This window comes from Dermacentor silvarum, chromosome 2, assembly GCF_013339745.2.
Source record: "Dermacentor silvarum isolate Dsil-2018 chromosome 2, BIME_Dsil_1.4, whole genome shotgun sequence".
Taxonomy (NCBI): domain Eukaryota; kingdom Metazoa; phylum Arthropoda; class Arachnida; order Ixodida; family Ixodidae; genus Dermacentor; species Dermacentor silvarum.
This window is the reverse complement of record NC_051155.1, coordinates 211,343,935-211,488,113: the sequence shown is the minus strand read 5'-3', so window position 1 is coordinate 211,488,113 and position 144,179 is coordinate 211,343,935. Positions and strand designations below refer to the sequence as shown.

Sequence of the window (144,179 nt, the reverse complement as noted above, 5' to 3'; positions counted from 1 at the left end):
GGCTTCTGAAGCATACTTTAGAAGTAAATGCGGTACTGGCATTCTAATACCCCAGTCACACGGGCACTTTCAAAGACCTTTGAACCAAAGATCCTTTACTTCAAGGGAGATTGCGCGCTGTCACACGAGCGCACCAAAGGAGGCCTTCTCGAAGGGAGCTTTGAGTCAAAGGAGGCCACATTCGTCCTTTGAAATCTCAAGGGAATACTCTCGAGCCTGGAGGGTGTCCGATAGCAGAAATAACAATGTTTATAAATACGGAAGTTTAATTTTGACCTGTTTTGAACAAGCTTCTAAGTACTAAATACTAGTAATAAAATCCTAAACATTTTTGGGACACCCGCAATCTCGATCGGTACAGCAGCGTCGGCACGGCCTGTCATCAGCGGCAACACATTACAATAAATACCTCGGTATTTGGTAAAGTAACAACCTTACTACGCGTATATTTTGTTTTGATGTTTCAATGTAATAGAAAAAGTAAATATTGCAGAAAAAATACTGCATAAATGTATTGTAAGACGAATTCGGGCCCATATTCTTTATTACTTTTGAGGCGACGGCAGCGCTAAGGATACGTTGCGGTTTCTGTTTAAAGCTTAAACGGAGACCGTGTAGCACTGACACCTATCCCTTGAACTAATGTTCCTTTGAAAGCTCTATGCTTCTTAACTTCAAAGGACCTTTGGCACGCCCGTGTGACTGGGGTATAAGTAGGTTTCTTCAGCGGGGGGCACATGAACCTGCATCGGATCTATGGGAAGTACAAGTGCTGGCTTAGTTTAACTGATGGCTTTAGCACGCGCTGTGACCACAGGTGACTATGTATCTTTTTTGGAAGGATCACATGCACATAATTACACTTTCTTTATGGAACTCATCACCGGAGATGTTGCACATGGCACAAACTGCCGCAAAGTTGCAAGTTTTTACTCATAAACTCTGTAATTCTCACTGCCTATGGCAAGGCCCCCCATACCTGGGGCGGTATTCTGTAATAGTCTACCGAGTGGACTGTCCATTTTGGTGACCGTTGATTCGCTGCTGCTTGACGTGCAGGAAGGTGCCAGCCAGTCTCCTTCTTGCATGTCAAGCAGCAGCGAATCAACGGTCGCTGAAATGGACAGTCCACTAGGTAGACTCTTACAGAATACCGCCCCTATACGAGACTGTTGCATGAAAGAGTATATGGCGTAAAGAAACATGTAAACTTCTATGCATATTTGTGGCAATAGCGTAAAAATACCAAGATACAGTAAAACAGAAATTGAAGTGGGCAGAAAAAGAAAGAAAGAAAAAAAAAAACAGGATTGGAGAAATGAACTCTTACCTAGTATGTGAGTCAACATATGCCACACCAAAGCTTGTAACTTCCACTGCTCATGCTGATTGAATAATTGCAGTGTCAGATTTCCCTCATAATCCACAGTGCAACACTGCTTTAGTGAGGCAGGGTATAGGTAAGTTGAGTTCATAGGTGTCCAGCTTTTCCTGTGATCATTGTGCAGCTGCAGTTACAGGCATGAAACTTGAATTTCTTAATTTTTTTTTTTTTCAAATGGATTGGAGTTAGCACAGGAGCCTGTCATTTGCTCTGTCACTTTTTGTGACCTTATTATTGCTGACAGAAGTAAATGAATATGTTGGTCGTAATATTTATAGAACCTCCGATGTGCCACGAGAGAGACTTGTGACAGCTGCGCGCAGGCATAATTAGTGGTTCAGCCACTCTACATGTTGTTACAATGTTTATGTGTATAAAAGTGTATATAAACTCACTGATGAAGCAATGTGGCTGGTCTGTTCCATGCAGGGAAGTCTAACTACAAGGGAATTTCACTTAGGCTAGATTGGTTAAAATAAGTAGTGTATACTATTGAAGCATCTCGGCAAAACTACAGGGCTGCTGATTGTCTATTTTTCTTACTAATGGCCTTTAAATAGTACCTAAGCAGACTATGGATGCACCTTGTGGTTAGTGGATGATGCGAAGCCCAGTTCATGAACTCCGAGACTTTTAGCATGCCATAGCTGCCGCCTAATTTTGGAGGTCATGTTGAGGAGTTAGGCTGGTTTTTAACATGCCGGGTTCTGCATTATTCTCAATGAGGGGTAATGGTGGTGTAATTTAAAATGTTGAAAAAGAAATTCCAGTGTTGGTATAAAAAATGTCTACTTTTGCTAGCTTTTTGTGATGCATCCACTCATATTTTAAACGTAAAATTGTTCACGGAGGCTGCCCTATACCTATGCAATCTGAAGCTAGGCTTTTTACATTATCCAAAACATTGTTGCAGTTGGCCTTCAACTGTTCACTTTGCTCAAGCAGGAAATGGGCAATATTTGGCATGATGCCCAGATACATGTTGAGACCCCAAGACAGTAACTACAACAAAACCAATGTCACCGTATTATCATGTTGCTGGGCTGGCATGCAGAGATAAAACAGATCCTCCATTATCACTTAATCGGTAGCTCAGAGTGACCCCAAAGCCTTTTTAATTTCTTTTTAGCTTGAAGTAGTCGGTGTGTAGCAGCTCTGCCTAATAATCTGGCCATTATTCACTGACACCTCTAGCGTAACAATATTTGTATACCTTGCTGTATTTAGTGCCACCTGTTGTAAGCAGAGTGAATACAAAATTAAATTGACTTGGGCTGTTTTGATATTGTGCTTAACTCTGGGAAAATGTGCATGGGACATAAGCATTGAAGATCAATATTAGTGAATTGTTGTGTCCATTTCATGCAGTGTAGATGAATCATGTAATACAAAGGGCGCTTTTTCTGTTCATGCCATGGAACATTCAAACTTGAGCCGATGGCCTCGTGGTTTTGTGAAGGGCTTTTGTTAGTCATCAATATGTTGTGCATTTTGACTGAACATTGTCTACGGAAAAGTGCCGAGTTGCTTGCTCTTTCTGGAATGTTCCGGGGTCACTGTGCCTCTGTTGTGCAGGTGATAACAGTTCCTCGTCCGTCACAAGGGGGCCAGCAGCAGCGCTTTGGCTTCGGGGTGTCGACGCTAGAGAAGGATGCACCACAAGGCAGCTTTGAGTGCGTCCAGCAAATGGGCCAGAGGGCCCTCGAGTCCCTTGGCTGTCTGTTGCACAAGATGCAGATCCACGCCAGTGAGGACAGCTATGAAAAGACGCGCGTCAAAATGGCTGTCGTGGAGCAGGAAAGCAAAAAGAATTGGTGCGAATCTGCCTTGGGCTCTCTTTATTTCTTGACTGGGGATTGAATGAGGGCCGGGGAAATTTGGCTAGATGTGCTGAATGCCTTAGAATCACTAAGTAAGGTTCATTTGATTCCCTTGTACTTCCTGAGTCAATTGGAAGGTGCTGCATTTTATTAGTTTATCTCACCAGTTTAGAGTGACGGTACCTACGTGTTGCCATTCAGTGCAGGCATGCAGGCAGAAAACGTTGCAGTAGTCTCAGGTGGGGTAGTGCAAGCCTTTCACGAAGGGGTTTTGGCTCATTTCGTTTAAGATCAGCCACTGAACTGCTGTGAATGAGTTAATGTAGTGCAAGTCGAGTGAAATGAATTTTTTTTTTTTTTTTGCTTGGGTTGCCACATGCGGCATAATGTCATAATGGAGTTAAATGTAAGCATGCAGGCCCGTTTCATAAAAATACTGCAACAGTGACTCATAAAATGCATTGTTCATAATCCATCTTTCATAGTCTTCTACTTGATATGAGTGAGTTTAACAGAATGGGCAATAAGATGCTGTTCGAAACTCGTCAAGAAGTTGGCAGGATGTGTGCTGACATGAAACGGGCATGAAATTAGTGTGACTGTGCCTCTAACATGTTATGTTTTGTGCCGTTTTCGCAGCAGAATTATTTTTGTGGCACTATTGCATATACTTAGTCTCAGCATGAGCCGTAGTCAAAGTGGTTGTATTGACAACCCAGCACAGAGGGACAGTAGCCAGAGAGCACTAGGTGTGTCCTTTGAATTGTGTGGCTATCTAGAGTAATCATAATGTGCCTCTTAACTGAATTAAAAAACTGCAGATACAATTTGCACAGTAGTAGGAACATCTTGATTTCTTGTTTCCAGTTCTGCTGATTGCATGAAGGAGCATTATATGCCCCTCACAGAGCCTTGGAGTATGTTTAAGTGGTTGTTATATATATTGAAAAATGAAGTAGGCTACTTCTGCTTATATCAATGCTGTCTTATTGCAACTATCATGCCTTTCCTAATAAATTTTAAGGTGTGCTTGCTTTTACGTGTGTAAAGCACTTTTGGTTGTTTAAACATTAAAGAAATCTCTACAGGTGGTAAAAAGAATCTCTTGTCCCTGATGCTTGGAGCATGTGCATTATATGTTGACAACGAAAATAGTGTTTCATTTTGTCTTATTTTCCCTAAAAACATTAAAATGGAGGTGTTGTAGGTTGACTCATGGTACACACACCCTGTTGTTCATGTTGACAGAAATGCAACACTCAGTACCATATACACAGGGATACAATATTGCATTGTGGAAGTATCTAGGCATTGCTGCTTCACTCATGCATACAGCTAACTACTTAACATTATTTTGCTTGTAGTGAAAAACCAAAGTGATTAACCATTTTTACTTTGGCACAATAGTATTCAAATTTGTGTCTCTAATCGTTCTATTTTCTCCTCCAGCACCAAGGTGATTAAAGTGACGTCTCCGTATGTAGGCAAGTTTTCTTTTTTCTTTCTTTCTCTTTTTTTTCTAAGCATGTGAACACATCGTCACATTCTGTGTCAAATGCTTTAAAATGCCTTAGAGGGTATGTCTTCTTGCTTTTTTCCTACCCTATATTTGCCATCTATTGCAGAGATGACAAAGGTCATCTTTCCTTCAGTGGTACTTTTGTTGAGCCTCGACTTGATTGTTTGACATGTCCTCGTCCGTGACAGTTGATTGGCAGTGACTGACACATGTTTCAATTGAAGGCAGCAATAATGAAACAATGAAAATCCTGAATGAATTATAAGTGCAATCTCCATATGCAGGGACCTCTTGGCATACAGGGAATCTGTGCTTGCTGTTTTTGTCTGTACTATAAGGGAGTGCACATTGAAAGTGTGCTATCGACCTCTTTAGTTCTATGCTAAACCTACTTCAGCATTATTGATAGAACTGCTGATACAACTGTTAGGCTTTCTTGCATACTTTGTTCAGAAAACTGTGCTTCTGTTGTCACAGTAGCCTATCGTGTCTTGTAGCAGATCAGTGACAGGTGTTCTGGTGCTGAGTTGCTGCGGTTGGGACAGCTACATGTATCTTTATAAGGACTGGCTTTAAAAACACTTTTGTGTACCACAATTTTAATGCACTATAAAGTACTGCCTGCCAGCACTGTAATGCCAGTTCTCACCACTTTTCCATTGAACCTGGGCCAGCCACACTGTGGGTTTTACTAGTCTGCTGTTCTGGAAGTGCTGTAGAATGTTTCTGAAAGCTGATTTCTTTAATAAGTGTAACTGTTAATGCTGATTCCATAAAACAATTATTAACAGACTATAGATAGGTGTGCTGCAGGATGTGGTTTATTGAGAAATGATGTTGTGGCATTTTCTCAGCCATGTCCCAGATGTGTAATTTTATTCTCTTCTGGTACTTTTATACTCCTCCATGGTAAGGACTAAACCACTTTGTCATGGGAAAAGACATTCAAAATACGAAACTGTGCTTTCACTCATGTTCCCATTTATTCCTTTAAGAAGTGCCCCTATGGGCATCCTTTATGTCAGCAGTGGCATAGTGAAACTCGGGATGCGGTTGGTTTATTCATTTGGAGCGCTTCACTATGGCACCTGTTCCTAGCCCAGGGGTAGTGTTCTCAGACAGTCACTTTCGGCGATACTATCACATTTGCGCGACGTAGTACACAACGTGTTGTATGATTCGGGCGGTTTTGCTCAAGCATTCAATCAGCGTGCACTGAAAGTGATATCTCCGAAAGTTGTTGTCCAAGAACACATCTCCAGATGTTGCTTCAAACTATATCCATGTTGATCATCTTGACCTTGTCTTCTGGTAATGGTCGTTAAGCCAAACTACTGGGCTGGACTTTATTTCAACAAGCACCACATGTGTTAAAGTTGTTTGACCTCTGTTTTCTGCAGGACGCAAAGTAAAAGTGAAGCGGCCACAGCTCTCAGTGCCACCTCGTCAGCCGTCGTCCTCACCCCCACGAATAACATTTGGGAAACCTACTGGCCAAAACCACAATTCCGTGTCCACAAATGAGAGCCGTTCAGGAATTGTTCGGCGGTCGTACAGGTTCGTCTCATGCATAATCTTAAGCCTGGTTAGACATCCTACATTATGCTTCATAGTAAGCTCTAATGTTGCTGTCATTCTAAGGCAAAAAAAGAGTGCTAGCTGAAATTTTGATTGACGTTCGAGATCTTGCCTTCATGCCACAATTCTCAATTGAGACTGCTCACTTCTGTAGGGAGAGGGTCATCCATCTGCTCGCCCTGCGGCCATACAAGAAACCGGAGCTTTTAGCACGTCTTATGAAAGGTAGGTGTAGTAGTTTTAAAGATTAAATTGCCCTGCTCGTCCTGTCATGGCTGGCAAGCACCATTGTTCTTTACTTTGTTTTGAATTAGTCTGGGATGCTGTTTCTTCCCACCTGTGCAGAGGGCATTAAGGAGCAGGACCGCAAGGGGCTCTCAGCAGTGTTAAGCCAAGTTGCAGTGCTCAAGGACAACTCGTACTGCTTAGCAAGGCATGCCTGGAATCAAGTGTGTGATGACTGGCCCTACTACACTCCCGAGGAGCAGGAGTTGGTCAAGAGGTAAATTCACTGCTTCCTATGCTTACCTTGCATGGTTGAGAAGCCTGCTGCGGTTGCTCAACAGTGAAGGTTGTAGGCAACACTTCTTAAAGAAACACTAAAGCAAAACAATAAATCAATTTAGACTGATAAAGTATTCTTCGAAAACTCTGCTGGCATTAATTACACTGCAATAGGTCAATTATTACAAAAGAAAATGAAGCTCAGTTATATTTTTTTAATTTCACGCAGAAACCCCAACGTCAGCAATTCAGTGTGACGTCATGATTTCTCAAGTAATTTTTCATATTTGGGCCACGTTGGCTCAGTAAAAGTTCACAAAACGTGCCACATTCAGTCTTGGGCTCCTTTAGAACACAATGTAGTCAGTCTTTACCGCTAAAGAATTAACTGAGACCTAGAAGACGCTGTCAAAATCCATGACATCGCGGTGAGCTGGTGCGGGAATTTAAAGGTGGCATCGCCACTCGCCTTCTATGTCTTTTGTTTCTTTCTGGCTTACCAAGTGGCTTCTCGCGGTTAGAGGGGTGCTTTCGGCATTGTGGAAGGGTAAGCTACTGATACAGAAGAAATAATTTTTTCCTTTAGTGTCCCTTTAAATACTGTCTGCTGCTGCCAAATAAGTGAGACACATGGTATGACGTAGCACCCTATCCCATGCATGATGCATCTGAAATATGGTGTTGGAACCTGATGAAGCCTGCTGGAATATTGTTAAATGCCATACATCAGATTGCGTGTGGAACTGTGCCATGCATCTCCTGCCAAACTACCAAGGCTATGCATTTCTCCTTTTTGTTGTCTTCTGGGTGCGGCAAGTAAAGTACCTGTATGGTGGCTAACAAGTTGATAGGTGACACCAACGAGGGGCGAGCGCTGCTCCTCTGATTCATGTCTTGCATAGGTGGCACTGCTCTCCGTGGTGTGATGCAATGAATTTATGGGTTTGCCGCGCGTGAAAGAAGCTGCATTTACTTGAGTTCACGGCAGATATTTTCGTGCCGATAAGTTCAAAGCGCAAGTGAGGACGCGCGCACCAATCGCATGTGCGCAATGTCGAACCAAGAAGACGACAATCGCATGTGTTCATGCACAGATAGCGAGGGAAAGAGGCGGAGGGGCTAGGGGAGGCATCACAATGCTGACTGCAATGCCACAGTGGTGGCATGAATCGAAGGAGCGCGCTTTTTTCCGCAAACATACAGGCGTTGGCGCCACCTCTAGTTCTAGCCACTATAGTACCTAGTACGTGCCACCAACTGGCAGACAATGAGCAGGGGTTGTGCAATAGGACATCTGGGATTGTGCTCGCAATCTTCGAGGCTAAACCACACTTGAGCGCTTGTCTACCATATAGTGGCAAGCTCAGTGAAGTTTGACAGCTAGGTGCCACTCTCAGAGGCCATTATGCGCTGATCTTCGGCGACCTCTCCTTGTCTGGCATCGGTGTCGGGCAGTAAAAAGGTGCCACGCATAGAGTTTCTCACTATAACACCTAGAAGGTAATCTGGCACCACCATCTATGGGAGTTTCCTAAAGGGCACTGTGCTGTCATCGGAATGACGGGATATGTGTCTGCGACACTTGTGTTGGCTGGTGTTGTACAATGCTTCGCCTAAAACGTGGATATGGCTACACAAGCAATACATTCTTAAAATAAAATCTACATAAAAGGCTTTCATTCACCTACAATGCAGAATCAAGCAAAGAAAAGCAAGAACAAACAAGTTGTTCCTAAGCGAGTGAGAATCTTGTCCTCTGTCCTCCAACTTTAGTGGCCAGCTGATACTTCTTACGTTTCATATAATTGTACATCCAATAATAAGTTCTCAAAATTAAACAAACATGTTTTTGTGTAATAATAAAGCTAAAACAGCTTTTTACGTGCTGTTTGAGCAGGAAATGAATCATTGTGACAGGCGGAACGGTGTTAGCCACATCGAGTTTCTCACTATATTACCTAGAGGGAAATAAGGTGCTGCTTCGCTGGGGTATGCATGCATGGGAATGCCGGTATATTGTGACTTCGGATTGGCATCATTCTCGGAGAGCCAAGGAGGCCTTGGAAGACGCGCCTGACTAGCACCATTCCGTCCCTCACAATGATTCATTTCCTGCTGAAACAGCATGTAAAAAGCTGTTCTAGCTTTATTATTACACAAAAACATGTTTTGTTTAATTCTGAGGACATATTATTGGATGAAACATAAAAAGTATCAGTTGGCCGCTAAAGTTGGAGGACAGACAAGATTCTTGCTTGCTTAGGAATAACTTGTCGTCTGTTCTTGCTTTTCTTTGCTTGATTCTGCATTGTAGGTGAGTAAACTTTATGGAGAGATGTAATATGGGTGAATGAAAGCTGTTTATGCAGATTTTAAGAACGCATTATTTGTGTTGCCTTATCCACGTTTTAGACGAAGCCTCGTTTTAGACGAAGCCTAGCCTTTAATTCCTATGACGGCACAAGAAGCTCCCATAGACGGTGGTGCCAGATAAACCTCTAGATGTTATAGTGAGAAACTCTATGGCTAGCCAGGTGCTTCTTCGTCCTGGCTGTCCGAGAACGATTCCAATCCGAAGTCACGATATACCAGCATTCCCAGGCATACCACAGCATAGCAGCGCCAGATTTTCCTCTAGGTAATATAGTGAGAAACTCTATGGTGTGATGTTTTTCGCAGCATGCCTAAATTCTTTTTCATACATAGCAGACAACGCTGTGGAAGTGGCACAACTAGCGTTTCCTCGTGCTGTTGTTTTGATCTGCGGTGCTTTCTACAGAATGACTACTTGACAAGTACAACTTGTGGACGCAAGCTTATGTCGAATGAAATATTATTTGTGTACCTTAGTGCTTGCAGTATGTGGCGCACTAAGTTTTGGTTGCGAGAGCAAGTGATGCGATGTGCGTGCTGGTTGCAGAAACACATCACTCCACTCGTTTGGTGGTAAATAGGTTCACACCTCCAATGATTTTCATGTAATAAATACTATTAATATTTTGCAATATAAAAGTATGAGACACAAGTTTACATTGAATTGCGTGATGCACACCTATATCTTTCTTTTATAGGTGGCACACATTTTTTTGGGTTGCAGAATCTAGCAGTCAGAGAAGTCTCTAGTTTTCATAGCATTGTCTGCTCTCTACAAAATGGGGAGTAGGTGTAGTTAGAAAGCTGGCCGTAATTTACTACTGACCTCTGGAATTGATTGTAGGTTCATATTCTGGTTACTGTGGCTGCATTCCTATGAGGGCAAAAAAAGAAAAGAACAGCTATTCCATAAGCTGTTCCAAGCAGTCTTGTATCTGCACAAGGAATAACTCTTTCAAAGCTCAAACAGTTGTGGCATCCAGTGCTTGTTGCACACTGCATAACCATTGATCGTAAAAATCAACAAGAAGAACTTGCAGTGTATTTCACTGATTGCTCTGATTGAGCTACCTGGATGATCGAGTGAGTGCTCATACCATGCTTGCGTATTGCAAATCCAAATTGCCACACAAGGACAAAATTCTCTGTTTGATCATAGTAAAGTTGTCATGTGCTGCTGTTGTCAGTCTACATTTTTAAAACTTTCAGAGAGTAATCAGGGTTGCTGAGCATGTCATATGCTGCTCTCTGCGAAACAAGGTTGCTTAATAGCAGCTTTAGTTGAAGGAAGATCGCTTACATTTGTATGCTCATTGACTTATTTGTCTACAGCAGCATTGAGCCAGTTTCAGTAAAGCTTTTGATTGAATGAGCATACATGTATTTGGGCACTACATTATAAAAATTGCAATTTTTACAGTATCAAGTTTTTCAATTCACAACTGCTATCATATGTCGTTCATTGGACAATTTCTGCCTAGAAATAGCGCCTCTAGGGCCATTTAACTAAAGTGCCATTATTACATAAGTAAAATATATTTTGTATCTTTACAACATATAAGCTCTGTGATGATGAGTTTTGTTTTTGAGCAGCATGCATTGCCGGGAAGTGTGTAGCGGATGCTTTACTGAGAACTGAATCGCATTTCAGGATGCGGCCACACAACTTGACCCCTCCGAGTGAAAATGGTCATCACTCGCCTCCAGCTCACAACCCTACATCACGCACGTCACCCAGTGTACAGGTAAGCTTGTGTGACTCCTAACATTTTGACAACTTACTAATGTACATTGACACCGTCATTGCTGGTGTGCTTTGAAAATTCACACCGCATACATCGAGTCTGGGATGAGTAGTGCCATCCCCTGGGAAGCAAACTTTTGCATTTATTTTTTTGTGGATATGTCTCGTGCTTCGGACGCTCTCGCATTACATATTCTTGTGGCTTGTGGATGGCACATTGTACACATTGCCTCTGTTTTGGGTTTTTCCCACAGAAGAGCCATTTTCCGCATTTAGCTGCTTGGACAACTTTATGAGCGGTGAAGCTCTTTGCAGCTGCTTGCTATGATGAGGCTTGTCAATTCCAAATCTGGGAGTGGTACTCTTGGCAATGAGCAATGAATGCAAGCCATGCTTGGAACTGCAGTGCATATAATCGGTGGCTGATGGGGTTTCCTGGCAAATAGTGCACACTTATGCGGCACTAGACTGCTTATTTTGCACTAATTGTGATTCAGTTGATCTATCATCTCATGATGTTTTATAAGAACTTGGTCCTGCCGAATTTTCTGAGCAGACTTATGACCAGAAAATCTAGTGCTATGCATCTATACACTTTGTGTCCCATGTACTTAGATGAAAATGGGCCCTGTCTGCAATGCACCAAGCTGCAGACTACTTGGCTGCAGACTATTTACTCTTCAACCCACTTCCACATCTGCTTGTGAATGTTGACATTGGCTAGCTGAACTGATTGTTTTCTGCTAGAAGCTTTCAGGAATTGTCAGTGAATTTGCAAGTAGTTGCTATAATGATATGCAGTTATCTCTATTGTTTCTTGGTTCAGAAGCGGGAGCCGTGTCCAGAGCCCCCATCGTCTGTTCCTGGCAGCAAACGCCAAAGGATCAGCCTCTGTACCAATGGTGCTACAACTCGGCCACCACACTCAAGGGTTCTTGCAGAGTCCACGTCAGGCAATCAGCCGTGTCGCACACAGCCGCCCAATCCTGAGCCCGTCACGAACGTGCCCTTCACCTGCCATTCCAGCCCTGGGTCGTCACCAGACTCAAGGGACTCGGGAGACTTGCATGGTATGTGTACTACTGGCATAGAATGAGGCCAGGAATTTTCATCTTCGTAGTTCTTCCTGCATGTTGTGGCCCAAGCTGTGGCATTGCCTGCTGAATTCTGTATGTGTGTGTTCACTCACATAAACATTGTTTTCAGAGGTCATTTTAATGAAATTTTTTGAGCTGGGCACTTGTTTTCATTCACCTTGATTGGAGTGCCTGAATTAAATTAATGTCCATGCACTGATATGCCGTCTTGAGCCTACACTTGACTTGTGTCATGTTGTTTGTTACATTGGATTCATTGCTAAAGTAATTTCAGCACCGCTAAGATAATGTCAGACCTCTTGATCATCTCAATACTTCTAAAACCATTATCAACTTTTCATTTTCCTTTTTGGCAGCCACTGGTGTTTCATCAGCTACCCCATCTCCACGAAATTCCACAAACCAAGTTCCAGAATATGTCACGTAAGTCCAGATTTCATGCTTTGTATGCTTAAGCCTGCAGTGTCAATCTGCAAAGCAGCCAGACATTTGTAAAATATGTTATACAGTTAAACCTGCTTATAACGAACCTCCATATAACGAATTCCTGGATATAACGAAGTTTTTCTATTCCCCGCCATTACTCCATAGAAGCACATGTATTTGAGACCTCTAAGTAACGAAGTGGCAGCAGGAGACCCCCTCAAAATAATGAATTTTCATCACCGACAAACTAGAGATTTCGCCCCAAATTTTGTCATTTTTGTGCGAGCAGCAACCGGAAGCACTTTCTCCGCTGCGACGGAATGCGAAGCGGCGGCGGCGCGCTTGGGGCGAGGCGAGAGCGAGCGCACGTGTGCGTGCGTGCCTCGCGTGTGCGAGGCAGGCCTGCATTCCTCGACTCGGCGATCTTGCCGCCGCGGACATGACCTTTTCCCCTCCCTTCAATCAAACCTGATCCCGGCGCTTGCTGCAGCTGGCCTAGCCCGCCAAGCCGGCACTCTCCTTTTCCATTTGATGTTGCCGTAGGGAAAAAATTTTTTTTTTTTTTTTTTTTTTCAGCGCGCTGGCAACGCGCCACTCATTGGTTACTGCGCAAGTCTCTGCGCTTCACTTCAGCTGACACTAGGCGACACTATACGACGCTATGACACCATCGTGTCGCTTGCTCTTCGTTTCTGACACCTTGCGCTTGTGCGAAACGAAACATGTCCACACATCCAGTACCTGGTGTGACATTCCAAGGATGAGTGCTTCGTCGAAGAAACACGAATGTTTACAAGTTTATACAGCCGATAAAACTACCATCCTTACTTCGTATAGCTGTATAGCTGTCTGCGCGTTACATTCGAGGGCGCGTTAGAATCGAGTAAATATGGTAAGCGTTTCTTTTTCGAATTTCGTGCCGAACCTGCATATAACGAAATCCTCTTTATAACGAAGTTTTTCAGGAATTTGTCAATTTCGTTATATCCAGGTTTAGCTGTATGTGATAGTTTTGCTAATTTTATTTCTTGTATAAAAATGTTCAGTGTGGATATGTGGTGCTTGTCATTGCGCATGCATCGGTAAATTTATCTGCCAATTTGTTTGCTGCATGTCAGCTGTTGAGTGAGGCCAGGCATGTCAACTGTTGAGTTGACTGCCTGGCCTGCTTCGTTTTTGTAGATCTTCATTAGCTTTCTGTTGTGAGCCTGACCTCACCTTCATTGTTGCAGGCTTAAGCTCAATTTGTAAATAGCAACAACAGAATGATTCGTGTATGAGAGACATTAATACAATATGTAAACCTAGGAGTGATGTGGTACATGTGCAAAGTATCCTGTTTCCCACAGGAATTGGTAACAGCCACCTAGTGTATTATCTAGTCTCATTATCCTCACTTGAACATCTTATAGCCATTTTTAGAGTGGGCAGCTTGCACCACCAAAGACTAAGATTAATTGGAAATACTTGAAAGTTGCAGTGCATTTTCAGATGCTTTAGCATGCACTCAGTGTCTGCTGTGGGTGATACACGAACCTCTTGCTTTCTTTCACCGCATGCAGGAAGTACACTGAGATCACAAGTGAGGAGCAGAGAGGTCGATACAAGGCCGACTTCAATGCAGAATACGAGGAGTACAAGGCCCTCCATTCCACAATAGAATCTGTATCCAAAAGATTCAGCGACCTGGAAGACTGCCTACGCAATGCCCGAGAAGGAACAGAACAGTGGAATGTGAGTTGATTTTGAGCACAGCACATTTACAGCTCAGATTCAGGCTGAAGTGTCGATCATTGCACCATATTTTCACGAATGTGGGGTGTGCACAGGTCCTTGAAACCCCTCGAAATTGAAAAGTATGTTTTAAAGGCTCTTGAAAGTCCTGGAATTCTTTTATTCCCCTTAAAAATCCGTGATTTTTTTTTCTTTCTTTATTTTTGTGTGTAATACAGTCTAAGATCAAGTTTGTGACCCGCTTTCCATGGCTGATCGGTGTGGACCGAGCAAACTTGCCATTTTAGAAACAATGGTACCGTAAAATAAAATAGAAAAAAAAATGTAAGCCATCTGGGGGGCGGGGGTTCACTCCCCTTTGATCCACTGGCCCTCGCGGCATGCCCTCGTTGCAGTCACACTCTCTCATGCCTCTCTCCCTGTCTCTCTTCCACCCCTTCCCCCTGTTCTCTTCCACCGTGTTTTGGGGGAGTGGAAGGGAGACAGGAGAAAGGCATGTGAGGCTGGCGTGTGAGGCCGGTGATGTGGTGAAAGCCTGCCGCATTGGATGTGCTGCACAAAAGTGGGTGCGGTGGCTCACTCTTTTTTTTTCTTCTTCACACGGCTCTTATGTCTTGTCTTGGAGGTAATCTGTGATGTGTGGAAGGTTTGGCGAGCTACAGTGGCGCACCGACGGGGGGGTTCAGGGGTTGTAACCCCCCCCTGAGGCCGACTTAACCCCCCTCTTTTGTTTAACCCTTTTACTTTCCTTGCGCATTTGAGTACTGCAACTAAGATGTAAAACGCGCAATCGTCTGCACACTCACAAAAAGCGCATTTTTTGACAATTTCCCGTAGAGAAATTGAAATTAGTGCTATTTAGATGGTATTGGCAAGCTGTCAACCCCCCCCCCCTGGCGGAGATCCTGGGTACGCTACTGGCGAGCTAAGATGGCTGATAGTCATCTCGCAGCTGGGAACGCTATCAGCTGCGCTGGCAAACTGGAGGCGAAAGCTTTGCATGCTTTGTTTTGTACCGTCAATGTGAAGATATCACCAACACGACATGAAACCTTATCTTTGGTCACAGACTCTTAAATTCAGCAAAATTATTCTCTTCGTCAGTAAAATTCATCTTTTTTTTTTCCAGATTGCATGATAATGCAAAAAGTTATACGGCCTCTTCCATGCAAGAAAAATATGTCAGCGACTGTAATTATTTGCATAAAAGCTCTAATTTCAATATAACAAAATTTCAATATGACGAAGTAAAGTGCCGATTTTACCGACTTGATTATTTCTAAGTTTAACTATAGTGTTTTAGAAACGTTATAGTAAAAAAAATCCTACATGGGATGCCGCTCTGCACCCTTGAAAAGCTTTGACAGGGCCTTAATGGTCCTTGAAATTCCTTGAATTTTTGTCTCTTAAACCTGTACGAACCCTGTGAATGTAAGCTGAGCTCTTCTTTAATATGGGGCCTGGAAATGCATCTTGCATTATATTCAAAATTTTGCTTTGAACATAATGCAAGATTTATAGGTATGGCTACTGCAGGGCCTCATGTTATATGTATTTCATATATGGGCCTTCCCACGCAACTTAGATGTGGTGCAGCGTGGTATGGTGGCAGTGATTGGGCAAGGTTGGCAACATCATTAGGTACTCCTTGGCTTATGGGCAATAGAGAGGATGAAGATGGGAGGGGATAGATGCAGGGAAACAGTCCACAGGCCCCCATTTGTATTTGTCCAGATCTCTTTGTTTTTTGAAGGCCTTGGCTGTGGTTGGTGTATGCAGTGTTGCATCACATTATAATCACAGCAATCTATTTTCATATTATTCAGACCTCCGAAAATACGCCTATGTACTTTGTTATATTTGTAGATATGCTATGTTCCTAAATGTCTGCTTCTTTGGACACTGGTTTGGAAGGAGTGCTCCGAGGCACAAACGTCACACAAACGTATCTGTGGCACTTCTTGAAGGCATGCCTAGGTTTGAAATCAAAAACATTTACTGAGGATACAGCAATAGGCCGGAGAATGCTTGAAGCTTACTGATGTGTATTCTGAGTTGCCTATTGGCAGATCTGCATATTATATTGAATGCTGAGGGTCGGTAGGTCCTGCATTTACCTGAAAGTTGATGTAGCACTCTTGTAAGCAATGAGAATGAATTGCCAAGGACTGGCTGGAGCATTCACTAATTGTGTCATTATCGCTGAATAAGTACCATTTGAAAATGTTTGTAAGAGAGACACTTAGGCATTGTGTGCACTTGCAGTACTGGCTCTCTCCCCTTACTTTGACTTTTTTTCTTGTCCATAGCGTGTGAAGCAGCAAATCATGAGGGAATACGAGGAGAGCAAGCGTGACCAACGGTATCAGCAGGCTCGGCGAAAGTTTCAGTACCTGCACGACAAGCTCGCACACATCAAACGCCTGGTGATGGACTATGACTCGCGCTCCCAGAACCTCGCCAAGTCCTAACACAACTGCTCGCCACGTCCTTAGATGCCTCCATGTTGTTCAGTTTGGAGTTGGAAGAAGTCCTCCCATTCCTGCTCCCCAATCTCCCAGCTGTTGTTCCCCTCATTCCCCTGTGAAGACAAATCCATTCTCACAGACACCAAGCCATTCCCACAGCCGGCTTGCATTTCATCAGTTGCCGAGTGGCGCAGCCCTTTGCCCCGCATTTTTATTTCCCTTTTTTTATTTATTGAAAAAAAAAAAAACCTTGGCCAGTGCAATCTGCCAATGGGCCTCCACTTTGGCAAACTGGTGTTTATGCTTGCATTCTGGGGCTGTTTGCTTTTACAGATGAGTTAGGTACGCAGTAAACTGACGACTTCTGTTTGCGTCCTCATGGTGCTTAGTACACTCTGTCCAAAGCCGTGATCAGCTGGATGCGAAGGCATCAGTGAAAGTATTTAGATGCCAGCAAGTCTGGCACACGAGTAGTGACTCAGATGTGGCTCCCGTTACGGCCTAAAGTCATTTGTTGAGAGTGCAAGCCATGAGTCGAAGTCGTCGGCTTATTGCTTGGCTTGCCAAGTATAAGCAAACGGCCCCTGGTCTCTGGGCTGGAGGCCCCCATTTCCTTCCTTTCTCCAGGGAGTGGGGACACCATGCTCGGGGGCAAGATAGAATGTCAACTGCACTTAGCGGAAGCAGCAGTGCTGGGCTATTTCCCTTCCATACAGCCTACACAGCTGGCTGCTGCTGGTCTGCTGTGGGGATGGAAACATCGTTAGTGTCACCATTTTTTTTTTTTTTTTCTTGCCGCCATTTGTGCTTTCTCCGGGTGTGCGCGAGGGGTGCTTGGCCTCACATTCCAGCTTGGACGGTCACTCCTCTCCCCATCCCACCATATCTTCCCCATGTGGTCTCATCACCCTCCCCCGCCCCCTCTTTTATTTTGTTCACCCTTTCTTTCCCTCTTCCTGCATGCCTCTTTTTATTCTGAACTTGCGTGGGCACCCTAGGTGACCTGCCCTACTCCACCCCCTCTCTTTGTTTTTGTCAACGTTGGAGATTTGCTCTCTGTCTCTCTCCCCTCTTTTTTTTTCTGCCTCCTCCTCCCGTCGAGACCTCATTGGCTGACCTCTGAGAGAGCAAGAGGAAAGCGTGACGGCAGACACCACGATAGGCTATTTATGTTGACGACCGGATTACGGATCACTCCACTTCGCAACGAAGACAAATATGCACCTGCATTTTTGTTAGCTGCCCTCCCGTATTTTTTTTATTACCTCTTTGCCAACTGCTCCTTTTTTCCATTATTTCCTCTCTCTGGTGTGTTCCTGCTATTAAGTGTGTGTATGTATGTACTTGCGTGACTCAAATTGCGGTGGATGGATTTAATCAGATGGCAGCGCCGTTCTGTTGTTCTCAGTTGTTTTCCCCTTCCTTTGGGAGCTCGCCCTCTGGCATTTGTGTTGCGCCCACCCGAGAAAACGGGCCACAAGAGCGCACTTTTCGTCAGAAATGTTGCATTAAAGGAAAAAAAAAAAGAAGAAAAAAAAAGGACAGGCCCACACAAAGGAGGATATTCCCCAGGGCTCACGTCAGGCCAGATGCAGCGCTTTGGCTCACATACCAGCCTCTCTGTTGTGTCGTCCGCTATTTTTTTATGTACTATATTTAAAAAAAAGTGTACTCAGATAAACAAGAAAAAAAAAAGGTTTACAAATGCAAAACTACAAAAAAAAATATTTTTGGGGAGGGGTTCAATTTGCATCCTCTAAGCAGCCTGTTTGCCGTGCATTGTAGTTTTTGTGTACAGCCAAGCATCCTAAAAACACAAAAAGAGAGTATTAAAAAAAAATTGAAGTTGCATACAAGATCCGTGATGTGCAGCATTGCAGAGCGGATGAAGGCTTGCAGGGAGTTGCGTTTTTTGCTCATGCGAGTATTAAGCGTCTTAACAATCGTCTTGCGGAAAAGTGAGACATTCACGGTGCGACTGCGCATCACGTATAATCAGTATATGCATCATCGCGAGACAGAAACTGGTTACCATGCAGCACTTTGCGCTGACAAACGTTCCTCTTTATGTAAACGTCGGCGCGTACTTAAGATGCCCAGCCCACGTATGCCCGGGAACTGGTCTGTTGATCCCTGTGGGTGCCCCCCGGCGTCTGCAAGCTTGCAGCACATTTTGCAGCTGTGTGCGTGGAGGGTTGGGGCAAATGCATTTCGGACTGTGATGGATGCATGCGTTTTATGAGTTGCTGCCAAACGTTTTACACAGTTGAAGTGCCATTGAACGAGTCTTTTGAGCAAGAGTGCTTACACATACGTACACGAAACATGTTACATGCAAGTCGTGATGTTTAAATAACAGGCCCTTCTGCATGCAAACTGGTTGGTGGGTTGCTGCAGCCCTGCTTTTTGAATGTGCGTGGCATTCAGAGAAATATATCAAACTTCAGCATTGACATTTGCCCGTCTCTTGTCTCCTTGCTGACCTGTTTCTCTGGCTATGATACTGGCCCATAATTGTGACATGTCAGCCTTTCTTTGAGGCAGCTGCTACATTCATGCCACTGTTTGGTTTCGCCTGTTGGCAAATGGACTGGTGCCATGGTTCCTGACAACTTGGCTTTTGCAGATTGCTTACTGCTATCGCAAACTGTTGGATGCATCTGACTAAGGGTAGAGGCGAGACCCGAGGAACTTAGTGGCTATATCAAGATGAAAAACCCCATTGAATTAGTGCCGCAGCCACATTAAGCACGGAGGTAGTTTAGTCATCAGCAGTATGAGAGAAGCACTGCTGTGGCATGCAAAATGGCAGGTGCCTTGGGTCTCTTTAAATTTTGCTTTCCTTTAAATCTGGAAAAGAGCCATGCAAAAGGTAGCTGTTATAAACAACTGGAGGTGATGTTTTCAGATGTGCTCCAAGAACCTAATGTGGCCAAGTGCATAATTATACAGTTAATGCTAATCATTTCATTAAGGAAAATAAATGCTGGAGGCTTCTTCGGGTGGAAGCTAACAGACAGATGGTAGTATCCGCATAGGCTTCATTTTAAATGCTCAACATTTTAGTTTGTGCCTGTATGGGTTTTAATTTACCTGTACATTGCACTAGCTTTGCATTGCATATGAAACTATGCATACAATTTCTCAGCTGAGCTTCATGGGGCGCATATTGCACCAAGCCAAGGTTACTATTGCCTTTCGCTTCAAGGACAGAATTTTGTACTTTGTGAATGCCTCATACTAGCAGTACAGAAAACAGTACACTGCTTTACGCAGTATACCAAGTGTACAGAAGCCACTCTGGTTTCTCTGCCGAGAGTTGAAAATTTGACGTAACCACTACTATTCACGTTCTAACGTGGCCGTAATACCTGTCGCTTAAGAGTGTCTTATTAATGCGATTGGCAGTCTTGCATTACTTCACACGCTTTCCAGGGGCGGACTGTCTACGTCCTAAACCGTTTTACTGCCAACCTGGGTCACTGGGTAGCTCATTGGGCAGCTGTATCGAGGGAACAGGATTCAAAACCATCTGTTAAACCAACTTGTGTCACTGTGTGCAGTGCTCAGCAATTGAAACATGATAGTTTGAGTGTGTAGCTGCCGGCGCTTTTTGTGCCACTGCTGAGTACTGGGGACACCAAGCTAATTAATTGCGCTATACGACGAGGCCGAGAGCCCTCGTGATGCATTGTGGTCCCCCAGTGATCATCCAGTGCTCTCTGGTGGAGCGAAAAGCACCGGCCGTCATGCAGTCAGAGTGTCTCGTTTCAATCGCTGAGCACTGTACCTATGTGCCGCTTTTCAACGAAACGTTTAGACGCAGGCATGTGTCAGTGGGTATGTACTGCTCATCAATGATCCTCTTTGCCATCGACTTGAAGCACTGGGTATGTGCCAGTATGCGTTTGCGGTTCTTTAATGAAAATGTTTGACGCCAACTTGGGAAAGTAGGTATGTGCCACTCTACACTGAAGAAAAAAAAAAAGATGCTTTAATTTTCTCTGATGCTCAGTAGAGTCGAATCTGTCATGCGAAAACTTTGCAGCGGCGGCGCTAAATGGCGCAGCGGGTGCAGTAAGAAGTACGAGAGAGCATCCTGGCTGCGTACACGTTTTGGCGTTAGGCAATGCAGTGCGTCGCTTCGTTGTTTCAATGCTAATCACATTAGTGTTGACATTCACTGTGAGATGGGTTCTGTCAGATTTTTTTTCTTTTCTTTTTTAAGGTAGATACAAGTTGATAGTCTTCCACAAGTATTCCGGCTTGTTGCTCGCATGTCTAGCCAGCTGTCATGGGTGCCTAATTAAATGGATGTAGGTCATCATGGCCTTAACATGTGCCTGACATTTGCAACTGAAAACTTTGTACAGAGTAGTCCACTATTAAGGGGAACATGTCATTATAGTATGTTCTACTAGCACCCTAAATCTAGACTAAGTGTTTGCTTAATCCATCACCCAGCTAATTTTTTACAACAAAGAACAAGAAAAGCTGAAGCTGTGCCTGCATGGGTACTCATTTCTGTACCATCTCCAGTTAAAAAATTGGGCAGCCGAAACTCCAGTTGAGTGCTATGTAATGCAAAACGTTGTTTGGTAGTAGAAGGGCACTCGCTAACTGTGGTAATATTCTCAAGCGAAACATGCATCACAGGTTGTGAAGATGAAAAATGCATGTATGACATTGCACTGTTAGAGATGACGATTATGGACAATTTTACATTGTTGGAGTATGTACATACAATCGACTGATTCTTTAACAGTACCGCGCGTACATCAACTGGCCAGCCAGTGAATGCCTTCTAACGGCATGAAGTGACGAAATCAGCAAGGGCAAGAGAGGTCGGCAAGAGACAAACAAGTTCCTGCTGATATTCAGCGTTTTGCGCCATTAGAAGACGCCGATCAGCCTGCTAGTCGATGCTTGCACAGTAAAGAATTGGTCGACTGTACCATTATACATATGTACATCACTTGACATAAATACTTAATGTTCATCAATTGTAGTTTGGACTGTGTTTTCACTGGTGGATTCACAGGTTAGAGCGGAGCAAGCCCTATGTGCGTCATTGCTGACGTCGATGCTCACTTGTGGAAGAACCAATGTGTGCTACGCCTAGAACCTGAGAGCGGGCGTGTCAAGCGATACGTCATTTCACAATGTTTCATCGGCGCTCTAACAGGTCTAAAGGTCATACTGAGCGCTATCTGGGCATTTGATAACAGCTGTGTGCCTCAAATGCAATTTTAAGTCACTGTTTGAAACACTGTTAGAGTGCACTGCTTTCAGGAAAATCCCACAAAAGGGCTTTTCAAAAGGGCCTTTGGGACGAAAACTGTTGTATACCCAGCAGGAAAAACCTGTCAACATCTGACAAGAATGTGTTGCATTAGAAAGGTGTTTTTTAACGAGACCCATAATATTATTGTGTTGCCAAACTTTGTGATGTCCATTTGCTTTCAAAACAGTTCCAACTGGGCCACTGCTTATATCGAAGTTGGTCAATTGGTTATATTCAGGCATTTCAAAAGGCACCACGTGGAATCTATAAGTAGTAACTGGTATTAACTGGCACCAACAGCCTTAACCGCTGGACAAATAAAGTTTATTCCTATCCTATCCTGGTATTAACGGGATCCTAAGTGCCAGTTGGTTCCAACGAAACCCAATACGCCAATTAGTTTCATTTGGAGGCCAGATGCATGAGAAAAATTCAAAACAAAATAGTTAATAAAATTCAAGGTTTCCAATAAGAGGTCTTTGTAGTCCGGCATGATCAAAAAAAAGGAGCACTTAGGTTTTGTTTGAGTTACAAAATCCTGCCTAAAGCTTTGCCAATGTTTTGAAACCCTGGCATTACTAAGCAACTCACATTTTTCTGGCATGTGAGTGTGATTACGTTTAATGAAATGGTGTGGGCTTCTCGGGTGTTCATTTGCATTCTGCCGCGTTTTTGCACAAGTAAGACGCTAAATTTGAGTGCCAAGCTTTTGTGTTGTGTTGCCCACTAAATATAAGTCATCAAGATTTTTTTTTTTTTTTTGTACAATTAGGCGGTCTAACTGTTTGAAAAATCAACTGGTCCAATAGGAAATTGCAATCGTATTACTGATATCGGCAGTTCCCACTAAAAGTGAACACCTATAGCAGAATACGTAGGTCAATTTCTCCGAGATGACAATGCAAGGAAACTCATTTAATTCTTTTGATGTTACTTGCTAAAACCGCATGTAACAAAAATATGTTATAGCATAATCGCTTACATCTTTGCAACCGTAATACTAATACCCACACGCCTTACTCTTATATCGTTGTGTAGAGGAACGAAACCATTACTTGATCATTCATGTGTCGCACTGATGGCGCCATGCATGATGTAATTGGCACTATATTTAGCCTATCGCTCGGTGTTCAGACAGGCATAGCTTGGCAGTACGTTTGTCGATCCGAGCTGAAGTGGTCATCTTTGAGGGAGCTGACTATGTGATAGTTGGTATAATCCATCTAGTTCTCATCAGGATTGCAAGCGTGAATATTTTTGCAAAAATTTCACACTTGCTTGGTTATGGCTTCCTGCGTTTGACATGTATGTTCCAGAAATGGCGCGAAGAGACTTGGGCGCAGCATACAAAGGGATATCCAACTCCTTTGACCTCAGCAGAATGTGTTTGTCTCCATAGGGTGCACAAGCGCACGAGATTGAGGCAAGAACAGGGGCCCCAACCATCTTTGAGTGCGGCGGGCTCGAGCGGCGCCACCAAAAGGGGGTCATTTCTTTACCTTACTGCCTAAAGACCCTCTACAAAACAAACAGGCTCACTGTGAATAGGAATTGAGCACGACTGCAAATTTAGACCGTAGGATGCCCACTAGCTGTAACAAAAGTTAGGCATGCAAGCTTTCTAAAATGTCAATGAATGTAACTTATGCATTTGGTTGCGACATTTCTGTACTCTAGGGCTCATACACCGTCTGCAGCACAGACAAGGTGTTTCACGTATCCCACTGCGGTTGCATCCCTGATACAGCCTACCCGATTTTAATGCTATTGACATTCTTACGGTACTTCACCCACTTTTCCGGGGCTGGCTCTCTTTCTCTCTACTTATCTGTCTCTTACTGTTCTCCCACCAAACTGGGTCACTGGAAACATTGTGGTTTAATGGGTAGAGCATCAGGCAGTTATGCTGAGGGAACCAGGTTTGAAACCAATCGCTGGACTATTCTGGGTCAATGGTTATGTGCCGCTCATCAGTTACACACCAACTTGTGATACTGGGTATGTGCCACTGCTTACTTGCCGCTCCTCAGTAAATCTCCTTGACACCACATTTTTTTACTGGGTGTGTGCCACTGGGTATGCGCCACTCTTGAATGAACCTCTTTGTCGCCAAGTTAGGTCACTGGGTATGTGCCAGTATTCAATGACCCTCTTTATCACCAAGTTATACCAATATAGGTATGTCATCATCATCAGCCTTTACGTCCCTGCAGGATGAAGGCCTCTCCCTGCGATCTCCACTTACCCCTGTCTTGCGCTGATTCCACCTTGCAAACTTCCCAACTTCATCACTCCACCTATTTTTCTGCCGTCCTCGACTGCGCTTCCCTTCTCTTGGTATCCATTCTGTAACTCTAATGGTCCACTGGTTACCATCCTATGCATTACATGGCCTGCCCAGCCCCACTTTTTCTGCTTAATGTCAACTAGAATATCGGCTATCCCTGTTTGTTCTATGATCCACACCGCTCTCTTCCTGTCTCTTAACGTTAGGCCTAACATTTTTCGTTCCATCGCTCTGTGCGGTCCTTAAATTGTTCTCGAGCTTCTTTGTTAACTTCCAAGTTTCTGCCCCCTATGTTAGCACCGGTAGAATGCAATGATTGCACACTTTTTTTTTTTTCAACGACAGTAGTAATCTCCCAGTCAGGATTGTGTAATGACTGCCGTATGCACTCCAGCCCAATTTTATTCTTCTATAAATCTCTTTCTCATGATAGGGGTCCCCTGTGAGCAATTGACCTAGATAAATGTACTCCTTTACAGACTCTTGAGGCTGACTGGCGATCCTGAATTCATGTTCCCTTGCCAGGCTATTGACTGTTATCTTTGTCTTCTGCATATTAATCTTCAACCCCACTCTTCCACTTTCTCGGTTAAGGTCCTCAATCATTTGCTGGAAATCATCCCCATTGTTACTGAGTAGGACAATGTCATCTGCAAATCGAAGGTTGCCGAGATATTCGCCGTTGATTCTCACTCCTAATGGGTATGTGCAGCACTTCAAAGAACCTCTTTAACACCCACTTGGGCGTGCCTCGTAGTATGTGCTGCTGTTCAATAGCAAAACATAATGTAAGATTTCTTTGGTGCTTGGGCGGAATCGAACCTGCGTCATGGATATTCAGACAAACTTGTCTGTATCCATATTCACACAAGCTCCACGCGGAAACTTTTCAGCGCCACCGCCGAATGACCCAGCGTGTCCAGTAAGAAGCGCAAGAGAGAAGCCCGGCTGCAAACATGATGCGTCTCTGTGGTGGAAGTTGCAATATGTCTTTCGTTGCGACATTACCATCAACATTCATCATGAGATGCATTCTGCCGCAATATTTGGATATAAAATAGAAGCCCTCAGCAACACCATCAATTATGAAGCCCTGTAAGACCATGCTACGGCCTATCCTTGTTTTCTTGCAAGTGATGCAACGAGGCACCGTTAGGAGGCATCTATGCTAAGTTAGGCAAGTTTAAGCTTCCACAGATTGCATAACAATAGCAACATCAGCTACGATAGTGGCTTAACTCTAATTTCTAGAAGCTGTTCTTGTACCCCAGCAAAATAGAAGTTCATGAAATTAGGAGCCAGCACAAACACGCAGTGAATCACTCATTTCAATTACAAGATGAATGCTTTTGCTGACCATTAAGGTGACACACTTGGGTTTAATAAGGCGCACTTTGTGAAACGAGGCAATGGCTAATACTCTGCATCCCTCTGTGCGGCAAGTCAGCAACAGGACCACACATGACGAGATATGTAAACGAAGTCTGAGCATTCGTCGTACATGTTAGCCCTTTCAAAAATACTAATGTTTTATTGTACACATTACAGGCTGGGACTAGACAGCGTGCACAAAACAAAGATGAGTATGTGGTCCCAAGTTTCCCTTCAATCTGTTTCTTCTTGTACATACGTATTACCTGGTTTGCAAACTGCATGTTTGCAAACTGCTCGAGAACCACGTAACGATACTGCGATAAAACATGACAGCTGCAACGCCCGCAGTCATTTGTACCTCACTCAGTCTATCATTCACTTCGCTCTAGGGCAGTGTTTGTCCAAAGCAACTTGAACAGCAGCGATACTCTTGAGCAAGGACTCGAGTTCCAGCTTGCCCATCTGGAACTGCACTTCTCCCAAAGCCACTTGTGCCGTGGGGCCTTCGAGGTCCACCCTCCACGAACACGAGTCTAGGCCCGGATTCCAGCGACTCTGAGCCACAACACTGGCCCGCACGCGCGCACGGTGGTTTCTCCAGAATCGAGACGTGCACTCCGCTTGCTCCTGAGTCAGGCCGCCTTCCTGCCGCTTGGTCTGCGATGTCAGGAACGCCTCCAGCTGTGTCCAGTCCATGTTTGACGCAGCAAGCGTCTGAAACGGTCGTTAAATCATGCTTTGAAAACCTTACGGTTGAAGACCATTTCACGACAAAGATAGAATTCGGACTGTTTTTGATTCGCCAGCCGTAAAGTGTTCCGCCAGTGACGCTGTCGAGGCATAACAAAAGTATACATGTCGAATTATATCATTACATAACACTCTCGCATTTACAATTGATATCACAGCACAATTCTACGCAATAACCATTCAGAGAACGACCTAAAACATTACCCTCAGCACTGTTGTAGCCTTGGAGACCAATTTGGAAAAATGTTCATCCGAAAGTGAAGGATACAGTTCATTTTTCAATAATTCGTCCGTTACATCAGGATTACTGTAATACAACCGCTGGGCTAAGCCACTTAGCAGGCCGAAAAATGCTTCTTTACTCATAATTAGATAGCTGAAATTCCGCCCTCGACCATAAACAACGCTGCTCGCCCAACAAACGTCGATGGCCCAATGTTAGGATTGACTGCTGACTACGGCTACTATGATGCTACTATCAGCTGACGACAAATTTCGGTTTCGCTATTTACCGTCATCACATAACGCCTGTATCTGCGTAAACCACAAATCTCCACTAGAGGTACAGTGGCTACTAGAGGGAGCAATTTTAGTGGAGGTCAGTGGCCTAAACTAGTACACTCTAGCCTAAACTAAAGGTAAATAGATGGTAAATAAGAGCACTGAAATGTATCTGCCTTTAAAGCTGGCTTTTCCGCAGCAATGTGTCTTGCAGGGAGGAGCCCACTTCTGCAAATAGTAAAAGAATAAAGATTTTTAATCCTGTAAATTACAAATGTAGTACAAGAGTTTAATTGGCAGTTTTTAAAGGAAACAAATTGATTGAGCCCGCGGTTACGCCAGGTTACGCGTAAAAGCTGTCGGCATATTTTTCGCAAGTACGGCACTACGGCTAACCCTTTTCGGTATTCGTCGTATCAGAAATGCGTCATTTCCGCTTTGTGAAAGTGGCGCCGAATGAAATGTGATGAGCGTGATAAACTACGCGAACCGGCAAATGTGAAATCTTGTGCGAACCAATCATGTGAAATGTTTTACAGCGTGTTTGCCAGTGGCTGCCAAAGCATGTGCAGAAGTTTTGCTTGGTACGGTTCAGTATAGAGTGAAAATTTCTCAGCTAACCTATCCTTGTGAGACTTTCTGGCAGAAGGTCGGCTGCACAAATGGAATTTAAGCATCCAGACTCCCTGACAGCGCTTTCAGCAATAAGAGAGATACAAGAAGGCTCCAGCCAAGTGACTGAACCCCAAGATGAACAAACGTCTCGCTACAGAGAGATCTTGGACAATATTCTTACTTCTTTGTTGAACGACACCGAGAAAGGTGATGTGAAACTTGTTGCCGATGCATTGCGTTACGTAATACTGCGGCTTTAGACTCGCTTATTCAAGACGTTGTTTCACTTCTGGGCGTACTGCCAGATGGACTAACCGAGACCTACAACCGATTTACTTTTTCGTTGATTGCCTAATTGTTTCTTGACGTTCAGCGGCTACTCGGTGGTTTCTTGAGCACATGGTCGTGAGCTCGTTTCCCGGCCGCAGCGTCCGCATTCCGAAGTGGTCGGAATACAAAAACATCGGTGCGCCGAGCTTTAGATGCACTTTAAAGAACCGCGGTGTTCAAAATTAGTTCGACATCCTCCTCTGGAGTCTCCCAGATAGCCCCAGTGTCATTTTGGCACGTTACAGCCATTCCATTAATAAACCAATCAAAATGTGCCGCAACTGTGTATTTCTTGCAGCGTTCGCAGATGCTGAGCAGACGCGTCCAGTGTTGGAGCGCTTGCTCGAATGCGTCCAACACTGCGCCCAAGCGTTACCAGTATTGTTCCTGCCACAGGAAAGCAGTGAGGCAGGTTCCACTGAACAGAGCGCCTTGCGTAAGTGGTTATTGTCTTAGTGAGCTTGGTCGAGTTTCAAGATATGCTTAAGCTTGTTATACATTTGTGGCCGCACATTGAATTTAATTATGCCATTTGCCTGCATCTCATAAAAAGAGTGCATACACTCGTGCGAGCATGTGAGTGCCCACCAGCACTCATACCAGCAGCACTAATGCTTAATATCCGTGCAAAGCCAACCATGCTTTCCAGTTCTAAATTGCATTTATGTCCACCTACACTTGCTAGTACTCTTATACAGTCACGCCCATGCACACTTGCACTTACTAACCACTCACTCACACTTGCGCATCCACCAGCACTCACTACATATTATGCTGCATTGTAGATGTCGTTAGGGGCTCCGGAACCGGGGGGGGGGCAAGGTTCTGAACCAGTTGGGGCATGCCCCACACTCAAAGCTGTTCCGGCTGCCCCCAACATGAAAATATATGCTACCTTTCACAGTACTATGCTGAGCGCATAAAGCAAAGCATTCCATTACCTGCATGCTCATCTACTTTATCCTGTTACTTAGGCTTCAGCGAAAGTCTTATTGGAAGGCTGCTCATGCTGCTAAGCATACCTGGTCTTGGTGTGCTCTCTGGACATTGCTGCAGAGTCATTGAATCACTCTTGACTTTGTACAAGCGTCACAACATGAGGCTGTTGCTCCAGTTCCTGGACAATCTGCTTGAAGTATTTGTTGGTGAGCCCCCTTGAATTTACTACTTCACACCACGTTTGCTGAACAGAACAACTTTCTTTTATGCTGCGGTGGCTCACTGGTTACAGTGTCCTGCTGTGGAGCATGAAGATATGTGTTAACTCTTTCCCTACCATGGGGAAAATAGGTGTTTTTTGTATGTTATGGCAGATGTTTTTTTTTTCTGAAGGAACTACTGCCCTCAATATTTAATGTAATACATAAACAGAAAGCAAAATGAATGCACTTTTCACGCATAAAAGTTTTATTAACGACATGTATGTCATTAAAAAAATATATAAATTGTTAAAATCACGATGGTGTGATAAAATTGAACAAAGTTTATAACGACACGCTTGTGTCTACTAAGAAAGAAATGTTACAAAAATTATGAGATATAAAAAATGTATTGCCGTCTATTAGGCACTATCTCTGAAAAAATCAAAATTTTTCATTGAACAGGTATTTTGCTACAAAAATTTAACTGCAAGCACTACAGTTGGGCGTGCCGGGCTGCGGCCGCCGATGTTCTGGGCTGGGTTGTGTCGTCGTCGCTTTCAGACTCAAAGTCCAATGAAAAGTCAGCATCGTCTGACTCGCTGCTATTTGATGTATCGATAAGATCAGCAGCAGAGGCAGCGGAATCACGATATCTGCGATCTCCCTAAGCGCGTGCGCGTGTGCCATTTCTGGAGTCGGCCATTTTTTCATTCTCTTTTGAGGATCGCAAAACTTCAGAGCGCGTTTAAAAGTCACCGCTTGGCGGGAAAAAAAGCGAACTGCTTAGAAAACGAAAATATAGTTCTTCTCCTTCACATCCGATAGCGCAAAATGTCCGTGAGCGGCACAGAAAGTCCCGAAAGCGGCGTTTCAAACCATCGATAGAGGGCTAACCATGCGCAATGGGCGCGATACGAAAAGAGTTAAATCCCTGGCTGTGATGGTCCCATTGCAATGATGGCAAGAGACAAAAAATTTTTACGGTACTTTATCCTGGGTGGTTTTCTTTTTTTAACTATACAGAAATTTTGAAAATCGCCAGGGGCAGCTAGCATAATTCTAGTCACTGAGCTGGATTAATCCGACATGAACATTACTTGCATGCGAAATCGAAATGCATAATCGATTACTTGGAACACATTTTCAGGATGATGCCAGTTTTGAGATATTCATTGCCAAAGTGTGCGACGAAGCACTTGGGCGTTCCGATTACTTTTGTGCGTCAATGCATAAGATGGCGGTTTGTTAAAAAAAGTAAGTGGAACAACAGTGCACATTTACTGCAAGTTTGATGCCATGTATCTAGAAACCCATGCCATCTTTAGAATTCCTTCCAAGTGGATATGCCTTGCAATCTCGCTGGCTTCAATTCGTAACTTTCAATATGTACCTCAAAGCGACAAATTAAAAAGTTAATTAGTGAATTTCAATGCAATTAGTATTTTAAGAGTACTACACATACTTTCTCGAAGGCTGACTATCTTTCAATATATGTCTCTAACCATTTTCCTGCCAACATGGGTAGTTCATCGGGCTGATGTGCTGTGGAAACAGGGTTTGAAACCAATCGTTGCAGCATCTTGGGTCATTGGTTATATGGCATTGGGAATGATGATGCTCTGGCAACAATGTGCGACTGGGTATGTGCCGAACTTGAATGAACCTATGTGACATCAGTGTGGGTCACTGGGTATGTGCAATATATATATATATATATATATATATATATATATATTCACACACGCGCCACACACAGACTTTGTGGCAGTGCCGCCAGTTGGCACAGCATTTCAAGAGAAGAGCGGGCAATGAACCAGGCGGTATACACACATGATACAAGATGCGTTTCAGGATGGTACTATGGTGTGTCGTTACATTGCTTCAATGCTAATTGAATTAATGCCGACATGCATCATGAAATGGTATTGATTAGTCGATTATGCATTTCAGTTTCTCATGCAAATAGTGTCCGCCGCTTCAAGTAATCCAGCTCAAGGACTACAATCACGCTATCCGCCACAGGCAATTTCTTAAAATTCTGTATAGTCAAAAAAAAAAAAAAAGTGCCTGTATTAGGTATATGCTAAAGAATATAAAGTAGTCAAAATAAATTTGGAGCCCTCCGTTATTGCATACACCATAATGCACTGTGCAGCTTTGGAATGAATGGAAAATTCCATCGCTTATTAATGAGACAACCTGCACTTAATGGAGTATATGTGTGTGAAACACAGAAAGCCTTTTAAACGTGTTGCTTGATGAACTTTCCTGCTTTGAGTTTTGTTAAATCCAATTTTACAGGGTAATGTGTGTAGTATTGCTTACTTGATTGAGTTAGCAAAACTGCTCTTGATTCTTGCTTTATCGACAGTTGTACAATAACCCACCGTAGTGGCTAAGGAGTTGCACTACTAAGGCGCGGGATTGAATCCCGGCTGTGGCGGCCACATTTTGATGGGGCTGAAATCCAATAATGCCCATGTACCGTGCATTGGGTGCACGTTAAAGAACCCCAGGTGGTCAAAATTAATCCAGAGTCCCTCACTACGGTGTGCCTCGTAATTAAATTGTGGTTTTGGCACCTAAAAGCCCAGACTTTAATTTTTTAAATTGTGCAATAAAGACATTTTATATCCACAAAATTTGCTTGCAATCCTTAATGATGACCTCTCTTGTGTTGCCACTTATACATGGCCAACAGAACAATGGAAGTTGAGTGTACCTGCTTGCGGTAATTATTGCTTGATTTTAATGTTTATCTACACTTTCATATCTGCCTCTTCCTTCCTTCATTTTTTCTTTCCTTGCTCCTTTATTCTTTCTTCCTTAATACAGATGTCTACCAATTCTGTGTGCTGAATAGTGGCACTGAAATGGCCACATGTCACTTTGGTGTCACCCTTTCATTCGCTGGCCATCAGAATGTGAAGAGGTCAAGAGCTGAATCAGGGCAGCATCCATATCTCCCTGCCTGATGGTGGCTGTGCTTTGTTGCTTTCACTGATGTGAGTGCTGCTGCATGATAATGCTTGGTGTTTCTCATCCAGATGCATTAACACATTGATAAGATCATCATTCGAAAAAAAAAAAAGAAAGACAGCTTCACTCTAAGGGCAAAGCTTTGACATGCAAAAGCGAAGTTACATAAAGTAAGGCTCGAAACTTTACGGACAGTATAAATTAGAATAAATATTTCCTTATTAGCTAAACATGCATTGTGTCACATGTCCAATGACACATGAACAAAGTTCACTCGATGACCACGAGCACTCACAATCACAATGCTGGCATGATGAGGATTGCTGGATGCAGGAGGTGCTCCTCATCATGCCTTATCCCAAAGTGGATGTTCTGGGCTGACAGTCCCTTTACGATTTCACTGTGCCATGCCTCAAAAACTCGGCAGACCACGTGACCGTTAACACTGGACGTGTGGGAAAACAGGACGCGTCAAGGCATGAGCCTTTTTGACTTCCCTCGCTGTAGTCTTTGCACTCGCAGCAGGTCATGTTAGCTTCAACACTTGATGCAAGAGTCACACATGCACTGTCGCATCTGGGACAGCATAGAGATGGCGGCAATGGAAACGGTAATGATGCGAGCACGCCTCGAGTGCCCGTGTAATTGCCATCGAAATAATAAAAGAGTCAGAGGCAGGCTGGTGACTGGCTTCTGGAAAAGGCACAACGCTCGCCTGCCTCTAAGAGGAGGGGATGAGAATGGCATAGAGTAGGACTACGGGGGAAATGCAAAGAATAACAAGAGATGCACAACAAAATGTGGACATATTGAGTAAAGTGCCCACAAGATCACTTGTGTTTCGTTATGTGGTCTGGATGTAACATGTGGCATATCCAAGTTGAGAGCATGTTATGCAATGATGTTTTGTTCACCAACTTACCTAGTTACACATCCACATAGACATGTTAGTAACTTGTATTTTTTCATGTCCATTTGTCATCACTCTTTGTGTAACGTATACTTACTGTAGCCATACACCTTTTGTTTATGCATTTTCTTGTATTCTTTATATATGCTTATGCGCCCGTTCCTTTCTGACTATTATGTGTGCCCAACTTGCAGTGTCTTGCAATCGAGATGACTGTATTGTAAATAACGTCCCCCTTGAGTCATGCTGCTTGTGTTTTATTGCAGCCTGACAGAATGTTATGCACTTCAGTAATACAGGAAGTACCATGTGTTTTTTTAAAGAAAGTATTTATTGCTTTGAACACGTCAGTAATGCTTGGAGAGCATTTGATCCAAGTATGGCTGGAGCTCACAGAACATGCCCTCGTGACATCTTTACAGGAAGCTTCTGGTGTTCTTAGCTGATGACATGGTTGCATTTGGAAGTGGTCGCAGACTCGGACGGGACAGACTTGTTCGCTCCCTTTGTGGGCTGCTGAGTGCAGACAACACTGAGCTTGTGGAGGTGCGTGTCTGTTTTGTCACCTGTATGGAGTGCAGACAAAACAGCCTTTTTGTGTGCATATTATTAATGCAGAGCATTAGTTAGTGCATATTAACATTGTGTCAGCACAATATAGTATGGTGTTGATGATTAAGTAATAAAGTGTATTACCTCCTTTCGTGCAACACTATTACCCTGAATTGTAACCAAAATTGGCCAAATTATTTTTAAGGACCCCAGTTGCCAACTTGTTTTGCTTCTTTAAAAAGAATAAATCTGCTTCTGCTTGCGCTGTCACATGGATTGTGTGCTGTCATCTACGAAAAGCATGACTAAGCGCTGAGACGAAACTAGGCTTGTCCGCAGTGATTCCACTCCTGCGCCAACGTACGCTAAATGGGATTTACTGCGCCATCCTGATACAATCGACGAAAATTTCGGCTAACTGCGCCCAACAGTCTCGAATTTGACGGTGTCTATCGCTGACAATTGCATTACCGGAGAATTAAAACGTGCAACGTGATGATAGGACGAGCCTTAGTTGCAACCTTAGTTGCAAACAGGAGACAAAACAGCACTAGCGCGTGCGTCCCGATTAAGCCACAGCGCCACACATGGCGCCGACGCGGCGTCTGCCTTGTAAGGCGGCTCGACGGCAAAGTACGGCTTCTGCTGAGGCTCGGGGCTTCAAGGTCAATTGGCGATTCATCGGCGGACATTATCTATTCCGGAAACGCAGCTATGTAGTAGCTTGTTTGAAGCGCAGCATGAAATGCAATTATAATACTAACTGCATGCCGCCAATGTGTCCATCATTTCTGTTTCTGGATATACCGAATGACATTTCGGAAAACTAGCAATATATGAAACAATATCAATTTGTGTGAGTATGTCGCATGCACAGAAGAGCATTTTTTTCTCCACGCGATCTGCAATGGATGAAAATGTTTACCAAGCTTCTCGTAAGAACGTACAAATTATTCAGGTCTTTGAATGCAAATTGCAACTCGCTTTTTTGAAACACTTCAGGATGTGAAAAAACTCGCAGTTTCACCCGAAAGGCGAAGCATCAATTGCGATAGCAAATTAGTAGAGAGCAATACGGAGTAAGGATAGTAGTTTTATCGGCTGTATAAACTTGGACACATTCGCTTACTAACTGAATTAACAAGCATGGTGTCAGCGCGCAGATGCAAACATGAATAGATCCTACACGACGACCGCCGACAACCACTGTGAAAACGCTGGCGTGAGCAAGCGCAGCAGCAGAAGCAAGCGAATGTTCGTGTGGTCTATCGCTTCAACGGAAACTTAGCGGCGAACACACAGCGCATACAAAGCTATGAGCCGTCTGCAGATCGCTTTCAAGATACGGTGCGGGTGACCGCCGCAGCCAGGCAAAGTACAAGTATGCAGTTGCGGGCTGAGTAGAAGCCGCCCCCCCTCCCTTCCGTGCTGCCTTCCCGCTTTCCTCCTTTCGCGTGTGAGACTGAGTCGCCAGTTCCCCTTGTGCCGTTGCAGCACAACGTTGCCCCCCCCCCCTCCCTCCCATCCCCCCACGGCCTTTCGCGCGACGGTCGCGTTTGCTCTCTGCCGTGTGTTCACTCTCCGTGGGACGCGCACTTTCACTGGCACATACAGCATACGGCGCGCAGCAACGATTTTATCGCTCTTGGACTTTATACGGAACCTGACGACGACGACGGTGACACCGATGGCAGAAATCCGCTTGAAGTGTCCATATAATTGCTATTGCAATAAAATCAGCTGCTCCCAAATGCCAAATTGCCTGCTCCAAAGTGCTCCAAAATGAAATTTCTGATGCTCCAAAAATTGCTCCGAATCAGAAGTCCACAGTAGTATCACTGGTCCAATGCATTGCTAGAAAATTCAAAGTACTGTTGACGGAGCTGAGCTCGTCCTTGGCCATTTTACCGCAAACGTGTGGACGAACCCAGCTCGTCTAAAGCATGGAATAGTTTAATAAGCACCTTTATGGCTAAAATCTGGCACTTACATGAGTGCTTACTAACTGTGTTTGTTCGTGCAAAATGACTGAATTAAATACAAATACAGGGATGAAAATGACACTTGTTGATGGACTCAGCTATGGACTTTTTACCGGGAGGGATTGTTTTTTTCACAGGCACGCACCCTCTTATAGCTTGATGTGGAGGTAAACAGGGTGCTTCTATTGGGTTAAAATTTACTTGTGTTGTAACTTATACACTTTGGGAAAACCCCTGCGCATCATTTGCATTCCTTTTTTTTTTTTGTCTGTGCAGGCGAGTCTTGAAGCACTGAATGCTTTTCTGAAGCAGTATTACCCTGTGACAGAGAACACTGAAACAGAAGTCCTCCTGAACGTTACATGGCTTATTCATTGTGTGTCAACAGATAGCATAGCCTTAACGTAAGTATAGTGGAGTGAGTGCATATTTTTTGTTTTTTTTTACTTTACTCACTTTTATTTGAATGGAATTTAATGTGCTGTTTATGTTATAGCTGCTGTGGCTAATATTAAAGGCCAACTGCAACGAAATTTTGAACCACATAAAAGGCCTAGTGTAAGATAGTGTAGAAATAGAGGAGCCGCCGTGCAAAATCTGATGTTTGAAATACAAGCGGCAGTGTCGTTTTTGATAAGTGATGCATGACTTAGAATGCGCCGCTCTTCGGCATGACCTCCAAGATGAGGCGGCAGATGGCTGCCTGCAGCACACTGAGAAATCTCAGAGGTGACGAGCTGGGACTTGCATCATAGCGACAACCCTCAGGTGCACACGTCATCTGCTTAGGGGCCGTTTGAAGGTGCTAACAAAAAACTATACAATTACCAGCCCTGTGGCTTTGCCAAGATTGCTTCAGTGGTAATTTTATACTACTCATAAAATTTATAACAAATATAGCCTAAACAACATTTCGTTGCAGTTGGCCTTCAAAGTTTTTTTCACAGCTGTTGAAGCTAAAGGGATTACTTTGACACCGGTTAATGCACCCTGCATTGACTCTTTTTACTGTGACAGCACGTAAAAGCTCAAAACAGGGGTTAAAAGCTCAGAACAGGGTTTGTTCGATCTGCCCTCTTGTTCCTTTATGCTGCAACCTGTGGCATTTTTCTTTGATCGATGTATCATGTAATTAATATAGGATGGTCAGATGCCACATACAACATTTTACTTCAACAGCATTTAAAAACTCAAAACGGGGTTTGCTCTGTTTTTTTTTTTTTTTTTTTTTTTAACGCCAAAGCAGTGTGTCATTGTGCCATCATTGCCATGTCACCTTTGCCTGTTGTTCATCATTGTGCCGTCGCCATTGTCATTATCATCGCCGTGCCATTGTCATTGTCATGCTGCCGTCACTTTGTTGTTGCGTACAGTTTGGAGAGGATTGCAGTTTTGCATAGAGTTGGGGGTAGTCGAAGTAGTAACTGCTGTCGAAGCTGCTGTTGCAGTAAATGAGTTCAGAATTGTGGGAATAGCTGAAGGCCAGTCAATATTTTTAACACTGCATTGACACTAGAATTCAAAGCTCTCGCTCTTTAGAGCTGCCCTCTAGTTTTGGACTTCTGTTGCTTTTGGCTAGCAAGAACATTTCTGATGAAGTATGGAATCAAGCATACAGGTGCCTGGGTTGTTAATAAATTTTTATTTCCCTTGCTTGCACCACTGTTATTATAACAACATAAAAATTGTAGTGTTAGCGCCACTGTGTCTATGTTACTGCTATAATGCTCCTTCTGCTCTTTGAACACCTCCTTCGAGTGATTTGTCCTGAGGACCATTTTATCTCTTTCCCTTCGCCTTACTTACTTGTTTTTATGTAATAGATCTCCTGGAATGAATCACTTGGTAGACTTCTTGAAGACCGTGGCAAACATCCAATTGTCTCCAGGTGCTACAGAAGAGATTCTCCTGGGATTGTCTAAGGTCTGCAACAATGTTTGATACTTGCTGTGTGCTTGAAATGCTGACTGTGTCTGCATGCATATGTGCGTTGAGTTCGAAAAAAAGAAAGAAATGACAATCAAGACTGGCTTCTCTGCAGTAAGAGGTATTGCGGTACGAAGACCGCTTGAGTAATTCATTTCAATTTGTAGCGTATGGCGCCAGTGCTGGAAGCGTTCATGTCTATGTACATAGACGTTTAGGTGTGATGGTGCAGAGTACAGTAAGTGCTGTAATAAGTAAAACAAACAAGCAAACAAACAAACAAATAAATAAGAAAAATGAACCATGACAGATGCACCTTCAAGGCACTGGACACCTGTGTACAGCAAGACGATCAAATGCCTCCTGACAGAGCATGCTACAAACACACTGTTTCTCGAATAGCAATGCTGATTTCGTTATCCAGTAAATGTTACTGTATTTACTTGTGTGAGGTCGGCCCTCAAGTGTGGTTCACACATCCTATTCTCGAGCTCCGAAATGTCAGTTTAATTCAATAGAGTGTTTCTTTACAAAATTTACAAATTTGTGCAATTTTGGAAGCCTCTTTGGAAAGAATGCTGTCATAATACAGCTTGTCGTGGCCGGGGGGGGGGGCTAATACCAAGCAGCAGATAGAGTTATCGTATATGCTCCCCTTGGGGAGCAGAGTTGCGCACCTGATTGGACGCGCCGCTCGTGCCCCTATTCGCCAAATCTGCTCACATGCGCAAAAAGCATCTTTTTGAGGGAAAGCCAACTTTTTTCTATGGCCTGCTCTGCCGCCTGCAGCGCCACTGTCGTCGCGAGCCACTGTGCGCTGCTGTCTGCTGCGCCACGAGGCCTTTGCGGAATGAAGGAGCAAGCACACTCAGCAGCTGCATTCAAGAGGAGTGGCTTTTCTGCTTAACACGGATGCCTTCGGCGGGCAAGATGGCGGACCTATGTGCAACTCTGCTCCCGTAGGGAGCATATACAGTAACTCTAGCAGCAGAGGCAGTGCAGAATTCAAATGCACAAAAAGATTAAGCATTCGATGTTCCTTTGACACTATTTACATTGTAAGTGCAAGCATATATATCTGCACAGCTGTGTTATTGCCTATACAAGCACACCTACACACACACATTTGGCGTGTGTGCTGCTAAGCCCGAGGGCGCGGGTCAAATCCCGGCTGTGGCAGCTGCATTTCGATGAGGCCCCAAGTACCGTGCATGTACCGTGCATTGTGTGCATGTTAAAGGACCCCAGGTGGTCAAAATTAATCCGGAGTCTCTCACTGCGGCATGCCACAGAATCATTTTGTGGTTTCGGCAATTAAAACTCTAGAATTTATTATTTTTTTACACACACACATCTAGCAGATGAACTCACATTTACAAATATATTGCATACAAATACACATACTTACGAACTAGATATGTATATAATTTAGACGTTGATCTCACAATAGTACATAAATATAAAGTAAGTTACAGAAGCTTTCAATGCAAAAGTAGTTTCTAAATGGCATGTGAGTGACATTTACATGCGTAGTAAAACAGGCAACTATATTGTTTTTTCATGTAACCTTGCTGTTAACAGGAATAATTCTTTCTGTAAAAGCAATTTAATCTGGTTCTAATTAGTGCTCTTATAGAGCTTATTTTAACAATATGGACACATTGTATGCTAGTGACTGTTTAAAATAAATTGTCCAATATTGCATTATCATCTGCATTTGGATACTTGTGTCAGATGGGTTCTAGAGCCTGTCTGACTCAAGGACGTCGGAAAGAGAACTTTACACCTTAGGAGCATCTGCATCAAATGCACTAAAGCAGCCTGAGTTAGTGAAAGTGATGAAAAATACTTAATCAGTCTTCCTAGTATGTTGCCAGTGTTTCTGTATTCTGTGTTTAGGTCATGGTGCTGTACCAGGTGTCAGCTGGTACCATAGTCCAAAATATGAAGTGAAGTGGAGTTTATTTTTTCTTTTGAGGCACTTATCGAAGAAAAATTATATAATGTGTCTTACACAACTAAATATGGCAGTCTCGTAAGAGCGGAAACCTATTTACCTGTAACAGGGCATACCATGCTGAAATGTTCCACTACTGTTCCAATTCTGTTAGCGCTGTCACCCAGAAACAAGTTGCTGCCTACTCTAGTGAAATTTTACTTGTTAGCTCAACATTTTTCATGTTTTAGACCAGTTTCATATTCATTTGTGGGCACAAACACTTTGAAATGGATGGAGCTGAGTGCACCTGATACATGGAGCAGGTTGTTTGTGGAAGATGTGTATGTGCTAAAATATTATTCTTGTAGACATTCTGCAATATACAGTATTTTTTTTTTTTTTCACCAGGTCATGCTGAACTTGCAGAAACATCCGAATCTACTGGGTGCCTCAACGCAATTGTTTAGCAAATTTTCAGCAGACTCTGGCTGTCTGCCCCTGGACTACGTGTTGCAAAAGTTGCGAGAAAATCTGACTCCTTTGCTGGAGGCTGCAGACACCAACATCGTATGTGCTTGTTGCAAGTTCTTCCTCAATATTGCGCTGTTGTGCACTGCTGATGAACAGGCCTTATTCGAGGGGTGGTGGGGGGGACCTTACAGGTCCAAAACAATGTGGGAGTCCAAATGACTCAAAGCTTGTTTGAGTTAGCGAGGTAGCAGCTGTAGCGGATGTTGCAAGTCCAGCCTTGTCACCTGTAGGTGCTAGCTGCCTGCATCTCGAGGACGAAGGCGATCTAAATGCATATCTAAATACATTTTACATATGTGTCTAAAGACACATATTTAAGTACATTTAAGGTTTCATACCCCTTGTGTTACAATTGCCAAGCATGGGCACATACCGTAAAAACCCGCATATTATACGGACTCGCATATAATACGAGATGAGATTTGGAGATAGCGAAAAGAGGGAAAAAGTTTCATCCACGTAATAGTAAGACGAGTGAGGCAAACTCAGTGAAAACATTTGTTTACATTGAACTTCGCACTTCAATCATCATCGTCCTTGGTTGCGCTTTCTTCGGACAGTTCCTTGTCTGAAAACTCTTCCCAGATATCGTCATCTTTGTGCCACCAAGCCATTTGAAATTCCGCACTTAAATGCACGCACACAAGGTCCTTCGGGATGGTTGCCCATGCGTGGCGGGGCTGGCGATGCCGGCTTCAGCAGTTGTGGATGATGGTAGCAATCCTGCAATGATGTAACCAAACTTTGAGTCTGATTTTTGGCAGAAATTTTGGTTTGGATCAGCATGAGGCAGAAATTTGGGATGCTGATAATTGGAAAAAAATTGTTTTGTTACATGGCAGGTTTTTACGGTACTCAGTGGCACATACCCAGTTGTACATATTCTGTGCCCAAGTTGTTTACTAGGCCAGACAGTGGCCAGAAGCAAGTTGTCTATTCGGGCATGTAAGCAGTGGTTTAAGTTGTTGACTGGGCAAGACAGCAGCTAACACATACCACATGGCCCAAGTTGTCTATATATATCTACAAATATATCCGGCGAGGAAACGACGGCGAATGCCAAACCATGGGGAAGAGGTAAAGAAAGGTTTGCTTTAAGGAAAGGATTGTCCTTATACATCATCGAGTGCGCATTTTACCTCTTCAAAAGAGAAAGCTAGGCTATGAAAAGTACTCGTGTTATGGTACAGCAGTTAGGACATCTTACATGTAAGCATGATGTTAGACTTTGGTTCCCAGCTGTGGTGGCTTTGTTATAACAGGAGCAGAATGCAAGAACTTTCCTGTATCAAGCTTTGTGTACACGTTAAGGAACCCTGGCGGTCAAAATCAGTTTGGAGCCTCTTATTACAACATCTCTCTTAGCCCACGTTTTGCTTTGGGACATTAAACACCATCAGTCAATCAACCAGTTAATGAAAATTTTGAGAATGGCAGAAGCTTTTAATGTTTGATGATTCACATGGCTTTTAACTGTACCAATAAGGCATGGAAAAAGAAATTCTACTGTCCTTGCGCATGAAGTAGGAACAGGGCTTCATCTATTTAAATGTTAAGCAGTTAAATTGATCACATTATGGTCATATTCTTTGCAAATTCTTGCACCTGTTGCTATCTTACTGCAATGCTGTAGCTTTCTGTGTTATATTCTTGGTTCTGAAATCATGTTACGGGTGCATTGTTGGCAGGTTTCTTTCTTGTCTTGCTCAGCTGTCATATGGCAGATTCCACTGGTCGTTCTGGAGGAGCTATACCTGAACCTTTGAGATCGGGCTCGGATCATGCTTGCATTTTGCAAATCGAAATCTGCCAGTGAGGGCACAATTCTCCGTTCCAGCGGCAGCAGAACAAGTTGCAGCATAGCAAGTTGATCTGAATTCACCAGTGGAAAATGCAAGTGTAGTCTCAATCAGTTAAATGGAAAACAAGTTCTTCGCAGCAAAAAAACTTGCTCCAAATTGACCAGAGAAATTCACCTATAGTTTACATTATTGTATAATTTACCTCTGAAATGCACTATTTGATGTAGGTTTCAAGTAAAACCTATGTTGGTGTCCTGGCTATGGAAGTCAGCAAAGCTCTTGCCAAATCGGAAGGTGGCGAAGAAAATGTACGGTATGTGCTTGTTTCCTACATGGTCTTAGTCATCACCGCCAGTCCAAAAATGTAACATTTAGTGTGTAAACCATGTTTTCTTATACTTTTTCTCAGGCATTCTCTCATTGCCAAGACACTACGGGACAGCTTTGTTGGAATCAAGTTGGACAGGCTCCTGTATATACGGGTATGTCCAACATTTTTCAAGGTTCTCAAGGATTTTCGATAAGATTTTACATAAATTAGCCACTTTGGGCTGAACCTGTTTCTTCTTTCGTCTAAATTGAAGTACGTACTGTCATGCACTGAGTCAATATTCATGTAACATTCTCTCCTTATTCTTTCTTTTTCTCCAGGATACTGGCCTCGAGAGCCTGAAGAGGGTGGCCGTCTGCTTAGAAGCTCTGCAAACAACTGTGCTTCAGTTGTTGCAACCTTCTGCTCTGTGAGACATTTTTGTGCTTGTTTTTACATCTAGGACTATATTCGTACAAGTCAACTATGAGCAGCAAGAATTTAAGCTCTTAGTCCTACTATTCACCAACTGAAATGATGTGGGTTTGCTGAGGAGGGTGTTTCAATTTTTTGTACAAAGTAAGTAATGTTGACCAGCTAGCTTGAGCCACCCATGATGTGATGCGCAGTAAACAAACCTGCACAAGAGACCCAATTTAATCATTCTGTCATCGTTTCCATCTGCTTTTGAGATAAATGCTGGCTTACACATGTTCCTTTCGAGTGTGTCTGCATTTGACCAAAATTGTTTCAAGCAGTGGTAATGTGTTCATTGAGTGGTAAGTGGAAATGTCCAGCACCTGTTGTACCTGTCTGCTGAATGTCACTGTCTCAGGAGCATGTGAGATCCTCCAGTGAATAATGATTTGCTCACATTGCAGCACCTGAAGAAGCTGCACAACTGTAGTATGTTTATAGAGTGTAACGTGCCTTGGTGTATGTTATGACACATGCATGGTGTCCTGCAATTTACCGTTGCTGGTGTCAGGACTGCAGTGGCAGCGTGAGGTGAGGGCGTCTGTGGCTATTTGGGAGACAAGTTCCATCACTTTGTGACACAACAGTTTGGTAGCTCTACACATCTACGAAAGTGCTCGCTGATGTGATGTGGCACGAAGTTCAGTTGGTTGGCCGTGTAGTCCATGGTGTTGAGCCATGCCAACGCCCACTAGCATGCTATCAGCTGCACAAGCTACAGGGGTGTCCTTCTTGGTTCTCAAAGAGCCGTAGACATCCTCAGCTCATGCTCTCAATGTGAAGTGAAATGAACTCATTCTATTTCATGTTTTTGGCAACTTTACAAATACATGGGACTAAATGTTTTGAGTTCTTTAGCTTACCCTACTGCATGCCTTCACTTTAAAGTTTCATGAAACTTGCACAAGGTCAGACTAGACTGGCTGATTGCTCTTCTGTGCGCCGCAATGGCGTAGTGGCTAGGGTGTTCTGCTGCGTAGCACGAGGTTATGGGTTTGAGTCCCAATTGTGGTGCCACATTTCAATGGGGGCAAAATGCAATAAAGCTACGATTTAGGTGTGCTTTAAGGAACCCCAGGTGGTCAAAATTAATCTAGAGCCCTCTAGTGTGGCATCCCTAATACGTTTTAACCCATCGGTCACTTTCAGGATGTTAAACCTCACAATTTCATTTTTAAACTTTCTTTTATGAAAGTCTGTCGGTTCGTTAAGAAAGGATTCGATAGCAAGCAAAATAAAGAATGAAGGCTATGGCCGCTGCCACTACAGGTTCTTGATCAATCACTCTCAGAGATGCTATCGCCTTGTTTGACAATGTTCCCACTGTGACACCTCATTGCAGCGATGGACATCTTGCGAATGGCTTTGCTAATCAATGCGCACAGGAAGTGATCTCTTCGAAGTTATCAATCGAGAATATGATCCCTGTTTGTCAAGAAAGGTTTTGCAATGTTCTGGTAGTATAAAATTAATAGAGTAGTATAAAGGCTGAGGGATCGGGTGGAGGAAGCTGGTCTTGCTTCTTCACCCACCGGCGAGTAGACTTAGTCCAGAAGTCCAGCAGCAGTAACTGCCTGTCACCCCTGCTCCCTCAGCCATTGCTGGTCTTGCAAGCTTATTCTGGACAGCGCTGCTTCCTACTGGTCTAGGGTAGGATAAGGAAGGGGTTGTTGGGTAGGAGTATTTTGGCATGTCCAGACTGAATGATATAGGGAGGCATATTCATTGCAGTGCGGCCATTTGTATGGGTATAGAGTAGGGTGCATTGCATTCACTGATGTAGAAAAGTCTACTGAGACTGACAACGCACTACTATTGATGCGATAGCGTTAAGGGCCCCGTGTCGCAGGAAATCCGGTGTTGGCAGGGGCGTGGCCGCCGGCTTCGTTGGCGGAAATAATCATCCCGAACCACCCCGACCGCGCAAGTCCTCCGCGTGGCGCAAGGCGTTTGTGAACAAAATTGAATTTCTCAAAGTAAAATCCATCAGAAAAATCGTAAAGTACGACTTAACCATAACCTACAGACCTACAACCAACCACAACCTTTAGCGTCGGATTGTAATTTGAATATACGAGAAAACATAATTCTCTTACACTGAGACTTAAACACAAACCCCTTTTCCAGCATTTCTACAATTCATACAGCGGCGCGCTGCTGTTTCTTCCTTGCAAAAACACCATCCAGATGGTGCTCGCCTCCTCGGCAGCCGCGCGCGGAGGCGAAGTTGGACAAAAAAAGCTGCAGTTGCCAGGAAGCCTCATAAACAGCCAGTGACCTTTGAAGGCTATCGCGTTCCACTTTTAAAGGCGAAGCTTAGGCGTCCTCAAAATTTTTATTTATTTTGCTGGCACCAGCCTTGTCAAATATTTGTTCTTTGTGTGCACCGTCATGGAATGGTACACCAGCCAAATCTCATTGGTTTTGAGTAATGTGCTACTGTATATATATATTTGATATATTTGATTGCTGTTCAAATATATTTTTGTAATTGGTGCCTTGTTGTTCCATTGTGTTCTGGATCCTTCTCGCTTTGTATCTTGTAACATGAATGCTGTACTATACTGACTACACTTGTTGCTCTATTTCGTGTGTCCTTGGGAAACCTGCCTAATTTGCTCTCAGTAAGAATATTTAACACTTCTCCACTACTAGTGATATTCTTTCATTAAATATGTTTTCAGCCATAAGGAAATTTTATCCTGATTCAAAATGCTGCTACCACTTTGTAAAGCCTCTGAGGTTATGTTTCGATTGGCTTATTGATCACTTTCAGCCTTGCAGGTCTTTGCAGTAATACAGATAGGGCTCAGGCTTTGCTTCTTTCATGGCATTCAATTGCAATCACGTTGAGTTATCACATGAGTGTGCATGGATTAGTAGATCCGAAGATTAAAACATTCCGTTAAACAGTTTGAATGCAAGGGGAGTTTAGATGATGTTGTGTACAAGTCACGTTCCTTAAATTTAACTTTTCAGTCTTATCAAGGAAAATAGGACGTTGCTGTTCTGCCTGTTTGCAGCAGAACTTGGTTCACCTCTATGTACGACATTTTCTAAACTACAGTAGAATCTTGGTAGACGGAAATGGCTTTAATTGAATTGCTGGTTAAATGAAACTACAGGCTCTCAATTGATTGATTTTGTATTCTAAATATTAAAAAAAACTTTCTTTAATCGGAACCAAAATGTTTGCAACTTCCTCTAAACACAACTACAGAATCAAGCCATAAAGTTTTTTTTGTCCCGGAGAACCACATTTTGATTATTTTTGTGACATCTGTTTTCTGTGCAGAAAGTCATACTTGCTGGAGGCTTGGCACATGCTGCGCATTCAGTGTTTTTCTTTGTGTGTTAAATAGTGACACTTCCACCCTTAATGTTCGCTCCAACGAGGGCAGCAATGAAGTGAGGGAAGACCAAAAAATGACTGTTGCAAATGAACCCACTTTTATTTGGCTATCGGAGCATGGCCGACCTCTGCTCAAGTTGACAGAGGATGCAGATTTGGTGTATGCTTTAGCCATACTGTGGTCTATCTGTGTTGACATCACGACAGTGGTCGAAGTACAGATTGACCAGGTCGCATGCAAGCATATGTACGTGCATCAACGTGTTTGGCAACTGTTTTTGTTTCTTGTTCTATTCCTTTTATTGCCATTTGGAGGTGACATAACTTTTGGCGAATCCACTATTTCGGACTTTCGTTCATATGTACTTGTAGGCAGTCCCTGCTGAGTCTGAATTATCAGTCGGTGACTATACTGTTTCCTGAATAAGTGCTAAGCACCTTGTCAGTTTCCTTTTTTTTTTTTTTTTAAGCTAGCTGCTACATTGACTTAATACTCAACATTTCTGAGTACAGTGTTAAGAAAGTGTATAACATATAGGGCTGCACCACTGCACATCTTTCTCGGTAAACGAAACTTCTGTTTATCGGAACATATCTTTCGGGTCCGTGAGGTTCCGTTTGACAAGATTCTACTGTATATAGTCCTCAGCCAAAGAATAATTTGGAGGGACAAATTTGGGCTTAAAATAAGTTCGTCTTTAGATAGTCCGCATTCACTGCATGGTCTGCAGAAACTAAGCACCCACTTTAGCTGCTTGCATATCTGGAGTTGCCAGTCATCTGGAAAAATTGCTTGTGTGCAGTGAAGCTCATTGAGGAGCTAATTTCGCTGTGTGATTTTGTCTGGTATGGTGTTGCACGTGCAATCAAACCTAATAATTTTCAAGTGTGGCTACAATCTAAAAAAAAATCTATTCATGCATAGTCTGCATACATCGAAAGTCCACACCACACAAAATTTCAACCTTCATATATGTATGGTCTGTGGACTAGTCCAGAAAATGGGGTATTTCTTTCTCTTCCCCGCAGCTCCAACTCGCAAAATGAAGCTACAGCTACAGCAGCTGAGAAAGCAACCATGCGTGTGCAGCTTAACGTCAGCAGCGAGCGGATGGTGTTGGCTCTGCTCAAGGACTGCCTCGAGTGTCGCTTGGATGATGAGCTGCTGTGCGATGTGTTCCACATTCTTGTGCTCCTCCTGAGGTGTCAAGGTAATGAGAACATATTGCTTAGCATTTTGTCAATGTGTCTCCACGTTCGGCTTTGGCAGTGTCCTTATCACAGGAACAGAACTAGGTTTCTCTTTAATTTAGCATAAACATGCTCATGTTGGTCTTGTAGTAAGGGTAGTAAAGTGTGCTGAAAAAAAAACAAAAAAAACTGCATGGTATGCCATAGCAGCACAAACAACTTAGCCTAAGGGTAATGGTAAAAGCCTATGGGTCATGCCTCCATTTCCTAATAAATTTTTTCTCCTCATTACGTTTATTAAGGTACAGTGACAAATTGTCAACGGGCACTTTTGTTATACTATATGTTTATGTATCATACGTACTGCCATTGTGGTCATCTTTACAGCTGATGTTCTTTTGTGCATGTTATCCTAACTGCCATGCCGTCGCTTTATTTGATTAATATTTTTGTTTATTTGTAAGGTGCGAGTTCTTATGCATGACAATCTGTAGATCTATTGCCATTTCATCTTAGATGCTAGTCATTTTGAAACATTATATTGGATTTGTGTTGAATAGCAGTAGCCGTGGCAGTGAATTGCTGGGAATCAGTGCAGTAAATCAGGATCACAATTGACATAGCTGTTCTGCCTATCATAATTGGTAACTATGTTTGTGCATGGTCATTTGTTTTAGTTCCAGCTTAGAGTGTCCTTGGAGTAAGGCTCCTTTAAAGCTTATATTAGTTAGACATTTCACTTGATTAAATGTCTGCAAAGTCGCCAGCATTAGATTGTTGTTTTTTCTCAACTATTTTTGGAGAAATTTAATGTATCTTAAACTAAATATATGTCACTGTGCTGCATAGTGTCATGCACTGCATGCGATGTTTCGTGTTCGCCCGTCTCTGTAAAATTGTCACCATCACAAAAAAATTGCTTGCACTCTGTCCTTGCTATAGCCAATTCAAATCTTCAAGATTAGTTCATCTGTTAGCCCTATGTTGTTGATGCTGATAGTTACATTGTTATCATAAAACGTGTTCAGTACACAACTGCAAGGAGACCTTATGGGGTGTGCTCCTGTAGCACTTTCTAATGTTGCAAGCATTATTGTAATCATGTTTATTTACCCATAAAAGTAATAGTAGTTTTGTTTGATGATACCTTTAATAACCCCTTCAGTCATGGTTGCACACATTTGTGAACGCGACTTATTTTTGCCATTTCTGTGCAGTTGTGGCAAGGAATAGACCACAAAAATTAAGCTTAGGGTAAATTGAACGTTCTGCTTACCTCAAGTACCTTCATTTTACTTCTGAGAAAAATCTATCGCTATAGAAGATCGCTTTGGAGAAGGCACTACAGTGTTTGATGGGAGGTGTGACGTGACACGTTTCTGTAGCATTTGCAAAATGCTTACAACCAATAATTAACCTGTGCAAGTAATTCAGCACTATTGATTCAATTCTTTTTTATGGAGAAACATATCATTACTGAGTGCACAATAATTGGATACCTAATCACCGTAATTATGGTGATTCATCATAAAATGCAGAAAGAGCCATTCTACCACTTTGACTTGCTCGTAATGGAATCTGCAGCACCTTGGCATAAAATTATGTAAATTTCATACAGTTATCGACAGTCGATCATAATTCGTGACTGAAGGGGTTAATGAGGGGAGATGTAGTAGCCTAGTTTCTTAGCTGCTTTATAGTATAAGAGGATTCACTCTGCTGTAAATTTTCATCGACGCTTCACCAAATGGTTTTTCTCTTTCCTCACACATCATCTTTCAGAAGTACCAAGTGCAAGTGACCTCCTCAGCTTCTTCCCCGCCATCGCGGTAGCATGGAACACCCGATTTGTAAGTTTGCTTCCTCTGTTGGTTTAGTGCTTGGCCATTTTGCCTGGTGTGCCTTTAAAGATGAATTCCCAGAGTGGGTATTTGTAGAGTGCTGTACTAGGCATACCTGCAGTGGTGACTCAGTGGCTGTGGCATTCTGCTGCTGAGTAGGCGGTCGCAGGTGTGATTGCCAGCTACGGTGGCCACATTCTGATGGGGGCAGAATGAATAGGCGCTCAGTGTGCTTGGATTTAGGTGCATAGAAAGGAACCCCAAGTGGTAGAAATTAATCTGGAGCCCTTGTTTCCCCACTAGAGCCTTTCTCATAGTCCTCACATTGCTTTGGGATGTTACACCCAATAATTTCATTTAATTTAATTTTGTCTGTGTGAAGCAAGCCCTCATTTCAGAGGATGGCGACGAATGGGGCATTCTGTGCTGGGGGCCAAGATACTGATATTATTAATCAAGCATTGTACGTGTTTGTATGAGCAATTCGTAACCCTTGCTGCGCAAATGACAATGGACATAGTTTATGTTTGGTCGTCACTCTTGTAATAAGGGCTGACAGTAATAAAAGAAATCAATTTTAGCGAATGCTGCAACTAGCAGCATTAGGAGGTGATAAAATAGTCCGTGGTAAAAAAAGCAGGGGACATTAACATTTGTATATACTTTTAAAATATTCGGTTTCTTTACTATCCTACAGAGAGATGTACTTTGACACCCAGTTGTTACTGGGGTAACAAGCACCTTGAGTGATGTTAAAGCAACGCGAAATGGCTATGATAATAAACACGGTCTCTTACAAAGCAGTGACATTTGAGAATTGCATTTAGTGACGGCAGTGTTTGATTACGCTGCTATTCCAAACACAGACATACACATGCATACTTACATGCACCTGAAAGTATAATTCGTAGCACTGTTCCCAAGAAACATCGCTCACCCACATGATTTATGCTGACAATTCTTTGTTGCACCGGGTACAAAAAAGTACTTGTTGAAACGTTGCTCTGATCTGAAGCTCCATCATTGTTTAGGTTTTGTTGCTTTGAGCGCCGTCAGATGTTTGCACCTATCTGCGTTACAGGGAAAGGTGCCTGGCCTTGAGTCTTCAGATAAAAAGCTTCAGTTTGAAGGAGAAGGGTCTGACAATCTACTTTGTGCAAGTCTAACTGTAGCCAGCTTTCTGCCACGTGGAACGTTCAATGTGGAGCCCTTGCTGAGCCATGCACTTGTACGTACACGTCAGCTGTCTCTTACCTGGTGGTGTGAATGCTCTAATCACAAACAATTTAAGAATAGCACTTGTGTGGAACTGTTATTTATTTGATCATGTATAAGATGTCAGCAGAGGTTTGTGCGCAGTGTAAATAACTTAGTCACAAATGGTTTGTGTTATGTGTAATTGTGGTTGCTTTCTATTCTTACATTCATTTGAACTTATTTGACAGAGCATGATGAAGCCATATAAAGAGAGCATTTCCATGTTTTTGTTTGATATATTTTAATAAACTATAAGTTGCAACAAATGATGGGTATCTAATGAAGGTTAGGAATAGACAATGAGCATGCATACTCGAAGTCGCCATGTGTGTTGTAGAGATGCCAATGGTGGTCCATGCAAAAGATGACTTAAGTTAATTTAAGGCATCTATAGTAGTTGTTCATTTGAAAATATGCTGTGCTGTGAAGTTTTCAGTAAATTAGACTGTACTCACAGTCAGGATGCTGTAACCTGTTTATTTTGTAGTGTGTGTGTCTACACCACATTAAAATGTTGTGTGTGGCATCTTGAAGCTCTGTGTCTGAACCCTTTCTTTGCTGATGGTACACTTATGTTTACCAGACTGAAGGATCAACCGAAGTTCAGAGGGCTGCCGCACGGCTGTTGTGCCACTGCATCTTGCGACGGAATGCGTCCACTGCTGTGGTTCATACCATCAGGTGATACATGTTGCCCCGGGGTTACCAGATTTGACTACTTCATTCCAAATCTGCTACTTTAGGGGCTTGGCTAGGCACTGTCAAGGTTTCTGTCAACAGGTTCTTGGCCTAACTGTACCAGCTGTGGTTGCTTAGTGGTTTTGGCATTGTGCTGCTAAGCATGAGGTCGCGGGATCAAATCCTGGCCGCGACGGCCGCATTTCGATGGGGGTGAAATGCAAAAATGCCCGTGTACTGTGCATTGGGTTCATGTTAAAGAACCTCAGGTGGTCAAAATTAATCTGTAGTCCATCACTACGGTCTGCCTCATAATCAGATAGTGGTTTTGGCACATAAAACCCCAGAATTTAATTTTGGCCTAACTGTAGTGCAGTGGATGTTATTGGAAAGTGATAGGAAATGTAATGAATGTTAGCATAAATAAAGGAGACATATAAATGGCTCGTTTGGTTAGACCACTGGCCCTGCCTCTTAATCAGATTGTGGTTTTGGCAAGTAAAACTCCAGAATTTAATTTTGACCTAACTGTAGTGCAGTGGATGTTATTGGAAAGTGATAGGAAATGTAATGAATGTTGCATAAATAAAGGAGATATGTAAATGGCTCATCTGGTTAGACCACTGGCTTGTCTGCGTTCAAATTTCACGCAGGGGTAGCGATTCGCAGCGTATTTCGCGTAGTGTCACGTTTGCATGCAGTACTTGTGTTTTTTGTGCAGAATGTCATACTTAGCAAGCAATCCTATGGAAGCTACACAAGTAGTGCGACCATAGAAGTCTCTCTCCATGCATTTCCCAGTGCTGTTGTATTGGTCTGCGATGCTTTCCACAGAATAACTGCGTTACATATTACAACCAAAACTTGTAGATGTGAAGTCATGTCAAATCACTTACTATTTGTGCACTTTTGTGCTGCTTGTATTCAGAGCACTATGTTTTGGTCATGAGCACTAGCGATGTGCTGTGGCCGTTGGTCGCATAAACGTGTCACTCCGCTCGTTCACTGCAGGTATGTTTAGACCTGTGACTTTTTTTGATGCAAGCATTGCATCATATTGTGGATAAAGAAGTATGAGACTTTTAATGTTACAATGAATTACATGACACATGCGTATCTTTTTTTCATATGTGACGCACAGTTTTTTCGTTGCAAATGCAAGCAGTGAGAGAAGCCTTTCTAGCGTTGCCTGTTATATATGAAACGGAGTGTAGGCATATGGGAATGGAGTTGTCATTGTCTCGGTAAGATCAGTGGTGCCATCTGTCACTGTTAGGTCAAAACATTGCATGTGCCATGTGCCGTAACAGTGACAGACAGTGCAACTGTTTGATTGCTGAGAACATCTGCTTTCTTTTTTTGTTTGGCATTGCTGAAGACGAGGTACTTGGGATTCATACTGAATGTAACAGGGAATTAGTGTTCGAGACATGGTATTTTAACAAACTGCGCTGCAAATTGTGAGAAAGCAAAATGTGAGTGCGAGTGAGCCGGTGCTTTGACTGGAAAGACCATTTGTGCCTGTCTTTCATATTTATGCAATATTGAATGTAATATTGCATAGATATGCAATATTGAATATGCAATTCAATGTAATTAAATGCAATATTGAATTCAAACAGCCTTTTCATAGTCTCTCATAGACTGAATACATTTGTTCAAGTGACATTTCAGAGAAATATCAAGTTAATACAGATTGGTAGATTGCACTTCTCAACCTTAGAAAGATCAGTCTTGCCCTGTGCAGAGGTTTGGTACAGCAGAAAGGACTTGCTTAAGAAAGTGGTGTTTTCAGTATAAGTGACGCTTTGGACATCTTAGACCGCTAATATATCACTTTAGTTTGATTTTATATTTGCCTATTGTGTCCCCTTATATGATGGTTCAATTTCTATCGTTTCCATTGAATCATTGTTCAACATTGTTCACTTTTAGCTCGGTCATCGAGAGAGCACCTGAACCAAATTTGTTGTCATGGGTCGATTGCGTTCGGGACCTCTGCTGTGTCTTGTCTGGAAAGGCCAAAAGGCAGGTATCCTCCTAGCAGTTCTATTGTGTGCATGCTCATTATGCACCTGCTCTTGCAAACAGTTCCATTTTCATATTGTACTCATTAGCAAATACATTAAAGAAATTTCTTGTTCTTTTTTTTTTTTTTTTTAGCTTTCAAGTTGGAGAAGACTGGCGGCAACCAAATGCTGTATGCTGCTTTGCATGTGAAACAGGTAAAATTTTAAGAAAGCAGTTCTTTTTAAGCACAAATTCACTTTACAAGCTTTGAATATCTGCATTTACTTGGGCCGACCTGAGTTGTGTGCAAATATATTCTACGTAGGATTATCTTAGAGAAACCATGACAGCAAATTTTTAACCTTGGATTATGCATTGCATATTAAACCGTACGTGTCCTGATGCAAGCTGGCAAAATTTAAGTGCATTCTGTGCAATAGAAAATTTGTATTTGAATTTCTTTATACCATTGCAGTTAAATCGTAAAGCACTCTGGCGACACTAACAGGTGATGGAATGAATTGCATTCTACATAGTCAATAGGTGATGTCCAAACCGCATTCCATCTGATCCTTCAGAGTAATGGAAGCTAATCTCAGGGGCCATACTTTTGTATGCTGCAAGTGGGCACCACCTATGTGCACGGTATATGATGGTTTTGTTTCTACACGTGCATCTTGGTGGTCAGTCTGAGATAATTTCTGTAGGGGTTTTTATTGCGCGAGTGAAAGAATTGTGAGCACAATGCACTGTTCAAAAAAATCCAGAAGTAGTTGCTCACTATCAGGGGAAGACATCGCACACAGTGCTTTCTGTTGGAGAAATTGCACAGCATTGGACATGCGCTTGGCATGGTGTTCACATGATTTCAGAATAATTCAGAGTAGATGACTCAGCGATGGCTTCGCACCTCTTGATGTCGCACAAGCTATGCCATGTCAATTGGCATTGGTAGGAAGGTCTTAGAGGCAGTGACTTCAAATTTAAATTTCTGGTTGAAATGTGCGCTGAGTGCCCAATATTTTTTCTGTTTAATTAGCCACGTTACTCAGTTAGAATGATAAACTGAGAATAGTTGACCGACCATGTCGTGGCCCCTTTATAGCATATGTCATTAATAACCTTTGCTCCCTCTAGTTTTGCTTGGGGGACAGTTGTTTGCTCTTAGTACATGTATTCCCTCTGTGTTGTGTTTTCTTTTTTGCTCAGAAAACCGGTCACTAATTGCTACTGTGAGTGACAGCAAATACATGTGTGATTGCATCATCAAGCTGTGCACCTCCAGTCACAGTTCCGTTAGAGAAGGTGAGAATCGTACATAGCCTTTATAGACAGCTCGTGCCATTGATTTTTGTATATACGAGACAGAATGAGCTGAGGGCACGCATTTTGCCTTGACTTGTGCAGCCATGGTTTCCCGCCTGCCAAGTGTCCTTTGCCACCTTCACGTGGATGATGCTCTGATTGCAAGTCTGCTTGATCTTCTGGAAGATGCTGACTATGCTGTCAGGATGAAGTTTGGGTATGTACTATGCTGGGTCACTCTCTACTGTGGTAATTGATGATAGAGACCACTTTGAAATTGCTATGTGTTGGTTCAGTTCGTTGAACTGCATCTGTGTCAAGGATGATTAAACTGGTGAACAAGTTATGAATCACAGACGTAAAATAAAGTGTAATGGTCGTTCTGCTGCATTTTGCAATGATACTCTTATATGCTATTCAGCTTCATTTACACACCATACATTTCCTTGCTTAGATCAATTATGCAGTGAAGCACAAATGAACAAAGGTGAATTCTGTACACTAGAATGAAGCTTTGACTTTTTGTCAATGTTCCGGTGTGTCGTTGACTTTCTGGTACTGCTTTATTTCATTTTAAGGCAGTCTTCTTTCTCTTAGCTTTTTCTTGCGCTAAATATTTGAAAATACTCTGGATCACAGATTTGGGCTGACTCACAGATAGCACTATCGCAAACACAGAAATGTGTATAGTAAGGCATCTGGTCATGTCAAGCTTGCTAAAACTACTGAATAAATTTTGGTTATAGCTGCACTCATGGGACGGTAACACCCCCAACTTTTAACTAGAGTTCTTCAACCAAACCAGTTGCAAAGCCTCCAATAGGCCCCACATGTCAAAATTCATACATGCCGATCCATGAAAAGTATATTAGGATTTGCCATGTTCTTAAAGCGTTGCCATTTCATTGCACAGCAGGGAAAAAAAATGTTCAAGAAATGCACAGTAAGCACAGCAAAAATAAGCAACCTTCCAAATCGGCATCATCTGCTGCTGAATGTGTTATATCGAGCCCCTTCTAAATGTATATTGTCAGCCCACTTATAGCTTGCAGCCATTAAAACAGTACAACACTTTTTGTCACACACACTAGTACATGAAGCACATTTGAAGTCCAGGCTACATGGCCAGGCTCACGAAATATTCAACTTTTTCTCGGATCCCACATCCCATAAACATTGGACCCTGCCTGTGCTGTACATCTTAAGTGTGCAGAACCTCAACTAGCACATTGCTGAACTTCCTGTGGGTGAGCTTGTAACATTGTTAGTTTATTTTTAGCTAGGGGTGTGCAAATAATCAAAACTTTCAAATAACGAATCAAATATAGGCACTGTTCGAAAATATTAATATTTTTTGAATAGTTTTCAAATACTTAACATTGCCAGCTGTGGGCAATCAAGCATGAAGTTAAATAAAAATGAATCAAATTGTACTCCTGCCTGCCACAGTGGACATAAAAAGCTGGAAAATGCGCGCTGAACTGCACTCAAATTTTGCTCGATAGGGCAGTTGGCAATCGCTGTTGCGTGGTACTGTTTCAATCTGAATATGCTCGATTGTAACATTATTTGATACAAGAGTGGCACCAATTGCATCGACAATGTAACTATAAAATATCTCCTTTTTTCACTATGCCATGGCTGAAATCAATGCCATTTCTTTTCTGGTATTTAAGTTATGCAGAGATGCTGATAGGATCATATAAGGCTGCCGTTTAAAACCTCATTCTGATAGTGCACAACCATGCAAGCAGCGAAGTAACTTGATTATTTGTTTGTAATGCTCTAATTGGACTTTTGATAAAGCGTACTTCGTAATTTGTGGTGTAATGATGGAAACTTGATAATATAGCAATTACTGGAATGTCAACATTCTTTTATATTAAAGGTAAAAAGGATGTTTTGTGATGATGATGTTGTGGGCCCAGGCCTCAAACACAATGAACACAGAGAGGCTTTAATGACACGGGAATGGGACTAGGACAACGTACACGATAACACACACACAATTCACTTGTTAGTTGTCTGTCGCTTACATACAGTGTCACTGTCCGATGAAGTCTAATGGAGTGTCGGTATCACACACTCACGGCACGAGGAGTCGCAGTGATGAATCCAGCAGTGGGTGGTGCAGGGGATGGAGGCCGGGGCGGAGGCCCGGCACACGACGAGCCACTAGCGTCACAGCTGGGTTGGGACGTCTGCCCACCACAGGGTAGACCGTTCAGAAGACTCGGCTGCACCGGAACACGCAGGCGTCAGATGCTCGCACAGCAGTGGAGCAGGCCGGATCAGGCACAGGGACAGCCTGACCTGTTCTCCCAGCTTACCCAGGAGCACCGGCCTAGGGTAGATGAACTGCTCGGCTCGTTAGACACGAAGGCTCAGACCAGGCATGAAGGCTCAGACCTGGCACAGGGACAGTCCGGCCCATTCTCTCAGCTCACCTAGGAACACCGGCCTTGGGTAGATGGACTTCAGCGCCAGTCACTGGCTCTTCCTCTTCCTTGTCCATTGCACACCACAACAGTCACGCACATTCGGCCGCACAATTCAAACATAGTGTAACTCCTATCACAGTTGATTATTATAAAAATGTTCGAGAAGTATTCAATATAAGAGTTCAATTCAGTTCATTTTGGCATTACTCGATTCGTATTCGATTTGGTCTCAAAATTTACTATTCGCACAACCTAGCTTTAGCAATTGGAAGTTATTCAGCAAGCCATCTTCATTTTTTTGGGAGCGGAGGAAGATTACAGTTCCGTCAGCTGAGACTTGCTCATGCCTTTGATCTCAAGTAGTGAAATACTTAAGGAAAGAGTGCAAAGGCAAGCTGCAATGTCTTGCAGGAATCGGCCCCTTAAAGTGCTGATGTCGAGAGGCGACTCCTGTGTCCGTGATGCCATTGTGTCACGGTTGAAGCAGACTCTGAACAATGCTTGGCAGTCGGAGAATGCTCGCCTGCAGGACACATTGCTCACAGCAGTTGGATGTGTAGGACAAGAAGCCAAGGATGAAGACTCGCAGGCGTTTGCTTTGCTATGCCTGCTGCAGCACCTGCTGTGCCGCACAGCAGGCATTGCTGACATCGCACGTGAGCAGGTGAGAGCTTCACTCAGTTTGCTCACCCGCCACAGTAGCCGACTGGCTATGGCACTGCGCTTCTGAGCTCGAGGTCGTGGGGTCGATCTCGGTCACGACAGCCGCATTCCGATAGAGCGTAATGCAAAAACGCTCGTGTTCCATGCGATGAGTGCATGTTAAAGAATCCCAGGTGGTCAAAATTAATCTGGAGCCCCCAACTACGGTATGCCTCATAATCAGGCCATAGTTTTGGCACGTAAAACCCCAGAATTTATTTTAATCTAATCGTATTGCTCATTTAGTCTGTAATTAATCACGCGTGCCTTTCTGTAGATACCCATGAACAGTTGAGCCCCTTTTAATGGTGTTAAATGAAGTTAGAATCAATATGTTCAGCAAACGGAGTATAAGCAAGCACACATACAAACATATGAAATGTTCTGGACGCACTCAAACTGAGTAATAGGACCAAGAGCTTTCTTGGCCTTCATGTTTTTGTACTTGCACTGTGCTGTGAATTTTTGCCTTTGGAAACAACCGGGCTGTATGCATTATCTGCCGATTTCTTCTGAAATCTAATTTTGTGTGCACGTCATGTCCCACAAAGGTCGGGAATGAGCCTTTTGTTGGATGCTACTGAATTTGTGGCTATTTTCATAACTCTTTATCTTTCTTCATGAGCAGTAGCTGCATCCATCATCAGGCATGCCAGTTTTGGGAAGTCAGTTACCAAGCATTAACTTAGACCCTGGTAGCTCCATGATCAGGAGTACCTTTTGTTGTGCGAGCCTTCTGTCAGTAAAGTGTGCAAGTGATAGAGACTGTATAGCATACCAAATATGCATGATGATTGAGGGCTTGCTAGGCTCTATTACAAAGTTGCATTTTAGCATGGTGAATGCTAAAAAGTGTCCTGGGGAGCTTTGGTGTTTGGCCAGCAGCCACTTCTGTCCGAATCTGATTGTCATGAATCTATAATTCATTAGTCTTTCATTGCAGCTTGTGGAGCTAGCGGAGCATATGGGTTCCACCACAAGCATCTTATTGAAGAAATTTCGACCACTTGTGGGAAAGGTGAGCAAGATGTTTTTCTTTTTGTTCTCTTCACTGTTGCATGATGAAGCAAAAGCTCATTAACTTTTGCTTGGTGGTAACAACAAAAATGAAAGGTGCATCTTGTCAGTTGTGTTCTACTCTTCTTTCTCTTTGCAGTTTCTGTTTGAGAGCATGATCAAGGCGTGCCACGAGCGTGGTTTCTCTGTGAATGCATTCCTCAGTAACTTGATCGGCATATTTGGCTCTACTGACGTTCGGAACTTTCTCATTGTAAGCTCTGCGTTGGTATTGTCATTTCTGTCTCCCATTTAACTTGCCATATTTATGTGTACAGTCTGCTTTTGCAGATGAGTAGCTGTTTGGTGCTATGAGCTGAAAACCAGTGTGTAAAGATGAATGCAACGACTATTGAACCACTTTTCTGGGCACCTTTCTGGACGGACAAGGAAGTTGTGTTATCTATGTTTATAAAATGGAATGCACCTGATTACATGTTGTAAACCCTACACTTATCAGTGTCTGATCACAGCTTTTCTTTCTTGCATTGTTGCTCGTTTCGTCATATTTTCCTCATGGAAAAGCAACAAAGCCAAGCAAGGCATAAGCAATTGGCTGCTCAGCGCTGATAACCACTAGTTGATGGGGCACCACGAGAGTTGCTGGTTACCTGCATGTAAAAGTGAAATGTTTTGCTTTAATCTTTCTGTTTCTTATTGCACGGAGTCTGTGGGAAGACACAAGAAGGCCACCAAACTGCTCAGCCTATCAGAGAATTCAGCTTGTGATAGCTCAGCATAAAGAGAATCCTTTGCAGGGCTGGAGTAATTGGAAAACAGCATAGAGCATTTCTGGCACTCCCTGCAGGGCATGCTTCGGTTCCTGCTGCCCCCACTGGTTCTCCAAGCTGAGCCCGTGTGCTCTCGCCTGTTGAAGGGATTTGCCAAAGAGATTAAGTCGGTCCGTCGAGACCTGCTAATGACCAACTTCAAGCACATCTTCCCTTACCTCGTCTGCCATGCTTCGGGCAATCAGCTGGCCACTGCCCTGTCATTTGTCGAGGTATGGATCCAAACATCATTGCATAAAGTGCATTGCTAGACCCCTTTACATTTTGTGATGTGACGTATGGAACAGCTGCTGTAAAAGGCGAGAACCAGTGAAAGCAACAGCACAGATTCTGGAGTTGCAGCAGATGGCTTATTCTATGGTTCTGCAAGCTTATATGTCAAGCTTGCACCATATCACTTCTCGGAGGTTTCCCTTGATTCTCATCCTCAGTGAAACTGGTCACATAAGCTGTATCCAGACATTTTATTTATTGACTTTCTAAACAGTCAGTTGGTACTTGCTAATTTTATGCTCCATGCCAGTTTACAATGAGTGTATGTTGTCATGTACTGTATGGCTTCATTTATGAAAGCACTGTTCATAAAATTTCTTGACCACTTAAGGTAACTAAAAGCCTGGATAGTAATAGGATTAGGTTATGTTGGTATTATTTATGGGCAAAAGCAACGAATTTGCTTTATATAGCAGTAATAGGTACAGAAAAGTTGCATTCAGCTACACTCCTAAACACACCTCATTTTTGTGCATTAGAAGCGTGATCTGCGCTGTCAACATTCATGAGAATATTCTTTAAAATGCACCCATTTTCTTTTGCTTACGACCACACAGGCCCTAATAATACTACAAATTCGTGTTTAATAATTGAGTGTCATTAAGAGTTGCACACATTATATACACAAATGCTGGTAATGGTCTGTGTGGTTGGTGTTTGCAAACACAGTTGTATGCAGACAACACCGAAGTACTGCAAGCGTACAAAGCAGGCACAACATTTGCCAAATGCCATACCTCTCACATTCTGATACATTTTCCTGGTACCATTGCACTTTCTAGGCAGAGACGGGCCTCCGCATCGGCAACGTGCTTCGGTTTGACTTCCAGCGTATCTTGAATGAGCTTCTCTTCCACCTTGGCAGCCATTATGAGCAGGTGCACGATGGCTTGTTGGTACTGGCCAGGGAAGATGGTTTTCGTCCCATCCGTTCCACCGAAGATTTGGTAAGGTTACCGAAAAATGCAAATACGGGGAGCAAACTACAACGCTGAAAAAGAAATAGAGACTGATTACTTGATTTGCACTGACCATGGCAGTCGCATTGCCACTGGCACCAGCAATCAAAACAAACAGCTGATAGTGGCAGCCAGATTTATTCTTGCCTTTCTTCCTATACGCTGCCTTGTACACTTACATTGTCACTCGAGTCTTCTTGGAAGTTTTTGTTACAATTGCAAGAAACTTAGTATACCTTCAGCATCTTTGAAGCTTCCCTTTGTTGGCATGTATCTTTTAATTGCACTTTTCTATGCACAGTGTCAACAGCTAGAAAGGTTTTTACAGACAATATTACATGCTGACACAATGATCTGAGCGCAGCTAATCTGATCAGAAGATGAGGAGAGTGGGTGAGGAGAGGGTGATGAAGGGGGTAGCAGAAAGCAAATTAACTATATTTGGATTGTAAGTCGTCTGCTGTCCACAGAGAGCTATAATATTATTTGGCTAAGAACTTTATTATTGCATGATTTGACTACTGAGCAGTCATACTGACATCGTAAAAAATTTATTAAAGGCTGCTGCCTCAGATTCTTGTTGTATGATTCTACTGTGTTGTGCTTGTCACTAATATGCATTGTTGGCATTCCAGGCGGAGTTCCTCCAGCCAAGACTACTTGGTTTCCTTACGTTTTTCGACCTTCAGCTCGTGAACAAAAATATTATTGATGACAAGAAAAAAGAGGTTTGCTGTCATGCTTTCCTCCATCTTACCAACATTTTGCTGCATTGTGTGATATATGTCTGCAGAAGTGTGGAGCAAGTGGAGGCGTTTTTGAAGTCAAACTCTATATTTGATCAGCTGAACAGTTCAGAGACCTTTGTTTAGTTTCTCCTAGGTTCAGTGCACTTCTGTTAAGCTGAATTTTCTACAAGAAAAACATTTTACCGCGGTCACATCACATTCATCTTAATGGAAGTCTACCATGCATATTTTGTTCCCATTGTAAGAAGATATATGCAGATTGATCACGAGGTATGCACAAATGTCAATATTATTCTTGTAATTTTCTTGATTGTACATTTACAGCGTGCGCTACCCCTGCTTGTAATATGTAAAATAACCTGCATTGGTTTCGTAATGGGCAGCTGTTCTGTGTATTATGCAGAAAAATTGAAAGGAATCTGTATATGAGCAACCTAGTTTATATAATATTTGAGTTCCTAATCGAAAAATCACTGGATAAATTGTTTTCTCTCATTCCATGCCTCTTCATCTTGGGAAGTTGTCATTTTTCTGCTACTCTTTGCTATTAAAATGTTAAGCACAAGGTGTAGATGCTTGCAAATAGGTTATGAGCCTTTTAACTGTGGAAAGTACTACATAGAAAAGTGAGTGCATTGTTATTATTTCTTTTGTTTTTTAGGCAGTATCAGTTATCAACATAACTTTATAACTGTTTTAATTACACTTTTGCAGGCACTCAGGAGCCTGGAGTGCATTCTTCGGCTTATGGGCCAGCAGCACATAACAGCACTTCGAATGAAGCTAATGGCAACCCTGAAGTTGGCATTACGGCTCAGTCACGGAGAATTCCCATCAATCAACAGTTGTGTTTGGAACACATTCATTCAAAAGTACGTGTTGATCCCTGAAAGATCTCTTTTGCCAGTTGCAGTCGCCAATCTAGCCGCAGCAATTTTTCTCAGTCCTTTTCATTATTGCCACTTAGCCGCAAGTTTGGCTCATTGTTCATAACACTTGTTTTCTAGCTACTGATGGTGGCGAAAGTCTTTTGGGGTCATTAAAAAGTTCACGCAGGAACTCTTCTGGGAGTTGTCCAAGTATGCATCAGCATTGTATCACTTGCTCATCTCCACGCAGCCCAGTGTCATTATCAGTGTTATGAAACTTGATCCGACCAGTATATAAACGACAGCGCTGTGGCGACATGAACTGCTGCGGACGGCTGGCACAAGGTCAATTATGAAGCAAGTAAACTGCAGGAGGTGGCGCCAGGTGCGCTGATGATGTTCCGATTATTATAAACTGTTATTGCTCTTTAGCGCCTTATTCATCTGTGTCGAACCATTATGAATCATGATCAACGATACTCCGGCGGCGTATGGCGCGGCTGAAATCGCCTTACTTGATGGATGGACAGGTTTCCTCGTCGGGTAGGCATATATAAATGCTTATGCATTTAAAACCTGAGCTCATGTCCCGCTGTAACGTCACTAAAGAAAATGGTAGTTGCTGCAATAATCAAACTTAAGCAGGAAAGCTATATTTGTAATGGCTACATTTTTGTATGTGCTGTCACCAGTGCTCTGATGTCTCTCTCAATAGCGAATGCATAGCTTTCATGCTTCTGAAAGTGTGTCAGAGTGACTAAATAGATAGTTGGAGGCAAAAGTAGGTGTGATGCTGTTCAACGTCTAATCGCTGTAGAGTGTGTGCTTTAGTCTGGCAAGCTTTTTTTAATTTTTTGTTTGCCAAGCAAGATTGCCAAGTTTTTGCTTTTCTTGTGCTTTCGTGCTTTTTGATGTTGTAGTCATTTTGTGTTAATATACGCCTCAATGGCACAAATTATTTTGTCCTCTGCTTGTACACGTGCAATCTATCACTTCGTATACTATATAGTTTCTTCCGTCATTGTTACTTTTTTTGTTGTACCCTCACCCAATAAAATGAAATGATAAAGCTTGGTAATGCTCCATGAAACTATTCACACCACACTTCTTTTATGTAATAAAACAGAGAGGTCTCAAAACGTAGTTAACCGTCACTGGACTTAGAGAATGTTCTTCTTGGTAACGTAAACTACTGAGCAAGTTTGTGTATGTTCATATGAAGGAAAAACAAGCATGAAATAAGCAAGGACAGGGAGGCATTCTGAACGAGGACTCAAATGTGCATTCTTGTCATTGTTTGATTATGTGCTCATCTTTTTCTTCGTATGAAAAAGCTTTTGTGAGCATTGTATATTTTTTGTTTCACATGCAGAGCTGAAGCTGAGTGAGTCAGTAAAAATTCATGGTTCGAAAAGGCAGGTTTAAAAAAATGGCCGTGTGCCATTTGTGCTGCCCTTTTCACTTCTTTTTTTATGTGTTTTCTGTGCCTGCCTTTTAGTACCATACATTTTGCTTGAGGAGATGACTAGCTCCTCGAATATCTGCCAAGAGACACCGAGACAGTTTCCACTCAATCTTTTTCCAATAGCCTCGAGCCGGCATCCACGGGTCCACTGCTAAGTCAGATTACTGCCACACTGTTGCCACTGCTCAAGTTGGACCCAGAAGGTGCAACAAACATCTTCAACTTTCTCTTTGTTGACAACAGGTGAGGCTTTCTTTTACAGTTGCATATTTGGCCACTCACCCACCCTTAAGCTATTTGCCTCTTCACATTGCGAAGAACGTTACTTAGTTATATGTCTTTACATCGGATCATGTTTGAGTTCAGTCACAGTGAGGTTTGGCGCATGGTCTTGGCATAGAAAGATAAGTATTTTTTTTTTTTATGGCTGCAAAACATAAAAGCAATTCTTGTACATGTTTTCTGCGTAGTAAATATGAATAATATATATTGTGGTAAAAAAGTGCTAACTCTGACCCTGTGTTTTGGTATTGTGGAAAATTAAAAACTAAGATTCCTTTCTTTCTGCTTACATGCGTAGTTTACAATTTAGTAGCATACTGCAAATTTGTCTCTGTTGTTAAAAAAAAATTAATTTTTATGGCTCATCACTTTGCAAAACCACAAATTGCAAGGCCCAGCAGTGCATGTTAATAACAAAACAAATGCTTAAAAAATTGCTTTTGCGCTTGTTTCGTTGTTCTTCGAGCAAGCAGTGTGAGTTTGTTGTAATGCAAGTGTACACATTCACTTTCTTCTTTGTCATTTTCAGGGAGCAGCACATGAGCTTCTTCCATGACCTTCACTTCATATCTGAAGTTCCAGAACTGGAGCATGTTCAGCACACTGTGGCAACACCAGACAGCCAAGGGTAATCGTTATTACTAGAAGTGGTTTGAAAGAAACCGATCCCATCACATTTACTACTCTGGGATTTACTACATTGTCAGTGATTGGTAAATTACACTTCTGCAATATCATTATACTGCATACCAATGTTGTATCATCAGTGAAGCTTTAGCAAGCCATAAAAGTGTAAAATGAAAGACTGACGATGACACAACATTGAAGTTCTTGCACTAGCTCCCCATTGAGACGTGGGTTTTCACTGCATTCATTCAGTATTCATTTTAAGTGTTTATTGTCAAAAAAAGGATTTTAAAAATGTGGTTCCTTCAGTACTTGAACATGGTGTTTCTGCAAATAGCAAGCCTTCATGCTGCGATTGCGCGTTTTTTTTTTTTTTTTTTTTGTGTGTGCTGTGATTAAGTAAGTCTTTGTGAGCCTTATAACACAAACAAGCAGAGATTCCTAATGAATGTAGTGCTTGTTGTAATTAAGAATCTGTTTGTAAAAAGTAGTCATTCATGTTCTATGAGTTAATGTCAAAGGTTTATCCCAAACAATCAGAAAGAATGAAAATGATCCTGGTACATTGATGACAGAGCTGCCAATGTTGACGCTGCTGTGATGTTTTAAATGGTGGGTATTTCATTGAATAGGAAGCCATGACTTACCAGGATGTCAGGAAGTCAGGACTTACCAGGGATGCAATGCATGCACCTCTGGCTGTGCAATACTGAATTGGCACCCTTTGCAAGCAGAGGGCATACATAAGATTTTTATTTCTTCATATCACAGTAAGCAAGACAGGGGTCAACTGTGTTATAAGTCTTATGACTTTTATTGTTGAATGTAGCTTCATTAGAATGAAGTAAAACACTATTCCCACTTGTCCTGTTTACTCTTTTGTGTTTATTTTAGGCTATTCACTGGTGACAAAAAAACTCATGTGGCTTTGTGCTTTGTGCAGAGAGAACAACCTGAGTAGCGTCTTGGGCCACTGCTTGCATGGTATCGCACACGAAAACCTTGATGTTCGGGTGCTAGCTTTGGGAAAGCTAAAGAAGGTGCTTTCAGCTAATCAGGTACTTCACTGCTGTACCTCTATTCTTGTCACGGTTACTTCTCTGCTGTGCATGTGGGTCTAGCACACTTTTGCCTCCCAACAGAGCAAGTTGGCCGAGCATTTGCTTACTCGGGAGTCAGTGGATCCACTGGTTTCCAAGCTGATAGTTCAGGTGAGTGTGAAACTTGATAAAAGGGTGAAATATTTCAGAAATATTTATGCAAAGAAAAAGATCTACTTCAGTCTTCTGGAACGCTCTTGTAAGTAGGAAATTTTGATCTCTTTTCTTGCTACTTGTCAAATGCAGCTTCTGAGTGGGTGCCGCGAAGCCGATTCTAAAGTACATGTCCTTCTGGCTGAATGCTTTGGAGAACTGGGAGCAATTGACCCTGGCAGGTGAGCTGCATGGAAGCCCTTTCCAACCAATAGTGAATCTTATCCAGGGTAGTATTAGCTATTACAGATGTTATCTTGACAGAGTGAGCAAACTGAAAATAAACAGGAAGAAATTTAATCATGAAATTTTAAAGCACTAAATCTTGTACTATGTTCATAGCATAGTTCCAAACATAACTTGATGCACTTTCTCAAGCTAATAATTACGCACAAGAATTCGCATTACATTGGGGCAGGTATGGTTTCCCTTAAAATGATGGCTGAAATGTTTTTCAGGTTGGAACTGAAGCTTTTGAGAACTGAGAAAGCAGTTGCCGTCCACAGTGGAGTAGATGACAAGAGCTTTGCGATTGACCTGCTGCAACGCCTGTGCCGCTCATATCTTGCAGCTGAAGACAGCAGAGTCCAGGTGAATAAAGCATAGATTTACATTCAGTAAGAAGTGCCAAAATGCAAGAAAAAAATGTCTGGATGAAACAAGCAGGAATGGCCATGTACCACCTCACAGTCTACACTGATCATACGTAGGCCTTCAGCCACTGTGACTGAGGCTGAGTTCCTACAGTGCTCTGTTGTTGTTCAGTTGATTGCATGTTGAATTCTCAGCTGTGGTTGATGCATTCCATGGAGAAAAATGCAAAAGCAGTTGTGTACATAGATCTACCTGCAAGTTTAGAGAACCTAGATAGCAAAAATACGTAGTCTGGAGGCCTCCATTGTACTCATATCTTCTGGCTCAAATAAGGCTTTAGAACGTGTTTATTAGGCAGCATTGTATGCTTGGATGCATGGAGTTTCTCACTATAACACCTAGAGGGTAAACTGGCGCCACCGTCTATGCGAGTTTCTTAAAGGGCTGCTGTGCCCTCATGGGAATGACGGGATGTGTGTCTGCGAGGCTTGTGTTGGCTGGTGTTGTACGAGGCTTCGTCTAAAACGTGAATATGGCTACACAAATAACGCGTTCCTAAATTAAAATCTACACAAAAGGCTTTCATTCACCCATATTACATCTCTCAATAAAGTTTACTCACCTACAATGCAGCATCAAGCGAAGAAAAGCAAGAACAGACGACAAGTTGTTCCAAAGCAATCGAGAATCTTGTCGTCTGCCCTCCAACGTTAGCGGCCAGCTGATACTTTTTTAGAATTGTGCATCCAATAGTATGTCCTCAAAATTAAACAAAACATGTTTTTGTGTAATAATAAAGCTAAATCAGTTTTTTACGTCCTGTTTTAGCAGGAAATGAATCATTGTGACAGAGGGAACGGTGCTAGCCAGGCGCATCTTCAAGGCGTTCTGGCTCTCCAAGAACGATGCCAATCCGAATCCACAATATAACGGCATTCCCATGCATACCACAGTGCAGCAGCGCCACATTTCCCTCTAGGTTTTATAGTGTGAAACTCCATGCTTGGATGCATGCATGCACAGGCAACCTTCAGGCACAGTTGAAGTACAACATACCATGCTAAGCAAAGTTGTGGCTGCGAGCAAAGCCACAATCTTTTTTTTATCAGAGGTCTGTCTGAGGCTGTTTGTTGGGTATTTAAGTTCTAAAGCAGTGCTCTGATAAACGTACCAAGAAAACTTGCAATTCTACAACACGAGGGCATACAAGAAGAGCTTATAATGAAAATACTATATTTGGATATGTTGTGATTTTGTAACTTACTAGAAAGAAAAAGTCAAAGCCGTGCATGCGTCTATGTGGCCATATCCTCTTTTCCAGGACTGTTCTTCATACGCCATCCAAGAGACTCTAAAAATCTACAAGTGTAGCGAAGCAAAATCTACACTCGGACGAAATTTGTGGAAAAGTTTTTCTCCCGAAGTACAGGAGATCTTCACCCCAATGCTCAGCTCTAGGTTTGGTCTTCATATTTTTTCTCTCTCTCTCTTTTTTTTCTTTTTTCTTTTCTTTTTTTAATGAGCAGTGTCATCATATCTAACCTTATTGCTACATGACAAGCTCTGTGTCATGGCGCCGCAATAATGTTGATGGCAACAAGTCCACCAACTTTTGTATCAAACTAAAATATCTTGTGTTTACCAACCTTCATGTTGCAAAGTGTCATTCTTTTGCGTGCTAGAAGTGTGTAGTTATGTTTCCACAGAAAGTAAGTACTCCTTTAATTTAGTGTATCCATTTCAGGTACATTATGTCTAACAGTGGCTCAGTGGAGTACCCGCACCCATTGTTCGGCACCAGTTACGCACAAAACTTCCGTGACTGGCTGGCAAACTGGACGCTCGACCTTCTGGACAAGGTTTGACAGTGTTTTTTTTTTTTTTCTTTTCTTTTTCCCCACAAGCTCTTGCTTATTGTACTTTAACCCCTTAAGCCCGAGCTGTACTCGTCCTACCAGTTGGTGTTGATAATGCCAAGGACGGATCCTACTTGTTCACAGCACACATATTTTGTTTTGCTATGTGAACAAGCCACATGCATGAGCTCTTTACATCGGTAACCGCTTACTTGGGGCGCTTCTGTACTGTTATCATTTTGCAGTTTATGTTTGTTTTGCTGTCATGGAGTGTTGAGAATATTATTGTAGACTTTCATGTTCTAAAAAAAAAAATCTGCTTATATCGTACTGAATGTTTCTATTGAACACAAATCTGTACAATTAATACCTTTTCTTTTTAAATGAGAGCATTATGTGCAAATAATTGGCTAAGTAAAGTAAAATTTCGGAAATTTCTTGCACTATTTTAGAAAAACATTTGGAAGTTAAAAGGTTAAAAAGAGCACTTAATGCTCTAATAGTAGTGTAATAAAGTTTACTGGACACTTCTTTTAGTGCATTTATTCCCTACATAGGGTCTTATTATGTGTGTTAAATGGCAAGTTTTCAACAACTTGAGTGAAGCATTTGCCCTCGTTAGTCTGTAAATAGGGTTGAAATATGCTTCTGATGTTGAAAAACATGGTGCAGAAGTTGGACCACTGAGCTCTATCTAGCAGTATCAGTATTATATATGGTAGGTGCCAACTTGCCCAAAGCAAGGTATTAGTGCTTTTATTGTTCTATTTTTCTTATCATCTATTATGTATTCAACAAATTAATACTTCCTTGAAGATGCAATTTTTTTAAATTTTTAGATACCGCCAGCATCAGGTCTGACTATGTTAATGTTTGTTTCAGTCCGTCAACAAAGCATAATAAAAAGCTTTGGGAATAAAATGCATTGAACATTACAGTATTTTCTGCCGTAAAAGCACAATAATTTGAATGATGAGGCTTGTTATGCACACTAGTGTAGCTAGGTAGTTAATATTTATTTTTGTATTCTCGGTACTATGAAAGTTAAAAAGCAAGAAAGCAAGTTGAGGGGTTGGTTCACGAAGTACTGGCAGCAAACGAAAATCAGTTTATGATGCAGACTTCACAGAATTGAGATGAAAAATAAGGTGGCCTATTCCAAAGAACCGCAAGGGACTTCGCTGTGTTGATTCCACTGGTGTATCAAAAGAGAGATCAAGTGCCGTGCATCACGATTATCAATTCCACTTGTATAACAAGTATCCTGAAATTGTGTTAGCCTCTGACTTGCTGCAGAGCCTTTTGGTTTACATCTCGCAAATTACATAAGTGCTATCATATTATGTCGAATGCGGTTGAGATCCTAGCCACTACTTCCATCTGTTTTAGACAATATAGTATAATCTCATTGATACATTCCCATTTTTAACATTTTCCCTGCTCTTATGCTGTGAAGCTCCAATTCCGTTTAGTTTCCATGGGGTCGTGTGTTGTGGAGATTGAGGTGCCTACCTGCGTCTCATCCCCCAGCTCGCGCTTGGTGCATAGCTTGATCTCCAGGAACCGCCGCCCCAGTGGCAACATGGCAGACACAGTTAGCACACCGGAGCATCTTTCATGCGCAAACCATGCATCTCCCTCCCGGCGTCGAGCCACTGCGCAAGCACACATCACCAGCATGCGCCCTGATTGGCTTCCCAAGTGGCAGCCCCCGGGCACCCTCTCTTCTCTACCTATGCTCTATTTCGCTCAGCGCTTCATCGTCATGGCAGATGCTCACAAGCTCGCAACGAGTTCGGTACCGGAGACCTCTGCTCCTGTGACTGCTCGTTCTTGCGCTTGGTGGACCGCTACCAAGTTAGCCTAGCCCAGCAGGCGTGCGTACTTGATCGGTCTTGCAGTGAGCCTCTGCCCGCAAGCCCCTTGACTGTCGCACTGTGGTGTTTCTTGGGTTAATACATGTTTTTGTTGGCAATCTGATTTTGGAGCCTTCTCTACACCGTGCCGGAGAGTAGACGAACCCTGGCGTAGTGCCTTTGTACGTTGCAGAGTGGAAGAGTGTCGTGGCCTTTTTTGACTGTCGCTTGTAGGGTAAGCCTCATGCAAGCCCATCTCCGCAGCGTACTAGCTTCTCGTTTGTTATATTTTTCTTTCCATTTGTTATCTTCAAAAACACAATCTGTCTGTCGCCATGGAAAACGGTCACTTCACAGAAACTTTCGTGCAGCACAGAAGAATCGCCATGGCTGTTCTGATTTTCACCGGTTGCCAATCTCAACACGGCTCACGAAGTCAAAAGCGAAGATAGGTCCCGAAGGCAGAAGGGGTTGCCTGACACTCGTGTTCAAGGATGCTGTCTCATTGCCTTGAATACCTTGTGTGGTTACTTCCATGTCAAGGCTGCGTTATAACTGAAAGAGTGTCTGTGAGTGCTCGAAAAGAGGCTGTTATTGTCAAAGATTTGACCCAAGCGACAGGTGGAAATTACAAGCTTCGTTTAGTTAAATTCACTGCTACGGCTCAAAGAAAGATTACAATCTAGCCGTGAGGCAGTGATATGTACAGTCGCGAGCAAAGGTTTGTGGACCAAAGGTACCATAGTTTAATTTTTCTTTGCAGCCTGGGCATTCCGACTGAAATCAAGAGTACAAGCCTACATGGGCCTGTTTGACCAATACAATGTGTTAAACCAATTCGAGGCTGCGGAGCTGCGCATGAATATATTTGAATTTTTTGCTGATGCCGTGGTCTCCAAACTTTTGCTCACGACTGTACGTATGAGAGTACCTTTTTATATCATCAGTAGTGCTGGCACAGGCATTACCGTATGTAACGTTTTCCCAGATGTTACATTCTATTTCCGTGGTCCCTCAAAGAACATATCAGTGGATTTCATCTGCACTCATGCACAACTTTGTGCAACAATGAAGAGAAATGTAACCTAATAGGATGTATCCTCAGGCAAGTTGGTAATCCATTAATAGCAAGAACTACTTAGTGCACAGAAAGAAGAGACTGGGACACGTCTAAAAAGACAACACAAGTGCTATGTTGCGCCTGTGTTGTCTTTTTGAGCGTCTCCCTTTGTTTTTATTTTCAGCGCTAAACTTTCTTGCAGTTCATTGAATATAGACAAAGCTGCAGGTGCGAAGTGCACACGTCCCAGCTTTCCTGAATATAGTCAATAAATAGTTTCCTGAAAGTGAGCAGGCTCATTCAAATCTTTTGAAGCTGGATGACATGAAAATCTTATTTGATGCTGTAGTTATCTAAAAATATGATGTTAAATATGGCACTCAGAGTTTAGTTGAAGTTTATTTTCTCATTTTGCTCTTCCACATTTTGGCTACTATGAAACTGTTGGAAGTAGCAAGCTATGCTGATTCAGTATCTGCTCCATGGAACCGAGGCAGAAAGCACTGTCAAACTCTGTCGGACTACTTGACGCTGTAACAAATTTGCATAAACTCTGCCGCCATAGCTTTCCACTCAATGCCACAGAAAGTTGTCTGCAATTACAGAGAAGTGAGTGCCACAGGTTGCATGTAAATCTGTGAATGTGATCGTTTTGGTGCACAGGTGAAGGAGGACAAAGCTCTCAAGGTGTTCAGGGCCTGCTCCCTGGTCTTCAAGAATGATTCCAACTTGGCCTTGTTCCTCTTGCCACGAGTTCTTGTGTGTGTCCTCGCTGACACAGATGCAGCTGGCAGGGAACAGGTGCAACTTCCTTCTGCATACTTAAACATAAATAAATGAGGTTGTCTGAGTTTTGTGTACAATCAGGTTCACCGACTAAACATCAAAAGCTAACTAAGAACTCTTCACTATGATGACTAAAGGCATATTTACTGGTTTTTAGTGGTATGGACAATGAGAAAACAAGACATGCAACCTAGAACTGTGGTTTACTTCAGGTAAAGTTCTGAACATATACACCTTGAATGAAGCCTGACATTATTCATGCCATTCCTTAAAGAGGAAAAATAAAAGCATCCCCTTATATTACTGCAGAATGAACAGGGAACAGGCACTCCACTTATTTTTCTTTACAGTCTGTTTGTGCTTTCTCACGCCTTTTGTTAGGACCCCCATCTAGTTGACCAATGTATACGTATTTGCACATCAAGAAAATTTTATATAACATACCCTCGGAGCAGGGCATAAGAAAAACAACAGCTGAGCCCACTTTTGGCCTGTGAGTTCTCTATTCAATAAACTTGTCGGTAAGCTAGTTGGTTCATTATACTTATGAAAAAATACTGTGCAGTAAACAGACAAGCACAAAAGGGCTGAGAGCAAAAGAATCCTATTCGCATCACCCCATCCTAATAGTCTACTGCCCTCGACTGCAGTTTTCTTCTCTTAGCACATGTTCTGTTATAGACAACAAGTTATCTGTTCTACAAATTACACATACTGCATGGCATGGGTTATAAGAGATTCTGTCTTTCCCAGACAAAGTCTAAGAAAGAAGCAGCAGAGACTAAGGTTGCACTATGCCTCATGAGGCCTTGGCACCTAGTATAGATATTCAGTTTAGATTACGGTCGCACAGCATGTGTACAGCATCGCGCTCTGGTAGAGGACTGCGGTAGATTTCAAGTATCTGAGTACAATGTGTGTATATATATATATATATATATATATATATATATATATATATATATATATATATATTTTTTTTTTTTTTGCCGGGTACAGGTAATGACTGAAGTGTTGGCAGTCCTACAGCATTGTGAGCAGACAGACGACAATTCTGGTCTGTTGCACCTTTGCTCCCAGACCATCTTCTCCATACTTGACTACTTAGCTGTGCGTGCCAAGATGTTTCGAAGCTCTTCAGCTCCTGGGTCATCATCAGCATCACGTAGGTATTAAAGATGCCTCGAGTGTAAGTGTGTAGTCAAACCCACTCGTAATAGTAATTATACTAATTGTATATGGCATGGATATAAGTACTGCCACCTGTAGATGTTTACTTGTTGTTAATTTCATAATGTCGTTGTTTATTAGTGCTTCTAATTTTGAATTGTTATCTTGGTGTGTACAGTTGTATACACAGCATCTTTTGGAGCCTTGAAGCCATGATGGCCTCATGAATTGCATTCAGTGTCAACTGAAGAAACAGTGCTGTAACTTCACGTGTGGTGTTGCAGCGGCAGTGCTTAGCGACGAGGAGGCATCCTTCGTGGCTCGCATCCCACAAGACCTTCTGGCACGGGTGTCGTTCAACTGCCAGGCCTACACACGGGCACTGTTCCACCTTGAGTCATATCTCCATGACCGTCCTGAGCGTGTGCAAGAGAATCTGCAGCTGCTGCAGGTGAGCCTGCTGTTTTGTCAGGTGTCTATGTTTTTTAGATAGTAGTGCCTTAACTGTGGCAGCATTTACAGCCATCGTTTGCAGCAATTGCTAGTTTTAAGATTTAATATGGTAGTTGTTATAGGTTCTCTTAGCCTTCAATCCGTAGGTAGCATCACAAATCTAGATACCTCGTCTAGGGGTATCCGTATGCAAGTTGTCTAAATGTTTCTTCAACACTTATAACAATCGTAAGGCGCTAACAGTGGTGATAAAGAATTCTGGTGCAAGTATATCTTTTTTAACCTCATATAATCAACACTGCAAGGTTGTGTTCTATGTTCATTGTGAGGAGTAATGTCAGGCTAAAAGCGAAGTAATAATCTAGCCTAATCTAACCTAACATGATTTAATGACTACAAACATGACCCACAAAATTGGTTATTATGTTTGTATCTTAAGTAGGGGTGTGCGAATACCGAATGGTAGATTTCGAATCGAATGCTGGATCGAATCAAGAAAAAAAGTAGGCGAATATCTAATCAAATATTGAATGTCAGAAAAATTTATCACAAGGTTGAATGCTTACAAATTTTGGGCAAGAAGCATGTTAATGCACATGCTCGGGAATGTCCTGCATTGTATAACAAGAATGTAGAAAGCTATCAGTAATTCAGGTACATAAATATCAAGGTATACAGTATGACCTGAAGGAAACTCCAAATGAGTATACCAGCACTGATTACAGCTCATTTCTAGTATAAATGTCTCAAAAATATTTTTTTTATCAATAGAATGTCAGTTGAATAGAATTAAGTGATTTTTTTTTACCTCTGAAGCTAAAGAATGAATAATTGTTTTGAATATCAGGCTCCTAGGTTACTAGTGGACCTGTGTATTATCACTACCTCTTATTGCATAGAAATTTTTCTATCCAGTTTTCCTTCAATATACAGAAGGACTTTCCAATCTTTATGGCCGGTGGGTTACCGTAAGGCCAATCTGTGCGACAGATGAAAGCGTGGACTGTGCATTATGTGACTCGATCACCGCTCCGCGGGTAGCTATCGCTGGTGATGTGTGGGTCCACTGTGGTCGGCACCGACGGTACAGCAGGTGCCTTTTCCTTGTCAGGTTCAGCGTGATTTGCACCTGTCAAAGATTTTGAAATCAAGGGAAGTTCGCGCAATGCCAGCAGTTTCTGCTCTGACAAAGACAACTCCCCTTGTCAAAATGGTGACTTCAGTGACATTACTTGTTCAACTACTGCTCATCACATTCATAGCAAGGAGGTTCATCGCACATGCTAAGCTTTATGAGATGCTGCACACCCCTTTTCTGCTTCCCACATACAATCTCTTCCTCTGTCTGTCACCTGGCCAATGTGTGTTGCTACACACGTTGCCATGCCATGATGGGAATGTGTGCAAGTGTAAATTCACTTCCCTCATACCACGTGGCCTGTAGCTTTGGCTCTGTGGCACAAGCATTGTGAGGTGAAGTTTAGCCAAAAGCATGGGTGTTACGTTTGTCAGAAATATGATTTTTGTGTAGAACATAGATGTAAGAGTGTACAGGCTAGTGTTCACAACTATGTCACCTAAACCGTCCTGCGAGTCCTGTATCTGATATCGCCCGTGACTCGCGCGTCTGACAATCGCCTCGCCATCTCCGTGAGCACGTACGGAGCGTAGTTTCGGCAGCGGACTCCACAAGTGATAAGCGCCTCTTGGCATCTCAGCTCGTCAGGATCGCCAGTACTTGCGGAATGTAGCTGACTTGTGTTGTGATATGCGCCTCTGGACATATCCTGAGGAGCGTAGTTTCGGAAGCTGGTTTGTGTTGTGATACGCTACTCTAGACATACGGCTCGACGCATTCATCAGTAGCGCTTGCGGGGCGTAGTTTCGGAAGTTGACCATGGGTCGGCGACCGCTGAAGTACAAGACGGCTCATGTTTACGGCACTCGTAAGCGAAAATCGCCGACAGTGAAAAAGACTGCTTCAAGGTCGCCTGGCAGTACTGTGCAGCATAGCAAAGAAGTCACAGACGCTTAGCCGAGGACTCCACACGCGGCCAGGATGCGTACGCGTGCCGATGATGCCATGCAGGAGCCGCCGCCGAGCACTTCACATGCGGCCGGAATGCCTACTTGTGTCGACAATGTTGAGGAGTCGCTCTCTGGCACTTCATTCGCGGGCGAAACATCTCCTGCGAGCAGCACGAGATGTTTGTCACGAGAGTTGAGCTTGTCGTGCCGCGTTCCACATCGTCGGATGCATCCACCGATCGCGCCTCGGATGTTTCTGGTTCTCGTCTCGGCACTTCGCACGATGTTGCTACGCCGTCCACAAGTACGGGCGGCACCGTTCAGGCACGCCTGGAGCCGCATTTTGTATCGGTCGAAGCATCCCGAGAGGTCGCCGTGAAAGTGCAAGCAAAACTAACTTCGTTGTCTGCGACCGCGCGGAAAATGGAACTTACAGGTGAAGGTGCTTGCCAGTACGGAAGAAGCGGGGGAGTTTCTTATCGTTCAAATGACAGCCCTGAACGCGCTTCTCGGCAAAGATGAGTGCCAGCAGTGCTCCCAGCCGGGACTTTCAGTTCAGCTGGGAACAAGACCTGGATTAGCAGCGCAAATGATACTGACGTGCGTTTTGCGGCGGTGTCGCGAAGGGGTGGTTGTCACCGCGAAAGGAAGGTCGCAAAATTTTCGATGTAAATATGAGAGCTGTACAGGCTGTTTTCATAATTGACCATTCATAATTGACCAGAAATCGGCGAGACCGATTTCTGGTCAATAATGAATGTCTCACATAGATGGTTGCATCATAAAACATTTCAAAAACATCTGAAGGCTGAGTTGAGTTTGAAAGCCTTTTTCTCAAAACGACTTTTCTTGCTTCCTGCTTTGCTTGTTCCACTGATTTCCTTGTGACCACTAGGTCTATTTCAGTTCCGTTTTTTTTCCCTGTATTCCTGGATGTACTGTCCAGGGCATGACACTCTTGCTTTTCCAGTTTTACTTTACTACAATTAACGATTCGACTACTTGCTCACAGCCTAAAGGCCTGTGGTATAGTCACCTCCTAAAAAATGAGAACTAAAAAAAATGTATTGAAAATAAAAAAATCTAAGAGTGTCACGACCTCAACCATTCATCTTAGAATGCACAGTGCTTTGAACAAGTGTTCTATCGTATTTTATAAGTGACTCAGGCTTGGAACAAGGCCACAAGGAGAAAAAGTGTACAAGTATGCTGAAAACTTAAGTAACAGTAAACGGCAAGAGGGGAGACTGTAGCTTGGCAAAACCTGCTGCGTAAAATGAGCTGAACAGAAACACGCTGCTTGGGTTGCCAATGCTAGCTCATTTCAGAATTCACTTCAGCAAACTTTGTTATGTATTATAAAATTTTCCTCCAGCAGACCTGTTTCCTTTTAGGGAGGTCACCAGCATGTATAGTTTGTTTGTGAATTGGGTTCTGTGACACTTACAGAAAAAATATAATCACATGCATTGTTGAAAAAAGTCTTACGAGCAACATAATTGTGAATATGCTGAAGTTAAATTTAAGACAATTCAGCCTGTTGACTAGTTATGTATGTACTTTATATTGCCTAGCAATTTAGATGAGGTAGTCATTTTTCTTTTCGGTTATGCTTACTTAAACATTTTCTTTTGCATCGCCGTAGTATGCCTGCTTTCTTTACAGTGTGATTGCTTTTGTGAATTTCAGAAAGTGTATGTGGCGCTCGACGAACCAGATGGAGTCGCCGGAGTGGCTGCAGTTCGTAACAGTCAGCCATCTTTAGAAGACCAAATCATTGAGCACCAGGCAATGGGTGAGCTTGCTGTTGCTGACCTAGCACCATTTTTCTTGCTGGATTTTTATGGTGCAAATGACACGCTTTCTCTCGTAGCTGATGAAAGCTGCAATATGCTGTCAATTTTCTCTTTTCCTTTTTACCTGTCAAAGCAATGAACTTGACTTAATTTTTCTGTTATAGATATTGAACCTTAACAGAACTTAATTCACCATAAAACAGTATACAAGTAAATTTTTTTTAAATTTCACAAGTAAAGCTTTTTGCTTATGCTTTATTCTACACATAGTGTAGCTATCGTTCAACAACACAATATTGGTTTGAACATGTTGATTTCATTCAAATTTAATGTGTTTATGCCTGCTGCAAACTGTTGTTATTTAATACATCTAGCAAGCAATTTCAGCAATGTCAACTTGTGGTGACAGCTACACAGTGCTCTTGACCTACTGATGTTACAGTGGTACTAGTTTGTTGCAGTCCTGATAGTTTGGCGCCGCTGTGTGACATTGTTTTGCATTTCCATGCAGGGAAGCTGCAGGATGCTCTTGCGTGCTATGAGCGAGCACTGCGACTGCCCACGTCTCAGGCATCTCATCATCAGGGGCTGTTGAGTTGCCTGCTCTGCCTCGACCAACCGAGTACTGCCCTCACACATGCCTCGGGTCTTCTGGCAGAGAGGTACTCACGCACCAGGCTCTGCCTAGTCTCAGCGTTATGCCTCAGGGCAAGAGAGATTTCACAACCTCTCCCTACAAATGGCTGTTGGGGCTAAAAATGCTTCCGGGATCAATTTCCTGTTTATAAAAGCTGAAATTTGGGCAAGTTTGTGAGTCTGCATACGTGGCTTGAAGCGCAATATAACACGGGGACAGAAGAAAGGAAGACCAGACAGGACGAGCACTATCCACAGCACTTTGTTGAGTGCTGTGTAGCGCTCGTCCTGTCTGGTCTTCTTTTCTACTGTCCCCGTGTTTTTTTGCGCTTGAAGTCAAGTATGCTATCTCCTGTTATTTTTTTATTCGGTGTGGCTGTGTTTGCTTTCATGGCCTACTGAAGCGAACAAGTGTAATTGCCTAATCAAAAGCATTGTATGTTCTGTGTTAGTGCCCGTCTACATGAGGTGCAAGATATATATACCCTGCTTCTCTGAAATTCTTCAACATTAACGTATCAGAGTGCACGCACTTGCTGAGAGGAGTGAGTGTCGCAGAAACGAGACGAGACAGCTGCGTTCGATGCGAACGAAATCAAGATTCTTCTTTTTCTTTTTTTTATTCCTTTTCATACCGCGCGCGCCTTTGGAGCCCGCCGTCTTCTTCTTTCTCGTCTTGTCCACTCTCATGAGTTTCAATAGTGAGGTTAAAAAAAAAAGGGGGGAACACATGAAAGAAGTCTTAATCTATCTGAACAAACTTGTCCAGAAACCTTTATTTGCATGAAGGAATACCGAAAGATAATTACGTGCTCACAAAGCAGTGAGCCGTTGCACTTATAACAGAGGCACGACAAAAGTGCACAAAACTGACTTGCATTCTGACTGGCAATATGCAGTTGAGAACATTATGTCAGTTTAACCTTAAACTGCATGCTTTTGATATGGGGGCTTTGCTCACATGATGGGAATAATTCTTTAGTGGCTGCTTTGCATTTTCATAGCCTCTGAAGCACGTCACTCAGAAAGCTGGTCGCAGAATGTATCGACACTCTGGGACCCTGATATCTGATGTCTAGCTGTTTGTCCCTTCACACTCAATAGCTAAGCGCTCAAGTTTGTGGTTATGTGTGTCTATTTAAAGTGCACAGTGTATGTTTCAGTACAATTCAACACCAGCCTTAATCTGCATATGCAATCGCTGTTTACAAATTACACCACAGCATCGGCCATTGTACAGTAATAATTTTATAAAAAAGCATTTAGTTTAGTGATAAAGCATCGAATTACTGGATTTTGCTCACTAAAACTAAAATTAGTCTACAAAAAAAATTTAAAAATAGAAGATCTGCTGCACATTTACAAAAACTGCATTGTACTTTGTGATTGACATGTGCACTTCCTTGATTCCAACCAGAAATAAACAAAAACAAGTTTTTTTTTGCATTTCATTTATGCTCATCAGATTTGAATGGTGCTGGATTAGGGTTTTGGTTAAATATTAGCTAAGCATTGTGTCATGCTTCTTTCGCTTTCTTGGTTTGGGTGGCTTAGGATTGGTAATACCAGATGTGAATGATAAAGACAAAAACTGCCTAAATGGTTGGCTGCAAATAAGCAGAATGCTGCGTAGCATAGGCTTTGCTCCATAGCAAAGGCATTGCTTTGTATTTATTGTTGCTGCTTTATTGAAATAAAAATCTCTTGTCTTACATTGTAAGGAGTGACTGGCTGCCAGACATAATCGAGTACCAAGTGGAAGCTGCCTGGAGGCTTTGCAGCTGGGACTTGCTTCAAAAGTTCTTGCAGACTCAGGTCAGCTCATCACTTCGTCCATGTTGCTGGTCAAGTAGGTGCACTATAATCAAGTATGGAAAGTTTTGTATGCACACAAGAAAAACAGGGCAGATAGTGTGCCGTCATCTGCGTAGTTGTAGTCAAAGATTTAAACATTCTTGCTTCTTTGGCTAAGATCAAACATTCAAAAGTGCAGTATCCTGTCTGTATGAAGCATGAAATACTGATAGCTCCATCGCGTTGGTCCTCGCAAAATCTGGGCTGTTGAGGGTCCGTGAAAAATATGTTACTGTTGATCACACAGTGACTTCATTTCCAGGGGTTTTTATTTTGCCTCATGGAGGTGAGCTGTATTATGCCATTAAAATTCACCAAAAGTCAAGTGTGTCTGCTATTTATACATATTGTTACAAGCACGGGGAAAAAGGTTTTATTTAGGCGTGCGAGAGCAGGAACAGAAGGCTACGCACAGCAGGAATGGCCGCTGCACAGTTGTCGTTTTTCTCTTCCTTCCTCCTTTTGATCCACACATCCCTTTTATGCACTTGGACGCAACATACCTCTCCTCGCAGACAAAGCCCACTGGGCGAGTCAACTGGCTTGTCGTGGTGTGCATGATTTCAACCTGGCGACATGCGTGACTTGTGTCCTAGCAGAGCGTCAACCGGTGTTCGTCAGGCGCGCGAGAGTGTAGTTCACTTCGCTGATCTTCTTGGTGACATTATACAGTCCATCGTAGTTTGCCAGCAGCTTTTGGCACAAGCCGCACTTCCTTGTGGGAGTCCAAAGCCAAACGAGGTCACCAGGGTGATATGTAACAGGCCGATGTCGTGCGTCGTAGCGTGCTTTGGAGTTTTCTTCCGATGCCAAAGTCCGCAGACGCACAAGTCGCCGAGCCTCTTCAGCGAGGCACAGCATATCGGCGACCGCAAGATTGTCATGGTGGTAAAAAGGGAGGACAGTGTCGAGCGTGTACCGGGGCGGGCGAGCATATAGAAGGAAGAAGGGGCTTTAACCGGTTGTCTCGTGTTTGGCGGTGTTGTATGCGTAAGTAATAAACGGTATAACTTCATCCCAATTCTTATGATCGGACGCAATATACATGGAAAGCATATTCATGATTGTTCGATTAGTGCGCTCAGTGAGGCCGTTCGTTTGCAGATGATACAGCGTCGAGTGCCTGAGGTGTGAGTCACATAAACGTAGAAGCTCTTCCACGATATTCGCTGTGAATTGACGTCCCCGGTCGCTTATAATAACACAAGGCGGTCCATGTCGCAGAACAATAACGTGAAGTAAGAAGAGTGACACTTCGGTGGCAGTGGCTGATGGTATAGCCGCCGTCTCGCAGTAGCACGTGAAATAGTCGGTGCAGACAATTATCCAGCGAAACCCTTGGATGACTGAGGAAAAGGTCCTAACAGATCAGTTCCAAATTGCTGAAAGGGCAAGCTGGGAGGCGGCACAGGTTGAAGGAGACCAGATGGGGCAGTGGTTGGACGTTTCCGACGTTGGCACGGTATGCAGCTGGCAACATACGTCTCAACCGAATGTCGCATCTGGGGCCAGTAAAAGCATTCTTGAATACGATAAAGGGTGCGCACAGTGCCTAAGTGACCGGAGGTAGGGTCATCGTGCATAGCCTGAAGGATTGCTGGCCGGAGACGCTCCGGAACCACTAGAAGGAAGCGCACCCATGCTTGAGTAGTTCCTTTTGTATGGGAGCCCGTCACATACACAGTAGCTGCTTGTTGCAGTAGAACGAGCTGAAGTGAAGAGTGACTCCAGTTTGGTGTCTGTCCGTTGTTCTGCTTTGAACGCATTGATATCAGGAAAAGCAGGTGTCACAGAGGCAACGAGATGATCAAAATCGTCTGCGTCGCAGTCCGTCGTGGTAAGCAGCATACGGGAAAGACAGTCTGCGTAAGCATGTTTTCGGCCACTCTTGTAGGACACAGTAAAGTTATATTCTTGCAACCGCAAAGCCCAGCGCGCAAGGCAACCACAAGGGCCCCGAAAGTTCACGAGCCAGCACAGGGAATGGTGGTCTGTGACGACTAGGAATGGGCGTCCGTACAAGTAAGAGTGAAATCGTTGAACCGCAAAGATTGCAGCGAGGCATTCTTGCTCTGTCACTGTGTAATTGCGTTCAGGTTTGCTTAATGAGCGGCTTGCATAAGCAGTCACGTGCTGACGGTCGTCATAGCGTTGGACCAAGACGGCACCCAGACTAACAGACCAACGCCACTAGCATCTGTGTAGATTTATGTCGCCGCTGTAGCATTGAAGTGGTGAAGGATAGGTCGGGAGGTCAGCAGGAACTTCAACTAACGAAATGCAGAATCGCACTCGGGTGTCCACTCAAACCGTGCGTCTTTATGTAGCAGATTTGTCAGAGGATAGGCGACGTCAGCAAAACCAGGAATAAATCGGCGAAAGTAAGAGCAAAGACCCAAAAAACTGTGAAGTTGCTTCACTTTAGTTCCACTTTAGTTGCTTCACTTAGTTCCAATTTGGAAACATCTGCTGTATGCCTCAAGATGCAGTGCATGTGTTTCCTTCTTCTGCCACAACTGTGTCTTTTCCATGCAACGTCTTTGTAGCTGGTTGCACAGCATGCATGTTCTTATAAAAATTAGTAGGGTTATTAAATGCGAAGTATTTCTTGGCGAACATTTGCCGCTTTGACACTATCTATCTATCTATCTCGCTGCCTACGTCTTGGTGCTCTCATGGTCGTTTCGTTAACTTGGTAGGAACCAAAATTGGCATAGTATGACAAGTGTGTATGACGAACATAAATGAAATGTCATGACATGAATATCATGACGTGTGTCATGTAGGTCATGAAACAGCCGCCTACGTCTTAGTGCTCTCATGGTCGTTTCGTTATTTTGGTGTGTACCAAAATTGGCATAGTATAAGAAGAGTGTACGACAAACATAAATGATAAGCCATGACATGAATATCATGACCTGTGTCATGTAGATCATGAAACAGCCACCTTCGTCTTGGTGCTCTCATGGTCGTTTCGTTAACTTGGTATGTAACTGGAATTGGTTCAGACATGGGTACTAAGTGAAGGAAACACTAAAGCATGATGGTACAAGTCATAGTCATGAGCATGACTCAGCAAAAATGACGACTCAGCGAAAAATATTAATACTCAAAAACCAATGAAATGGGTTCGGACCTGGGCACTAAGTGAGGGAAACACTAAAGGATTTTGCTAGAAGCCAGTCATCAGCATGACTCAGCAAAAATAACAATGAATCAGCGAAAAATGATTAACGCTCAAAAACCACTGGAATGGGTTCGGCCATGAGTAGCAAGTGAAGGAAACACTAAAGGATGATGGTAGAAGTCATAGTCGTGAGCATGACTCAGAAAAAATGACAGCGACTCGGCGAAAAAGATTAATACTCAAAACCACTGAAATGGGTTCGGACGTGGGCACTAAGTGAAGGAAACACTAAAGGATTGTGGTAGAAGTCATAGTCATGAGCATGACTTGGCAAAAATGACAATGACTCAGCAAAAAATGGTTAACACTATAAAAAAAAAAAGGTGCAGTTTCACCCAAAAGGCGAAGCATGAATTGCGATAGCAAAATTAGTAGAGAGCTGTACAGAGTAAGGATAGTAGTTTTATCAGCTGTATAAACTTGGATATGCAGCAGCACCAGCAACACGCAGAACTGTTGTCGACGCCGTCGGCGTTCTGCCCGCGTTCGCACCGAACGCGCGCGGCGTTGGTGCGAACTGTTGCCGGTGCCTCTGGGGGCGGCTTGGAGGTTTTCGACGAGATCAGAATGGGACACTCGACGAGCAGCGTCGGAATTCTTTACCACCTTCTCGCCTCGCAATGTTTTTATATAATTATGCATTTGGTACTGGAGCTAAACGTCGCCTTTTCTCCCTACCTCCCGTCCTCCCACGGCCTTTGGCGCGACGGAAGAAGTTGCGTTTGCTTTATATATATGGTGATTGTAAAGGAGGAAAGAGACGCTTAATTCTGCAGCCCTTCAAGGAGCACGGCGCAGAACGCGTGTTTGAACGCCCCATGAAGGACGCCCCGTGAAGGCGTGCGGCCCTCGCGCTCTTTCACTCGCACATACAACATAGGACGCGCGGCGATGATTTCATCGCCGTTGACGTCATACGGAACCTCACGGCAATGGCAACGCCGACGGCAGAAATCCGCTTTGAGTGTCCATATCATTGCTATCGCAATAAAACACTCAAATGGGTTTGGACGTGGGCACTAAGCAAAGGAAACACTAAAGGATGATGGTTGAAGTCATAGTCATGAGCATGACTCAGCAAAAATGATAGTGACTCAGCGAAACGAAATTAACTCTCAAAAGCTGCTGAAATTGGTTCGTACATAAATGATAGGTCATGACATGAGTGTCATGACATGCGTGTCATGTAGGTCATGAAACAGTCGGCTAATACCCTTGTCACACGGCACATGCAATGTCATTCGCAGCGAATGAGACTAAGTGTTAATACCATTTTTGTTGCTTCTACACGGGCATAGTGAATGACATTCACAGCTAATGGCATTCGCCCATTGAATGAGTTTCCCGAACTCATTCACGCTCGATTTGTGCAATCTCGACGAAAGGGGCTTGGCAAAAAATTACGAAATCGATAAGTTAAAACAAAGTGTAATACATTTTCAAATAACCATTCAATGTTTACCATTGTGTTGTTAACAATATAGTCAAAATATACCCGTGTAGACTGGTAACACAAGACCAGTAATGAGATTCGGTATTAATGTCATTTACTGCAAATGACATTAGATGAGCCGTGTGACAGGGGTATAAGTCTTGGTGCTCTCATGGTCGTTTCGTTAGCTTGGTCATCTACCCGCTCTGCTTCGCATAACATTGATTCCCACAGAGCGTGGGATCTGCCGGCTTTTTTAAATATAATGAGCGCATAAAAACTGATTTTAGTAACAACATACACTATGAATAATTGCTGGTAGTAAAATGAACTGTTGGTGATAATTATGCATAATGCGTGCCTTAGAGACAGCCCATGATCCATAAAGCTCCGTCCACACTGGAGAAAAGGCGCACGCGGAGCCGGCGGCAAAACTCGCACCATGGAAGCTGCCGCTCGGCAGCTTTTTCGTGCAGCAGGAGGGACGAGTCCTGGAGCAATTTTCCACAGCTTGCCACTTGCTGCGGACAGAGGAGACCAATGAGAGCAGCCCCTTCAGTGATGTGCACTGTTGGACTTCCGAGGTTGAAAGTTTCCTCCAGGACGCCCGGTAGCTCCCTCTGCCAAGAGAGAGAGAATAAACGTTAATAAGAAGAGCACGCGAGCGTAGGTAGCTCCTCAGCTCTGCAGTGGGTGGTCCCCTCAGTCCAGGAGTCCAGCGGCCTTAGCTGCCCTTCTCGCTCGATTGACCAGGTTGAGCTGATCCGTCGAGTCGGAGCTGGACAGCGCTGCCTCCCATTGCCGTGTGGTGGGGTGTGTTATGGGTGTTAGCTGTAGTGTGTTTGCGCAAGCCCGTACCATGTGGTAAAGTGTTGCAGATTGATCACAGTGTGGACATTTATGGGAATACAGCGCAGTCGTTGTCCGGAAACCTCCAACGCTGTCCGGCTAGAGATGTTGTGGCGCGCTGAAGAGTGCTGACGCTTGGTGAAGGAACAATTAGCTTGGTTTATTTCGCATTTTTGCCACCATTAGTCCAAGAAGGAAAGTAAATATGAAAATAAACATAAGATGACAGCAAAACGAGCGCTGGCTTGGAAAGTCTCGGGAATTGCCTCCCACACCTTCATTCTGTGACTTTTTTATGGCCTTTTCTCCCGCCGGAGGGAAAGGGGGCTTTTCTTATTTGGGGTCTCCACCCCCACGACGTCCACTCCCCCCCCCCACACACATGGCGTCAGCCCAGCAGTCAGTGGCCTCCAGCTTTCTGGGTGGTTCTTGGAAGGCGAACAGCAGAGTGGGGTCAACGTTTGCTCCACTTATCCAAGTGCACGTGCATTTAGGGGGACGTGAACCCGACAAGCCATGTGCACAGGTTGCTGACGAACAATGGTGCGCAGTACAATGTCGAGTCATTCCTGGCACCAAGCTGCAGCAGCAGGCACCTGGCTGTCGCTCAGCTGGCAGTGTCGAATAGCTGGGAATGTGGTTGCAACGGCGGGTGATTCCTGGCAAGGAGCAGTGGCAACAGGCGCTCGGCTGGCCGGGTCTAACAGCTCACAGGAAACTGGTGACATGTGGAGCCACCCAACCTCTCGTTTCACACTCATTTTACACTATTGTCTGTATGTATGCTCAGGTCAGGTCTCGTTTGTGCTTGTTTTGGTTGTGATTGATTGCAATTGTTTTTTCAATGATGAGTCTAAACCGTGACGTCCTGATCGAAAGTTTTTTTGGAGACAGTGCACCAATATCTGATTCTGTACAAGACGGACCCTGAATACAAGGACGCGGAGGCAACACCCAGTACCTCATTCTCCTTGTCTTTCGCTTGTGGCGATGCCTCAACAGAAGGGAGTACACAACATGATTATCATCACAGTGGCAACGACGTCGTCATCATACGTACACACAGCGCCGCCCTCTCAGCAGACGAAGGAAAAAGCACACGGCATCTTGCATCTACACGCAAAGTAGGAGGGAGGAGGCGAAATCTTCATGCTGTCACATGATTGCTGCAGTTGGTTCCGTATGATGTCAACGGTGACCGTGCCGCCAGTCAGCGTGGACGCACTGCCATAGCAGCGTTTTACCATCAAGAGCACTCCGTGTGTGTTTTAGAGCGCAGCTCTTAATGGCTTGTCGGGCTCACGTCCCCCTAAATGCACGTGCACTTGGATAAGTGGAGCAAACTTGGTTACACCGCCGCCGAGGTTTGCAGCAGGAACGGGCCGTTCCTGCTGCAAACGTCGGCGACGGTGTAACCAAGTGAACGAGCACAACAGCCAAAGATGAAAGATGCGAGCTGCGAATCGCGGAGGCCAATAAGAGTGGCCCCTTCAGTGACGTGCGCGTGGGAAACTGGTTTCATGTGGACCCGCCCGACAGCTAGATGCATACTCATATCTGGTCTCACCTGGACCGCTACTTTTGTACTATCATCTGCTCGCGTCAGCTCTCGCTCACGCTTGTTTGGTTTGCTTGGTTTGGTCTCGTTCACGCTTGTTTCCATTGTCATGGTTTGCGATTGTTTTGTAATATGATTGTTTGCGCGACGCGAATTGTGTAGTACTTTCTGGAAGCCAAGCGGCACCAGCGATTACATTGGAACCTTCGATGAGTCATGTATAAAAGCCGACGTGCTTGACCCGCAGATCAAATATACGACGATTGCCAACACTGCGACATGTCTCTCTCAATTTCTTTGCCTCAATATATCGTTAAATGAAAACACGTATAGAGCTGCGGTCAAACTTCGCATTAGGGAATATCGTAATCGTCGCTGAATTTTTCCTCCAGTGTGGCCGTGCCTTAAGGCTTGCATATGTATCTGGCAACTTGCCTAATGCTCATGGTTCTGTACTTGAAGTCGAGATGGGCTTTCTTCTTTTACATCTTCTCCACCCCCTCCCCCCTTCCTTTTTTCGAAAATGTGATTTAATTTAGTTTCATGCACGGTATGCATTGCCAGATAGACACATGGATGAGGACGAAGTGTAGAAAGTGAATCTTTTGTGCATGTGTGTGGATGCACACAGTTTGCTGTTACTGTGTAGTTTTTACAAACTATTCTGCTTCTGTATACTCATATATCCATGTACTTGTACACATTGTATGATTGATTGAGTGAGTGATTGATTGATGCAATGGCAGTAGCGCACCCAGGATGTCTGCCAGGGGAGGGTTTAATTTTGTGTGTGTGTGTGTGGGGGGGGGGGGGGAGGGGAAGCAAGCACTTTGCATAATATGGAATTTCCTTGCTTTAGCCAGAGGAATCCAACAGCAAATAAAATGCCTAATAATTATAAAAATATAATGACACCAAGGATGATGATGTATATTTTTTCAGCGTTTTACTCAAAGTAATTTAAGAGTGAATGAGAGACAGTGATAGAGTGGTTTTGCTAATCAGGAAAATTCGACCTCAAGCTACCTCCTGAATTGTAATGACAATGTGACAGAGCACTGAAGGTACACGTTGGACTGGTGGGGCTGGACGTGTGGGTGAGGGGGGGTAACTCGGCCTCAGGGGGGGGTTGCAAACCCAAACTCCCCCCCCCATCGGTGCGCCGCTGTGCAATGGAATGATGTAACAGCAGTATGGAGCAGAAGTTGCTGAGTACGTGCCTGAAAGCAGTTGGTAAGAATTGAATGCTGAACTATTACCGTGGGAGTTAATATGCACTGCACAAAGCTGCACTTATTACTTAAGCACATTTATGATGCCCTAAACCTTCCGCATATAGTTCATCTGTCTCTGCTTTGTGAACGTTGCTTTAGAGTACTCTTTTTTGACGCTTTTCAAAGTGGGCACTTTGTGCTTTTCTGTAGGATTCAATCCCGCAAGACTCAGGAAACAGCTGGAGCTCTTGGGGTGTGGCCACAGGTCGACTTCTTCTTTCTGCTTACAATCTGGTAAGTATTTCTCTCTATTATAATTTTTTTTTTTTTTACATTGCCTAATGGATGAGGCACTTGACACCGTAAAACCTAACTTTGCTACAAATATGAAGTCAAGTTTCACTTTCAGTGGTAATTAGGCAAAATTTGTGTTAGGAACTGCTGATCACTTCACCATTCAAAAAATGAAGTGTACTGTGCGAAGAAATGCTGATATTATAGCACTTAGACAATCTTGTTGGCAGTGGTAACCTAATGTGCTTACATGTCATTCCGTGATGCAGATGCAACTTTTTTGGCCACACGTTTTACGCATCTGTGCTCTGGAAAATATTTAGAATTATGTAGTGCCTTGCTGTTGTCTGTATTATCTTTCTGTAGTGCTTTCCTATAAATGGTCTTAGGGTTGTCTGTCTGTATGTTGCACCTGCTGTTTTTTTTAATGACTGGTGTCCCACGATCCACCGCCGTGCTGCTGAGCACAGTCAGGTTCGAGTCCCGGCCACGGCAGCTGCATTTCAAGGGAAGGGGGGGGGGGGGTTTACAAAAATGCTTGTGTACTTACATTAGGTGCACATTAAAGAACAATAAGTAGTGGAAATTAATCCGGAGCTTTCCACTTTGGTGCTTCTTATACCCACTGTGCAGTTTTTGAAGATTAAACTGCATAGTTTAATTATTATTTTAAGCCAGGAACGATGTAAAAGTGAAAAATAGGTGGCCACACTGCCCTGAAGTTCCTGCATCAGCTCACTGTGACGTCATGAATTTTAAGAGCATCTGGTTGGAGCTAGTTCATTTTATTATAGGTAATGTATAATTTAATGAAGCCAGAAATTTAACTTGCAGAGTTTCAGAATTCTTACTGTGTTCCATCGGCTCAGATCGGAGAAAATAAATTGAAATCTACGGTGTCACACTGATGTACCGGCTCTGTATTTTTGAGTTTTGGCACAAATTTTAAGACATGGAAGTCTGGCCTTCATTTTCCCTTCTAGTAATCAACCTCTTATCATGAAATTAACAAAACCAGAGTTTTAAAAGAATGCTTGGTCTGTCTAGTCTAATTTAGTGTTTCTCTTTAGTGTCCGTTTTAAACCCCACAATTTGATTTGATCTTGGATTCCTTCTCCCTGTGCAATGCCAGGATGAAAAGTCATTCTTGGACAGCCTTGCTCAAGCACGTAGTCACCAGGCCAGCCCTCTTGCGGCAGCAGCCATGGAGCAGGAGGCTTACCAGAGGGGCTACCGTTACGTTTCCAGGTGTGTGATGTGCTATGCACTTGTAGTAGCGGGAAAGCTTTGGACCAGTGCTCAAACTTGGGCATCCCATATCTTTGCGCTGGGCTCAATGTAGTTCGCTTCAGTTCCAATTTAATCATTCACATTATCAACTGAATGCAAATAACACCAGATCATAGAAGAATTGGTGCTATAAAGTAGAAATGGGGCACCCCATAACTTTGATAAAACAGTACATAAGCAGGACATTCAATGAAATGCGTAACTTGCACATTTCAGTGTTAGAGAAGTTGTGACTTGCCTACACAGTTCCATTAACTAGTAACAAATGTTATCTGGAAAAACCCTTTTTGTGCAAATCATCTAATAAACAATAGCTTACTAGTTATTCTGCACAAGTAATAAAGACAACTCTGAATCCCAAATCGGTGTAATCCCAAATCGGTGTAATGCCAATCCCAGCAACTCGTGCATAGGCATTGGTATTAAGTGTCAGCTGCTGTCGATTTGACCTTCACATGACTGCAGCAATTGTTTGAATTATATGGTTAATTAAATTAACCTTTTAATTTGTAGCCCTAGCTGCACTTATCTCAGCATGTTTTATCCTGGATGCAGTTTCTGTTGTTTTGTTTGCCAGAAAGGAACCATGTTGGCTCACATATTTCAAGTCATGCAATAAAGTGCTAACTTGGGTCAGTTGGCACATGTCTCAGACACTCAGATACATAGTACAAACACTCAGATGCATGCCAACTCATGCATCTCAGCATTTGTCTACTTGTTCATTTTGTCATTGTATCTTCCTTCCATTAACATGTGAACATACTATGTTTCGACAATTACGCTTAAAGCCCTCATACATATTTATGAAGGTCATATTTAAAGAGGGGCACTTTTCATGTGTAAAGTAGAGAGAGAGAGAGAAATTTATTTACAGAAAGGCAGAGAGGTCGGCCTGAGCTGTAACTGTGTAAAGTACTTCAAAATAATATTAAATACATGCAACATATATTTCTACTGAGAATACATTATGATATGTGAAAGTTTGGCAACATAAAAAAATGTTTGATATTTTAGGCATGTTCTTTATTCTTTATTTATTTTTTTCTTTCTTTTAATAATGCAGGAGTTTAGGGGTTAGAAGAAATGGCGAAAAACTGCACAATTGGTGATGCATTCTTACTTGGAGGCTGTGAATGGCTAGAATAGGTGCACGCCCTTGAGCGCAGGAAGTTGTATACACCCATCAAGAGCTTTAATGGTAGTGTCCTGTGAAATTCGCAGACTGCCAGACATAAAGGGACAGTCTTAAGTGTTGCACGACTCCCATGATTCTCTGCTCTTTCACAGGCTGCACATTCTGACTGAAGTGGAGCAGGGGTTCCGTGTATTACTTGACATGGAACCTGGCAGCAGCCGTGAAGAAAAGCAGGCACAACTTACATCACTGCTTGAAGTCTGGAAAGCTCGAGAGGACCTTGTTCAGGTGGGTGCGATGCACTCAGCCTATCCACAATATTTAAACGCAAACAATGACATAAACTGAGACTGAGAAATGACAAGCATTTATTAAAACTTGTTTAAAACTTGTTTAAACTTGTTACATCTCGATCTCGGTGTATGTTTCTTTTCGCGCTTCAATACCATGAATATGTACCAACTAGCCCAGCTGTCCACCCATCTGCACTCGGCCTATGTTAAAATGTGACAAGTGTACATTGCAATGAGAGCAAAGATGGCTACAAAGGTCTTCATAATTCCAATGAATGAGAAGAAGGGGAACAGAGGGCCCGGTTTTCTTAAGTCACCACCACATAATGCCAACAGACAATGACAACAAGGAAAGCATGGGGTGAGTTACTTGTTTATTTCATTGGAATGTCGAAATATCAAATAAATGAAAATAAAAGTGACGAAAACATAGCTGGCCGCAGGTGGGATACGAACCCACGTCTTCGCATTGCGCATGCAATACTCTTACAAATTGAGCTACCGCAGCACCGTTGTTGAGTTGTAGTCGAGATTAATCTGGAGCCCTCCGTGCCAGTGTCTCACAGCCATGGTGTTGCTTTGGCACATTAGACACCGTGAATGACTCAATCATAGACATACCATCTGTTCTATGCAGCGTTCACCACTGCTACTGGAACCTCTGTGGAATGTGCGGCGTGCACTGCTCAGCATCGCCAAAAAGAAACACCATGACCTGGAGGACGTCCTGCAAACAGAACTCGCCAAGTGCTGGCTCAAAAGTGCCAAGCTGGCAAGAAAGTAAGTGCACCCTGAAAGTCCCCTCCTATACTCCGAAATGCTCCTCCATTAAATGTGTTGCCCCCTACTTCGGGGGGTGGAATATGGCACAACTTCTTGTCTAGAGTTATTCTCCTCTGTGATTCCTAGGCTATAATTTTAATACTATGCACCCCCGGACGCTACTTTAAATCATTTAAGTGGAAGCATGTTTCTCAAGCAGCTCTTTGTTGCTGAAATTGCCAAGGTACATTAATGAAATAGAGCGGCCACTTCACTCCCAGAAGTAGATCAGAGGTAGCATTGGATTGGTGTTCAGTTGGAGAAATTCTTCAAAATAAAAAGCATAGGCCTCATGCGCTGGAGTTTGGAAAAAAGTGGGGCGCCACCTGCTGGTGTGAGGTGTGGAATCTAGTAGTATGGAGTCCGGCTCCCTGCCTCAGTTGGCTGCATAGCTATTGAATGCAAAGTAACTATGTAGTTCACTTGTTCCTGGTGCATATTGCGCGTTTTTTGCATCTGTAACACTTAGAAAAAAAACTAACAACTTGTCTTCCTTGGTCAGAGGCGCTACAAGGCCGCCATAGAATAGTTGATCACCTCATTCACCAGACCCATGCAGACAGCAGAAGTGAGTGCTACCGTGTTGTGCCCTGCGACGCAATGTCGTCACTGATGCTACTGTTGCATCATGAATTGCCACGAATAAGGACTGCGTCACAAAGTTCAGTGTTACAACTTTCCATCCTATTCATGCGAAGCAGTGAGGCGAGAACACAGGATACGGGCCCTTCGGCGCAAGGGGAAAGCAAAATTACATGTACTCCACAACAGCCGTTTGCATTAGAGACAGAGTGCTGTGGGAGCAGAGTGACAACAAAAGAACTCGAAGCCACAACTTCCCTTACAATAGCAAAAAAATATACATATATAAAAAATTTCAAGCGATCACGCATATATCCAGACCATGTTTCCACCAGTTTAAATTTTGATCGCAAGCGACAGAAATTGCACTCGTCGCAGCAGGCCTGCGGCATGAGATGAACAAGTTGGTCACACTTCGTACCAATCGCAGCGATCGGCATGATTTCCGGACACCAACACAAACAAATAATAATAACACATAATAATAATAGTAATAATAATAATCATCATAATCATAATAAATGAAAGAAAGAATGGAGAAGGGGAGAATAGCAATCAAAATTGTACCGAGAGCTATTTCGGGGTTTGATTTTGACTCTAACTTATATCAACATCATATATGACGCCAAATCTGCTATTGCTAATTTGTTGCCATGTACAGATATGTTTCATACAAATTTTGGACCTATAAATTATCAATGAGTACATGTCGCGTACTGCACAGAGCATCCGCATCTGTCTTGTGATACCCGAAACTCATATTATAGTTAATTACAATGCAACATTCTGCATGTACACTTTAGCAGTTTAACATGCAATTTCTAGCTCGCAACTACTAACATGTGTGTCATAGAAATCATTCACAAAATATTGTGCATGACCATCTTTTTGTTTGTCACTGGCGGTGGTTGTATATACCAACCATTGCCAGTTGCACCGGCGTGCACGTACGTACAAAAACCGGCATGCATGTGCCCCTCTGCCCCACCCCCTCTTTAGCGTTTAACCATAAACCGAAGAAGATGGCCATCAACTAAAGGCTAAAAAAGTTTCCCATAAGACAGTTGAAGGCTACAAGAAGCGAGCATTGATGTGAGAATAACTGAAATGTGAAGGTTACTCTGGGCCCTTTGCCCCCAATGAAGTCAGCTTTTTACATTTTGATCGTGCATGCACTTGATTGGTTTGACATTATGTAGGCGCAAATTTACCGAAGAGAAACTGGGTGCAAGAGAATGTTGGCAGTGCTTCCTTCGAACTCGATGTCATATGACGTTTGCTGTACTTTGAGTTGCAGCGTGCCGAAACACCCGGAACTTCTTTGACAGCATAGAGGGTAGTTCACCTTGCTAAGTTGCCTCCGCTTGTGTAGTGTGGAAGGGTGGTATAATCTTTCCAGGCTCTTAATACTCTGATAGCCGTGGTGCAGCACAACTGAAAGTGGGGGATCCATACTGGCCCAAGCACTGTCACTAGCGGACAGCTCACTTTCTACCACGCAGTGCTGCAATGAAGACCCTAGCAGTCGCTTCTTTCGCAGTGCTGTCTGGTCAGCACAGGAGGCCTATCTGTTCACTCATTGCTGCTTTTCACTAAAAGTGAAGTAGTCGCATTTGTAAGAAATTGAGCTACACAAGTGCTTCATCGTGTGTTTAACACGTACTACAAAATTGTTTTTGAATGTTGAACGTTGCATGTTTCAATTATACTAACAATGCTGTCCGAGAAAATTGGTCATGCCCAAGGACTACTTTCAAAGATGGTGTAATGCACATCAGGGCTTGTTGTGGCCACACACACTCATGGCTAATTTGTGAACTCCAGGAATGGCCATCTGCAGCAGGCTTACAGCTGCCTCTTGGAAACTGATGGCTGTGACCTTCCAGACATCTTCCTGGAAAAGGCAAAGTGGCTCTGGGCAAAAGTAAGTAAGTTTGTCTAAAGTTGCTTGTGGGGGGGCTGTCTTCATATGTGACAGATTAGAGCTAAAGATATTGCTTGCAGGGAGAAAGGGAGCGTGCCCTTGCAGAACTTCATCGTGGCATCGAACGTCATTTTCCTGGCTGCACTACGGATAGTGGCAGCAGTGATTCATCTTCCACGCCTGAAGAACGCTTTGCGTGTGCAAAGGTCTGCTCACTTAGCATTTTGAAAAATAGTACATTGTTATCGTGCTTTTTATTTCTCTGTCCCCCCCACCCACCATTATTTTCATAGCAACATTCAGGCCATTTTCATTGGACATTCATTGGACATTCATTGGACATTAATGCTTTCACATTCACAACTCACAAGAAGTGCTTATGTGTCCTTGGATTTTTTATCTGTAAGCAAACTAAATGGACAGCAACACCAGGTGACATAATGCTGAAAACATATTGGAAAGGTGTTCCATGTGGTTGCCATTTTACATTTCTTCCTTGCCTGGCATAGCATTATTGGTTCTATCACTTGTGCTTGAAAGGGTCAAAACATTTACCTCCTAAAATGCTTCTTTCTCTGGAGCCTAAGGAACTTCAAAACAGAGCCTGTTCTTTGTAATGTAGGCACGTCTGCTGTTGGCACGGTACAGCGAAGAGTCTGCAGCTGTGGAAAGTACCCGCCTGGCCTTCCTGTACAAGAGTGCAGCAAGATCTTGCACTACCTGGGAGGATGGATTATTTCACTTTGCCAAATACTGCGACACCATGCTAACCCTAAACGAGAAGCTGGAAAAGAAAGCGTATGTTTGCTCGTCATTTAAACTGTGCATGAAATGGTGGTTTAAAGGCCAACTGCAACAAAATTTTGAACAGCCTAAAAAGCCTAGCTTAAGATAGTGTAGATATAAAAGAGCCTTCGTACAAAATTTGACGTGTTGAAATACAAGTAGAAGCGTCACGAGAAGCTTGCAAAAATAACTGTTTTTGATGCCGAAACTGAAAAAACTGCCGCCATTACACCTCGCCGTAAGTGATGCATGACCTAGAGTGTGTGACTCTTTGGCATGACTCCAAAATAAGGAGGCGCCTGCGGCTGCCTGTGACGCACTGTTAACCTCGGAGGCAGCATGCTGTGATTTACGTCAATCGACAAACGTCAGGTGCACGCGTCATCTTCTTGGGTGCTGTTCATAGGCAGCTTAGAAGAAAATTATGCAGTTACCAGTCCTGAGGCTTTTCCAAGATTGTTTTAGTGGTGTATAATACTCATTTATAACACATTTAGCTAAAGTGAAATTTCGTTGCAGTTGACAGGAGGTATTTGTTGCATTAACAGCATGCAGTACTTTCACACATGACTTCATCTTTGACTTCATAGTGCCACATTTCCTGCAAGATTGCCAACAAAGTTTGCTGCTCTTTTCAATTCAGTTTCAGTTTTGTCTACATCTCTCTGAATTGCATCTGAATGCAGAACAGCAGTAGTAAGGTCTGGTTAAATTATGCATTGCCACAAATAAATGTTTTCTTCATTTAAAAGAGCACCAGGCCCCATTGCAAATTTTGGTTATGCACTAGAACCTGTAAAAGGCTGTCTAAGAAACGTCTTACCGGAATAATTTTTCACATCGGTTCATTATTGAAGGAGCTAGAAGAAATTAACTGTCCTGTTACCAAGTTGCTAGGAGGCCAGCGTCACTGCCACCAGGTACACTCTCTCCCTCTGCCTCTAGTTGCGTTCCCAAGCAGCGTTCCTTCCCTGCATTCTTCCATAGCGGAGCCAAGGGATGTACTGCGGCATTGAGCTCTGCCTCCTTTCTTGTGGCATTGTGCCTTTAGCATTGGTTTATTAGTCATGGTGAGTGACCACAAGCACTGTGAAGAGGTATTTGTGTGTGTGACCGTGGCTCTCTGGCTGGGAGCTGGCTGCCTCAAGAGTGAAGGAGTGGGGTGATTGGTCTGAAATTTCAACTGTTTTCGCAGCGCGAAGTTACGTAATACTTTGCAGACACGTTCGTCAGCACGTCATGTATATGCTCCTTTTGTTTGTTAAAACTTACAAAGCCTAGTGAGGGGCCCTTTAAAGCAGCATACTGAGCCTTAACACACAGGCCCTTGGTAGGTGCCTGGGAGTGTACAAGCGTTATGTTGTGCTGCTGGGAATGAAAAAAAATATGCCGCTTTAAGTTGTAGTGAAACACATAATATGTGAGAAAGCAGTTGGAGAGAATGTTACAATTGGTGGTCAGTCTTGAAGCAATGAAGAAGTACATCTATCTAGGCCATGTAGCTACGGAATACTTGGACCACGAGAAAGAAATCTGCAGACTAATTTGTTTGTAGTGCACTTCGCAGACACTCCTAAATAATAAACAGCAGCTTGTTAATATCTTTAACAATAAACATACATAATCACTGTATTTTGCCAGTATTAACCCCTAGGGTAGAAAATATGAACCTAGAAGGACTAACAATGCTGGCAATTGATTTTAGCAAGCCCTGTTCGATGTTGCGTTTTCTCTCAGAGATGACTTTCTTTAACAAAATCTGCCCAATTTTATGCGCAATGTCAGAGACACGATGGTGCATGTGGTGCGGCACTATGGGGAGTCGCTGCGTTACGGCTGCCAGCACATGTACCACTCCATGCCACGCATGCTGTCCATCTGGTTTGACCTGGGTTCCCAAGTTGCCGAGATGAGCCGTTTACGTCGTGTGCCTGCCGGACTTGAGAAGCTCGAGGGGTACCTCAAGACCATGACAGACAGGGTGTGTGTGTTGGCACGTTTTTTTGAAGTAATTGTGATATTGTATCCTCATCTTGATAATTATTACATCAATGAAGTTCTTGCTTCCTCATTTTACTTTTTCTTTCTCTTCTTGCTTCTTGCTTCCTGCTTCCTCATTTTACTTTTTCTTTCTCTAGCAAAGAATCTCTTGAAGGCCTTCTCTCCAGGTTTTGTTTCGTGGCCTGTATTATCTTGTTCAATTATAGTGCAATTGCACATCTGCCAATTCTTCAGAGTTTTCCATAAAGTTTACAAATATGGGCTAATTTTACGATTTTATGAATGTTGCGTCAAGTTAAAAAAAGGTACGAGGAAGTCTTGCTTGTCGGTTCCCAAACTTTTTGTTGGATTCTACTCATGGCGAAAAGGTTCAAGAAGACTACTTGCTTCAAGCAAGTTTATACAAACAAGTTCCTGAAGCAGGTGAAATTGGCAGCACCAAAGTCATTGGAAAAGTTGCAGTGATCCATAAACAATGTGTTGCTTCTCAGTATTCACTGTGCCAAGTTTGTTGTTGCATATGTGCTGCGTCTAAAGGTGAATCTGAATCGTCTTCAATAAAGTTCGTATGTACCCCTGCAAAGGATTGTCAAGCTTTTTAAAAAAAAAAAAGTATAATGTAATTCACTAACTTCAAGCCTCATAATTTTATGCTGCAAATAATAGACAGTTTTAGCAGAGTGTTGCTTACACTCTGCTCCACTAGCATTTCGCGCACACTGCTGGCTGCATGAACTGCATTGATTTCACTTATTTGACAAGCACGTCTTCCAGAGACGCCGGCCACACACTCTTTGCGTGGGTGTAAAACGACAAAGCAACCAGTAGACGCACCCTAATGCTCTGCTCAAACTGCTTTGTAGCAGAGCGTGGGCAGCGTTTTCCATTCTGCTGCCGATGTGAGCATTGTGCACACACGCATTAGCGTTCCCGCTAGCGTTCCGCTGAGCGGCTGTGCACAAATCGTTGAGATACGATGGTCTGAGCGGAGCGGACCGGGAACGCTCTGCTAAAACTGTCTAATGGTATAATTATTAAAAGGAAGGCATCACAGACCTGGACTTGTTTATTACCAAATGGGTAGAGTGTTTCTGTGTCCACTGGCCTAAATATACCGTTTGCGCTTGCAACCAAGGCATAGTACATTGCATAGTGGAAGCTCTAAGGTGCACAAATAATATGTGGCTTGACGTAACCTTACGTCCACAAGTTGTAGCTGATATATTTGCGGTTATTCCGTAGAAAGTATCTCAGATCAAAAACAACTGCACTGTGAAATGCTTGGAAGTGAGACTTCCATGACTACACTGCTTGTGTAGCTTCCACAGCATTGTCTGTCAAGTGTGACACGAAGTATAATACCTCGAGTTTAATATAGCAGTAAGTCCACTTTCCAGGAGCACTTTTCTGCTATATTTTACTGAGAGAGCTTTAAAAATTGAATGAGTGGTAATATTATCTTGCAGGAAAAGAGAAATGCTGTACAATAGAAATAAAAAAATTGCTTTGGTAAGTTTTGCGTAAATTCAGTAGTCTGTATGTATACAGGTATGAAGAAACTATACTAAACATGTTTCCTTACTGTCAGCTATCTTGTAATTTAAGGTTGTTATGTCTGAGTGCATAGTTAATACCTAAAGCGATGCGGTTTCGACATCATTGCTATGCCGACTGTGTTGAGCAAGATCTTACGTACATTAACAGGGCTATCTGCCATTCAGAAATTCTTTATTTATTGGTATGAATTAGCGGTGACAGGTATGAATTAGCGGGCAGTTTAAAAGCAGTTGTCTGACACACAGCATGAAGATAACATAAAACTGAGAAATGGTATAAACACAAATGATATACGAAATGCAGAACAACAACAAAAAAATTCTAGAAGTATGGCAGTAGTGTACATTGACTTACATGACAATTTTGCAAATGAACATTGAATGAAAAATTTGGATCACAGAAAGGTCTAGCTGACCTATGCCTCATTTTGTTGCCGGGCCTGTCCTCGTGATCTGTAGTGCTGCTGTTTCCCTGTGCATGCACGTAAGCCAGTCCCTTCTGTTTATGCAGGCAGTGGGTGTACTGCTGAACCAGCTGCCACCATATTTGTTCTTCACTGCAATGCCACAGCTCATCTCCAGGATCTGCCACTCACATGAACGGGTGTCAGCAATGTTAAAGGTTCTTTTTGTCTTTTATATTGCTTAGGCTGAAAACAAGAAGCGTGTCTGTACCTCTCCATTCCGTTTGTTATACAGTTAAACCTGCTTATAACGAACCTCCATATAACGAATTCCTGGATATAACGAAGTTTTTCTATTCCCCGCCATTACTCCATAGAAGCACATGTATTTGAGACCTCTACGTAACGAAGTGGCAGCAGGAGACCCCCTCGATATAACGAATTTCCCCCTCCGACAACCTAGAGATTTCGCCCCAAATATTGTCATTTTTGCGCGAGCGGCAACCGGAAGCACCTTGTCCGCCGCGACGGAATGCGAAGCGAGCGGTGCGTGTGCGAGGCGGGCCTGCATCCCTCGACCCGGCGATCTCGCCGCGGGCGTGACCTTTCCCCTCCCTTCATTCAAACCTGATCTTGCCGCTTGCTGCAGCTGGCCTAGCCCGCCAAGCCGGCACTCTCTCCTTTTCCAGTTGATGTTGCCGACGCGCTGGTACACGCTGTGACACATCACACTCGATGAGCGCGGACACGCGCTGTCAAACGCTGGCAGCGTGTGGAAGCGCCGCTGGAGAAGCGAGCGAAGTGACCTTCATGCTGTTGTCTGTCGCTTCAACGCAAACTGAGCGCCGAGAACACACAGTACGCACAAAGCTACGAGCCGCCGACGCACCTACACTGCTAGACTCTGCCCCAATGCAGATCGCTTTCAAGATACGGCCCGCGCGACCGCGCGCCGCCGCGCAGTACGCAGTTGATGCCAGAGTACAGTACAACGCCGCCCCGCTATCCCTCCCCCCTCGCTTGCTCTCTGGTGCCTCGAGCGCAACGGTAGAGGGCGCGCTTCCTCCCTGCTTTTCTTGCGCGCGCGAGATTAGGGGTGCGATCTTGTACGCGTTCCAAAATGGCACGGAGGCGGTCCGTTCCATCGAGCCGCACACGATTGGTTAATTTGAACCGTGACGATCAAATTGACCAATTGTGTGCGGCTCGATGGAATGGACCGCCTCTGTTCCATTTTGGAATGCGTACAAGATCGCACCCTAGATGCGGTCGTCGGCTCCCCTCGCACGTTTTCACTCGCACATACAGCATACGGCGCGGCTGACTGCGTTATCGCCCTTGGAGTTTATACGGGATATCTATAAGCCAAAACCAATTTTAGGGCCACAATGCGTCATAGACACCATCTTTATGTAGCAAATACGGATCTCAAGGGCCATACTTTTTCTGGTGGAAACCGAAAATACGTCATAGTTGTCGCCCCCAGCACTTTGGGCGGCCAATGCCATCGTCAAGCCACCAAGCCAAGCCACATGAAAAGTCAAAACGGCCGCTCGGGCCGGCGCGGGGTGGCAGTTCGCAATGTATGATGCGGGAACGGTCCCACAGTTGCGACGCAACAGCGGGGTTACCAATGCATTGGGTTCTATGGGAGCTGTGTCGGGACCAGCCGAAAACGAACAGCCGGGAAAACGCAGCCCCCAGGAACGTAACAGCGGGGTTCTACTGTAACACTATACGACGCTACAACGCCATCGTGACGCTCGCTCTTCGTTTCCGAAGCCTCGCACTTGTGCGAAACGACACGCGTCCACGCATCCGGTACCTGGTGTGACATTCCAAGGATGAGTGCTTCGACTAAAACTGAAAACGGGTGCGCGTTACAATTGAGGGCGCGTTAGAATCAAGTAAATACGGTAAGCGTTTCTTTTTCGAATTTTCGTGCCGAACCTGCATATAACGAAATCCTCTTTATAACGAAGTTTTTCGGGAATTTGTCAATTTCGTTATATCCAGGTTTAACTGTAGAATCCAGAATAGATAAAGATAACAGCTCTACTAAAGAAATTCAGAGAAGAATAGTGCTGGGAAAGAGAGCAATGGGTGGATGTCACAGTGTGGGTATATTCACTGTAGCAGGTCCTTGAATTGGTTCAATACGAACAGAATTGAACAGAAAATGAAGAGGAAGCATATGTTCTCTATTGCATACACATGCACACATTTGTTATTCTCCATGAGCATAATATATGAATAAAATATAAACTAGAAACACTTGACTACAAAGTACTAGCTCAGTCCGCAAACTATGTGAATAAAGTTCAAATGTTCACATGTCACCATATATGATTGCTTCGATTGTCTGTTGTAGCTGAGGTATTCCAACTGCAGACGGGCAGCCAGGCGATGTGGTAGGACTGGTTACTTGCGAAGGCTCACCAGGAACGCAGGCCAAGTGCAGAAAGGCTGTGTCTGATGCTCCGCTGAACACCCCGAGGGCTTTAAACGTTCAGCTGCAGGCCCAGGAGCAACAGGCGTGGGCAGGAGCCCGGACCCATCGTCCATCAGGCTGCTTCTTCCACCGCTGCTGCCTTCCTCTCTCGGCTTCTCCTTTCACAATGGCGCCGCTTCCCTATTCTACACTCATGCCTCGAGGCTCTTCGGCAATTCTTCTTTTTCGTTCACGCTTTTTTCGTGCATTGTATGATCACGCGTGTGTCTTCGTCATCTTTTGTTGGCGACGGCAGCATGTGCACTTCATGACAGTCGACTATCAAACATAATCAAAAACAGAAATGTTGGCCTAAAAGCTAATATATGGTTGGATAACACTTTAGTTCTTCCTGTGGTGATGTGTGAGTGTGAGTCGTAAACTTTGCTGAAATATGAAAGAAGGAAACTTGAATCCTTCAAGCTCTGGTGCTGGCGTACAGTCTTGAGAATTCCGTGGGCTGCCAGGCGAAGCAATCTTTCGATCCTTAGTTAGATTAAACCCGAGTGTTCTTTTGAAGTAAAAAGTAATGAAACTAAAGCTTTCTAAGTTTGGTCATGTCATGCGGCTGCCGTTCAGTGGAACGCAATTTTATGTTCGCTTATGCTGATGGTAAGTGGTAATGGCCAGTGCTCGAGATGGCTAGATGGTATTCTTAGGCCACGGGAAAGCATCCCAATGAGCTTAAAGGGACACTAAAGGCAAATACTAAGTCGACATGGACTGTTAAAATAGCATTCCAGAAACCTCGTAGTACTTGTTTCGTGCCAAGAAAAGATTAGCTTACAATAAAATTGTGTCTGAAGGGTCTACATACCTTTAGCACAATTCAAATTGCTCGCTCCTGAGCAGGGAAGTGGGACGTTGCGTACACCATCACCGCCCTTTACTACCATCAGGGAGTAAAACCATGGCAGAAGGAAAAAAGATACGAAGGAGCATCGCGCAACCCGATTGAAGCCAAGAGTGTCGTCCCAACAAGTGGTGAAAACGTCAAAGCACGAAGGATACGTCAAAGCGCGTGGTTGGTTTTAGTACTTCCATTTCAATTTGCTATACCCATTCGCATTTTCCTTCCTCCATGCTCATTCGAAACCAAACGTATCGGCAAATCTTGATTCTTGCTCCGTGATCTCGATGCAAGAGGTCATTTGTTGGGCTGACACTGAGCAAAGGGACTGGCGTCACGGAGCGTTCGCTAGCCAAGGCTAGCTGCGTGACATAATGCTCTCTTCTAACCTTTTCCTTCCTCCATGAGTAAAACGGCACCCGACAGATGGGGCTACGGTTTTCTGCTCGAAACACTAACATGCGGCCATGGAGAAGCCGAGCCAAGACAGAGTGTTGGATTCTCCTCTGCAACTGCTCTTGGTCAAGTGGCATGGACCGTTCGGGAATCCCGCGACATCACATGGAAGTGGCATTGTCTGTTACTTGCAATTCGTGTGAGTTTCGCGAGCCAGCAAAACCAGTCCATCACTACGCGATAACGAAACTAATGAAATGGGAAAGCGCGGATGGCTCCAGAGATGAGAAAACGAAACCTTTCAACCGCCCACATCGTTGCCAAGGGTAATGTCAATGAGTTCCTTTTTCCTAAAAATCAAATAGAACTGGAGAAGTAGCATTTTATTTCGCCTTATAATGCAATTCAATTATCTTTTAATTACGAGTGATTGAGTACTGGTGACAGAATTATGAGGAGTGCCTTTGTCTTCGAGCTAGTACTTGAATGTCTTGGAGAAGTCTCTAAACCTGTCCTGCATTTACCTCAATTTCTTGAATACTAAAGCTTTGTTCACGATAATATTGATGCCTTAGATGTTCTCAAGCACAAATCTATCACTTTAGTTTGACTTAATATTTGCCTTTAGTGTCTCTTTAAAGAACTTGTCTTGAGCAGGTGATGTTGATATTTTAATGTTCATGTAGTCACCAAGAGTTGAAAGCGACTCGATGGTAAGTATTGTAATATATAGGGCAGATTAGTTATGCCCCTGTCAGATGGGCAGATTTAGTGTCCTTTTGAGAAATGGCACTTCACCATTAGTTTCATTCGCAGGCTGTTGCAAGGAAAGGTTTAGTGACTCAAGTGCATTCATCGAACTTGCTTCACTGTTGCATAGTGTGTAGCCTCGATAGCAGTGCTTCGAAAGTAAATTTTTAAAATTCGGCAGAGACACTTAAGACTGCTGAAGTGCCGGAATGCGAAAGCATTGTTGTTGCTTTGGTGAAATGTTTTCGCTTAGGTATTCATCCGAATGTCATCATGCATGTTGTAAACTTGCACAGCGTTCCATTTGAGACATGATGGCGGTGGTACACCTTATTTTATACACTCATGATTTGGCATTGATAGTGTTGTTGTTGTTTCCTGTCACGTATGTGGTTACGACCAACTATGGGGGATTAGCCAAGAAATGGATGTGCGGATCGCAACGGTGCCATTTCGTATTGAAGGATCGTTAGTACGGGATAGAAGGCAATGACGACAGTGACCAGCACACCATCAAAAGTGTTGCGTGAGCTTTTGCATGTAGGGAAGACAGGATGCCGGGTTGTGTAAGACAGTGAGAAATTTAACGTCAATCTGAGCATTTTTTGACGTCTTTTTACTCTTTGCGCCATCGGCCATTTTTGGTATCATGTTTTGATCACGCCGCCGCCAGATTTTCATGAAATGGGGTATATAATGCTTTTACATTAAAATATTACTCAATGCAATGAAGTTAAGTAATTTTCATGCATAAGACTGGGTCAGCTGGCTCAAGACAAGGGTAATTAGAGAGAGGTCTTCGTCCTGCGTGGCCATAAATAGGCTGATGATGATGATCACTGCTTTTGGAACCATTTGGTGGGGGGGTCAAATGCTTGCAGCATAGTCACTTATGGAAACTGCCATTCTTCTCCTGCTAACAAAAGCCATCTCGTTTTTGAGGAGCTGATGCTTTGCGACTCTAGGCACTTCCAAACATGCAGCCAGTCACTTGGGTGTTGTGTGCAATGCCATCTTGTCTTCGCTCATGACAACTGATCGTGGTAATATTATTATGCAAGTATTTGCTAATTAGCAAATATATAATGTGCGGGCTCATTTACCAATCGACATTGCCGTAAATTCCATACAACACTTCGAAGCCCTTCCTATCTAGCAGCGTGCCACCAAAGTGATATTTGCTGCAACAGTGTGCATTATCTCCAACTGTCTTTTCTAACAGCTTTTTCCTTTGACTTCCCTCCCCCCCATTCCCCTTTTCTGTTTAGGAGATTATAGCTCGCCTGCTCGCTACCTACGCACCACAGGCAGTATGGATGATGATTGCAGTCTCTAAGGTAACAGGCTTTTGTGCCTTTGCTGCTAATGGAAACATAGATACCACTTTATTGCGGTTTCTTGTGGTTGTTGTCAAAGTGTCTATGCAACACATCTTTCTAACTTAGCTGTTACTTTTCATTTTCCTTGCTATCCTTGTATTTTCATTATTTTAAACGCATATTGCATTCACGGTGCCTGACCAGTCATGAGCAACTATGGCTATTTTTTTTTTTTTTTCTAGGTGAGCCAATAAACATGCTATGTTCAACAGTTCAAACAAGTTCACCAACAGGCGCTATCATATTCAATGATTGCATAGCACCCATCATAAAGCTGTGAGATGTTGCCGATAAAGAGATGCATGGAAATGTGAATAGATGTATTGCAGAGTCCTTCAAAGGGGAGCAGATACCACTCCTAGCTCTAGGACTCGTCATTAATTTTGTCACCATGCAACTAGCCTTCTTGTAACTACTTGATTTATTGTACAGTGGCATTTATTTAGATGTTGTACAACTACTTGAGAATAGTGTTTGCCCGAGCTCGTTCGATGCACATTTCATGAAAGATTTCCAGCAGAAAACCCTGACATGGACAGGAGGGAAGAAGCTATGACCATTGACGGGAGCGGGCAACTATGCATCAGTGCACCATCAATTTAACCAACAGAAAAATAAAAAGGCTACCTGCACAAAACTGATCTTGTAAAATGACCACCAGTGTGACAAGAAGAAAATGGGGAAAAAGGCACTGGATTGGTTGTTCTGTGCTATATTAAGTGTCAAAAGTAATATTAAACGTTTAGTTACTAGTCCAGCAATGTAGCATATGTCAACTTCCCTTCTCTCCATGTTAGTGTTTTCTGATGGAAATCTTTCTTGTAATTGTGCATCTACACTGTATATTATTCCATGTACACTGAGGGTGCAAGGGTTTGCAATGAGTTTGGGAAGATTGTTTCGTGCCGTATTGACAACCGGACGTCTGGTCAACCAACTCACTTGGCACATCCAACACGCAGTCCTCGTACCCGATGCGGGTGCAGCGGTGTCAGCAGGTGTTTCAGCTGGCACGGCAGCAGAACCCGAACCTGGCGAAGTTCCTGAGCGACACACTGTCCCTCTGTGAGAAGTTACTGGAGCTGTGCAACCGGCCTGTTGGCGAGACCAACATACTTCAAATCTCACTGCACGTCAAGGGCTTTCACGAGATGCTGAAGGACCCGTGAGTTGCTTAACTAGCCCGCATTATGGCCAAATTTAAATATATTTAGTGACCATATCATTATGATTAAATTCCGTATATTAGTGAATTTTGCTCTTTTTTCTGTAGGGGACGCCTACAAAGCCTGCTGGGATTAATTATCTTTCATTTTGAAATGCAGCGGTATAACTATTTCTCTAGTAATCAACAATTAAGTAACTTCAGCTAGTCATTTCCACACGCCGCGACATCAACAGGAGAGCTACTTTCCAAATTCAAAGGCTTTTGCTTGGTCATAATTGGAGTGCTTCATTTTCTCATACTCCCAACCTCTGGTGCTGGTGAAAGTGGCTTGCTTGCTGTTTCAAAAGCGCAGTTTGTCACTCTGTGCTTTTTTTCCTCCTGTGATTTTATTTAGTGCTATGAAATGGAATGATGGGTCACAGCTCGAGGTCACAGGTTCAATCCTGGCCGCGGTGGCCGCACTTCAATGGGGGCAAACGGCAAATACACTTGTGTACCTAGATTTAGGTGCACATTAAAGAACCCCTGGTGGTTGAAATTTATACAAAGTCCTTCACTACGGCGTGCCTCATAATCAGATTGTAGTTCTGACACATAAAACATCAAAATCTAATTTAAAAATATTTTTTTATCCTGCATGCAGTGGCTTCAGCCGCATCCTACTGCCTCTGCAGTCGGCCACATCAGTGTCACTCCCGACAGGTGGGACGCCCAGGGACCACAAGCCATTCCCACAGACACCCGTCCACTTGGTTTCAATCAATGACCGGGTAACGAGTCTTTTCCCTCTACTTTTTCAGTAGCAAAATCATGTCTAACACCTCTCCCAGGGTGTTTTCTGTCATTTTTAACTGTGCCTGAAAACTGAAAATATTTTTCACCATTATGCACGTTTTGTACTGCTTAAACAAATTATATCATTCTGATATTCAAGAATTTATGGCACTTTCACAATAGCTTGGTGTTTCTAGATACTATTCATGCAATGCTATTGAATGCAGAGGCTCTTGAACCAGGGGGCACTGCCCCTAAGCCCTGAGGGCCGAACCCCTCCAATATATAGTAAATTAAGCCTTGGTTGTAAAATAACAAAAATAATAATAGTAATAATAATAATAGTTTGTGTAGATGAAATGAGTCCCGGCTCTTGCCCCACACTCAAATTACACTTCCGGAGCCACAGACTGGATGAGAGCTGCAATATGTGAAGTGCTTAAATTAGCAAAATAAAAATTAAACAGGTTTCATACTGTGTGGCAGCTAGCTTGTGACATGGGAATGACCTTACTCCCTAAAACTATTTCGCTGCATTAAAACAAGAATTATCTTTTACAAATTCACTGTGATGAAAGGAGAAGTTTTTTTCCTGTACCATTGCAGCAAAACATTAGTACCTCCCTTATGTCCTTTAGTGCATGTTTTAGCTACAATAATTGTAAAGACATGCATGACTTGATCAGTCCATAATATGCAGCTGCATTAGTAAAGGATCAATGCGAGAGCAACTTACTTATTGGAACATAAACCTGTGCTCTTTTCATGTGCTGTATTTGTCGCCCCTTTTTTCGTGCTTTATATTACCAGCACAGTTTGTCATTGACATGTTTCATTCCTCATTCTCGTTCTTTTAGTCACGGTAAGTTCATGTCACCTCATGTGGGCTTTCAAACTTGCAGCCTGACATTAATTGCGTGGTCAATCCACAGAATACGATGACATCTAGCCCTGCAGGAAATAATGGAAGTAAACTGTGTAAAGAAGTTGTATCATTAAGGTGTCGGCTAGTCTATAGCTCAGTCGGATAATTTTCTCATTGTAGGCAGGGTAGCTTTACCTTATGCACCTGTGAGTACACCTGCACATGTTCACGATGCTACTAGAAGCTTCATGATTGTTGCTGAGATGAATGTTTAATGTCTCTGATTTCAGGTTGATGTGCTCTCGTCACTTCAGAAGCCAAAAAAGATCAGTGTGAAGGGCAGCGATGGCAAAACTTATGCCATGATGCTGAAGCCAAAGGTTTGTCACTGCAGCATGGGCATCCTTTATTTCGTAACGCTTTTCTAGCATATACCTTTATTAGTGAGCATAGCCTGCTCTTCGGGCATACACACCACCTCCTATGTTCATCCCTAATTACAGCACTCAAATATGGGGGAAAAGGGGAAAAAAAAGGAAATTCACATTCGTGTGCACAGAATAATGTCATGTAATTACCGTATTTTCACAGATATAATGCGAGACGTTGTGGGTATGTATGTGTTATAGTCCAAAAGATACCTTTAATGTTGTGCAAGTTATGTACCCCTTTGCCCCACACCTTGGCACTTCAAATACTAGGCTCAACCACAAGACAACAGAGTTATGTGGGAAAAACCAATTTTAGGCCTACGGACAGTATCGACAATGTGGTATTATAGAAAATAGTTCTTTTCAACGGACAGGCCCAACGTGCACACTTATATCGATGTGCAATCCACTACAATGGTCCCAGGTGGTCCTGCGCTTGCATAAGCTGATGCTGTGCTAAAACAGGCTGCTGAAAACTGGCTGCCAAGGTCTTTATGCTGCAAATATCTGTAGCATGTAACTGTTGCAAAACAGTTTTGTAACAATTACTAGTAGCAACACACAAGCACCTGCTTAAATATTGTTACTCGGAGTTGTGAGGTCTGTACTCTTGGTGTAATTGTTTTCCTTTGACTGTTTGAGAGATTTGGTGCAAACAGGAAAGACATCCAAAGCCTGTGTTGTACACACGCATTTTCAACAATCATTGAGACAAATGGCTGTAGAAATATGCCAACTTTGCTGGCTTTGTCGAAAGCCTATCTTGACAGAACCAATGGAGCTTGCGAATTTCAACATTTGCTAGTTTCAGTGCGTGTGTGATGCAGTTATAAGATTTGAAATTGGTAGAGGGCCATTTGTTAAACATCTTGCAATTTATACCTGTCGCTGCATTCTTATGCCTGCACTTCTCCAGACTCATTTACAAGGTATTCATTTCACATTGACAATGTATTTTGGCTACACAGGATGATCTTCGCAAGGACTGCCGACTCATGGAGTTCAACAACCTCATGAATCGCTACCTCAAGCAGAGTGCTGAAGGTCTCAGGCGCAGACTGCACATACGCACTTACGTATGTACCATCTTAGAAATCTTTTATCTCAGCATCTATTATGATGCAATGTGTACATTAACCTCTAGTCACAAGAGTACCAAAATAGTAGTGGTGTGCGAATGCCAAGTTGTAGATTTTTAATAGAATATCGAATCGAATCAAGAAAAAAAAAAGGCGGATATCAAATCGAATATCCAGTATCAGAAGATTTTTCACAAAATTTAATGCTTAAAAATTTTGGGCAAGCAAATACAGTGCTACACATGCTCGGCAGTCTCCTAGCATTACACGAATGTTGCAAGCTATCAGTAACATAGGTACATAGAAATCAAGATATACAGTATGGTGCACTCTTATTACAGGGGACATCAAATTAGTATGCAAGCACCGATTACAGCTCAGTTCTAGTGTATGAAGGTGTGGATTTTATATGTATATATTGAATAGAATCAAGTGTGTGTGTGTGTGTGTTTTTTCCTGAAATTAATGAATCAGTGACATTCTGGTGTACTGAGTACCAACGAGGTTCTCAGTTTAATAGTGGACCTGTGTTTTATGGCAATCTTCTATTTATTACACAGAAAGCTTTTCTTTCCAGTTTTTAAAATACACAGGGGCTAAACCAACTTTACGGCAGTTGGGTTATCGTAAAGCCAACCTGCGCAACAGGCAAAAGGACCATGCATCACGTGACTTTATCACCACTCCGCATGTAGCTGACGCCGACGGTAAAGAGCAGGCGCCGTTTCTTTGTGAGGTTCAGCGTAGTTTTCCACCTGTCAAAGAATCGGAAATCGAGGGTCAAAGCAGTTTCTGGTGGTTCTTCTCGCATAGCGCGGTTTATTTAGTATGACGTGGTGTTTTCTATGTGAGAAACGATTCTGTGAGATGTACTGAAGTGATTTAAGTCAGCATGGCCAGAGTTTCTGCGGCATTGAGGCGCTCCTGGGGCGCCTTCGGCTTTACTAATTAACTTTACTAATTAATTAAAGGTTTCTGTCAGTTTTCTTCATACTCTGTCCTTTTTTCTTTTCTTTTTTTTTTTCTGGATGCAGAATGTGGTTCCTCTGAATGAGGAATGTGGCCTTATTGAATGGATTCCAGACCTGCAGGGATTCCGGTTCATTCTGAACCGCATCTACCGTGAAAAAGGCTTACTTGTCTCCAGCAAAGAGATAAAGGAGATGATGCCTGAACTCTCCACCAGTCTTGAGTTCGTATCCTGTTGTCATTTACATTTACACTTTGCAAATGAAGCACGTCTACATCACATAGTTCGATAGAGTAAAATATTGTTGTCTAATCAACAGTGGTTAAGCAAGGGAAGTCGCTGGAGCCAACATCGCTGGAGGCAAGGGGACTTGCCTTCGTCGAGGCATTGGCTCCAGCAACATCCCTTGTTCGGCCACTGTCAGTCACTTTGTCTCTATCTTCCTTTGATCATCTGTCCATATTGTTATATAAAAATACGAATATGTGTGCAGCACAAAGAAATGCATGATGAAGAAGGCTTTTAGGAACAAACTCTGTGCCATGTGTCCAATAAATGAAAATTATGAATGACGACTTTCGGTGTACTTTATATTCTTGTTTATTTCATGTACAGGAAGAAACTGGCCATATTCAAGGAAAAATTTCTTCCTCGATTTCCTCCTGTTTTTGTTGAATGGTTTCACAAGAACTTTCCGGACCCAACTGCCTGGTCGGTGCCCCTTTCGTCATCAATGATAATTGTGAAACGGTCTTAATTAAGCTTATAGTTTAGTGAGTAAAGTCTTAATGTATGAAGATCTGACAAACTTTTTAAAAACTCTGTTGAACTGCTGCTTACAGAAGTGTTGCATTCCTTCACTATAATAGCAGTTGTGCACTATTCCTGTCATGGCAAGGTGCTTCGAATTATTTTAGATCTGTTTTCAAGGAGCACTGATTTATCACTGAAAAAGGCATCTGCATTTAGGCCGCTGTGACAATTGGTTTCCACAACTAGCACCTGAGGCTGCAGCTTCGCGTACATTTGAATCTTTTTACAATAAAGTTGCATTCAAAACGAAATTAGTATCTTCATTACAATTGATATTCGTTATAGGCAGATATTCGTTACACGGTGATATCAGCAAAAAACATTCTATAATTACTCTATTAGATGCGTTAATTTGTTATTATATTCATGATCGTTATATTGAGGCTCAACTGTATATGCTTTCTGCTTCCAGTAAAGCTGCACTGTTACTGTCATAGTTATTTCTCTGCACATTCGTTAGTCCTTAATGTAGCAGTGTTCTTATAGACTGTTGCTCACAATTTGTTCAGTAAGGATGGCAAACTTTATATAGTTACTAGCACACCGTGTCGGAACAGTGCAACAGTGGTGCTAAGATTGCCTCAGCACTGAATATTGAAATGTGCTCTCTGATAAATTGTTGGCTCATTCATTGAGACATGGGGATGCACTTAAGACAGGGGAGTATAAGAACATTGGTTATGCTACTGAAGTTAGCTTTTAATTATGAACATCTAAATGCAGTGTCCCAATCTAGTCTATTGTGTGTGTGTGTGTATTTACATGTCTGAATCTCTCAGGTACACTGCAAGGCAGTCATACGCCCAAACAGTGGCCGTCATGAGCATTGTTGGCTTCATCCTGGGCTTGGGTGACCGACATGGCGAGAACATCCTCTTTGATGCTTCATGTGGAGATGCTGTGCACGTCGACTTCAACTGTCTCTTCAACAAGGCATGAGCCCCTTTCATACACTGGACACCATGGTTTTGAATTCCTTGTTTGATTTGCTTTCCTCTAATCTGGGATGTGAGGGGGCATAGAATAAGGAATCACAGGCTCATTGTTTGTCAGAACTTGCTTTCTTGCATGTTTTGTGGTAAGCATGCTGCTTGCAAAATGCAGGATAATGCACAACTGTGCCCATGAAGCTTGGCATCGTTGCATTAGACATTTAAGTAACAAGTGATCTGTAGAATGGATAATACAGGATGGTTTGCATGTTGCTTCCGTTTTGCTAGCGCCTTGTTCAAATTGTTTCTGTTGCTTTGCTGTTTGCAACTCAGATATCCGATTTGTGAAGTGCGATAGATGATGTCATTCATAATTACCATGGTGAGTTTAAAAGTAACAGGTATAGTTAAGCTAACTTGCAAAGCTGGTTTAAGCAATAATTTTAGCGGTACAAATAATTATAATGTTTGCTTTTAAACAGGGTGAAACCTTTGATTGGCCAGAGAAGGTTCCTTTCCGCCTGACCCACAACATGGTAGATGCCATGGTGAGTATGTCAAGCTCCCGCATCCCATTACTCGGTATGTGTTGCCAGAAAAATGATACTGTGGGAGCCAACTACAGCTTGCTTCTAATATGCGAGGTATGGTGTTCACATGTGCGTATTGACAAGTCCTTTATTTTTTGGTGTTCCAGCACCAGTCACAGCCCAAATTAGTCATGAGCACCTGCATGCAAATTTATTTTCAGTACATGTCTCCCTTGCACATTCTATTTACCACTTGTTTATGATTAAGTAGAAAATATCTTGCATACAAATGAGCCGTTCCCTCAAGCTTTAGACACTACAGTACACAGCAAATTAAAAAATGGCGTGGGCAAATTCACACCAGCAAGGCAGAAATAGATAAACAGGCAATAATTAAAAACTACAGGGCCTGCTTGTTATTATCCATAGTGTAGCTTTTTGTTTCTACTGCTTTTGGAAGTGACCTCTTAAATGATCAAGTTTCCATATGCTTGCATGTAAGGGTGCTGATGTACTCGAGGTCTGAACTTTACCACCTGCATTGCAAATCCGTTCTACAAGTCTTGTTAGCAGAGTTATACATCTGAAAGGCCCAAGAGAAAAGAGGATCAGCTTGACATTTCGATTAATCTTGTCACATGTTGGTATCGCAGAAAATGAACAAGCTGATGCTCTCACACGCAATTTGCTGTTGTACCTCTCAAAAGTGACAGTCCCGAAAAATCCGTAGATGACAAATAGAATAATTAATTAGCTCATTTTTCGTTGCTTTCAAGGAAACGCCTTTCAGTAAATGGGCGCAGTGTTGTGTAACAAGGCTTCTTACCTTCTGCTTGCCTGATTCAGCAACACTGGTCTGTTGGACACATGATGGATCTCTTGCCTTTTCGTTTGCTTTAGAGCCACTCAGGTGGAGCAATTGCCAGTCAGGTTTTCCAGGCTGAACTTGCCTGGTGCGCACCGTCACCATTATCACATGTCCTTATCCTAGTCATATGTATCAGTTCACGAATTGTTTATCACCTTCAAAAGAGCAGTGGTCATACTGTGCATTTTCATACACGTGAGCTGAAGAAGTTCAAACTTGGGAGGCACTTAAAAAAAAAAAAACATGTGGTTGGTTCTTCCTTTTTAATTGCGGATTCTTTCAGAATGGCTAGTTCGTACTGGACTGGTGCGAGCCCCAAATATTCGAGGTTGCCATATTGCCAGTTCTATATCTGGTGGCATATTAACAGAACTGCCATATGTATGGCATGATGAAACCATGGAAGCACCTTTTTCTTTTTTTTTTTTTTGTTCTTTTTTCATCTTTCTCTTAAACTTGTCCTACTGAAATGCTATTATCAGCTATGTTGACTTGGCACTGTGGTACTCATCACACCAGTTTAGCAGTATTGCACCTCTTTGTGAGAGCAAATTTTTATTGTGGACATTTTGTAGAGCAAGCTCACTGTGGCTTTTATAAGTATGTCTTTAGCTCCAAATTTCTTTAGCTCTGAAATATCAGCACATGCTTTAAAGTCATCAATGAAGTATTTACTGTCCACATAAACACTAGTAAAATGGCGTTAGAGTGTTATCAAAGAAAATTAGTAATGTGGCTGCAATGATTTGTCATAATGCTGCATATTTACAAATTTGGCTTGCAAAAGTAATGGTGCCGCTTCTTTTTCTGCTTGTGTTGCAACAAGGTGCAGCTACACTTTTTCCATTTAGTGTTAGTTGTTTTTGCAACTTCCAGGGTCCTCTCGGATACGAAGGTGTCTTCAGGAAAGCGTGCGAAGTCACATTACGCATCATGAGGAATGAGACAGATGCATTGATGAGGTGAGGGCCAGGGGGAGTTATCCTCCAAGTCTGCAGTGTGGCTTGCTGATGTTGCGTGCATGCATTTTAAAGTTTATCTCACAATAAAGCTTCGTTCCTCATTGCAGCTGGTTTCTTTTTTCTTTTTGATCCTCCCAGTGTGCTGAAACCATTTGTGCATGACCCTCTTGTCGAGTGGAGCAAAGCCCCAAAAGGTGCAAGGAGCCATCAGTCAGAGTCAGGGGAGATCATCAACGAAAAGGCAAGCTTGAATGAAAGACGTGTGGCCTAGTCAGTTAATACACCATACCTACCCCCCCCCCCCCCCTCCACTTTCATTGCCTTGGGTGTCCTGTATGCTATGGTGTTGTGTTTTCCCAGCAGTGAATCAATATGAAACAGCAAGCTTGAGCTTTTTGTCACCATGCCATAAACAAAATGTAGTTGTGTGTGAGCAAAAATATGGTTGTGTTATGCCAAGTTCTATGTTAAATTGAAGAAACCAATCTGTCTTATTCACTTGTTTTTTGCTTGAAAAATTCGGTGCACGTAAGATTTCTACTTTTTTTAGAAGGTTTAATTTCATTTTTACATTAGTTTTCTGCTTTAGACACACAGAAAGTGGGTGTGAATTTGATTTGGGGGCATGTTAGAATAGGACAAATACTGCCAAATAAGCCAGCGATGTGTTTTGGAATTTTTTCTGCATCTTGTTTAATTTGTCCCGCCGGATAATTCGATCAGATTCGTCAGGCCTGTGAGAGTCTAATTAACGTAAGTTGACTGTACACTTGAGTAGGATTTGCAAAACACCACTGATGACATTGCTTGAGATCGGGGCTCTTCAGTATATCCAGCAGATTATACTGGCATCTCAGCTATTCTGTTTCAGGCCTTGCCTAATCTCAATGTGCACTAATATGCTTCACTTACTGTGCACACACGTACCCCCTCATCAGGCCCTGGTCAACGTGAATGGAATTGAGCAGAGACTAAAAGGTGTCTACAGGGGTCGTAACAAGCCTGCTGGACCACCTCTCTCCGTTGAGGGTCAAGTGGACAGCCTCATTCAGGTAGGGCTCCTTGCTGTGCGTTTAGCTTTAAAGCTTCAAGTACGATAAACCCCAAGACACTCTTGAGAGAACAGGAATCTCTTTTCCCATGCAACGGACAGATTATTTCCCAAGAAATTTAGGTAAAAGGACTGGCAACCGCCCAGAACGTGTCATGAGATGTTGGTGGAAATTAAAAAAAAAAAAAACATGATTTATAGTAATATAATCGAGCATGCTGTTCGCAATTTATGTAGGAATTACTATTTTAAATTGGCACAGAAAGGCACAAAAAAAACTATAAGTGGCGCGAACTGGCGGGGAAACCTTGGTACTTCGGGTGTAGTATATCAGATTACGGTACTGCATCTAAGTTGGCTGTTATTAAGTACCACATAGTTATTGTTTGGAGGTCGCAGGGAGAGGCCTTCGTCCTGCAGTGGACATAAATATAGGCTGATGATGATGACTTATTGTTTATAATTGCAATTCTTATATTGTTAGGCATTTGCGCTTTATTCTATTCGTATTACGAAGTAAAAGAAATTCATGCTAATGAGTGGCACTGCCTTCGCAGCAACGAGTGGAGTGGCAAAGCCATTGTGTCCCTTTTCTTCTCAGGCAGGGGCACAGACGTTCTAGCAGCGAAACCATGTTTGTTTGCTTGTTTTTTTGTTTGTTTGATTGTTTGTTTGTTTTACTTTACACTGTACTTTTTCATTTGATTGCATGGTAGCACACATAAGTGCATGCTTTTGTATGTGTGCGAGTTCGCGAGTGAGTACCCCGAGTGTAAGATACAAAATGCTATTGACTAATTGTGCTATAGATGGGTTCCAGCACTAAAATAGGTTTGTTCAATTCAGAAAAAGTGCATGGCCCCACAAATGAAAAAGGTGTAGGCGGTTCCAGTCGTGGTGCGCCGAGCTGCACTCACTTGCTGCAAAGTTCAAGGGTGCACTGCAACGTGGCTGCACCTTGCCCCACAACCCGTGCAGCCAAAGATGGGGGTGCAGTGTGTGCAGCTGCACCTCGGACAATCGATGGCATAGATGCAGTGCACCATCAATAGGTGCAGAAGGAGCAAAGAAACTTGGTTAAATCGAATAGACCTCTACTGGCATATCCTACCACTTAGCTCGGCTTGGCTAAAAAAAAAAAAAAAAGCCTGCTTGTATATGTCCAAAGCAGTTGGACAGGAAACCATGAAAGCACGTACCTAGCTATTATTGTAAAAATAATTCACTTCAGAAACATGATCACTTCAGAAACATGAACACTTCAGAAAACATGAACTGCAGGAACATCAACTTGATAAAGAAAATATTGCGTTCTTACGGCTAGGGCTGCACTTGACATCTGTTTTCCACCAATGCTGGTGTATAATCTCTATCGTGCTCACCTATCACTGTTTATAGCATGTTTCTAGTGTACAACTACATCTTCGCTGCAGATAAAAAAATTCTTATAAAAATGTTTCATAGCGTTTTCTGTGTTATCACTGTATGATTGGGACACTCTAACCGGTAAGCTTTCCGTTGCACTAAACTGGATGCCATGAAATTGGTTGTCACTGACTCTTTTTAAAATCAAATTTGGATGAATGTAATGCAAGCTATTGCATGTATACACTTGCATTGTGCGTGTGCATGCACAAGTGTTTTGTGTGTGGGGCTTCCTGGCATTTTCACCCAATTATCACCTTCAAAAAACAAGTCTGTGCAGTAATCAGAACAATGTTCTGACTATTATAAGAGATTTTCTTTCTTATTCAATCTCACTTCACAAGAAAATTGGCGAGCTCAACCACAAGGTGACTGAGCTTTGCGATAAAGTGAGCCCTTTGATGCCTTTTGAAGAATACAGACGCACGCAAGCGATGGAGGGTGCAGATCTATGAGGAAGTGATAACTGCATGTAGGGGAAAGAGAGTGAGACAACAGTGGCACAAACCCATAGAGTTTCTCACTATAACACCTAGAGGGTAATCTGGCGCCACCGTCTATGCAAGTTTCTTAAAGGGCGATGTGCCGTCATGGGAATGACGGGATATGTGTCTGCGAGGCTTGTGTTGGCTGGTGTTGTACGAGGCTTCGTCTGAAACGTGGATATGGCTACACAAATAATGCATTCTTAAAATAAAATCTACATAAAAGGCTTTCATTCACCCATATTACATCTCTCAATAAAGTTTACTCACCTACAATGCAGGATCAAGCGAAGAAAAGCAAGAACAGACGACAAGTTGTTTCAAAGCGAGCGAGAATCTTGTCGTCTGCCCTTCAACTTTAGCGGCCAGCTGATACTTTTTATGTTTTATATAATTGTACATCCATTAGTAAGTCCTCAAAATTAAAAAAAGCATGTTTTTGTGTAACAATAAAGCTAAAACAGCTTTTTACGTGCTGTTTTAGCAGAAAATAAATCATTGTGACAGATGGAACGGTGGTAGTCAGGCGCATCTTCAAGGCTTCGTGGCTCTCCGAGAACGATGCCAATCCGAAGTCACAATATACCGGCATTCCCATGGATACCACTGCTCAGCAGCGCCAGTTTTCCTTCTAGGATATAGTGAGAAACTCTATGCACAAAGCTGTCCAGTCTGCCATCGGCTTGATCTTATACCACCGACATGGCTTCACATGCCCCTCCACTGTGGTGTGTTGAGGCATATTCTAATACTTTGGCCAGAGCTGAGCGTCTCTTGACTCATGATTCGTGTGACATGACGTCACTTTCTTTTTTACGTGATGACGGCCCTTACGTGTACTCAACATTTGCTTACATTTGACATACTCTTGGTAGCCAATTGGAGCTCATCTCTAGTCATAGTGCTTGTATATGGTACATGTTTTGTTAATGCGTGCCCTGGCACACTTGCATCTGGCTCCCTGGAACAGCATGCTGTGGTACTTGGCTTGTTAGCGTGTAGGTGTGGTCAAATGTAGGCACACATTGTATTAAATCACGCTATGCTATAAAACGCTATTTTTTGGCCCCTGGATATCGCTTGCATTCTGCAACATTAGTTCAGTTTTTAGTCTTTTTTATTTCTTTCTTCGTAACCTTGAAAGTCTCTGCGTGCATTGTGTTCCTGATGGAGCATTGCATCCATGTGCAAACAAACAGGTAACGTATGAGAAAAATTTATAGGAACAAAAAATGTACATCTGATTTCAGTGCCTATGTAAGAAACCATAGCTGCATAAATTGCAGGAGCACTTTTTTTATTGTGCAATGCTGATGAGCATAGAGTTGTTAAGTTAGTATACCTTGGCACTAAACAAAAGGTTTCTTTTTTTCTTTTTTTATAGTCTCGAAGTCCGAGCAGTACATTTTCATAAAAAGATGATAGGAGCATCATCATGTGTGCATGGCATTGGTGAACACTACCTCACGCACGCCAGAAGTCTCCAGCACTGCAAACATTCTAAGGCAGAGGACCCATTCAGGCATTGATAAGATGGATATCATTGACTATAATTTCTTGGTCCACTGTTCGCTCTTTCACACATTGATTATAAGAAAAATCTTTCTATCTCGCATAAAGTATAGCCGCTTTCTTTTGTTTCTATGTCCCCTCTGCCATGGTCTGTTATTTTACCTCCAGTTTCTTTATCTGCTTTGTGCCATGGCATACACAACTTGGAAGTCGGGCAGTTCCTCAACATTTATATAATGGACATCAACAAGGTTTGCATTTTTACTGCACTGCGAAGTTACGAACTTGGAACTTGGCTATCTCTGCGACATTATTGCCACGCGTACTTATTAACTTTCCCGGTGACCGTCTTTCACCAACTAACAAAGTTACCACCCAGCGCAAGACCCACCTTTCTATATCGGAAGTTTCTCGAATGTTATCGCTGGTTCTATCTGTTGTTTATGTTGTCACTGAGCCTTGTGTAAGCAGATTGCATGTGTGACAACAGTACTAGCGGTGTACATTCTAGAACTTACATGAGCACCAGCGATCACGCTAGAAGGTTCAATGAGTCGTGTATGAATAACTGTCGTATCTAATCCGCAGATCATATTTCGACGATTGCCGACTGTACTCATCGCTATTGTGCTTTGAGTGTCATTTGTTTTCTCTGGGCACAAGTTCGCCCAATAAGAGTTATTTCAGGATTCACAATTTTTACTACCATCTGGTTCTTCAATGTCACTATGTGACATTATAGGTTGTAACATCACACTCGAGCATGGGAGTAGATAAAAAAATGTGACTTGCATAAAGAAATGACAGGTTTCCTAACAGGCTACTGGGTCAGTCAATATGTGTCAAATTACATCTGGAAGGGGTATTTTAATGAGAAAAAAATCACACCGTCTCTTATGTTATCCCCAAAACGACTTGAAGGCGAAAGCCCAAGTGCAGATGCATTAAAGACAGACACATGACGTACACATCCCCCTTAATTCATTTAGTCTACTTCACTTTGTCATCCCTCTTAATTCGCTTACTCATCCTCTTAATTTGCTTAGTCATGCTCTTAATTCACTTAGTCAGCCCCTTAATTCGCTTAGTGTACTTAATCCTCTTAATTTGCTTACTCATCCTCTTAATTCACTCAGTCATCAATCTTAATTCTATTGCCTTTAACTTGCCTGAGTCCTTCCTCTTAATTTGCTTAGCCAGCCACTTAATTCGCTTTATCATTCATCTGTATCATCTATCTTGCTAGCTTAGAGGGTATGAGCCATTGACGCGGATAGTTTTTGTACCTTTCATGTAGTCGCCCCGTTTTCGCTCAAGGACTTTGAAGGCCGGCTGAACGATGAGACATATAAGGATTTCGCCTTAATAACTAGCAAAGGGTGCAAGGCACGCATGCATGCAGTGGCTAAGCAGAGGCATAGAGCTAAGCAATGCCACCTAGGCACCTCCTACTCACGGTGATGTTGGGTAGATGCACGGGAAGCGGCATACAAGAGGATGTGGGGTGTGACCATGGAGGAAGGAAAAAGATAGGAGGGAGCATCGGGCAACCCGATTGAATCCAAGAGTGTCGTCCCAACACATGATGAAAACGTCAGAGCACGGAGGTTACGTCGGAGCGCGCGGAGGGTTTTAGTACATCCGGTTGATTTTTTTCAATACCCATTCGCATTTTTCTTCCTCCATGCCCATTCGAAACCAAACGTCTCGGCAAATCTCTATTCTTGCTCCGTGATCTCGACGCAAGAGGTCACGTGTTGGGCCGACACTGAGCAAAGGGAAAGGGACTGGCGTCATGGAGCGTTCACTTGCCAAGGCTGGCTGCGTAACATAATGCTCTCTCCGACCGTTTTCTTTCCTCCAAGGGTGTGACGCATCGCAGAGCAGAGGCACAGATGCGAGGCGAATCAGAAGAGGTGTGGGTGACCTGATCCTGTATACAGTATTAAAAGCATCCCATCCCATAAAGGGACACTAAAGGCAAATATTAAGTAAAACTAAAGTGATAGATGAATGCTCGAGAACGTCTAAGGCATCAATATTATCGCAAACAAAGTCTTAGTAATCAAGAAATTTAGGTAAACGTAGGACGCGATTTGCGACTCACCCGGGACATTCAAGTACTAGCCCGATGACGTAGGTACTCCTCAGTCACGCTGTAAGTGTCCTCAGTATAATTCAGTCACTAGTACTCAACCTTTCGTGGTAAAAACACAATTGCATTATATTATAAGACGGATAAAAATGCTACTTGTCCAGTTCTATTTGATGTGTAGAAAAAATAACACATGGACGTTAACCTTGACCACGACACGGGCGATCGAAAGGTTTCGTTTTTGCTTGACTTTGCGCCGGCCGTGCTTTCGCGTGTCAGTAGTTTCGTTATCGCATTGTGCTGCGCTGGTTTTGCTGGCTTGCGAAACTCGCACTAACCGGAAGTAGCAGAGAATTTCACGTCCATATTATATCGCGGGATCCCCGAACGGTCCACGCCACTTGACCGAAAGCAGCTGCAGCTACGAATCCAACGCTCTGTCTTGGCTCGGTTTCTCCATGGCCACGTGTTTGCGTTTTGCGCAAAAAAAAAAAAAAAAGAAACGTAGCGCCGTCTGCTCGTGCGCCGTTTTACTCACCGACGGCAGTAAAGAGCGGTGATGGCATATGCATTCTTGTGCTGCCTTGCTACAGTTATGTCTTTTTCTTTTAACCGATGCAGGAAGCAACCAACGAAGTCAACCTCTGCCAGATGTACGTCGGCTGGGGCGCCTACCTCTGATAGTTTTCTCTGTTCTAGCTTAGTATTCTTGGGACCTTTTCGCCGAAGAGCTTGTGGATTCTTTTAGCATTGCACATACTAACATGTGCTAGTAATGTGCATTCCTTAGTGTCCGTTCTTTTTTTTTTTTTTTTTTTCATGGAGGAAGTGTCTTATGCATTTTTATCTCATAATTCATTTCGTGCACCACTACACACTTCCCTAGCAGTTAATGCTATCTGAACACGTCTGCTTTGATTCTGTGATCCATTATGTTGCTCACTAGTACTGTATTGTTGACAAGAGTGCTGCATTTTATACGACTTAGATGTATTTATTGAACTACTTGAAAGTGTTGTGCTGCATTAAGAAACATGATTACATGCATTTATAATATAGAACAGTATTTCTGTGCTGAGGAGCCTTGAGCAAGTTTAATTTTTATCTGAGAACCAAATGAACAAAGGGGTGACATTTGTTGTTGCATCTAAACTTTATTGCTTGTTGAGTAAAATGTGCCTTTCACTGTTGATACAACCATTAAATTGCATTAACTATCGTTCAAGAGTTGTGCTTTCCTTGTGCAGTCATTACTGTCCTCCTTGCATGCATTCTATTGAACTGATTATGATGGGGCAACAGCAAATTTCTGCAGTGTTCATAGGTGTATGTAAAATGCTTATCCAGGAAATGCCTTGTACCAGTGCAAACTAAATGTTGCCAAGTAAAAATAACAGAGGGCATTACACGAATTGCGCCCACTGTTGTTGATAGACATTGTTTATGCTAGGCATGATTATTTTAAAGCTAAGCTTTCTTTGCCTCTTCCTTCGACTTTTCCACTGCTGCAGCTGTTGTGGTTGTCTCACATGCCGCGTCAGGAGGTGGTTCATAGCATGCGTGGCAGAGAGGAAAGACGACGCGAGAAACTCGTTTGGACCTTTCCATCGCGTCGCCACAATGCCCTCTAGGCGTCGCACCCTAGGCGTCGCCATAGGTACACTCTTGACGGCGCAACGGCATTGCAAAAAGTGCAGCGCTTACCTTTGTACTAACGCGCAACAGTCCAGAGGGGAGGTAGAGTCGACGCTGTCCTTAAACGAACAGCCACTATTCTCGCAGCTAGCAGCTCCCATACATGGGGGAAGGGCGGGAGGGGGAAAATGCAACGTAAGAAGGCAAGGAAATGCTGGTTAAATTCAAGTTCAGGGTACGCTATGGTACGTTTATGCTATTTCTGAAAAATAAACGCCGTGCAAGTTTGTCAAGCGATTGAACAACTGACTCGGGGCGTCTTGGCGACACTACGGAAGCGGCCGCACGTCAAATCACTTCTGTGCCCGCCTTGGTAGCTTTGCAGCTATGGCATTGCTCGAGGTCACGGGTTCGATCCCGACGCTCGTGTACTTAGATTTAGGCGCAAGTGAAAGAACCCCGTGGGGCCAAAATTAATCCAGAGTTCTCTACTACGGCTTGCCTCATAATCCAATTGTAGTTTTTGGCACGTACAGTCCATAATCCATGCAATTACAGTTTAACCAACGCTGGTTTAAACTTGCACCATGGTGCGATGTGCCTTGTGAGGCAATGACAATGCTTCTTCTTTCTGGGGTTTTACGTGCCAAAACCAGTTCCGATTATGAGGCACGCCGTAGTGGAGGGCTCCGGATTAATGTTGACCACCTGGGGTTCTTTAATGTGCACTACAACGCAAGCACGCAGGCGTTTTTGCATTTCGGCTCCATTCGAAATGCGGCCGCCGCGACCGGGATTCGATCCCGCGACCTCGTGCTCAGCAGCGCAACGCAGGCAGTGACAATGCTTAACTTTCCGGAGGCTGTGAACAGTGGCGCACAACAACGCCTCAAGCAAACACATCTCGCTCTGTGTTCTGTGTACTAAGCAGACAAACAGCAGTGGTCCACGCAAAGTAACGTTTAACTCACCGCTCTCGTGTTGCACTAAACGCTGAAGAAATGAAACATTTGCCGTCGTCAACATAACCGTTAATTATCGTCAATCAAAGCAAACAGCACAGAAAGCTTCACTTACGTCATTTCTCACATTCAATGGGATCCGCATGATTTCGTAAAGCAAAACTTTTTTTTTTTTTTTTTTCCCCCACTTCGTACGCATAGCCCCTTCTCCGTTCTGTTTCGATATGAGCCCTTACCCCACCCCTGTAGAGGCTGCCCTGGACCCATCTCCACCAGCTCCGCCGGCCCAGCGTACCGATCAGTGATCCACACTTTCATTATGTGGTTTTCCTTTTATCAAGGGTGCTGACAGTCGAGTTAGTGCGATTTTTAGTCATTTGAAACGTCAGAGCTGCTGACTGAAACACTGGCTGTGCTCTCTATCCTAGCGAGCTTAAGGGTCCCTGAAACAGTTTTTGAACATAGTAAGAAAACGTTGCTGATCTGTTAACGAGGCGCCTGTAAACATGTGATCCGAATATTATTGCACTGCACGCAGCAGGGCATTTACAATCTCGTGTAAAAAGCGGTGAAAAATTGCTTGCTCTCGCTTCCACATGTCGTTCCACAGCTGGAACCACGACAGCTATTGGATGATTTCTTGATCGCGAGAACATTCTCAGTAATACGATTATTGTTCATTTGAGTTAAACAAAGGATATATATATATTTATACACACATATGCGATTTCAAAAAGACAAAAAGAACATTCATTTCATTTTTGCACCGCCGGTCTACACACGGCAGTTGAGCACCACTGCATGGCTTCCAGCGCGCTGTTGGAAATAAAAGAAAGAAAGCCGCTGATCGATCCGGTAATTACGTATGATTTTCACTTCTGCTTGAAGGGTTCGAAAAAGCTTTGCGACAGGAGATTTGTGAGGCGACGCAATTTAATAGTTACGTCATGATATTACTTATAAAAGTGTTTCAGGGCCCCTTTAAATCACATCAAACTGTTCTAAAGGTGCTCAAAAATCGACCAGTCGAGAGTTCACTTGTCGTGTACTTTGGTATCACCGTATCACTATGTCTTGTGATGATGTTTGACCTCATAAATGTGGCGCCTACCCACCACGGAGCTCAATTGGACCAAGCAATGGGAATGTCATTTTAAAATACCGTGCTTTTTTTTTTTCTCTCTCTATCTATATCCCTGTCCCCTTGTCTGCGACCGAGTTTTCTTACCTTCTTTTTCGTCGATGTGCCTGTCACTGTGCACGTTGCTGTTGAGGAAAAAGAAAACACTCCCATTGGAGGCGGCTTTTATCTGCAATGACACTTGTGCGCATCGTGAAATAGCTGTCCGGATGAATGACTAAAACGCGACAAGTGCGGGACGCGCATAGGTCGCAGAGCCCTTTTTAGTGTTGATCAGGAGTGCCGTCCGACGACACCCAGTATTACCGGCTGTTCAGACAGCACTGTAGGAACAATGTATCGAGTATTTCACAAAGTCATCCGCTAGTGATCAGCGCGTGGCGGTGCATATGCTGTTATACGCGCACCGCGTGCTCGGCGTACATAGTAGACGTGTGGTCTAGTGCAGCTCGAACGACGGCAGTTGGGCGATCTCCGTCCTCAGGGCGACGGCCACGGTTTCGAGGGCGGCCTCCGCGAGCGACCACTTGAACACGTTCGTGATCAGATTGACGAGCGCCTCGAGCAAGAAGTCGAACGTGCCCAGGCCTCCGAGGTCGAGCCACACCTGGCCGATGTCGCGCAACTCGAGCGCCTCGAGCCGCACGGGCCCCAGCACGGCGGGGCTGCCCCCTTCCTGCACGTCCTGCAGGGGCAACGCGATGCGCAGGTGCAGCGACAGGCCCTGCACGCCGAGTGAGGCGTCGCCCGAGGGACCTGCGCCCAGCAGCTGCGCCCACCAGCGCCAGCGACCCGTCAGGTTCGAGAAGCCCACGTCCGCCTCCAGCAGAAGCGTGCCGTCCTGCGTATAGTTATAAGGCCGCCATCAAGTGCTGCTGAGGTTCGGCATTCGTGGCGCTTCATTGTGGTTGGCATCTGCCAGCGTGCAAGAATGGAGAGCAAAAAAAAAAAAAAGTTGCGAAGAAGGAAGGTTTGTAGTACTTGAGGTCGTATAAATTGCAGTAAATATTCGCTTACTAACTAAACAAGCATATAATGTCACGCGCGCACGTCTAGACAAACGTGAACAAATCTCGCTCGATGTCGGCAAGCACTCATAGTTTCTTTTTTTTTTTTTTTTTTTCGAGGAGGGCTGTCTTATGGAATAAAATAAACAGAAAAAAGTATAAAGTATGAATGCAATAGTACATCGTGCAATCCTACATCATGCAAGGAGTCCAGCAAGGCTCTGTAATTAGAGCCGTCTTGACTCCACTTGCATGAGTCAGCATCTCGGTCGCTGCGAAGACCAGACCGTCTGAGCAACGGCTCCCGGATATGTCTTGGTATCTGGGCAAGTCCGCAGTAGGTGGTACACATCCGTGTCTTGTGCCAGGGTCGTATGGTTTGGGCAGGTGGCGTCGTCAATGGCGAAACCCTTCCACTTGGGGGTGATGGCAGGGGTGAGGACTACTCTAGCCCATATCCTCCTCAGGGAAACTTCCTCCTCGGGTTACGGGGGAGGTGGGGGCATACGGCCCCGATAAGAACACGTGTCGCGTCTGAGGGATATTATTTTGTGAGCTCAGAAAGTCGTAAATAAGTCTCGCGCAAGAGGTGTCGGTGGTTGCGTGTTCTCGACGTGTGCTTAGCTATCTGCAAATTTCACTAATAGGGTCAGAGTTATGCCTTTGTACTCGGTGTACATATATATATATTCCAAGTTCATATATGAACTTGGAAAGGCGAGTTTTTGTGAAGCTTGTATATCTTTTGACAAATAGATGCAGCTTTGCTGACTCTCTTCAGCTGTTTCGTGACACTCAAGGAATCGGTGTATATGTGTACTTGTGTGATGTCTGATAATCGAGGCTGCCACAAGTTGCAACGTTGTCGTGATAAGGATCGAGCGCCGGCGGCGGGGAGCGCGCGTGCCGATCTCTGCACCATTTTAAATGTGCCGTGACTCAAACACTCTAATCACAACTCGGATAACGCGACTAGGCGCCCGGGAAGACAGCGCGCAGGAAGCCAACGTCCCTCTCGGCTAGCCCTCGCACCCACAGCATACAGCGAGCAGGCCGCTCATTATCCTCGGGCTTGGCCTTTTTCAGGACAACGCCTCCTGTTGTTCAGGACATCATGGTGACTAAAGTCACTGACAGCGACGGGGAAAATGCGCCATGGTGTATCCGTACATGTAAAGTATGCGTATAGCCAAAAAAAAATAATTAAAATATGCAAATCCAACACACACTTTGGAATCTGTGAAGCGAAGCCATAGTGAAGCGGTTAATCATTTTATTCCTGTGTCATTGGCGTAATATAAACTGGTGCGCGCGCATGGTGCTCACGCGCACCCGTGCTACGCAATGTGGCAACTCAATAATTGGCTTGTATTTCTTCAGTTCATATTTATTTTAAATGTACCGCCTGCTTCTTAATCTTCCGTTGTGGGTATGTGCGAAAGTATGGCTATCATCAACTTGCGAAGATCATCTCAAAGAGCTAGTTGGCATTGGCACGATATGTACGTCCTGCTTCGCGGCCAAAACATAGAAATGCGGCCGCCGCGGCCGGGATTCGATCCCGCGATTTCATGCTCAGCAGTGCGACGCCTTAGCTAACTGAGCCACCGTAGTGGGTGGAGCATTATATGGCTGGTCGGTCGGAAAATTCCATGTGAAGCCAGAAAACCCTTTTCCCAATACAGGGCGAGAATGCGCAGTTTAAGCCCATTGTGTGCGCGGTTTATAGCTGCCATCCGTAATACAGTGACTAACGATCGACCCATATATATTGTCCGCGATAACAATTACGCGTACGCGCGCCGGTGCAAAACGTACGAACGCGTCCGCTTTCGCCGTTCCCCATACGCCATACTACAGTGTACTAGAATAGTGTACGCCATACGTAAAAAGGAGGCGTTAGACCTAGGCCAGAAATACTTAAGCCTATACTAAAAAGGGGTAGCAAGCAGTATGGGACGCCCTGGTGAACACCTGACCAGAGAGGATGGAAAGTGACAAAGGGGACGCAAAACGAGAGGATGCGCCACTCTCCCATTAACTAGACATTCACGCGCAGCCTTCCCCCCTCCGCTGCCAATGACGGCATTCGCCCGTTAGTTTTGCTCCATGTACGGGAACTGTCGAAGATATGAGTAGCATTATATGGTGGCAGTCGTGACGCGGAATGTATATACCGCATACTACCACAGCATAACACATTCCGCACCACGCCTACTGCCATATAATGCTACACATATCTCGGACAGTTCCCGTTCAGGGAGGCCCCCCTTAATTTTTCTTGTGATAGAAATTATATGGACACTCCAAGAGGGGCAGGGCAGCGTCGCGCGTGTATCTGCTTCTATTGGATACGGCCATGGCTGCGCATGGTGCGGTTGAACGAGGCCGCGCGCGTCCTTTCTTGGAGGTATTACTGCGGTGAGTTCGAAGGCTGACCCGAAATAGCTGATGGTTTCGTGTGCGCTGTGTTCTCGCTCGCCTAGTTCGCGATGAAGCGAGATGCTGCCGCTCTTCATCACGCCAACGATCTGACACGTATACTGCAGCTAGTGTCCGCGGTCATCGAGTGAGATGTTTTCGTGTTTGCCTGTGCGCGCTTGATGCCGTGCTTGTTAATTTAGCTAGCAAGCGAATGTTTACAGCAGTTTTACAGCTGACGAAACTACTATATAATTTGATATCGCAATCAGTTCGCTCATTGCAATGACTCATGCCCTAAGGCCGCGGCAAAGCTCAAGACAGCTAAGCTGGCCGATTGATTGCGTCTCTTGGTTGTAGCTAGGTTATCTCTCTCTCTTGTTCTTTCTTCCTGTATTTATTTCTCTCTCCTTATTTCTCTTTCTCTCTCTCTCTTTCGCTCTCAGTTTCTCTTTCTCTCTCCCAAGGGAAGTTTTGTTGCAATCGTCAGTACAATGCAACCATATGGTTCCCATAAATGCACGTTCTGCAAGCGTGGGTGTATAGCGCAGTGTCGCACAGATCCCTATACAGCTTTTTTCTTTGGACAGTTCCCGTTCCTTTATATAGATCCCTTTACAGAGGTAGCCAGTGCCAGAATGTAATAAAAAGGGTAACGTGTATGCAAATTCCACCAGGGGTAAAAACTTTTTTTTTTCAAGGTTCATACAGGAACGCTTTCAGTAAAGACAGCAGTAAAAACAGTTTTGAAAGAAAAGGTTTTTTGGCGTTTTTTTTTTTTTTTGGTACCGTGGGGAACACATTGCTTAATCTGTAATCAACCCGAGACAATTGACCACGTTTTTCTACATTGTTGGGAGGGAGTACGTGTTCCTTTGGGATGTTTTACAAAGGACAGTTAAAAAAGAATTCCCTCTAGATCCCCACGGTATCAGATATCTAGCGATAGAAAACGACGATGGGCTTCCTTTTGATCTGGTAATGCTCGTTGGCCTTCACAGCCTCTGGCGCGCCAGAATGGCTGGGAATGGCTGTGACCCGGACGCACGACCGGCGCGAATGTACTTCCGAGAGAGTATAAACGCCTTTCTGGAGGTGCAGAAAACGCATGAGTGCCCCAAGAATGGTTGTCGAGGTTAGAACCCTTGGCAACATTAAGAGAATTTTTATGTTATTGCAATCATGCTGGTTGGTTAATGTTACATATGCTTTTCACGTGCTAGTTCTTTGAACTCGGGTGTTGATAAATGAGAATTTTGCACATGAGACAACAAAGAAAAAAAAAAGCTTGAAAGAAAGGGTGTATAGCGCAGTGGTTATGACGCTCGCCTTCGAGCCGTGGTACCCGGGTTCGAATCCTGCCTTGCCAAGAACGTACATTTTAACAGCGAAGCTGTTTAAGCCAGCCGTAATTTGTGGTGCGTAGCCGTGGTAGCCATGGCAACCCGGAGGAGACCGCGTGCATGTACACGCGGTCTCCTCCTCGCCAGCTTTCTGCCTTCCGGACCCCCGCCTCTTCTCACCGCGGCGCGCTGAGCCAGGAGAAAAAAAGGAGAAAAAAGGCGAAAGCTTGCACTAGGCCGCGCAAAGCTCAAGACACAGCGAAGCTGGCCTATTGATATCGAGCGGCTAGCCTCCAACGCGTTCGGCGTCGGCAAGCAGCAGCGTTCTTGGCACTGTGCCAACCTTGGTTAGCCTGCCTGCGTTTGTGGCATGCCAGGAACGCTGTCGCTCGTAGGCGCCGACGCGTCCAGCGCTAGTCACGCGAAATGTCGCCAACGCGTTCGGCGTCGGCAAGCGACAGCGTTCTTGGCACTGTGCCAAACTTGGTTAGCCTGCCTGCGTTTGTGGCATGCCAGGAGCGCTGTCGCTCGTATAGGCGCCCACGCGTCCAGCGCTAGTCACGCGAAATATCGCGAATGGGAAGGTACCTCCGAAAATGATCGCTCGAGAAAACCTTCCTACATGCGTAGTTATAAGTTAAACCTTAAGTTAAGACCTAGCAGCTACCAAGTTCATACCTAGCAGGAGCAGCCAGTAAGCTTCGCTGTGCCTAAGCTTTGCGCGACCGAGTGCAAACTTGCCTGATTTTTTATTTATTTATTTCTCTCGGGCGGTGAGCGCAGACGCGCCGGGATGACGTCACGGCGCATGCAAGGCTCATCCCTCTCGTAATGCAGAGGCTACAAGCCTTCAGTAAAGTGAAGCGTACAGTGCATACATTGATAATAATCACGCATACAACGTTACACCTCATCATCAGGAATGGCTCAAACGTAAGTAAGCATGCAAACATGCAATGGCTGAATATGAATGAATAAACGAAGACAAGAAAGAACGAACGAATGAACCTTTAGGTAGTGCATTATGTGCTCGCATGTGTCGTTGAGGAGGTCGACCTACAGCGCCGTACGTTTGCTTGACACTGCGGCCCGGTATGTCTTGCAAGAAGTCTGACCCCTCCTGTCGTATAAATTTATGCATCACCACGTGCGCAGCAGGCTTTCGCCTTCGCGTGTTACAGGAGTGTAACCATATGCTGCGATTTTCTTTTCTTTTTTTTTTTCTGCGCCCGGAATCAAACAGCAGGTGATCGAGCGATAGCTCGGACACGTGCAGCATTTTTGACCACGCGTACGCGAATACATTTTAATCTGCGCTATAACTATTCAGAAAACCATTCCCAAGTTATCTGATCGTTGCTGGAACGCGCAATATCGCATGCTCAGCGGCAGAACGCCGCTGAAGCCATGTTTCTTTCTTTCTTTCTTTCTTTCTTTCTTTCTTTCTTTCTTTCTTTTTTTTTTTTTTTTTTGTGCAGCTGTCGAAGATTATGATAGAGTACCGCTCAGCAGAACTCTGGAGCAGTCGCGTAGCCCGGAATTTTTCTCCTGTCCCCTACGAGAGAGCGACACGACATTCCGTCAAACGCCGCATGCATTTCTAGTTGCTCGCTGTCGGTAGCCACCTGTCATCACCCGCTTGAGTAAGTAATTATCGGTCGTTAGTCCTGTGGAGCAGCACAGGTTGAAAAGCGGCATCCATCGGGAATTCCTTCCTCCTTTAACCAAGATCCCGCCGCCGCGGCTCGCCTCGACCAAGCACGCTCACCACGCGTGTTTTGTAATCTCTCTGCGCAGTGGATTAGGGAACGCCGTCACGGCTTTCAAGTTTCAACATAATTTCCTTGACGACCCTCGTGCGCGTCGCTGAATTACCTCGGTTCAACTGCAGCCACGTCCAGTGCGATGAACCTGCTTCCACAAAAACTGCTTAGGAAAACATGACAAACCGCAGCAAGAGCTCCAGCTAAACTGACTGCCACTAAAAGAAAAAGAAGAAAAGACTATATTGGAATTGATTTTCAAATTCGCGCGCCTCTAACGTTTAATTGAAAGGAGAAGGAAAAAAAACGAGGTCTCACCGAGATTTGAACTCGGATCGCTGGATTCAGAGTCCAGAGTGCTAACCGTTACACCATGAGACCACAATCTTCCGACGCCGGGAATCGAACCCGGGCCTCCTGGGTGAGAGCCAGGTATCCTAGCCACTAGACCACGCCGGAGACGTGTTGCGGCCTTTCATTAGGGCTATAAGCAGGGAACATTATTCTAATGCAACCTAAAGTATGCCTTTTACGTAAAACTCAAGGTATTTTACGGCGTCTAAAAAGAAAAAGAGAGAGAGAAAAAAAAGAAGGTAATATCCTGAAGTTACATGTGTTACATGTGTTTAGGAACAAGAGTGGAATAAACCTCCTTGATTTCTTGGGGCATGCAATAATTTCTTTTGATTGTGTTTGGATATGTACATCGCCCACCTCATTTCATTTCTGGCTTATACTATATAGGGTATATTCGCGTAACTTGAACTAAGGATTTAAAAAAAAAAAAGGGGGGGGGGGGGTTAACCGCAGCTGAATGAAACCAACGACATATGGTTTGCCGTCATGTGGTGCTCATTTTTATTTAGTATTCTTTATATTCCGCTTAATTAGTTAATTAACTAAGATCAATTATGCAAACATTTTAATATTCAATTTATGGTCAAGTGCGTTTCGTTACGTTGTAGTTCATAAACGACCGATTCCTTTTTTTTTTTCTTTCTTTTTTTTTTTTTTTTTTATTTTATTTATTTTTTATTTTTTTGTGGCACCGTACGCGCTGTGGCATGGAGTTTCTAAATAAAAAACCATAGTAATATGAAACTCTATGGCGCTGTGGGGTGATTTTTTCGACGTTGAAAGAAAGCCCGCGAAATATGAAATCAAACCACGGGACTGCGCTCATACGCTATCGTATTGCAGCGCCCTCAACCGTGCTTCGAGAGAAGAAGAAGCAAACTTTAGCAAAAGACGGGTCGCCATCTTTGATAAGCGGTTCTATCGCTCGAAGCGCGCTTGAGAGCGCTGCAATACGATAGCGTATGAGCGCAGTCCCGTGGTTTTATTTCATATTTCCCGGGCTGTCCTTAAACACAAAAAAAAAAAAAAAAAATCACCACGCAGCTTGTATACGTTGCCACAAAAAATTCGATCAGCCGTTTCTGTACGCCCCTCTACCACGTAAAGAAACGCACTTGACCCTAAAGTGACTACTTAAGATTTTGAATAATTGATCCAGTTAATTAACTAATTAAGCGGAATATAAAAATATTTTGAGGAACGTCACACATGTCGTTGGTTTCACCCAAGGAGGTTTTAAAAAAATGCAATTTTGTTTTTAAACCTTTTTGGTTTCACCTAGCTAACCTAGCTGTGGTTAAGCAGTTACGGTGGCCCCTTTTAGCCACCGTAAAGCAGTTTTTTTTTTAAATCATTTGTTCAAGTTGTATGACGTAATAGTTCAGCGGAAATCCGCTAGGTGGAGATAAGTAATTAAAGGAAATCTGTTCAAGTTACGTCAAGATAGACCATTCTTGGCCTATCCCTCCCAATAATCAGTTTGCAGCATGTTTGCAGACGTGATCGCTGCCGGCATGTTTTTACACTAAGTACGGTGAAAAGCTGCGTAAACAAAGGTACAACAGGACGCCTTTCTATAGTGCGGCTGCATTGGCGCGGGGTTTTTGGCACAGACGCCAGCAGCGTTCAGGCTGCGTCTCCATCGCAACTGCTGCGTTCGGGTAAGAAGCGGCACCCGCGACATCACATGAAATTTCATCACGCTCAAATTTCTCACAGAGGTACCATTTCGCATGAAGGTTGGTTTAATGCCATGTTCCGTGCGTTATACTTGCCGATTTCGGCCACGTTAAATCCATCCAAAGCGCATATCCTGCAGCGATTCCTGCAAACGCGCATGCATATCTTGCCCTGGCTGGACGAAGTGCCCGACTACGCTGATGCCTTGCAGCCCAAGATCTTCTGTTCGCAGTTATATCGGTCGAATTAAGAGGAAGTTATAGCTCGGGGGTTCCTATCTAAATACATGGAAACAGAGAAATCGTTTTTCTCGGCAACCAGTGCACCGTTTCTTTTTTTGTTTTGTTTTTTCATTGAAAAGAAAAGTCTAGTGAGTGCTGGAAGCGAATGTTGTATTTAGGCCGTTGGTTTTCTCATTAAAATTGTTCATAAAATTGCAATATTTTAGCAAACGAAACTATAAAGTTTGTAATTCTAACTCGCCAATGAAAAACGATATCACAGTTCCGTAAGCTGCACCTAATAATACATCTAAAGTGGACAAATTTTATATATTAATTTATATTTTACGTGAATTTGCTACAATGTTTACGAGGTTGTTATTGAAACGTATTTATTAATGTACATTCTCCTCCTCTCTTGACTATCGTCATCAGGGGTTTATCGTCATTAGACGTTTTGGCGAGGCTTCTGCAAAAGTTCTAGTCACCCCTCCTTAATATCTTTTCCATTTCAATAAAGTTTATATTAAGTTTCTATTTCTAGTCACATATCAGAAGTGTATTTGAGAGAAATGTCTAATACATCAATTTTGTCCACTTTGGATGCTTTAATGGATGCAGCTTACAGAACTGCAACTGCAATATCTGTTTTTGGTGCAAGGGTTGCAAACTTCGCGCTTCCAGGTATCTTTCTCTTTTTTCTTTTACTTACTGATTTTCGCCAGTTTTTTTTTTTTTTTTTCTTTTCTTTAATCCAGGCCCTAAAGCAAGGTTCTGCTTCTCACAGTCACAAGATTTTAAAATATTTTATTCAAGTCGGTTAAGCGTTTGTCTAACGACAGCGTTCGTCCGTTTTACATACATTCGAAAAGGCAAATCGGAGTTGCCACCTATTCAAATACTTGCAAAATGCAGAAATGCTTTTATGAGACAACTCCTTGACCGATTTGAATGAAATATGTTGCATGTGAGAGACAATTCTGAATTCTACCGACTTGTATGAAGCAGCAATATTGAGGGCCTCGATTTTTTTTTTTTTTTACAAATATTGCCAAACATCGGTGAGTTTTAAAAATGAGTGTTACGCAATCTCTGCAGTAAAATCAGAGATCGAAGTTATGTAAACTGCAATATGTTAAAGCACCCAAAGCGGACAAATGTGATAGATAGGGTATAAGTTTACAGTCTACGTGAAATCGTTACAGTGCTCGCAAAAGTCCTACTCACAAATTAGTGCTATATTTCAGAGCGGTGTATAGTACATAATTTTCGACCACTTTGTAACTCTCAATAGGAGAATTTTACAGAATTGTAATGCCATTTTTTATTGCTGAGTTACAGAGTTGGAAACATATTTAATAGTTGTAGAAATTTTCAAGAATTCTTTTTAAAAAAATGTTGAAATGCAATTCAACCCTAATTTTAGTTGAAGTCGATCAAAGAATGTCTTCCTGAGTGAGTTTGGTGCGAGAATGTGGCGGAGTCACTGCGCACAGCACACAATCACGTCACGCGTGAGGGGAGGAGCGTCGAACTGATAAAAAATTTTTACTGCACTATCTTCGGCATTACCCGCCGTGGTTGCTCAGTGGCTATGGTGTTGGGCTGCTGAGCACGAGGTCGCGGGATCGAATCCCGGCCACGGCGGCCGCATTTCGATGGGGGCGAAATGCGAAAGCACCCGTGTACTTAGATTTAGGTGCACGTTAAAGAACCCCAGGTGGTCCAAATTTCCGGAGTCCCCCACTACGGCGTGCCTCATAATCAGATCGTGGTTTTGGCACGTAAAACCCCATAATGTAATGTATCTTCGGCATCGGTCGACATTTTTAGACATAGCATACCCACGGCAACGGGCCTGCACTATACCTTCGGGATCGGCCCACATTTTTGTACTGCACGTAGCCACTGGAACTGCTCACATTTTTTAGACGGCACTTCCTTCGAGATCGGTCCACATTTTTAGACTGCACATAGCCACTGGAACGGCCCACAGTTTTAGACTGGACCACCTTCGGGATTGGCCCATATTTCTAGACTGCATATATCCACGGGAACGGCTCACGTTATTATACTGCACATACGCACGGAAACAGTCCACGTGTTTTAGACGGCACTACTTTCGAGATCGGCCCACATTTTTAGGCTGCACATACCCACTGGGACGGTGCACATTTTTTAGAATTACTTGCTTCGGGATCGACCCATACATGGTTTAGACGGCACTACTTTCGAGATCGGCCCATATTCTTCGAATGCACATACCCACGGAAGCTGATTTAGACTACGTACCGATTGGCCCGCATTGAATTTTTTAGACTCCGAGATCGGCCTACGGAGGAGGCTAGATAATAGAAAAATACATGCCCGTTACGGAAAAGTGGGGGTAACTTGCTAAGAGAGACGTCCTTAAAATTATGCAGATCCAGCAAACATTTTGGAATCTATGTGAGTAAGCGAAGCTTTCGTGACTGTGGTCAAGTAAATCCTATAAAACTGCTTATCTTCCACGATGCGTTTTGTAGGGTGGCGATTACGTGCTTGCCCGGCAACAGCAAGGCTTTTGGTAATTAAGTAATTAATTGAGAAGTTAATAAGTGAATTTCCGTTATTTAGTTAAATATGCGTTTCGATTTATCGAGCAAGCGATAATTATTAATTAAACGGAATTATTATGCTATCATGTCACAGGTGATTTTTTTTTCTGTAAAACTTAAAAATGATCACCCGGTACACGTGTCGTTCTGCTTCCGGTTCATCTTGTCCGGTCCTGTAGGCTGTACGCTCCACCTATATATCAGAGGAAGCCCCCCTATAGCTATTTGGCGCGCGTACCGTACCTGGTAGAAGGCGAGCACCTCTCCCGTGCGCCGAATGGTGGACAGGCCGTGAAGCGTGCCGTCCACGAGGCGCATCTCGCCCTGGGCGCGCAGCACGAGCAGGTCCTGGTCGAAGGAGCGCGCCTGGTCCGGCAGCGAGTACGGGTCGACGAGCACCAGCTGCTCGGCGGTACGCTCGAGCAGCGCGTCCACCAGCCGCTCGGAGCGCGCGGCCGTCAGGTCCACCGGCACGCGGGACAGTTCCTCGTTCACGCGCCGGCGTACGTTCTCCTCGATCTCGCCTCGGAGCGACTGCTCGGCCTGTGCGCAGACCAGGATGCGTGTACAGGCCGTTAGCTAAAGCGTGTACGGCGTGACCACAGGCTCACCGGAAGAAGAAAAAATGAGAAGGAAGATCTGAAATTATTCGTAATTCAGACGCACAAACTGGAATTGACAACTGCACTGGAGAGCTCGCGATGCCAAGTTGGGACGTGCAGTCCTCTGTGTCAAGTCACATGCATAGGCGGATAAGGAAATACAGTCAAACCCGGATATATCGAACCCGCATATAACGAATTATTGTGTATAACGAACAGTAGTAAAATCCCCTTGAAAATTTTTCTATAAAATTTTTATTTTGTATATCGAACTTTTTTGTGATCTCCTTCAAATTCGATATATCCGGGCTCGACTTATATAGACTTTATCACTGAATCCCTGCTCCGTATACTTTTACTCAAGGGAGTACGTAGTGTACGTGACCTTTCCGATAAACATTCTCGAAGCAACGTGAACCTGAGGATCCCGCGGCGTACTTGCTGCACCGTGACCTTAGAGCACATATACCCAAGAGAAGGGCGAGTATGCTTTCGATGGTGGCCTCATGAAAATCGCACAGTGTTGTGAAAACTATGCCACCACTATTAGCTTGTCAAGATAATGTTTCGGAGCACTATATAGCTGTAGCATTGCTCTCCGTGGTTAGTATCGCCGTGATGCTATATACTAATCGCGAGCTGATTACGTTGCCACCGACGCACGTGTTTCAAGTGCTGAGCTTTTGCTCTTGATTTACTGCAACGAGCTCTTCCACGACGTTGCACGTTTCTAGTCAGATAGCGAAGGGCGAAAGCTGCGTCCAAATGCGAAATAAAAAGCAAAGGAAGTTCAGTTTGCTGAGTTGTCACTGGACAGAACATTGCCCTCTCGATAGCGTCACGGCGGGTCTTAGTGGGCGTCACAGTATGATAGATATATTCGTCGTCGCTGTTCACTGGCAAACACTCAGAGATCATGCGCTAGTCAAGTCCGAGAAGAATATTGAACTATATATAGTTTAAAAATATCCTGTCTTCGAAATTGGACTTGCAGGATGGGATATATATATTCTAAGGGAGCTTAATGATTATCGATACATTGATGTTCATTGAATTTATCACACGAGCTCACCATTTGGGTATAGTGAACGGTATTCTACTGGAGGATGTATACTCAGATGCTCTAGTTTTCGTGTTCTTTTTTGTATCTTCTTGAGAATGCATGCGGTTATCTTTGCCGATCCGCTGGCATAACGTATCCATCCCCACTGAAAGTTCAATACTCACGTATACGCACCCCCTCTATACGCTGTTCGATGCACGCACCTGCTTGAAGACCGTACCGCTGATCTGGTTGAGCAGCGAGTTGCTGAATGTCGACCAGCGGCCGCCGCCCATCAGGTTCTCCATGTGCATGTCGATGTCGTCGACTTCCAGCTTTGCGCTCACCGCGCGCACCCAAGGACCCCCCTGGGGTCCCCGCTCCAGCTCGGCGCGGGCCGACGCCACCGCGTTGGTGGCGTTCATCCAGAAGGTGCCGTTGCCTCGCAGCGCGACGAAGGCGAAGTCCCCGCTGAGCACGTACTGGCCGCGTAGCGAGACCAGCTCGGTGCGCGTGACCACTTCGGCCGTCTGGCCGGTCAGGTTGGCCGTGGCCCGTTCCAGCCGGGTCGCCGACAGCCCGTGCAGCTGCAGGTCCCAGAAGCGACCGCGCACCGCTACCAGCGACGAGCGCGTCGAGATGTTGAACTCGGGCACCGGAAGCGGGTCCTGCAGGTACCGGTCCAGCGAAACCGACGCGACCGGCTGCCTGCAAACGTGGACCAACAGCACCGCGACCAGAGCTGCGCGAGCGACGACGTCCCGCGACGGCGCCATTTTCGGCAGAAGACGTGCGAGGGCTAGCGCGCTATACAGCTGATAGAGGAGAGACGACGCGTAGCGCTTATACGCGACAGCTCGGGGCAGCCCCCGCGACAGATTATAGTCGTGGACTGCTGCCAGGGCCGGCTTAGATTTCGGCAGTTGTTGCGTCGCCGTCATATACCCTCTCCCTCCGCGCAGTCTTGCAGCACTCGTGTTTTCGCTTCCACTCCGCTCCAGGAGAACGCGCGCGCGCGGTTCGAGAGATGCAAACAACACTGCGTTATATTTTACTTTTCTCTTTCTTCTCGCGTATACTACGCGCGAGTCGCGGACGCGCCGTTGCGACAGAGCCTCCCAGGAGCGTTTCAGAAGCTCGGGCCCTCGCGATCCCGGGGTACTCAATCGCCTCGTGTCTTTCTGCGGAGCTACAGCCTCACCGACCCTCTCGTCTCGTCTGCTGCCATTTCCGCCTGTTTATTTACACTATGCAGCGAACGTATACCGCGTACGCCGAGCAGCTATAGCTCACCGTTAAGACAAACGAAGAGTGCTGTGCCGATGGCCTGCAGACCGTCCGCTTCCTTGGGGACGCGCGCACCCAGCTTCCGGTCACCGTCAACTGCCTGACGGACGCGTGTTTGTTTCTCCTTCTGCCGCGGCTCACTTTCTAGACCTTGGCCCAGCGTAGCCCTGTCCCTGCCACCGCATCTTACATTTGGGTCATTCCATGCCAAGTCTCCCAGACGTACGTGTCGCGCGACCGTCTCAGATTTCGCATTTAAAAAATCATGGCTATTTACTACCTTGCTCAGAGTGATTTCTCAAGATATTATTGTCGAAAAAATTGTGCACGTGACGTGCTTTTAAATCTTGCTCAAGTACGCGAGACATATGGTTCTGAAAAAATAATTATCAAAAGTATTTTAGTGTCCAACGCTTCGCAACTTCACCTATACTGAGCTTACGAGGATTTGTCTTGAATATGTAAAGGTGCTTATCGGCAACTTTGGTCAGATTAAGTATCTTAGGAGTCCCGAATTCTGAAAAAAAAATCACCAAGCACGCTCAAGCAACCATGGATAACACTCGATGACCGCAGACAAGCACTGTCTTCTTCTTTCTGTGGTTTTACGTGCCAAAACCATTTCTGATTATGAGGCACGCCGTAGTGGAGGGCTCCGGATTAATTTTGACCACCTGGGGTTCTTTAACGTGCACTACAACGCAAGCACACGGGCGTTTTTGCATTTCGCCTCAATCGAAATGCGGTCGCCGTGGCCGGGATTCGATCCTGCGATCTCGTGCTCAGCAGCGCAACGCCTTAGCTGACTGAGCCACCCCGGCGGGTGACAAGCACTGTCAAAACGCTGGCGTGAGCAAGCACGGCAGGAGCAGTGACCGAAGGTTCGTGTGGTCTATCGCTTAAACGGATACGGAGCGGCGAAAGCACAACGCATACAAAGGTCACAGCCGTGTGGAGAACACTTTCAAGATACGGTGCGCGCGATGGCCCTCAGCCGCCCAATGTACAAGTACGCAATTCCTGGCAGAGTAAAAGCCGCGCACCCTCCCTCCCGCGCTGCCTTCCCGCTTTTCTCCTTTCGCGTGGGAGATTGCGTCGCCAGTTCCCCTTGCGCCCGGTCGCAAGATACGCATTTAGTGCAGCAGCTACAGTGTACACTGTACCGCAGCTAAACGTCACCTCCCCCCTCCTCCCTCCCATCTCCCCACGGCCTTTAATTCGCACGACCGGAGACGTCGTGTTTGCTCTCCGCCGTGCGTTCGCTCTCCGTGAAAGTGTGCGTCCCTCACGCGCTTACACTCGCACATGGAGCATACGGCGCGCGGCGACGAGTTTATCACTGTTGGACTTTATACGGAACGTCACGGCAACGGCGACGGCAGGAATGCGCTTGGAATGTCCATATAATTGCTATCGCAATAAAATTATTTAATGCCAATACGCTGTGGGAATTTTCTGATATACCATGCCAAACGTACCAAAATTTTGGTTTTGGTCCACATTCGTCTACTATTTTCACAATGAGATATACTCCTCGTAAAGATCTTACACGATGTGCATTATATCGGACTGCATGCTTATTGTCGTTCGATTCCCGTTATCTCATTTGTATTTTCATTTCAAGCGAGATATGAATTTTTGAATTGGGTCCCGTCGATAAATTTTAGCGACTTTTTCGTCTCCGCTTAGCGACACGCTCGAAAAAAAAATTGCGCAGTCTCATTGCCCAGTCTCATTAATTGTAGTAAAATTTCTATTCGGGTTGTCATTCTGTGCCAAAAGCATGCAAGAAGCCGCGCGGTTAGTCGCGCGGCACGTTTGCATATTTCGCAAACGTTTTGGTCTTTCCTTTATCTTTTTCTTTCTCTCTCTCTCGCGTGCTTTCTTTCAGGCTTCTAAAAACTTTTATGTAGCACGTATTGAGCAACATCAAGCTGGATCGGGAATTTTCCAGGATTATCTACAATTTTCTCATTGACACAATTTTGATGTGAATATTATATTTGACAACTTGATTGATGAATAATAGTTTATTATGTAATTAAGAGAAATACAAACAATTGTCTGAATTGCTCCATGCGACGGCAAACAACATCAACTTATATGGTTATGTCCAGCTACGTGGCACCTGCATATTTTTCATTTCTGGCAGAAGTTATGTGGGACACATGCGTGGTATATTCCTGCCTTCCTCGTTACACGCACTCTTAAAAGGGCCAACGCAAGACAGGGGAGGACACAGGACAGGCGCAACTTAGTTCAGCGTCTGTCCTGTGTACTTCTCTGTCTCGTGTTGCCGTTATTGCTGCGCTGCTTTTACTATGAGGATCGACCAACTCACCCATTTTTTTTTTCCCGCAGAAGTTAAGCAGCTCGTTTCATAGTTACCTCCATTTTCGAGAGTTTTCGCAACGCCCTCCTTCCTGCGAGGTAGGCATTCAGTCATGTTGGACACAAGCAGAGTGATGAAGTTGAATATGAGCAGCCAACAAGACTCGCAACAACATGATGACATCGTCTTGTCGATCTATTACGTGCCCCGTAGCGCTGTCTGCGCAGGCTCCCGCAGAAATGAGTTGAGAACTGTATAGCTAGCGCTCCAATGTTTGTGTAAGACTATTTTACCGAAGCGTTTAGGTGCCGCTATATTGGGCTGATAACGCTTCTGTTTTCTGTCTTTAACAACGAAGTTTACGGCACTATACAGTCGATTCGCAAGCATGAAAACAGTTGTATAAATGCGTTCAGCGTTTCCTGACCATGTTACGTGACTTAACTTCTCATAAAACCAAGAAATTGTTTGTGTAACAGCCCAAGATGGCGGCGCCCATGAATCGAAACTAAGATCGTCTAAACTACAGTGTACTAGAATTATAGTACACTCTAGTCTAAACTTATTACTCTTCCTTGGGCGTGCCACAGCAAAGCGGGGCACACATGCATTGCCAACTTTTTTTCAGAGACTACGAATTAAGATCGGGCTATAGATCTCACTTACATGTTTTGCGTATATAGCAATAACTGGTTCCTTTTCCATGAAACTATATTGGCTGAGGTTAGGTTATATATATATATATATATATATATATATATATATATATATATATATATATATATATATATATATATATGGCTTAGTTTCGCGCGCATGGTTGTGTTCGGTGCGTTTTTCAGCACAATAATATTTACTACATTCCTGACTGACTAATTATAATAATATCTGAATGTGAAAGTATCGATCGTATATTGGTTTTAGCGATTGCGGGGCGCATACATATCATGGTAAGTTTTAAATGCTGTTCGTTAGTATACAGATGAGGGTTATGACCATCGGCCATGCCGGTTGCTGCATGATGCCTCTCCTGCTGCCGCTTTTCAAGCGTCCGCCTTCAGATAAGTCAGTTGCGGTGCCCGCGGTAGATTGATATGCCGCGCGGGCACCGCATGCCGACTCCGTCGCTCAGGGCAGACACCTCCCGCTGCCAACCCTTACAAAAAAAGTACTCTTTTCTGCGGATATCTAATCTACTTAACTTCGTTATCACGCATTCTAAGAAGAATGTGGCCTCAAAATATATTAGCTTTCCGTATTTCCGGTTTGAATCGTCACCATTAATTAGCGAGAGATTCGTGGCAACCCGAGTAACTCGCTTATCGATGCCACACCTTATAGCCCCAGCTATTTACCCTCTACGATTGATTGATTTGTTTATTTGTTTGATGATATTGGAAAAAGTGGCATCTCTCATCACCGGCTTTTCTGCCACAATTGATTGTCAAATAAATAGACGGATGTGATATGAGGACATAAGAAAATAAACGCACGCGCACACAACGCATAATGACGAATATTTAGCAGCGACGCGTTTCAATCGATGACGAATGTAGTCGACACGTTAAGATACTTGGTACAAAGTGCACATAAATGTGCATAAAGGGTACATAAATACGAGGTGTGCATGCTACGTGCACAACATCTCATGCCTATATAGGTAACTACGCGTATATCAGTAGAGATTGACTACATTGTGTATACTCTATAAAAGAGCCAAAGAGTGATCCTATAGCAAGTTTAGAGAACCGTTATTGTGGCGCAACGCGCAAATATGTGAAAATACCTTGAAATCCTAGACGTAAGATTTCTCGAATTTCGCCGGTGCAAAATTCGAGAACTTGAACTTTCATACTCATATTCTCTACAATCAACCTATTACCGCGAAATTATTGAAAATAAAGGAAAGTAAAAGGAAGCTTAGCTTTAAAGAATAAAGTATCAAACGAACAAACAAGTGAAAACCAGAATATAGAAAAAACAGAATATTTTGCCAATAATCTGGTACATTCGCCAATGTCCGTTGAGACACGTCTTTAAAGCTTTTGGAATTTTCGTTGGCGCTTGCCCGAGCACTTTCTCTGCAGTAAAATGACAATCATCAAGACTTCGATCGGTATTGATATCAAAGTGGTCCTCCATTTACTGCTTACGCACTAAGTAGTATATATACGTCAGAAATGAGCACCCTTTCGAGTACCTGTTCATGCATCTTGTCCACACTCCATCGACCTCAAACTTTTTCTCGTCGCCAGTGGCGTAGAGAGAGAATAAACTTTATTGAAAAACTGGTCCAGCAGTTTTCTTTCGGGGCGAGACGAGGGAACAGAGGATTAACCCCTGTCCCGTCCCACCCTCCGTCGATGGTGGTGCCTCAGGTGACGGCTTGAAGTCCTTGGACCCGAGCGGCATCTTCGGCTTCCCGCGGACGGCTAGCTCGTCGCTGGTGAGTGCCGCCTCCCAGCGGTGGCGACGGTCGCCCCCGGCGTAGCCAGAAAGTTTTTTCGTCGGGGGCACGTGCCCGGTGTGCCACCACCTGGCTACGCCACTGCTCGACGCACCTTCGATTAGATTATGGGGTTTTACGTGCCAAAACCACGATCTGATTATGAGGCGGCACGCCGTAGTGGGGGACTCCGGAAATTTCGACCACCTGGGGTTCTTTAACGTGCACCTAAATCTAAGTACACGGCTGTTTTCGCATTTCGCCCCCATCGAAATGCGGCCGCCGTGGCCGGGATTCGATCCCGCGACCTCGTGCTCAGCAGCCCAACACCATGGCCACTGAGCAACCACGGCGGGTTCGACGCACCTTCCGAGCTAGCCTCGACAACGTATGGTGCACGCTTTCGCCACGTTATCGTCAGTTCCCTCGAAGCAGCACGACGCGCTTCCACTTTCCCAGCGTCGGTAAGCTGACGCGAAGCACCAGCCTCTGCATTTCTCCTCTTATTACGCAGATGCACTGCCGCTCTGCCACCGCTGCCTCTATACAAGGGCGCGCGAGAGCTGAGCGACGTGTCCTATTCGGCGTTGCCATGCAGCTGCTCCGAATGCGAACACCGGCGCGCTGGCTCTTGCCGCAAGCCATGGCTTCCTCTGTCG

At 43.7% G+C, this 144,179-nt stretch overlaps 4 protein-coding genes and 2 non-coding genes across 6 annotated transcripts in view; 2 read left to right on the top strand and 4 right to left on the bottom strand.

The window, feature by feature from the left end:
• LOC119442558 (RNA polymerase II elongation factor ELL-like) overlaps nt 1–19,102 on the top strand; it is a 24,887-nt gene extending 5,785 nt beyond the window's left edge. Inside the window, exons 3-12 of the mRNA XM_037707474.2 lie at nt 2,960–3,198; nt 4,654–4,688; nt 6,124–6,280; nt 6,456–6,526; nt 6,647–6,803; nt 10,830–10,923; nt 11,749–11,992; nt 12,376–12,442; nt 14,008–14,179; nt 16,489–19,102. Of these exons, the coding sequence (XP_037563402.1) occupies nt 2,960–3,198; nt 4,654–4,688; nt 6,124–6,280; nt 6,456–6,526; nt 6,647–6,803; nt 10,830–10,923; nt 11,749–11,992; nt 12,376–12,442; nt 14,008–14,179; nt 16,489–16,650 (1,398 nt within the window). The 3' untranslated portion in view covers nt 16,651–19,102. The remainder of the gene's footprint in view (nt 1–2,959; nt 3,199–4,653; nt 4,689–6,123; nt 6,281–6,455; nt 6,527–6,646; nt 6,804–10,829; nt 10,924–11,748; nt 11,993–12,375; nt 12,443–14,007; nt 14,180–16,488) is intronic.
• Nucleotides 19,103–25,722: 6,620 nt separating this feature from the next.
• Nucleotides 25,723–26,805, bottom strand: LOC119442557 (COMM domain-containing protein 1). The gene is made up of 2 exons (XM_037707473.2): nt 26,547–26,805; nt 25,723–26,306 (listed from the first exon to the last, which is right to left on the bottom strand). The coding sequence occupies exons 1-2, from the start codon at nt 26,706–26,708 to the stop codon at nt 25,968–25,970; spliced, it is 501 nt and encodes a 166-aa protein (XP_037563401.1). The 5' UTR covers nt 26,709–26,805; the 3' UTR covers nt 25,723–25,967.
• A 444-nt stretch (nt 26,806–27,249) lies between these two features.
• On the top strand, nt 27,250–121,901 carry LOC119442556 (serine/threonine-protein kinase ATR). Its single transcript, XM_037707470.2, has 62 exons — nt 27,250–27,665; nt 28,087–28,224; nt 28,763–28,933; nt 31,766–31,935; nt 33,242–33,365; nt 35,630–35,757; nt 37,177–37,276; nt 39,627–39,785; nt 41,779–41,864; nt 41,961–42,033; nt 42,203–42,291; nt 46,720–46,901; nt 48,664–48,731; nt 49,804–49,950; nt 50,563–50,660; nt 52,593–52,685; nt 52,821–52,882; nt 53,877–53,972; nt 54,075–54,189; nt 56,825–57,077; nt 58,059–58,133; nt 58,272–58,385; nt 58,980–59,174; nt 60,018–60,182; nt 60,830–60,922; nt 61,658–61,815; nt 63,401–63,520; nt 64,089–64,187; nt 65,130–65,244; nt 65,329–65,397; nt 65,533–65,621; nt 65,898–66,030; nt 67,355–67,491; nt 67,778–67,892; nt 71,469–71,606; nt 72,591–72,756; nt 73,046–73,212; nt 76,932–77,037; nt 77,550–77,700; nt 79,396–79,489; nt 87,979–88,062; nt 89,195–89,310; nt 90,643–90,778; nt 91,421–91,563; nt 94,012–94,111; nt 94,192–94,317; nt 94,734–94,909; nt 96,683–96,878; nt 98,966–99,076; nt 104,614–104,682; nt 105,687–105,889; nt 106,536–106,662; nt 107,822–107,911; nt 108,931–109,038; nt 110,076–110,233; nt 110,627–110,722; nt 111,604–111,757; nt 112,239–112,304; nt 114,031–114,116; nt 114,255–114,357; nt 115,055–115,168; nt 121,306–121,901. Coding segments are annotated over exons 4-62 (6,996 nt in total). The 5' UTR covers nt 27,250–27,665; nt 28,087–28,224; nt 28,763–28,933; nt 31,766–31,933; the 3' UTR covers nt 121,366–121,901.
• Nucleotides 121,902–124,569: 2,668 nt separating this feature from the next.
• On the bottom strand, nt 124,570–138,813 carry LOC119442555 (uncharacterized). The gene is made up of 3 exons (XM_037707467.2): nt 137,680–138,813; nt 136,055–136,354; nt 124,570–125,263 (listed from the first exon to the last, which is right to left on the bottom strand). Exons 1-3 carry the CDS (start codon nt 138,394–138,396, stop codon nt 124,862–124,864), a joined length of 1,419 nt encoding a protein of 472 aa, XP_037563395.2. The 5' UTR covers nt 138,397–138,813; the 3' UTR covers nt 124,570–124,861.
• Nucleotides 131,266–131,337, bottom strand: Trnaq-cug (transfer RNA glutamine (anticodon CUG)). The gene has a single exon. It is a non-coding gene; the product is annotated as a tRNA-Gln (tRNA).
• On the bottom strand, nt 131,344–131,415 carry Trnae-cuc (transfer RNA glutamic acid (anticodon CUC)). Its single transcript has one exon. It is a non-coding gene; the product is annotated as a tRNA-Glu (tRNA).
• Nucleotides 138,814–144,179: the final 5,366 nt, after the last annotated feature.

Coding starts and splice junctions, on each gene's coding strand:
- LOC119442557 (XM_037707473.2), bottom strand. CDS start 26,708: ATGAGTAAAGAAGCATTTTTCGGCCTGCTAAGTGGCTTAGCCCAGCGG. Junction 26,307..26,546: donor AGGCTACAACAGTGCTGAGG/GTAATGTTTTAG, acceptor CGACCGTTTCAG/ACGCTTGCTGCGTCAAACAT.
- LOC119442556 (XM_037707470.2), top strand. Junction 52,686..52,820: donor TTGTCTGGAAAGGCCAAAAG/GCAGGTATCCTC, acceptor TTTTTTTTTTAG/CTTTCAAGTTGGAGAAGACT. Junction 111,758..112,238: donor TCAACTGTCTCTTCAACAAG/GCATGAGCCCCT, acceptor GCTTTTAAACAG/GGTGAAACCTTTGATTGGCC.
- LOC119442555 (XM_037707467.2), bottom strand. CDS start 138,396: ATGACGGCGACGCAACAACTGCCGAAATCTAAGCCGGCCCTGGCAGCA. Junction 136,355..137,679: donor GCGGTACGGTCTTCAAGCAG/GTGCGTGCATCG, acceptor GTCTGCGCACAG/GCCGAGCAGTCGCTCCGAGG. Junction 125,264..136,054: donor AGGTGCTCGCCTTCTACCAG/GTACGGTACGCG, acceptor AACTATACGCAG/GACGGCACGCTTCTGCTGGA.